Source organism: Malaclemys terrapin, chromosome 13, assembly GCF_027887155.1.
Source record: "Malaclemys terrapin pileata isolate rMalTer1 chromosome 13, rMalTer1.hap1, whole genome shotgun sequence".
NCBI classification, from domain to species: Eukaryota; Metazoa; Chordata; order Testudines; family Emydidae; genus Malaclemys; species Malaclemys terrapin.
In genome coordinates, this window is record NC_071517.1 from 28145254 (window position 1) to 28258719 (window position 113466).

General features: G+C 50.5%; 2 protein-coding genes and 1 long non-coding RNA gene across 4 annotated transcripts; 2 read left to right on the forward strand and 1 right to left on the reverse strand.

Annotated features, from left to right (window-relative positions):
- The first annotated feature begins 18351 nt into the window (after positions 1 to 18351).
- On the forward strand, positions 18352 to 60269 carry LOC128848287 (zinc finger protein RFP-like). 2 transcript variants are annotated; one of them, XM_054048197.1, is made up of 7 exons: positions 18352 to 18965; positions 33356 to 33451; positions 38215 to 38445; positions 39106 to 39128; positions 41935 to 42047; positions 44300 to 44350; positions 57895 to 60269. In XM_054048197.1, exons 1-7 carry the CDS (start codon positions 18555 to 18557, stop codon positions 58428 to 58430), a joined length of 1461 nt encoding a protein of 486 aa, XP_053904172.1. In that variant the 5' UTR covers positions 18352 to 18554; the 3' UTR covers positions 58431 to 60269. The 2 variants fall into 2 exon arrangements, with proteins under 2 accessions (XP_053904172.1, XP_053904173.1); XM_054048198.1 differs by lacking the exon at positions 44300 to 44350.
- On the reverse strand, positions 47673 to 62007 carry LOC128848384 (uncharacterized). Its single transcript, XR_008447024.1, has 2 exons — positions 61676 to 62007; positions 47673 to 50086 (listed from the first exon to the last, which is right to left on the reverse strand). It is a non-coding gene; the product is annotated as an uncharacterized LOC128848384 (long non-coding RNA).
- Positions 62008 to 85434: 23427 nt separating this feature from the next.
- LOC128847888 (fibrinogen-like protein 1-like protein) lies at positions 85435 to 91804 on the forward strand. The gene is made up of 3 exons (XM_054047620.1): positions 85435 to 85447; positions 86524 to 86553; positions 88553 to 91804. Exons 1-3 carry the CDS (start codon positions 85435 to 85437, stop codon positions 89230 to 89232), a joined length of 723 nt encoding a protein of 240 aa, XP_053903595.1. The 3' UTR covers positions 89233 to 91804.
- The last annotated feature ends 21662 nt before the right edge of the window (positions 91805 to 113466 follow it).

The following is a 113466-nucleotide window of genomic DNA, read 5'->3' on the forward strand; positions in this document are numbered from 1 at the left end:
GAGTGGTCAGCCGGCTGCTGAGGGCTTCCTGAGACCCCTCCTTCCTATGCCTAGGGGAAGGGTGGGGAGGAGCCCAGCAAATACTGAGGGCGCTGTGACCCCCCCGGCCAGCAGAGGATCCTCCCGGCGACGTTCGGCATCCGGGGAGCGGAATTGGCTGGAATGGGAGAAAGAGCTAAAACTGAGAGAGCTGGAGGATCGTGAACAACAGAGACAGCATGAACGGGAGGAGAAAGAGAAACAGAGACAGGAGAATGAGAGACAGCGTCAGCATGAACTGGAACTGGCGAGATTGAAGGGCAGCGAACCCCCGGCTGTGGTGAGTGAGGGGGGACCCAGGACTGCACGGAGCTTTGATAAGTGCATCCTGGCCCCACGCAAGGAGGGGGAGGACATGGATGACTTCCTGGAGGCCTTTGAGACGGCCTGCGAGCTGCACCGGGTTGATCCCGCGGACAGACTCCGGGTCCTTACCCCCTTACTGGACCCCAAAGCCATGGCATTGTACCGCCAACTGGAAGAGGCAGAGAAAGGGGACTACGAACTATTCAAAAAGGCCCTGCTACGTGAGTTTGGGCTGACTCCTGAGATGTACTGGGAAAGGTTCCGGAGTCAGGATAAAACCCCTGAGATCTCATATCTGCAACTAGCCGTCCGCATGGAAGGATACGCCAGCAAGTGGGCTGATGGGGCCCAGACAAAGGAGGACCTGGTCAAACTGCTGGTACTGGAGCAACTGTATGAGCGGTGCCCATCCGACCTGAGGCTGTGGTTGGTGGACAGAAAGCCAGAGAACCCGCGACATGCAGGCCGGCTGGCCGATGAGTTTGTAAAGAGCCGGTCAGGAGATAAAAGGGAGGAGTCCCAAAGGAACAGTCCCACCACAACGCAGAGAGAGAGTCACCATGGGACCTCCCTGTGGGAAAATACAGAAAAACCCCATCAGAGGGGAACATCCGGGGTCAGGACCATCCGACCCACTCAAGGGGACCCATGGGACATGGGCTGCTACCACTGTGGCCAAAAAGGCCACATACGGGCCCAGTGCCCCAGGCTCAGGGACAGACTGAGCAGACCGCACCCACAGAGGGTTGACTGGGTAGAGACCCAGCCCGGCGAGAGGCAGCATTCCCAGGGAAGGGGGGCTGGCAGAGTACCACCTGCTAAGGAGGGAGGAGAGCTCCAGGACAGCTCCTCTAGGGGGCTGGATGCTCCAGACTCAGGGTTTTTGGTTTATACGGTAGGCGCGGGGCTGTCCCTCCAGAGAGAGTACCTTGTTCCCCTGGAGGTGGATGGGAGGAAGGTCAATAGATACTGGGATACGGGCGCAGAGGTGACGCTGGCCCGGCCCGAGGTGGTGGCCCCAGATCAGGTGGTGCCCAACACCTACCTGACCCTGACGGGGGTGGGCGGAACACCAGTCAAAGTGCCCGTGGCAAGGGTACACCTGAAGTGGGGGGCCAAGGAGGGCCCCAAGGATGTGGGGGTACACCCGTATTTGCCCACTGAGGTATTGATGGGGGGGACCTGGAGAACTGGCCAAGCAACCCCCAAAGGGCACTGGTTGTGACCCGCAGTCAGAGCCGGCGAGGGGCACTGCGCCCTGGCCTTGGGGGGGGAGTGCCTTGCCTGAGGCGCGGGACCCTAACCTGGTGGGGAGGGAACGCCCAGGAACACGGCTCAGGGAGGCTGCAGCTTCAGACCCAGCGGGCGAGAAAGAGCAGGTGGCCATCCCTGTCCCAGCTGCTGAGTTCCAGGCCGAGTTGCAGAGAGATCCCTCCTTGCGGAAGATAAGGGACCTGGCCGACCTCAATGCGGTACAGACCATGGGACGAGGTGGCCGGAAAAGGTTCCTGTGGGAGAAGGGGTTCCTGTACCGAGAATGGGCTCCCCCAGGGAAAATGGAGTCAGGGGGGATCAGGAGGCAGCTGGTGGTACCCCAGAAGTATCGCCGCCAGCTGCTGTACCGGGCCCATGACATTCCCCTCTCAGGGCACCAGGGAACCTGGCGTACCCAGCAGAGGCTGCTACGGAGCTTTTACTGGCCTGGGGTCTTTGTTACTGTCCGACAGAACTGCAGATCCTGTGACCCCTGTCAGAGGGGGAGGAAGGCCTGGGACAAGGGGAAAACAGCTTTAGGACCCTTGCCCAGCATAAAGGATCCTTTCCGGAAGGTGGCCAAGGTTAAAAGGGCAGCTCTAAACCAAGAGAGCCCAAAGCACAGACCTCCAGACTGGAGCGCTGGGAGAAGACCACAGCCCAGTTGGAACCCCAGAGGTATGGGGGTGGGAAAAGGGCACAGGCCGCATAAACCTTCCCATATGCGAACTGCGAGTGCCATCAAGCACCCCCGACCTAAGGGGGGGCGTGAAACTGGAGGGGCCTGGTGTAATTCTCACCAAGGAATGGGAGGGATGCGGGGGCATCCATGGGAACGGGGGTAGGTTCGAACTTCCCCGGGTCACTGGCTAAAGTGACCCTGCTCAGTTCGGTCTCGAAGGGGGGAGATGTGACGAACTGGGACTGTTCTTGCTGTGGTGTGTGAATGCTGACAGGGGAGTGTGGCCGGGATGGTCTGCATTGGGGGATGGGAGTCTGCCCGAGGGCGTGTAACTTGAGAACCCAGGAAGGGGTTGCAGGCCAGGTGAGACCTTGGCCCGGGAAACTGAACAAAGGGTGTGGGAGGGGTCGCTGAAGGCAGAGTGCTGGAAGCGGGCTAGAGAGGTGGCTGGGAGGCAGAGATGGCTCTGACCCCCCAAAGGGGGGTGGGCTGGGATGCCCTGGGACCCCAAGCTGGACCTAACTGAGGGGGGCCCTGTTGTCTGCGCCTGCAAGACCTGTCTTGGACTGTATTCCTGTCATCCAAATAAACCTTCTGCTTTACTGGCTGGCTGAGAGTCATGGTGAATCGCAGGAAGCCGGGGGTGCAGGGCCCTGAGTCCCCCAATACTCCGTGACAGCCTGGTATGATAAACATTCCAGAGAACGGTCCTTCAAAGTAGGAGACCAAGTCATGGTCTTAAAGGCGCTCCAGGCCCATAAAATGGAAGCGTCGTGGGAAGGACCATTCACGGTCCAGGAGCGCCTAGGAGCTGTTAACTATCTCATAGCCTCCCCCACCTCCAACATAAAGCCTAAGGTATACCATGTTAATTCTCTTAAGCCCTTTTATTCCAGAGAATTAAACATTTGCCAGTTTACAGCCCAGGAAACAGATGACGCGGAGTGGCCTGAAGGTGTCTACTACGAAGGAAAAAAGGACGGTGGCGTGGAAGAGGTGAACCTCTCCACGACCCTTGGACGTCTGCAGCGACAGCAGATCAAGGAGCTGTGCACAAGCTTTGCACCAATTTTCTCAGCCACTCCAGGATGGACCGAACGGGCATACCACTCCATTGACACAGGTAATGCTCACCCTATTGGAACCCCACCCTACCGGGAGTCACCTCATGCCAAAACTGCTATACAAAGGGAGATCCAGGACATGCTACAGATGGGTATAATCCGCCCCTCTAAGAGTGCATGGGCATCTCCAGTGGTTCTAGTTCCCAAACCAGATGGGGAAATACGCTTTTGCGTGGACTACCGTAAGCTAAATGCTGTAACTCGTCCTGACAACTATCCAATGCCACGCACAGATGAGCTATTGGAGAAATTGGGACATGCCCAATTCATCTCTACTTTAGACTTAACCAAGGGGTACTGGCAAGTACCACTAGATGAACCCGCTAAGGAAAGGTCAGCCTTCGTCACCCAGGCAGGGGTGTATGAATTCAATGTACTCCCTTTCGGGTTGCGAAATGCACCCGCCACCTTCCAAAGACTTGTAGATGGTCTCCTAGCGGGACTGGGAGAATCTGCAGTTGCCTACCTCGATGATGTGGCCATTTTTTCTGATTCATGGGCAGAGCACATGGAGCACCTGGAAAAAGTTTTCGAGCGCATCCAGCAGGCAGGACTAACTGTTAAGGCTAAAAAGTGTCAAATAGGCCAAAACAGAGTGACTTACCTGGGGCACCAGGTGGGTCAAGGAACTATAAATCCCCTACAGGCCAAAGTGGATGCTATCCAAAAGTGGCCGGTTCCAAAGTCTAAGAAACAGGTCCAATCCTTCTTAGGCTTGGCTGGATATTATAGGCGATTTGTACCCCACTACAGCCAAATCGCCGCCCCGCTGACAGACCTAACCAGAAAGAAACAGCCAAATGCAGTTCAGTGGACTGATGAGTGTCAAAAGGCCTTTAACCAGCTTAAGGCAACACTCATGTCTGACCCTGTGCTAAGGGCCCCAGACTTTGACAAACCGTTCCAAGTAACCACAGATGCGTCCGAGCGAGGCGTGGGAGCAGTTTTAATGCAGGAAGGATCGGATCAAGAATTCCATCCTGTCGTATTTCTCAGTAAGAAACTGTCTGAGAGGGAAAGCCATTGGTCAATCAGCGAAAAGGAATGCTATGCCATTGTGTACGCGCTGGAAAAGCTACGCCCATATGTTTGGGGACGGCGTTTCCAACTACAAACAGACCATGCTGCGCTACAGTGGCTTCATACTGCCAAGGGAAATAACAAAAAACTTCTTCGGTGGAGTTTAGCTCTCCAAGATTTTGATTTTGAAATACAACACATTTCGGGAGCTTCTAACAAAGTGGCTGATGCACTCTCCCGGGAAAGTTTCCCAGAGTTAACTGATTAACAATTGTTCTTGGAATGAAACATATTGTTAGTTTTTATATAATCAGTAGTATGTCTAAAGGTACATGTGTCTTATTAACTCTGTTTTCTCCTAGAACTCCAGGAAGAAATCACAGCCAGTATGGAACCGAACATCCAACACTATCTGTGATTTGGGGGGCATGTCATAACTATAAAGGGAAGGGTAATAGCTGTCCTGTGTACAGTACTATAAAACCCCTCCTGGCCAGAGACTCCAAAATCCTTTTCCCTGTAAAGGGTTAAGAAGCTCAGGTAACCTGGCTGGCATCTGACCTAAAGGACCAATAAGGGGACAAGATACTTTCAAATCTTGGGGGGGGGGGGGGGGGGAAGGCTTTTGTTTGTGTTCTTTGTTTGGGAGGGTGTTCGTTCTCGGGACTGAGAGGGACCAGACATCAATCCAGGTTCTCCACATCTTTCTAAACAAGTCTCTCCTATTTCAAACTTGTAAGTAAATAGCCAGGCAAGGCGTGTTAGTTTTCCTTTGTTTTTCTCAACTTGTAAATGTACCTTTTACTAGAGTGTTTATCTTTGTTTGCTGTACTTTGAACCTGAGACTAGAGGGGAGTCCTCTGAGCTCTTTAAGTTTGATTACCCTGTAAGGTTAATTTCCATACTGATTTTACAGAGATGATTTTTACCTTTTTCTTTAATTAAAAACCTTCTTTTTAAGAACCTGATTGATTTTTCCTTGTTTTAAGATCCAAGGGGTTTGGATCTTGATTCACCAGGAGTTGGTGGGAGGAAGGAGGGGGGATGGTTAATTTTTCCCTGTTGTAGATCCCAGGGGGGTTGGAACTGATTCACCAGGAGTTGGTGGGAGGAAGGAGGGGAATGGTTAATTTCCCCTTGTTTTAAGATCCAAGGGGTTTGGATCTGTTTTCACCAGGGATTTGGTGAAGGTTTTTCAAGGTTTCCCAGAAATGGAATCCATTGAAATGGTGGCAGCCGAACCAGAGCTAAGCTGGTAGTTAAACTTAGAAGTTTTTCATGCAGGCCCCTACATTTGTACCCTAAAGTTCAAAGTGGGGATCCAGCCTTGACATGGTGGTAGAGCGGTGGGATCATTTTAAACCCAAAAGCCAGTGAGATTTTTTTTTCCTTCTAGCTGCTTGGAAAGCCGAGCTGGAAGTAGATAGATGCATATCTTATCTCTCCTTGCCTGAAGGCAGAGGTGTTAAGTTTTTTTAAGAGGTCCTTTGTTAAGAGAAGTGTTCAAGTAATTAGCAAATGACTGGTAAAAGGAAGTTACAAGCTGAATTGTGTTTTTTTTTCTTTTTACATCCTCGGGAGTAGCTAGTTAGAAAGTCTCTGTTAACTCAGCAGCAGCCAGAGCTGAGAGCTTCCCAGTTTCAGTCAACTGCAGAGGGGGTGACCCAGCACAAGAAAACAGGAAAATTACTACCAAAGAAGTACCTAAAAAAATAGAACTGGCCAAACTAGAAGCAGAAGAAAATGAAAGAAAACATCAGAGACTGCTTCAATTAACAAAACTCGAGACAGACCAGAGAGCAAGAGAAGAAAAAGCCAAAAAGGAGGCCCATGAAAGAGAGATGGAGCTGGAAAAAGCCAAAGAGGAGGCCCACAAAAGAGAGATGGAGCTGAAAGAAAAAGAGATGGAGGAGAGAGAAAAAGAAAGGAAACATGAACTGGAACTAGCAAAGGTTAAGCAAGCTTTCACCCCCATCCCTGTTCCTGAGCCGTCCACCAGGGCCCTGTCTGTGTTACCGGAGACCCAGACAAAGGTGGTGGAACTGGATCCCCTGCCAACGACTGCAACAGCCGTAGTGGATCCAATCCCAGAGACCCAGCCAAAGCTAGTCCCAGAACCGGAACTGGCAACGCAACCAGAACCAGAACCATTGCGAGCCCTGAGTCCAGCGCTTGCAAACGCGTCTACAACTCCAACGCAAGAGGGCACCAGCGAGCCTGAACTGGCAGAAGCAGCAGATAACCCTACCCAAGAGGCTCAGCCAGAGCCTGAAATACCACATAGTGCACCAGCGGACAGCGGTTCACAGTCAATGGAAACAGCCCCAGTACCTGCATCGCTTCCAGAGGGACCAAGCCCCAGTCCACAGTCCAAGGAGGAACTGATGTCTCCAGCATCAAGGGAACAGTTCCAGGCCGAGCAGGAAGCAGATGACAGCCTTCAGAAAGCTTGGGCGGCGGCGCGGAGCACCCCACCGCCTCTCAGCTCTTCGAACCGATCCCGGTTTGTTGTAGAACAAGGACTTTTATACAAGGAGACTCTTTCTGGTGGGCACCAGGAAGATTGGCATCCTCAAAGACAGTTGGTAGTTCCCACTAAGTATCGGGTAAAGCTCTTGAGCTTAGCCCATGATTATCCCAGTGGCCATTCTGGGGTGAACAGAACCAAGGACCGGTTGGGGAAGTCCTTCCACTGGGAGGGAATGGGCAAGGACGTTGCTAATTATGTCCGGTCTTGTGAGGTGTGCCAACGAGTGGGAAAGCCCCAAGACCAGGTTAAAGCCCCTCTCCAGCCACTACCCATAATTGAGGTCCCATTTCAGCGTGTAGCTGTGGATATTCTGGGTCCTTTCCCAAAGAAGACACCCAGAGGAAAGCAGTACGTACTGACTTTCATGGATTTTGCTACCCGATGGCCGGAAGCAGTACCCTTAAGCAACACCAGGGCTAAAAGTGTGTTCCAGGCATTAACAGACATTTTTGCCAGGGTAGGTTGGCCCTCCGACATCCTTACAGATTCGGGAACTAATTTCCTGGCAGGGACCATGGAAAACCTGTGGGAAGCTCATGGGGTGAATCACTTGGTTGCCACCCCTTACCACCATGAAACCAATGGCCTGGTGGAGAGGTTTAATGGAACTTTGTGGGCCATGATACGTAAATTTGTAAATGAACACTCCAATGATTGGGACCTAGTGTTGCAGCAGTTGCTTTTTGCCTACAGGGCTGTACCACATCCCAGTTTAGGGTTTTCACCATTTGAACTTGTGTATGGCCGCGAGGTTAAGGGGCCATTACAGTTGGTGAAACAGCAATGGGAGGGGTTTACGCCTTCTCCAGGAACTAACATTCTAGACTTTGTAAGCAACCTACAAAACACCCTCCGACATTCTTTAGCCCTTGCTAAAGAAAACCTAAAGGATGCTCAGGAAGAGCAAAAGGCCTGTGTGACGAACTGGGACTGTTCTTGCTGTGGTGTGTGAATGCTGACAGGGGAGTGTGGCTGGGATGGTCTGCATTGGGGGATGGGAGTCTGCCCGAGGGCGTGTAACTTGAGAACCCAGGAAGGGGTTGGAGGCCAGGTGAGACCTTGGCCCGGGAAACTGAACAAAGGGTGTGGGAGGGGTCGCTGAAGGCAGAGTGCTGGAAGCGGGCTAGAGAGGTGGCTGGGAGGCAGAGATGGCTCTGACCCCCCAAAGGGGGGTGGGCTGGGATGCCCTGGGACCCCAAGCTGGACCTAACTGAGGGGGGCCCTGTTGTCTGCGCCGGACTGTATTCCTGTCATCCAAATAAACCTTCTGCTTTACTGGCTGGCTGAGAGTCATGGTGAATCGCAGGAAGCCGGGGGTGCAGGGCCCTGAGTCCCCCAATACTCCGTGACAACTGGTGGCAGCGGCGGGATCTACTGCACCCCGTGGATGGCGCTTCCTGCAGTAAGTGACTGGGGAGCAGTAAAACGAAGGGGGATTGACGGGGACCAGGCGTGCTGAAGAGTGAGAGAGAGACGGTTATTACCCCTGGGAGTGTGTGACCAGTGAGAAAGACTTTTGCAGTAACAGGGTCCCCCGGGGGGATCGCAGCGAGTGGTCCCAGGGGCGGAGGAGTCTGCAGCTCGACCCTGGCAGAGAGGTGGTGACCTCGAGAAGGGCTGGCACACTAGGGATCTCCCTGGGAACCGTGGGGAGCTGTGAGCACACAGGCCGGTGAGTGGCCAGCAGGAAGATGTATGCCAAGCGGCTTAAGAGCGACCTGGTGGAGCTGTGCAAGCAGAGGGGGCTGTGCAGTGGGAGGCTCACCAAAGAACAGCTTATTGCCCGGCTGGAGGCGGAAGATCGCGCGAATGAACTGATCCCTGTGTCTCAGGGAAGCAGCCTGGCAAATGCAGCGCAGGCACCAGTGTCTGTCCCAGCTGGGAGTGGTCAGCCGGCTGCTGAGGGCTTCCTGAGACCCCTCCTTCCTATGCCTAGGGGAAGGGTGGGGAGGAGCCCAGCAAATACTGAGGGCGCTGTGACCCCCCCGGCCAGCAGAGGATCCTCCCGGCGACGTTCGGCATCCGGGGAGCGGAATTGGCTGGAATGGGAGAAAGAGCTAAAACTGAGAGAGCTGGAGGATCGTGAACAACAGAGACAGCATGAACGGGAGGAGAAAGAGAAACAGAGACAGGAGAATGAGAGACAGCGTCAGCATGAACTGGAACTGGCGAGATTGAAGGGCAGCGAACCCCCGGCTGTGGTGAGTGAGGGGGGACCCAGGACTGCACGGAGCTTTGATAAGTGCATCCTGGCCCCACGCAAGGAGGGGGAGGACATGGATGACTTCCTGGAGGCCTTTGAGACGGCCTGCGAGCTGCACCGGGTTGATCCCGCGGACAGACTCCGGGTCCTTACCCCCTTACTGGACCCCAAAGCCATGGCATTGTACCGCCAACTGGAAGAGGCAGAGAAAGGGGACTACGAACTATTCAAAAAGGCCCTGCTACGTGAGTTTGGGCTGACTCCTGAGATGTACTGGGAAAGGTTCCGGAGTCAGGATAAAACCCCTGAGATCTCATATCTGCAACTAGCCGTCCGCATGGAAGGATACGCCAGCAAGTGGGCTGATGGGGCCCAGACAAAGGAGGACCTGGTCAAACTGCTGGTACTGGAGCAACTGTATGAGCGGTGCCCATCCGACCTGAGGCTGTGGTTGGTGGACAGAAAGCCAGAGAACCCGCGACATGCAGGCCGGCTGGCCGATGAGTTTGTAAAGAGCCGGTCAGGAGATAAAAGGGAGGAGTCCCAAAGGAACAGTCCCACCACAACGCAGAGAGAGAGTCACCATGGGACCTCCCTGTGGGAAAATACAGAAAAACCCCATCAGAGGGGAACATCCGGGGTCAGGACCATCCGACCCACTCAAGGGGACCCATGGGACATGGGCTGCTACCACTGTGGCCAAAAAGGCCACATACGGGCCCAGTGCCCCAGGCTCAGGGACAGACTGAGCAGACCGCACCCACAGAGGGTTGACTGGGTAGAGACCCAGCCCGGCGAGAGGCAGCATTCCCAGGGAAGGGGGGCTGGCAGAGTACCACCTGCTAAGGAGGGAGGAGAGCTCCAGGACAGCTCCTCTAGGGGGCTGGATGCTCCAGACTCAGGGTTTTTGGTTTATACGGTAGGCGCGGGGCTGTCCCTCCAGAGAGAGTACCTTGTTCCCCTGGAGGTGGATGGGAGGAAGGTCAATAGATACTGGGATACGGGCGCAGAGGTGACGCTGGCCCGGCCCGAGGTGGTGGCCCCAGATCAGGTGGTGCCCAACACCTACCTGACCCTGACGGGGGTGGGCGGAACACCAGTCAAAGTGCCCGTGGCAAGGGTACACCTGAAGTGGGGGGCCAAGGAGGGCCCCAAGGATGTGGGGGTACACCCGTATTTGCCCACTGAGGTATTGATGGGGGGGACCTGGAGAACTGGCCAAGCAACCCCCAAAGGGCACTGGTTGTGACCCGCAGTCAGAGCCGGCGAGGGGCACTGCGCCCTGGCCTTGGGGGGGGAGTGCCTTGCCTGAGGCGCGGGACCCTAACCTGGTGGGGAGGGAACGCCCAGGAACACGGCTCAGGGAGGCTGCAGCTTCAGACCCAGCGGGCGAGAAAGAGCAGGTGGCCATCCCTGTCCCAGCTGCTGAGTTCCAGGCCGAGTTGCAGAGAGATCCCTCCTTGCGGAAGATAAGGGACCTGGCCGACCTCAATGCGGTACAGACCATGGGACGAGGTGGCCGGAAAAGGTTCCTGTGGGAGAAGGGGTTCCTGTACCGAGAATGGGCTCCCCCAGGGAAAATGGAGTCAGGGGGGATCAGGAGGCAGCTGGTGGTACCCCAGAAGTATCGCCGCCAGCTGCTGTACCGGGCCCATGACATTCCCCTCTCAGGGCACCAGGGAACCTGGCGTACCCAGCAGAGGCTGCTACGGAGCTTTTACTGGCCTGGGGTCTTTGTTACTGTCCGACAGAACTGCAGATCCTGTGACCCCTGTCAGAGGGGGAGGAAGGCCTGGGACAAGGGGAAAACAGCTTTAGGACCCTTGCCCAGCATAAAGGATCCTTTCCGGAAGGTGGCCAAGGTTAAAAGGGCAGCTCTAAACCAAGAGAGCCCAAAGCACAGACCTCCAGACTGGAGCGCTGGGAGAAGACCACAGCCCAGTTGGAACCCCAGAGGTATGGGGGTGGGAAAAGGGCACAGGCCGCATAAACCTTCCCATATGCGAACTGCGAGTGCCATCAAGCACCCCCGACCTAAGGGGGGGCGTGAAACTGGAGGGGCCTGGTGTAATTCTCACCAAGGAATGGGAGGGATGCGGGGGCATCCATGGGAACGGGGGTAGGTTCGAACTTCCCCGGGTCACTGGCTAAAGTGACCCTGCTCAGTTCGGTCTCGAAGGGGGGAGATGTGACGAACTGGGACTGTTCTTGCTGTGGTGTGTGAATGCTGACAGGGGAGTGTGGCCGGGATGGTCTGCATTGGGGGATGGGAGTCTGCCCGAGGGCGTGTAACTTGAGAACCCAGGAAGGGGTTGCAGGCCAGGTGAGACCTTGGCCCGGGAAACTGAACAAAGGGTGTGGGAGGGGTCGCTGAAGGCAGAGTGCTGGAAGCGGGCTAGAGAGGTGGCTGGGAGGCAGAGATGGCTCTGACCCCCCAAAGGGGGGTGGGCTGGGATGCCCTGGGACCCCAAGCTGGACCTAACTGAGGGGGGCCCTGTTGTCTGCGCCTGCAAGACCTGTCTTGGACTGTATTCCTGTCATCCAAATAAACCTTCTGCTTTACTGGCTGGCTGAGAGTCATGGTGAATCGCAGGAAGCCGGGGGTGCAGGGCCCTGAGTCCCCCAATACTCCGTGACAGCCTGGTATGATAAACATTCCAGAGAACGGTCCTTCAAAGTAGGAGACCAAGTCATGGTCTTAAAGGCGCTCCAGGCCCATAAAATGGAAGCGTCGTGGGAAGGACCATTCACGGTCCAGGAGCGCCTAGGAGCTGTTAACTATCTCATAGCCTCCCCCACCTCCAACATAAAGCCTAAGGTATACCATGTTAATTCTCTTAAGCCCTTTTATTCCAGAGAATTAAACATTTGCCAGTTTACAGCCCAGGAAACAGATGACGCGGAGTGGCCTGAAGGTGTCTACTACGAAGGAAAAAAGGACGGTGGCGTGGAAGAGGTGAACCTCTCCACGACCCTTGGACGTCTGCAGCGACAGCAGATCAAGGAGCTGTGCACAAGCTTTGCACCAATTTTCTCAGCCACTCCAGGATGGACCGAACGGGCATACCACTCCATTGACACAGGTAATGCTCACCCTATTGGAACCCCACCCTACCGGGAGTCACCTCATGCCAAAACTGCTATACAAAGGGAGATCCAGGACATGCTACAGATGGGTATAATCCGCCCCTCTAAGAGTGCATGGGCATCTCCAGTGGTTCTAGTTCCCAAACCAGATGGGGAAATACGCTTTTGCGTGGACTACCGTAAGCTAAATGCTGTAACTCGTCCTGACAACTATCCAATGCCACGCACAGATGAGCTATTGGAGAAATTGGGACATGCCCAATTCATCTCTACTTTAGACTTAACCAAGGGGTACTGGCAAGTACCACTAGATGAACCCGCTAAGGAAAGGTCAGCCTTCGTCACCCAGGCAGGGGTGTATGAATTCAATGTACTCCCTTTCGGGTTGCGAAATGCACCCGCCACCTTCCAAAGACTTGTAGATGGTCTCCTAGCGGGACTGGGAGAATCTGCAGTTGCCTACCTCGATGATGTGGCCATTTTTTCTGATTCATGGGCAGAGCACATGGAGCACCTGGAAAAAGTTTTCGAGCGCATCCAGCAGGCAGGACTAACTGTTAAGGCTAAAAAGTGTCAAATAGGCCAAAACAGAGTGACTTACCTGGGGCACCAGGTGGGTCAAGGAACTATAAATCCCCTACAGGCCAAAGTGGATGCTATCCAAAAGTGGCCGGTTCCAAAGTCTAAGAAACAGGTCCAATCCTTCTTAGGCTTGGCTGGATATTATAGGCGATTTGTACCCCACTACAGCCAAATCGCCGCCCCGCTGACAGACCTAACCAGAAAGAAACAGCCAAATGCAGTTCAGTGGACTGATGAGTGTCAAAAGGCCTTTAACCAGCTTAAGGCAACACTCATGTCTGACCCTGTGCTAAGGGCCCCAGACTTTGACAAACCGTTCCAAGTAACCACAGATGCGTCCGAGCGAGGCGTGGGAGCAGTTTTAATGCAGGAAGGATCGGATCAAGAATTCCATCCTGTCGTATTTCTCAGTAAGAAACTGTCTGAGAGGGAAAGCCATTGGTCAATCAGCGAAAAGGAATGCTATGCCATTGTGTACGCGCTGGAAAAGCTACGCCCATATGTTTGGGGACGGCGTTTCCAACTACAAACAGACCATGCTGCGCTACAGTGGCTTCATACTGCCAAGGGAAATAACAAAAAACTTCTTCGGTGGAGTTTAGCTCTCCAAGATTTTGATTTTGAAATACAACACATTTCGGGAGCTTCTAACAAAGTGGCTGATGCACTCTCCCGGGAAAGTTTCCCAGAGTTAACTGATTAACAATTGTTCTTGGAATGAAACATATTGTTAGTTTTTATATAATCAGTAGTATGTCTAAAGGTACATGTGTCTTATTAACTCTGTTTTCTCCTAGAACTCCAGGAAGAAATCACAGCCAGTATGGAACCGAACATCCAACACTATCTGTGATTTGGGGGGCATGTCATAACTATAAAGGGAAGGGTAATAGCTGTCCTGTGTACAGTACTATAAAACCCCTCCTGGCCAGAGACTCCAAAATCCTTTTCCCTGTAAAGGGTTAAGAAGCTCAGGTAACCTGGCTGGCATCTGACCTAAAGGACCAATAAGGGGACAAGATACTTTCAAATCTTGGGGGGGGGGGGGGGGGGGAAGGCTTTTGTTTGTGTTCTTTGTTTGGGAGGGTGTTCGTTCTCGGGACTGAGAGGGACCAGACATCAATCCAGGTTCTCCACATCTTTCTAAACAAGTCTCTCCTATTTCAAACTTGTAAGTAAATAGCCAGGCAAGGCGTGTTAGTTTTCCTTTGTTTTTCTCAACTTGTAAATGTACCTTTTACTAGAGTGTTTATCTTTGTTTGCTGTACTTTGAACCTGAGACTAGAGGGGAGTCCTCTGAGCTCTTTAAGTTTGATTACCCTGTAAGGTTAATTTCCATACTGATTTTACAGAGATGATTTTTACCTTTTTCTTTAATTAAAAGTCTTCTTTTTAAGAACCTGATTGATTTTTCCTTGTTTTAAGATCCAAGGGGTTTGGATCTTGATTCACCAGGAGTTGGTGGGAGGAAGGAGGGGGGATGGTTAATTTCTCCCTGTTGTAGATCCCAGGGGGGTTGGAACTGATTCACCAGGAGTTGGTGGGAGGAAGGAGGGGAATGGTTAATTTCCCCTTGTTTTAAGATCCAAGGGGTTTGGATCTGTTTTCACCAGGGATTTGGTGAAGGTTTTTCAAGGTTTCCCAGAAATGGAATCCATTGAAATGGTGGCAGCCGAACCAGAGCTAAGCTGGTAGTTAAGCTTAGAAGTTTTTCATGCAGGCCCCTACATTTGAACCCTAAAGTTCAAATTGGGGATCCAGCCTTGACAGTCATCTTTTGCAGGTAACTGCTGGCCCTTAGGGGTCACATCTCATTAAGGCCATGTGTCAGAGCAGTCAGGGCCTTCAGCTGGCTCACGACCTCCTGCGGGGTGGCTTGATCTTGGGCTGCCTGGCTTATCAGCAGCTGATTTGTCTCCTGTTGTAGTTGTACCAATTCCTGTTGGGCAGTCATCTGGGCCCTGGTAGCCTCTTATTGTGCTGCTGTGGCCTGCACCAGTGCCCTCATTACAGTGTCCTTTTTTTGTGGAGGAGGTGGGGGTGATTTATCTTGCCCTGGGATGGTTTTCAGTATCAATTTGATCCCACCCCTGACACCACATGTGGCAAGGCACCCCTTCTGCCTCGCCAGACTTAGTGCTCCCTCCTCTGGCAGGAACAGGGCTTGGGATAAATCAGCCCCTCACTCTGGAGAATGTCTGTCTTCCCTCTTTGGGGTTTGTTTCTCAGAGCCTTCCCGGTAGGCCTCGGGACAGGCCTGAGGAGTGTTCCTCTGCCAAACAAAGGGAAAAAGTCTATAACGCACCAAAACAAATGGGGAATACCTTTCCCTGGCCCCCTCACTGGGGCAGGTGTTATCCTGTCACTAGCCCCAGGGTGTCAGTCCTTTCCCTAAACAGGCACTGGGTTTTAGGTGTCTCCCCTATGGGGAGGAGCACAGTCTCACACACTGGAGAAGCCTATCTCCCTGCTGCTGCCAGCCTTGCAGCAGTTTGTCTCTCCCCACCCTTCTCACACGAGAAGAGAGATTTTAACAGGTTTCAGGCAGCCCTTAATTGGACTCAGGTTTCCCTAACTGACTTGAAATAACCCCTTCTCAGCTTGTAGGAAAAAGGGCCTTTAGCATTCTAGGGCTAACATACCTGTTTTCCCAGACACTCCTGCAGCTGTCCGGCCTGACTTTATCACACTAGGAAATAAAATGCAATCTAAATCCTATACACTAGACCAGATTTTAATCAAACAGTGTCTCACCCTCTTAGATAATACAAACAGTCCTTTTGTGTTGTAGGGGGAGTGAGGCCCTGTGGTGATGTCACTTCCCCCTTTTATAGCTTCTTCCATGTGTGGGAACTTCTTTCTTTTAAGCCAAGCTGCCCCCTCCCACCCCTCAGCACAGTTTGTGGGAAAATACAAGTAACAAGATGGAGTCTAATATCACATGATCTAGTCACATGCCCTTGTATGCTTTGATGAGTCCTACCAGCCATTACTCATACCCTGACAGTGACTATAATGGCCACAAGAAAGATCATCAGGTGAAGATAAGCTTTTCCCATGGCCCATTGTTTATGTTGATGGGCCATGCAACTTGAATAGCGTACATGGGCTTGTTCTGGCAACGCTAAGAATACCAAGGGAAGGTCTTTGATTGTATTTCCAGTTTCTCATCAGGCCAGAATCATGGATTAAGGGTTCTTGTGGGCCACGCTCACATTCAGATGGAAAAGGCATTATGAGGAGGTCCTCTTGGTCCTTCCAAGCCTTCAGCAGGTTCATCTGGTATATCTGTGTCTTTTTTCTCTTTCATAATCAAATGCCTTTGCCCTTTTTACAACCTTGAATGATCCTTGCCACTTGGCCAGCAGTTTTGATTTCAAGATTGGCAGCAACAATAAATCTTATCACTGAGCTTAAATTTTCACATCTGGCCCCTTTATTGTAGGTCCACTCCTAGTTCTACTGAGATTTCAGCTGATTATCTCTCAAGAAAGCCCACAGTGGCTCTAAATTTTCTCTCAAACAGAACACGTATTGTACCACGTTGGTTGTTCCTGAGGCTGGCACCTCGCATGTCTTCTGGAGGAGATCTAGGTTTCTGTGAGGCTGCCTCCCATACAGTAGCTCAAATGGGGATAATAGGAGAGATGGGATTAACTGGGCCCAGTGATGGGAATCTGAGGCCTTAGCCCACCGGCTGGTTCACCAATTGAGTTCTGGGTTAATAGAGTCCAACAAAATATGTACAGACCAACAAAAAAAAGGGTCTTCAACCCACCTCTGGGCACCTGTGAATGGCACTCCCTTAGCCCAGGGCTTATAATGTCTCTATGCTCTCCAAGGGAGGGAAAAGGGGTTTATGTCCCCTCCAGAAAAAGGATGGTTAGTACAGGAGCCCAGATCCTCCCTCTCCATTGGGCACATGATCAAAAAGCTCACCTGTGATCCTCCAGATCCTCTCAGACCTGGAGTAGCTGCTGCTAACAGAATCTCTCCTGCTGCACACTTATCCAGGAGCATCCAAGGTAAGTCTTGTTCTCTGCTCTCTCTCCCCCTTCTGAGCTGTATGGGTGGTGATACGTCAATGCAGAGGTGTCTCCCCTAGCCAAATGGAGGTGATGGGGGGCATGGCTGCAGCTCATTCAGCTCAGCGGGGCTGTCAGTCCACTCCTGGTGTTCAGTAATCTGGACATCCTCTCTGTTCTCAGATCCATCACGGGGCTGGTAGGGGAACCCAGCCCTGCCCCCTCCACTAGGTTCCAGCTCAGGGCCCTCAAGCTAGACCAGGAGAATCAGGGTTTGCTGACTCTGACAGTGCCCTAAGCTCCTTCCTAGCTTCCCTCAGGCCTCTGCAAGCTCTTCAGTCTGTTGGCCTGTTCCCCCCTTTCTGGGGCATTGTCCCCTGGGCGACTCTCTAGCAGTCTGCTGCCAAGAGTTCCTTTCTCCTGCCTGCTCACTCCTCCTTAGCCACCCCACCTGTCTGCTTCCCAGCCCTTTTACCCTCCCGGCCTCTGTTACTGGCAGTGACTGGCAGTGCCTGTATTAACCCTTTGGTTGCTGGGCTAGCATAGGGTACATACACCCCATGACAGGCTCCCTTTTAAACTCCAGCTTGAGCAGGTTCTGCATGTGAGGTGGGGCAGGATCACAGCAGCCCAGGACTGCTCTCTGACCCCTCCTGGCCCAATGTGGGGTTCTACACCCCATCACAGGTGTCCTAAGAGGCACAGCCCTGCAAACCCTCAGACACCTGGTGAAAGGATCAAATGGTGCAGAGCTGGTACATCACCTTGGCCGTGATGTCCTCCTGCCTCAAGAGAACAAGACCTATCAGAGACTTGGCTGCCCCCAGGAATTGGGATTAATGGCAACTGGAACCCTGGGATGGGATCTTCTCTTCCTCTCTAGTGTCCTCCAGTGCCAAACACCCCCCACTCCATTGTAAGGTGAGCTCCTGCCTCCATTCCCTCAGTTTTCCCATGACAGCTGTTCGTTGGCATCTTCTCTTTCTCGGATCTCTCCTTCTGGTTTTGGTGCCTGTGATCTTCCATTCCCACTGGCTACACAAACCCGGCTCAGGGCTAGTAGCCAGTGAGCCTGGTGTGGAGACAAGAGACCGTCTCTGACAAACTGCTCCTTGTGCCAGTCTGTTACCAGATTGACTCACAAACAGTGTCACTGAGAAATGTGACACTTGCAGCTCCTGGTCCCAGGCAGCCTTTCTAGGACCAGGACTCATCATCCCCATGTTCCTCTTCACATTGGGGAGGGGACTCACTTAGAACAATCTAGAGTCTCTATAGAAACCCCCGTTCTCCCCCAAGCCCGGCTTCTATGCACAATGCCCCCTTAATGCTGAGAGAAGCTGCCCCTGCCCAGGGGACGTGGGGCCCCAGGAGGCAGGGTCTGGGGGGCTGCGGTGCAATCCCTTGATCGCTAGGACCCAGGAGCAGCTGGAATGCGGCTCTGGGAGTGATCGCTGAGGTCACTCAGTCCCGGCAGCAGGAAGTGAATTGCACTCGTTGCAGTGACTGGGGCGCTGCCCACGCTCCTTGCAAGTTCCCCGAGCCCGGCTGCTGCTGGGACCCCGGAGCCCTGGCTGCAGCCGGGGGAGGAGACTGGAGCAGTAACATTCCCGCTGCTCTCCAGGAGGAAGGAGCCTCTCCCGGTGCGGAGAGCCCAGTCAGCTCAGGAAAGGAAACCCTGAGTCACTCTCTGCAGGGAGCCATGGCTGCAGCGGTGAACCCTTTGAAAAGCCTCCGAGATGAAGCTACTTGCTCCATCTGTCTGAGTTTCTTTAAGGATCCAGTGTCTTTAGATTGCAGGCACAATTTCTGCCGAGCCTGCATCAGCCAGTGCTGGGAGGAATCGGATGCAGACATCTCCTGCCCTCAGTGCAGAGAGATCTTTCCCCAGAGGACCCTAAGGTCAAACAGGCCACTGGCGAACGTCGTAGAAATAGCCAAGCAGCTGACTTTCCAGGCAGCAGCAGGAGAAGATTTGTGCAAGGTGCACCAGGAGCCTTTCAAACTCTTCTGTAGCCAGGACCAAATACTCCTCTGTGTGATCTGCAGAGAGTCCCAGGATCACCGCGCTCACACTGTGGTCCCTATAGAGGAGGCTGCCCAGTCGTACAAGGTAGGAAATTGCTGTGCAGTGTAATTACGTCTATTTGTGCATGTCTACAATGTGTATTACAATAGCTCCTAAAGGCACTGAAATCAGGGCCCCCATCATGCGAGGTTCTCTACAAACACAGACAGACAATTCCTGCCCCAAAGAGCTGAATCTAAATAATCAAGATGGACAAAGTGCAGGTGAGGGAACCGAGATACAGGGAGGCAAAGGGTGGGATTCACAACGGTACTTAGGTGCCTAAACTCCAGTTTTAGGTGCATAAGTCTGGGATTTAGGCACCTAAGTCCCAATTTTAGGCTCCTCTGCAATCCCCAGAACTCCTGCCAAGTCCTGTAGGGACCCAAACTCACTTAGTGCCTATGTTTTCAGGGTACAGGTTCTCTCATTGCCTGTGTTACTGCCTCTGGGCATATCCACAACTGCCTCCCTCCAGGTATCTGGCTGCCTATCTCCTGCCCACCCCCAGAGCAATCCATGTGCTGGGGGAAGACAGGTGTTCCTCCTGCCTCTTTCACCAGTAGGGCCTGATCTGGTGGGCATGCTCAGAAGCAAAGACAAAGGAGTGAGACACTAGAGAAATAGAGGTATGGAAGGGGCAGTTACTTGATCAAGCTCACAAAGCAGCTCAGTAGAAGAGCCAGGAATTAAACCCTTGCCTTCCAGTGCCCATCCTAGTCCTCTAGTCCCTAGGCCACACAGCCTCTCATCACACTTCTTGTGCAGTTCTCTACAAGTACATTATAAATAGGGCTGCCGGGGGAGCAAGTGGGGCAATTTGCCCCGGGCCCCACAGGGGCCCTGCAAGCCCTGGCCGAGAATCCCTTTCCTGGCTAGAGGCGCCTCACCCGGCGGCGGTCTGGGTCTTCGGCGGCACTTAGGCGGCAGGGGACCCTTCAGTTGCTCCGGGTCTTCGGCGGCATTTCGGTGAGGGGCCCTTCAGTGCTGCCGAAGATGCGGAGCGAGTGAAGGACCCACCACCGCAGACATGGAGCGCCGCCTGGTAAGTACAAGCGCCGCAGCGGGTGCCGCCTTTTTTTCGGTCCGCTCCCCTGCTTTGCCTCAGGCCCCCTGAATCCTCTGGGCGGTCCTGATTATAAACATCTCAGCACAGATATAGGCTGGAGTTTCCACAGAGCTGGTGTTTAACTACTTTCTGAAGCGTAAGATGCACTGAAAGGTTTTTGTTTTTTTAAAAAAAGATTAATCTGCTTAACTTTGTCTTTGAGGAAAAATCAGGCTGATGAAATCCTGTTTTCCCTGGTTTGCTGAAGGACGGTTACTTTGCTGCTCCTGAAACAGAGCATGCTTTGGACTTTTTCTTTGGATTTATCCATCCATTTGAACCACAAACTTGATGTAACTTTTTAGGGCCCATGAAGTCCAAGTGGATTGGAACCTTAAAAAGCCAGTTGGACTGAGCAATCCACTGTGGACAGAACCTGCTGTGCTGTAAGCCACTTTAGCTTTAAGGACAAAGTGGACTATATTAATGCCACAGTAAGATTAAAGGGAAATAAAGACTGATTCCCTGACCACGTTGAGTCACCTCGGAAGTGAGAACAAGCCCTTTCCCCCATACCAAACAATCAAGCACAAATCTTTAGGAACCTTGCAATATTACCAGTGTGTTGAATTTTTAATGAGGAGTCCCTTTCTCCCAAGAGTTCATTAGGCACCAGAGTTTAATACACACTTTTTAAAAAAAGTGTTTTAAACACTCTTACCTAAACTCCCTTCTCTTTAAGTTGCTCAGCTTTAAGTCTCTGACATCCAGATCTCCTCATATAGTTTTCCCTGTCATTGCATGGGAGCAGGACACCCTACCCTATACTGCTGCAAAATGGATACTACTTCAACCCATTGCCCAGCAGCACTTGGAGGATTTGCTGAAGACAAAGCTCTCTAGCCAGAGTCCCTAAGCCTCTACATCGGGCCTGGTGCCCCCAAGACCTCTCTGTTCCCTGGCTGCATGACACATACAGAACAGAAGGAATGCAGGGCTGAGACTGGAGACTGAGATGCCCAGTTGCCATTGAAATGAATGGGAGCTGTGCTTTAAAATTCTCTGTGTGGCTCTGCGACACCTCACCCTGGTGAATTACAGATCTTATGAGCAAATTTTCAAATGCACCAACTGACTTAAGAGCCAAAGGGTATGTCTACACTACGGGATTAATCCGAATTTATATAATTCGAATTTGGGAAACAGATTGTATAAAGTCGAACATATGCGGCCACACTAAGCACATTAATTTGGCGGTGTGCGTCCAAGTACCGGGGCTAGTGTCGATTTCTGGAGCGTTGCACTGTGGGTAGCTATCCCATAGCTATCCCATAGTTCCCGCAGTCTCCCGCGCCCATTGGAATTCTGGGTTGAGATCCCAGTGCCTGATGGGACAAAAAACATTGTTGCAGGTGGTTCTGGGTACAGCCTCACCCCTCCATCCCTCCCTGCATGAAAGCAACGGACGGCAGACAACCATTTTGCGCCTTTTTTCCTGGGTGAACACTGCAGACTCCATACCATGGCAAGCATGGAGCCCGCTCAGCTCAAGACAGCAGTCATGAACATTGTAAACACCTCGCGCGTTCTCGTGGAGTTTATGCTGAGCCAGGGCCAGAAAAACGAGGCGAGGAGGCAGCGGCGGCGGCAGCGCAGTGACAAGTGTGATGAGGACATGGACACGGACACAGAATTCTGTCAAACCGCGGGCCCCAGTGCTTTGGAGATCATGTTGTTAATGGGGCAGGTTCTATCCATAAAAGGCCGATTCTGGGCAAGGGAAACAAGCACAGACTGGTGGGACCGCATCGTGTTGCAGGTGTGGGATGATTCCCAGTGGCTGCGGAACTTTCGCATGTGTAAGGGCACTTTCATGGAACTTTGTGACTTGCTGTCCCCTGCCCTGAAACGCCAGAATACCAAGATGAGAGCAGCCCTCACAGTTGAGAAGCGTGTGGCGATAGCCCTGTGGAAGCTTGCAACGCCAGACAGCTACCGGTCAGTCGGGAATCAATTTGGAGTGGGCAAATCTACTGTGGGAGCTGCTGTGATGCATGTAGCCAAAGCAATCACTCAGGTGCTGCTACGAAAGGTAGTGCCTCTGGGAAATGTGCAGGTCATAGTGGATGGCTTTGCTGTAATGGGATTCCTTAATTGTGGTGGGGCGATAGATGGAACCCATATCCCTATCTTGGCACTGGAGCACCAGGGTACCCAGTACATAAACCGCAAGGGGTACTTTTCAATGGTGCTGCAAGCACTTGTGGATCACAAGGGACGTTTCACCAACATCAACGTGGGCTGGCCGGGAAGGGTTCATGATGCTCGCGTCTTCAGGAACACTACTCTGTTTAAAGGGCTGCAGCAAGGGACTTACTTTCCGGACCAGAAAATAACTGTTGGGGATGTTGAAATGCCAATAGTTATTCTTGGGGACCCAGCCTACCCCTTAATGCCATGGCTCATGAAGCCATACACAGGCAGCCTGGACAGGAGTCAGGAGCTGTTCAACTACAGGCTGAGCAAGTGCAGAATGGTGGTAGAATGTGCATTTGGCCGTTTAAAAGGTTGCTGGCGATCGTTATTGACTCGCTCAGACCTCAGCCAAACCAATCTCCCCATTGTTATTTCTGCTTGCTGCGTGCTCCACAATCTCTGTGAAAGTAAGGGGGAGACTTTTATGGCGGGGTGGGAGGCTGAGGCAAATCGCCTGGCTGCTGATTACGCGCAGACAGACACCAGGGCGATTAGAAGAGCACACCAGGAAGCGCTGTGCATCAGAGAAGCTTTGAAAACCAGTTTCATGACCGGCCAGGCTACAGTGTGAAATATCTGTTTGTTTCTCCTTCATGAAAACCCGCCCCCTTTATTGACTCATTCTCTGTAAGGAACCCACCCTCCTCCTTCCCCCAGCTTGCTTTCAAACCAAATAAAGTCACTATCGTTTAAAAATCATGTATTCTTTATTAATAGATTATAAAAAGAGGGAGGGAACCTGGGTGGGGTTTGGGAGGAGGATCGGTGGGAAGGAAAAGGCCACTAAAAAAATGACAGCCTTTTGCTTGGGCTGTCCACTGGGGTGGAATGGGAAGGTGTACGGAGCCTCCCCCCACCCCCCCGCGTTCTTACACGTCTGGGTGAGGAGGATATGGAACATGGGGAGGGGGGAGCGGTGTTATACAGGGGCTGTAGCGGCACTCTGTTTTCCTGCAGCCGTTCCTGAAGCTCCACCAGACACTGGAGCATGTCTGTTTGCTCACGCAGCAGCCCCAGTGTTGCATCCTGCCTCCTCTGATCTTCCTGCCGCCACCTCTCATCTCGAGCGTCCCTCCTGTCCTCACGTTGGTCCCTCCTGTCCTCACGTTGGTCCCTCCTGTCCTCACGTTCACTGGCTTCTTTCCTATACTTTGAAACCATGTCCTTCCACTCATTCAGATGAGTTCTGTCACTGCGGGTGGATTCCATGATTTCTGCAAACATCTCGTCTCGCGTCTTCTTTTTCTGACGCCTTATCTGTGATAGCCTTCGGGACGGAGGAGGGAGGCTTGAAGAATTTGCAGCTGCTGTAGGGAGGGGAAAAAAGAGAGAATTGTTTAAAAAGATACATTTTGCAGAACAATGCTTATACTCTTTCACAGTGACCAACACTATTCACATTACATAGCATATGTGATTTCTGTGCAAGGTCGCATGTTGCCTCTTAATACTGAGTGTCTGTGGCTTTACTGCTAGAGATCACAGGTCCGGGCAACAGAATTCGGCTTGCATGCGGCCATGGTAAGCCATTGTCTTTCGGCTTCTGCTCCCTCCTTTCCCACATACCAAGCAAGGCCCGTTGAGTGCTGCGGTTTTCCTGTTAACATTCAGCAGCAGCAGAAAACAAACTAAGCACCACCCCCCATCCAATTCTCTGGATGATCGTTGTACCCCTCCCCCCACCGCATGGCTGGTATCAGGGAAGATACCTGCAGGAACCAAACTAACCCCCCCCCCCCCCCCGCCATGAATTCTCTGGGATGATCGCTGTACCCCTCCCCCCACCGCGTGGCTGGTATCAGGGAAGATCCCTGCTAGCCAAACGCAAAAAGCTCAGGGTCAATTTCCCACCCTGCGCTTGGCTAACTGCAGGGAAGGATTTCTTTTCAGCCACAGGCAAACAGCCGAGTAGGAACGGCCACCTCTGTCCCCTTAATTAAGTTCCCGTATTTCAACCAGGTTACCATGAGCGATATCACTCTCCTGAGGATTACACAGCAAGATAAAGAACGGATGTTGCTTGAATGCCAGCAAACACCGGGACCATACGCTGCCAGGCTTTGTCAGGCACTGATACCAGATTACTTGCTGCAAGCATGGCGTGGTCAAGTGTCCTACTATGGAGGACGGAATAAGGCTGCACTGCCCAGAAACCTTGTGGCAAGGCTTTTGGGGTACCTCCAGGAGAGCTTCATGGAGATGTCCCTGGAGGATTTCCGCTCCATCCCCAGACACGTTAACAGACTTTTCCAGTAGCTGTACTGGCCGCGAATGCATCCCAAGTCCTCAGAGCAAAGTAATCATTAAAAAACGCTTGCTTTTAAAACAATTTTTATATTTTAAAAGGTAAACTCACCTAAGGTCCCTTCCATGGGGTCGTGGCCTTGGATACTGGCTTGGAAGGGTTGGGAGGGTACTTCAGACAGGCTGAGAAAAAGATCCTGGCTGTTGGGGAGAACGGAGTGCTGGGTGCTCTCTGCAAGCTCGTCGTCCTCCTCCTCCTCCTCCTCTTCCCCATCCGCAGAATCCTCAGGTGTAGCTGATGAGACTATCCCTGACCCGGAATCCACGGTCACAGGAGGGGTAGTGGTGGCGGCCCCCCCTAGAATTGCATGCAGCTCGGCGTAGAAGCGGCATGTCCGCGGCTCTGACCCGGAGCGACCATTTGCCTCCTTTGTTTTCTGATAGGCTTGTCTGAGCTCCTTGACTTTCACGCGGCACTGATCTGAGTCCCTATTGTGACCTCTCTCCATCATGCCCTTGGAGATTTTTTTCAAAAGTTTTGGCATTTCGTCTTTTAGAACGAAGTTCTGCTAGCACTGAATCCTCTCCCCATATAGCGATCAGATCCAGTACCTCCCGTACGGTCCATGCTGGTGCTCTTTTTCGATTATCGGCCTGCATGGTTACCTGTGCTGATGAGCTATCTGTGGTCACCTGTGCTCTCCACGCTGGGCAAACAGGAAATTAAATTCAAATATTCGCGGGGCTTTTCTTGTCTACCTGGCCAGTGCATCCAAGTTCAGATTGCTGTCCAGAGCGGTCACAATGGTGCACTGTGGGATAGCTCCCGGAGGCCAATACCATCGAATTGCGGCCACACTAACCCTAATTCGAAATGCTAAAATCGATTTTGGCGCTACTCCGCTCGTGGAGTACAGAAATCGATTTAAAGAGCCCTTTATTTCGAATTAAATGGCGTCGTTGTGTGGACGGGTGCAGGGTTAATTCGAATTAAGGCTGCTAAATCCGAATTAAAGTCGTAGTGTAGACCAGGCCTAAGTCCCATTTTCAAAGAAGACTTAGGCCCGAATCTCCAAAGGGACTTGTGTGTTGTGATGCTCAGCATTGCAATGCCTAACTTTTAGGCACCTAGAAAATCACTAAGAACATAAAAAATGGCTGTAATGGGTGAAACCAATGGTCCATCTAGCACAGTATCATGTCTTCCGACAGTGGCCAGTAGCAGATGCTTCAGGGGGAATGAAGAGAACCAGGCAATTATTGAATGATCCATCCCCGGTTGTCCGGTCCTAGCATCTGGCAGTCAGAAGTTTAGGGACACCTAGAGCATGGGGTTGTGTCCCTGACCATCTTGGCTAATAGCCATGAACATATCTATTTCTTTTCTGAACCAGTTACACTTTTGGCCTTCAAATCACAACATCCGCTGGCAGTGAGTTCCAGGAGTTGATTGTGTGAAGAAGTACTTCCTTTTGTTTGTTTTAAGCCTGCTACCTATTTATTTCCCCTGGTTCCTGTGTTATATGAAGGGGTAAAAAAACTTCCCTATTCATTTTCGCATTCTTGATTTTATAGACCTTTATCACACTCCCTCCCCTCACAATCCAAGTTGTCTTTTTTCCAACCTGAACACTCCCAGTCTTTTTAATCTCAATCTCAAAGCTGTTCCATACCCTCATGATTTTTGTTGCCTTTCTCTGTACCTTTTCCAATTCTAATGTATCTTTTTTTTTAATGGTACCAACAGAAGTGCATGCAGTTTTTAAGGTGTGAGAGAACCATGGATTTATATAATGGCATTATGATACTGTCTGTCTTACTACCTATCTCTTTCCTAATGGTTCTTAAAATTCTGTTAGCTTTTGTGACTGCAGCTGCACATTGAGTAGATGTTTTCAGAGATGACCCCAAGAGCTCTTTCTTGAGTGGTAACAGCTAATTTAGACCCCATCATTTTCTATGTATAGTTGGAATTAGGTTTTCCACTGTGCGTTACAGTAACTCCTCACTTAACGTCCTCCCGCTTAACGTTGTTTCGAAGTTATGTCGCTGCTCCATTAGGGAACATGCTCGTTTAAAGTTGTGCAATGCTCCCTTATAACGTTGTTTGGCTGACTTTACAAGGGAGCATTGCACAAAGTTCCTCTTCTCTGCCTCCTCCCCCGCCCTCCCAGCGCTTCCTCCACTGCCAAACAGCCAAAGGCGCTTAGGACTTTCTGGGAGGGAGGGAGAGAGCGAGCGGGGAAGCTGCTCCCCCCAGCCCCCTGGCAGGCAGGGCCGCCCAGAATGCAGGGGCTTTAGGGGCTGCAGGGCCCTGGGTTAATGGGGTCCCGGGGCCCTGGCCTGCAGCTCTAAAGCCCCTTTCGGAATGTGGCCCTGCGAACATGGGCCGGAGGACTCAGGAGGAGCAGGGGCAGCCGTGCAGCCAGCGGCCGGAGAGAAGCGGCGCTTTCCCCCTCAAAGAGGAAAGTCCTCCGGCCTGTGCTTACAGGGCCGCATTCCGAAAGGGGCTTTAGAGCTGCAGGCCAGGGCCCCGGGGCCCCTAAAGCCCCTGCATTCCGGGTGGCCCTGCCTGCCAGGACGGTGGGCAGCTCCCAGAATCGCGGCCATGGAGGTGGTGGCGCACTGCGCAGAGCCACCTACACACCCCCTGCACCAAACAGGAGCTGCCCCAGGTAAGTGCTCTGCACCTCCTGCCTGCCTCAACCCTGAGCCTTCTCCTGCACCCCCACCCTGAGCGCCCTCCTGTACCCTAACTCCCTCTCAGACCCGCACCCCCACCCTGAGCGCCCTCCTGCACCCTAACTCCCTCCCAGACCCCACCCCCCACCCTGAGCGCCCTCCTGCACCCTAACTCCCTCCCAGACCCCACCCTGAGTGCCACCCCGCACCCTAACTCCCTCCCAGCTCCTGCACCCCCAGCTCTGAGCCCCTCCTGAGGAGGAGAATGGAGAAAAAAAGAATGAAAAACGGGGGGGAGGGAGAGAAGAAAGAATGTTCCCCCCATGGGGGGACCCCAAAAAATGAAGCTGAGCACAGGGACCTACTAACTCTAAATCCGCCACTGATGGGAGGGGGAGGAGCAGGGAAGTGCCGCATCTCCACTCCTCCCCTCCCTCCCAGAAAGTCCTAAGTGCTGCCAAACAGCTGTTTGGTGGCAGGGAAGTGCTGGGAGGAAGGGGGAGGAGCGGGGACGCAGCATGCTCTGGGGAGGAGGTGGAGTGGGGGTGGGAAGAGGCGGGCCTGGAGCGGAGTGGGGGTGGGAAGGGGCGGGCCTGGAGCATGCCCCGGCAAAGTCAGCACCTGTTCTTCTGGGGGGAAGCTGCTGCTGCGCAAGGTGCTTCCTAGCGTCCTTGCCTGCCTCGTCTGCAGCGGACTATGCCTGTGTGGGGTAAGCCAAGGGCACCTCCCCACCACAGTACTGTAAAGTATATAAAGTATATAATGCCTTTTGTCTGCCCCCAAAAAATTTCCTTGGAACCTAATCCCCCGCATTTACATTAAATCTTATGGGAAAATTGGATTTGTTTAACATCGTTTCATTTAAAGTTGCATTTTTCAGGAACATAACTACAACGTTAAGTGAGGAGTTACTGTACTTCGCAATTAACATTCAATTTCATCTGCCATTTGGTTGTCCCATCACCCAGTTTAGTGAGATCTCCTTGGAACTCTTTGCAGTCTGCATTGGACTTAATTATCTTGAGTAATTTTGTATTGTCTGCAGATTTTTACTCACTGTTTACTCCCTTTTCTCGATCACTTATGAATATGTTGAACAGCGCCAGTCCCAGTATTGATCCTTGGGGGGATCCTGTTATTTACCTCTCTCCATTGTGAAAACTGACCGTTTATTCCTACCCCTTTTTTCTTATCTATTAACCAGTTACTGATCCATAAGAGAACCTTCCCTCTTATCCCATGACTGCTTAGTTTTCTTAGGAGCCTTTAGTGTTGGACCTTGTCAAAGGCTTTCTGAGAGTTCAGATACGCTGTATCAACTGGATCACCCTTTGTCCACATGCTTCTTGGCACCTTCACAATGAATCCTAGTAGATTGGTGGCATGATTTCCCTTAAAAAAAGACGTTGCCTTATTCCCAACATATGTTCATCTATGTGTCTGACAATTCTATTCTCCATTAGCGTTTCAAACAATTTACCTGATACGGAAGTTAGGCTTACAGTCCTGTATTGCCAGGGTTGCCTCTGGAGACTTTTTTTTTAAATATTGGCTTTGCATTAGCTATAACCCTCCAATCATCTGGTACAAAGGCTGATTTAAGCAATAGGTTACATATGGTGCTTAGTAGTTCTGCAATTTCATATTTGAATTCCTTCAGAACTCTTGGGTGAATACCATCTGGTCCTGGTGACTTATTACTGTTTAGTTTATTAATTTGTTCCAAAACCTCCTCTAATGACACCTCAATCTGAAACAATTCTTCAGATTGTCACCTAAAAAGAATGGCTGAGGTGTGGGAATTTTCCTCGCATCCTCTGCAGCGAAGACCGATACAAAGAATTAATGTAGCATCTCTGCAATGGCCTTATAGAATCATAGAACTGAAAGGGACCTCAAGAGGTCATCTAGTCCAGTCCCCTCCGCTCATGGCAGGAAAGTATTATCTAGACCAGGGGTCTGCAACCTCTGGCACGCGGCTCGCCAGGGTAAGCACCCTGGTGGACCGGGCCAGTTTGTTTACCTGCCGCGTCCGCAGGTTCGTCCGATCGCGGCTCCCACTGGCCGTGGTTCGCCGCTCCAGACCAATGGGGGCAGCGGGAAGCCGTAGCCAGCACATCCCTCAGCCTGCGCCGCTTCTAGACCATCCCTGACAGGTGTTTGTCTAACGTGCTCTTAAAAATCTCCAGTGATGGAGACTCCACGACCTCCCTAGGCAATTTATTCCAGTGCTTAGCCACCCTGAGAGTTAGGAATTTTTTCCTAATGCCCAACCTAAACCTCCCTTGCTGCAATTTTAAGCCTATTGCTTCTTGTCCTACCCTCAGAGGTCAGGAACATTTTTTCTTCCTCCTCCTTGTAACAACCTTTTACATACTTGAAAACTGTCATCATATCCCCTCTGTCTTCTCTTCTCCAGACTAAACAAAACCAAATTTTCCTCATAGGTCATGTTTTCTAGACCTTTAATCATTTTTGTCGCTCCTCTCTGGACTCTTTCCAATTTGTCCACGTCCTTCCTGATATGTGGCACCCAGAACTGGACACAATACTCTAGTTGAGGCCTAATCAGCACGGAGTAGAGTGGAAGAATTACTTCTCGTGTCTTGCTTACAACACTCCTGCTAATACATCCCAGAATGATGTTCGCTTTTTTTGCAACCGTATTACACTGTTGACTCATATTTAGCTTGTAGTCCACTATGACCCCCAGATCCTTTTCCGCAGTACTCCTTCGTAGGCAGTCATTTCCCATTTTGTATGTGTGCAATTGATTGTTCCTTACTAAATGAAGTACCTTGCATTTGTCCTTATTGAATTTCATCCTAGTTACTTCAGACCATTTCTCTAGTTTGTCCAGATCATTTTGAATTTTAATCCTAACCTCCAAAGCACTTGCAGCCCCTCCCAGCTTAGTATCGTCCACAAACTTTGTAAGTGTACTCTCTATGCCATTATCTAAATCATTGATGAAGATATTGAACAGAACCAGACCCAGAACTAATCCTTGTCTTTATTGAGCGCTCCTTTAGCACCTAGATTGTCCACAGGCCCCACTGACTGTTTGACAGGCTTCCTGCTTTTGATGTCCTTAAAATAAAATAAAAAGCAAATGCTGTTAGTTTCATGTTTTTTGCTGGTTGCTATTCAAAATTTTTTTTGGCCTGCCTAATTATACTTTTACACTTGACTTGCCAGAGTTTATGCTCCTTTCTGTTTCCTCACTAGGATTTGACTTCCAATTTTTAAAGGATGCCTTTTTGCTGCTAATCACCTCTTTTTCTCTGTTCTTTAGCCATGGTGGCATTTATTTTTTTTGGCCCTCTTACTATAAATTAAAAAAAAAAAAAAAAAGTATGGTGTTTTAAATAGTTTCCATGCAGCTGGCAGGCACTTCACTCTTGTGACTATTCCTTTTAATTTCCATATAACCAGCTTCCTCATTTTTGTGTTGTTCGCCTTTTTGAAGTTAAATGTTACTGTGGTGGGCTTCTTGGGAATTTCTGCCTGTAACAGGACTCACTCACCTTTCTTGAGCTCCTCCTTCTGGCCGAGTGTGTGTGCCTGCACTCTCTCTAATTTTGGTAGGTCTTCAGCTACTCAGCCCTCCTGCCAAGCCACATACAGCTGATATGTGAAACAACACAAACAAAACAATCCCCTACCGGGTACACAGTTCAATAGGGGCCTATCACAGCACCCCTCAGTTGGTGTCTCTCTTCATGCAGTCCTCCCTGGGCTTTGGGCCTTAGGTAGTCCAACAGGGGGTATTGCAGTACCCTGTTTGATGTCTGCCTGCAGCCCTGCCTGGGGCACGGGTTCAGATCTCAAACTGTTCACTGGCCCTATCACATTATCCTCAGTTATTGTCAGCCTCTTCTGGGCTTGCTCAAGTATTGTCCCTTGCTCTGATGTGGAGCAGTGCCACCAGGGCTTCCTCCCTGGAGACTCTTTGCCCTCTCTGGCCTTTCTGGTCCCAGCTCTCCAGCTGGGTCACTAAACAGTTCAGGTCCCCTTCTGGGGTGTATCAAAGTTCAATATTCAGCCCCTTCTCTGAGCCTTCCCAACTCTCTTCCTCAGTGCTTAATTCAACTCCCCTCTCTGGGGTTAGGCCACTCCACTTGTGGCCAGTGGGAGGGACCCAGGCCCACCCCTACTCCAGGTCCCTACCTAAGTACCTTATAAGTAGCAACCATGTGCTGAATCCCTTTATTCCTCACGGTGCTGCTACGGTTCCCTGGGCCACTTCCCTGCAGCCCCAGCCCCAGCACCTTCACAAATGCTTCACCCTTACCCCAGGGCAATCTTGAGCTCAGTACCAGCAGCCAGCCAGAAGCTACTTCTTGCTCCCCTGGTCCCTGCCAGTAACTGCTCTGGTTGAGGAGCTACAATCCCTTCAGCCAGCCAGGAACACCACTCTCACTCCTCTAGCTCCAGGTAGCAACTGAACTGTGCACTGTACTGCAGCTCCTTTTATATGGGTCTGCAACCCTCTGATTGGCTGATCCCTGCTACTTCTCATAGACTCATAGACTCATAGACTTTAAGGTCAGAAGGGACCATTATGATCATCTGGTCTGACCCCCTGCATGATGCAGGCCACAAAGCCGTCCCTACCCTTTCCCTTGACTCTGCTGTTGAAGTCCCCAAATCCTGTGGCTTAGAGACTTCAATTAGCAGAGAATCCTCCTGCTAGCGATCCCTGCCCCATGCTGCGGAGGAAGGCGAAAAACCTCCAGGGCCTCTGCCAATCTACCCTGGAGGAAAATTCCTTCCCAACCCCAAATATGGCGATCAGTAAAACCCCGAGCACGTAGGCAAGATTCTCCAGCCTGACCCTCGTTAGCCATTATACTATTTACCTGCCATAGCACGGTATTCCTTTGACTAAAATCATGTTTTTCCATTTAAACCATTCCCTCCATAAACTTATCTAGCTTAATCTTAAAACCAGACAGGTCCTTCGCCCCCACCGTTTCCCCCTGATTGGCTGCTTCCCTGTGGCATCTCTAGGCTGCTTGAAGGTCTCGCCTCTACTACTCTTTCTGGGGCGGGGTGTGCTAGGACCATGGAGTCTCCAGCATGGGGCCTCAGGGTCCTGATACACCCTGTCACACCCCATACAAGGATGTTAAATTTAATTACGTTATGGTCCCTATTACTGAGCAGTTCAGCTAAATTCACCTCTTAGAGGAGATCCTGTGCTCCACTTAGGACTAGACTCTCAGACTTTAAGGCCAGAAGGGATGAGTCTGCCTGAGTTGCTGAAGTCCTCAAATCACAATTTAAAGACTAAATCAAGAACTGCCTCTTCCCTAGTGGGTTCCAGGACTAGCTGCTTCAAGAGGCCATCATTAATGGTGATTAGAAATTTTATTTCTTCATCCTGTCCTGAGGTGACATATACCCAGTCAATATGGGGATAGCTTAAATCCCTCATTGTTACTGGGTTTTCTGTTTTTGTAGCCTCTCTAATTTCCCTGAGAATTTCACCATCACTATCACCATCCTGATCAGCTGGTCGGTAGTATATTTCTTACTGCTAAACTCTTACTGTTCAAGCATGGAATTTCTATCCATAGAGATGCTATGATACAGTTTGAACCAACAAACCTGAATTAGGCACCTGGGCTCCCTATACAATGCATGCTAGGTCGGGAGTCACTAAGCTAGTCAGTGGGAGATGGTGATGAGAAGGGTGTGTTCTAAGTCCCGCCCCCTCAGCGTTTGGTGTAGGAAAGCTTGTGAGCCACACCTTGGATCCCCTCTCCTGGGGTCAGGTGGCTTAGACACCTACGCTGCTTCTGGCAAGATGGAGTTCTGCACCTGAGTCACACACAAAACAGCCAGGAAGGAGGCAGCAGACCTTCTTCATAACCATTAGCCCAGGGAGTAGGGCACTCACCTGGCATGTGGGAGACTCCAGTTCAAGTTCTCCCTCTGCCTGATGAGGAGAAGAGATTTGAACAGGAATTTCCCACCTCTCAAGAGGCAATTGTGATATTGCCAGGAGTCCTGTCTGTGGGGCAGCCTGGTGCTGACCAGCCCAAGAGGGAGATGGAAAGTCAACGGAAGTTGAGAGTCCAACTCCATGAGGCTTCTTTGAAAATCCCAGCCTCATCTCATGAAATCTGTGCTGCAATGTATGTAAATATATCTATGAGCCACCTGACCCTCCTACCCCCAATTGTTTTCCTTGCCTCAGGGACAAATTCAAACCCGATTGAACACTCTGAAGAAAGAGAGAGAAGAACTTTTGGAGTGGAGACAGGATGGAGAGAAGCAAAGCCAGGAATATCTGGTAGGTCCCCTTTGTTATGATCCAGCAGTCGCATCCATCAGGGTTGGTATTTCTCTCTGTAGGAGAGTGTCAGCCCTTGTCCATACACAGCATTGCTCTGATTTAGCTATGGCTACATCTACACTGCACACCGCTGGGGGCGGCTTAGAGGGTATGCGTAGCTACACGCCCCATTGAAAAGCAGGCTCTGTCCACACTGCGGTGTGTAGCTACACGCATGAATAAAAGGCTTCAGCAGAGTGAGGCAGTGGAGCTGCCAGAGCTTTCCCTGCCACAGAGAGCTGCTGGAGCCTTTCCCCACTGCTGGAGACTTTCACTGCTGCCAGAGCTTTTCCCTGCCAAAGACACCAGCAATGGGGAGACAGCGGGGAAAGGCTCTGTCAGCTCCATGTGGTGAAGATAGGCTCCAGCACTGGGGAGGCAGCGGGACACTACACTGCTAAAAATAAGAGTGTAGCTGGGGGAGGTATTGTTTGGGCATGTTGAGAGACATGTAGGGCATATACCCATAGGGTTCAGGCTTGTCTCCTCTCTACTTGCTTAAGCAATGCCTCACTGTCAACACTGCTGGCGGGCGGTGGGGGGCAGGTGTGTAGTGTATGTGCTCTACACAACACCATAACATTTGTGCAGTCTTCTTCTTTTGCAGTGCTTCCAAGACACCCACCAGCAGCTTCATCAGCACAATGTAGGGGCCCTAAGGCCACCATGAAATCTAGTCAGTTGACACTCGTTGACAACATGTGCCATTGACTGAGGGAGGCCACAGTGACAAAGCAGGTTGCCACGCAGACCCCATGTGTAGAGGTTGGCTGTGCATATTCCTTGGCAGTTCGGAACCTGTTCAGCAGAGTCCAAAGGTAATGCGGCAGGTCAAATTCAGGTGGTCGAACAGTTGGATCAGTGACAAGGAAACCATTCGAAACATCTTTAGCCAACCACTCGTTGTCCAGATTCTGATCTGGCAGTTGAGATTTGTGCAGTGCAGACGTACCTTAAATCAATTTTTAATTTAATGTCTTTATTAGGACTGTCTATTAATCGCAGTTAACTCATGTGATTAACTAAAAAAAATTAATCAGGATTTAAAAAATTAATCGCAATTAATCACAGCTTTAATCACACAGTTAAACAATAGATTACCAATTGAAATTTATTAAATATTTTTGCATGTTTTTCTGTATTTTCAAATATATTAATTTCAATTGCAACACAGAAAACAAAGTGTACAGTGCTCACTTTATATTCTTTTTTATTACAAAAGTTGGCACTGTAAAAATGATAAAAGAAATAATATTTTTCAAGTCACCTTATACAAGTACTGTAGTGCAATCTCTTTATCGTGAAAGTGAAACTTACAAATGTAGTTTTTTTGGTTACATAATTGCACTCATAAACAAAACAATGTAAAACTTTAGAGCCCAGAAGTCCACTCAGTCCTACTTCTTGTTCAGCCAATCGCTAAGACAAACAAGTTTGTTTACATTTTCGGGAGATAATGCTGCCCACTTCTTATTTACAATGTCACCTGACAGTGTTCACATGGAACTTTTGTAGCCGGCATTGCAAGGTATTTATGTGCCAAATATGCTAAACATTTTTATGCCTCTTCATGCTTTGGCCACCATTCCAGAAAACATGCTTCCATACTGATGATGCTCATTAAAAAAATAATGCATTAATTAAATTTGTGACTGAAGTCCTTGGGAGAGAATTGTATGTCTTCTGTTCTGTTTTACCCGCATTCTGCCATATATTTCATGTTATAGCCATCTTGGATGATGACCCAGCACATGTTGTTCATTTTAAGAACACTTCCACTGCAGATTTGACAAAACACAAAGAAGTTACCAATGTGAAATTTCTAAAGATACAGCATTTGACCCAAGGTTTAAGAATCTGAAGTGCCTCTGGCACAAAATCTGAGAGGGATGAGGTGTGGATCATGCTTTCAGAAGTTAAAAAGAACAACACTCTGATGCGGAAACTACAGAACCTGAACCATCAAAAAAGAAAATCAACCTTCTGCTGGTGGCATCTGGCTCAGATGATGAAAATGAACATGCATCGGTCTGTACTGCTTTGGATTATTATCGAGCAGAACCCATCATCATCATGGACACAAGTCCTCTGGAATGGTGATTAAAGCATGAAGGGGCATATGAATCTTCAGTGCATCTAGCACATACATTTCTTGTGACGCTAGATACAACAGTGCCATGCAAACGCCTGTTCTGACTTTCAGGTGACATTGTAAACAAGAAGCGGGCAACATTATCTCACGCAAATGTGAATACACTTGTTTGTCTGAGCGATTGGCTGAACACGAAGTAGGACTGAGTGGACTTGTAGGCACTAAAGTTTTACATTGTTTTGTTTTTGAATGCAGTTATTTTTGTACATAATTCTACATTTGTAAGTTCAACTTTATGCTAAAGAGATTGCTCTACAGTACTTGTAATGGGGGAATTGAAAAATACTATTTCTTTTGTTTTTTACTGTGCAAATCTTTGTAATCAAAAATAAATATAAAGTGAGCACTGTACACTTTCTATTCTATGTTGTAACTGAAATCAATATATTTGAAAATGTAGAAAACATCCAAAAATATTTAAATAAATGGTATTCTGATATTATTTAACAGCGTGATTGATCGTGCGATTAATTGGTATTAATGTTTTTAATTGTGGGATTAATCGCAATTAAATTTTTTAATCGCTTGACAGCCCTAGTCTTTTTATACTGGTGCAAACTCCTGGCATGCAAACATTTTAAACTTATCTTTATTTGAACCTAGTGTGATGTCTAGGGTTCACTTTGCCCCTTTAAACTGAGGTAAAAGGTGCTGACTAGGAGCAAAGTCAAGGTTAGCTATAATGTATTAAGTAACCCCCAGATAGCCTCAAGTGCTTTGCCTATTGTAGACATACCCTTATAGCAGGGGTGGGCAAACTACGGCCCTCAAGCTGTTTTAAGCTGGCCCACAAGCCGCACCGTGCGGGTCAGCCCCACTCTGGCTGGGGCGCTGGATCAGGGGCCCCACCACTCAGCTCGGTTGCGCTCCAGCTGGAGTGCTGTTTCGGGGACTGCACCATGGGGCTCCCGGAAGCCGCAGCATGGCCCTGCTACGGCTCCTATGCGCTCCAATGGGAGCTACAGGGGCAGTGCCTGCAGATGGGGCAGTGTGCAGAGTCACTTGGCCACGCCTCCGCATAGGAGCTGGAGAAGGGACATGCCACTGCTTCCAGGAGCCGCTTGAGGTAAGTGCTGCTCGGAACCTGCACCCTCTGAGCCTCTCCGCACACTAGGGTGACCAGACAGCAAATGTGAAAAATTGGGATGGGGGTGAGGGGGTAATAGGAGCCTATATAAGAAAAAGACCCAAAAATCAGGACTGTCCCTATAAAATCTGGACATCTGGTCACCCTACCCCACACCCCAACCTCCTGCCCCAGCCGTGATCCCCCTCCCGCTCTCCAAACCCCTCAATCCCAGCTCAAAGCACCCCCTGTACCCCAAATCTCTCATCCCCAGCCCCACCCCAGAGCCTGCACTCCCAGCCAGAACCTGTACCCCTTCCCACACCCCTGCCCCAGCCCTGATCCCCCTCCTGCCCTCCGAACCCCTCAGCCCCACCCCAGAGCCCGCACCCCCTCCCACACCCCAACCCCAATTTTGTGAGCATTCATGGCCCGCCATACAATTTCTATTCCCCAATATGGCCCTCGGGCCAAAATGTTTGCCCACCCCTGCCTTACAGGGTGAGATCATGTTTGTCTGTGTTTATCATCCCTTTGGTCTGATTCCTCCATTAGCTTCCAGTTTCAACTCAAAGCATTGATCTTATTCCCCAAACATCAGTGGATCCAAATTCAGCTACAACCGCGATATCAGGGTTGATTTTCAAAGCCACATATGGGGATTAGGTGCCTAATTCACACTGACTTTCAATAGGACTTAGGCACCTACCGGCTATTTTGTACCTTTGAAATCCTCCCCCGAATCCCTATCTATAACCACCAGACATGACTGGTTTCCTCTGGGACAATGTAATTAACAAAATGCTGGATGAAACGTGTAAGAGCTGGAGATGATAAACAAAATATATTAAGCAACTCATACCTGAAAACTCATCATTTAGAGATATTGAGTAACATTTTCAAAAGTGCCTAAATGATTTCAGAGCCTAAGGCTAACAATTTTGCAAGTAGCTAAGGACCAGATTATCAAAGGTATTTAGATGCTTAAAAATACAGAGGTGAGATTTTCGAAAGCAACTACATAGGTTAGGCACCTAATGTCCTCTGTAATCAAAGTGAGTTAGGCACCTAAGTGATATTGAAAATCCATCTAGGGGCCTATCTGCATCTTTAGACACTTAAATATCTTGAAAAAGCAGGTCCTTATACATTTTAAATGGGTTTAAACTCCAAAATGATTTTCCTGCTTCTGAAAAATTCACCCTGAATCCTATTTTCAAAAGTCATTTTCAAAGAAACTTAAGCTCCTAAGCACCAAAAGTGACCTCTGAGAGTGGGAATTGGACTCCTATATCACAAAGGTACTTCTGAACATGTTATTCATTCAGGCCAGCTGAGAGACTACCAGAAAATCTTCCCTCTAGTATCAACAGGCATGTTCTCCTGAAATCTCAACTGTATGTTCTTAGTAGGTTGAAATGAAAAGAGGGCTCTAAGAACTGTCCTCAGACTCTCTCCATGTCCCTGACCTGTCCTTTCCCGGTTTGTTTCTCTTCATTACAGGGAAAGATAGAAGCTGAGAGGCAGAAGATTGTGTCTGAATTTGAGCAACTGCGACTCTTTGTGGAGGCACAAGAGCGACTTCTGCTGGCCCGGCTGGAAGAGCTTGACAAGGAGACTGTGAAGATGCTGGATGAAAATGTCACCAAACTGTCTAAGGAGATTTCTCGTCTGAGTGACTTGATTAGCGAGATAGAAAAGAAGTGTCAGCAGCCAACAAGTGAATTCCTGCAGGTGAGATAGTTAGAGACACCCAGATCTGTGCAAAGGGAAGGGAGAGATTCAGCTTGATTAACTTTGGAGTTTATTAAATTCTTGGAGAGCTCCCACTCCACAATAGAGACTGTCAGCGTGTCCTTTAGCACTGCCACGGAAAACAAATTTTGACATTTCTAATATTTCCAGTGTGAAAAACAGAGTTTTGCTGTTTTAAAAGCAGATGTCTCAGGCCTTTTTGATATATCATATGGAAACAATAAAGGGCACCGTTTATAGGAAGTGGGAGATTAGGAAAGTAAAGCTCGTTTTAGGGCCTATTAAAAAATGGGAATTAATCTGGCTTCCTGAATTGATGACCAGAATTGTGTACATGGAGCTTTTAGCTTGAGAAAGGCAATCACTCCGTAAAAAGCAATCGTGTGTGCAAGTCAAGGATTCATGTGTCTGATTAGTCTGTTTGAGCAAGTGCCATTAGCACAGGCAAAATAGAATTTAGAAGAAGAAAACCCATAATTATGGGTGCATGCTTAGGGGCCACATTCCATGTAAGTATGTAAATGGACTTTTAAAATTGCTAACTACAGATAACTGCATCTGGAGCTCAACTAGGGACAAGAGGGATCCCCAATTTGTGGCACATGGGACTGAGATCTATTTTCTCTCTCTTTCTTCTAGGACATCAAAAGCACCTGGAGCAGGTACGTAGCTCATTCCCACTCCTCCTAACAATGCTGGATTGGATGCCAGGGGTCAGATTTTGAAGGGTATTTAGACACCTGAGATGTAGACAGGCGCTTAGTGGGATTTTCCAAAGCAGCTAAGCAAGTTAGGCACCTCCCATTGCAATCAGAGCCAGATGGGAGCCTAGCTTGGTTAGGTGCTTTTGAAAATCCCCGTAGGCACCTTTAGGTGACTTGCCCAAGGTCACACAGGGAGTCTGTGGGAGAGCCAGGAGAGGAACTTAGGTTTCCAGAGTCCTACAGCAACCCCTTAACCACTGGGGCATCCTTTCCCACGGAATTAGGCCTTTCTGTCTGAGAGGGCAGCTTCTGAGCCCCATACTCTTTAGATCCTCAGATGGGAGTTAGGCACCTAAATACTCCTTTGAGGAGGCCATTTGACTCACCAGTGGGAGTTACAAATTCACAACTAGTCCACTAGACGGCAGCCCTGTTTCCCTGAAAACAGACTTAGGGAACCCCGGAATAGCTCACCGATTGCCCCCTCCTGGGTTTACCAAGGGTTCCCTTAAAACAACCCACCTACTAACGAAACTGTTCTCCTTGGGTATGGTCTCCAGGGTGCATAAGGAAATACCTGGAGGACACTGATACAGTCTTTCAATAAATGAATGATCGACACAAGAAAGTGTTCCTTCCAAACAAGACACCTTTTTATTAGTGTAAACAACAATCACTAATACAATAATAATCTAAAACACAAATCTCTTACAGCAAGTAAAAAAGCACCCCAAACCACAATAACAGTCAGTTGAGTTGATCCATAGTGGCTGCGCCCTGTTACGATGGCCAGTCTGCCACAGGTCACTGACAGCAGTTCTTATACTTTAAACTTTACATAGGCAGTGGTGCTGGAACAATTTTTATAGTGGGGGTGTTGAGAATCATTGAACCAAACTATATACAGGGTTTACAATGGGAAACAAAGGGTAGGTATAAATGGTCAATTTTCAGAATGGAGAAAGGTAAATAGTGGTGTCCCCCAGGGGTCTGTTCTGGGACTAATCCTATTCAACATATTCATAAATGATCTGGAAAAAGGGGTAAACAGTGAAGTGGCAAAATTTGCAGATGATACAAAATTACTAATTAAGACCCAGGAAACTGCGAAGAGCTACCGAAGGATCTCTCAAAACTGGGTGACCGGGCAACAAAATGGCAGATGAACTTTAATGTTGATAAATGCAAACTAATGCACATTGGAAAGCATAATCCCAACTATACATATAAAATGATGGGGTCTAAATTAACTGTTACCACTTAAGAAAGAGATTTTGGAGTCATTGTGCTTAGTTCTATGAAAACATCCACTCAACGTGCAGCGACAATCAAAAAAGCGAACAGAATGCTGGGAATAATTAAGAAAGGGATAGAAAATAGGACAGAAAATATCATGTTACTTCTATATAAATCCATGGTACACCCACATCTTGAATACTGCCTGCAGATGTGGTCACCCCATCTCAATAAAGATATATTGGAATTGGAAAAGGTTCAGAAAAGGGCAACAAAAATTATTAGGGGTATGGAATGGCTTCCGTAAGAGGAGAGATTAATAAGATTGGGACTTTTCAGCTTGGAAAAGCGACGGCTAAGGGGAGATATGATTGAGGTCTATAAAATCATGACTGCTGTAGAGAAAGTAGATAAGGAAGTGTTATGAGAAGTAGTAAACAACACAAGAATTAGGGGTCACCAAATGAAATTAATAGGCAGCAGGTTTAAAACAAATAAAAGGAAGTATTTCTTCACACAATGCACAGTCAACCTGTGGAACTCCTTGCCAGAGGATGTTGTGAAGGCCAAGACCATAACAGTGTTCAAAAAAGAACTAGATAAATTCATGGAGGATAGGTCCATCAATGGCTATTAGCCAGGATGGGCAGGAATGGTGTCTCTAGCCTCTGTTTGCCAGAAGCTGTGAATGAGTGACAGGATGGATCACTTGATGATTATCTGTTCTGTTCATTCCTTCTGGGGACCTGTCATTGGCCACTGTCAGAAGACAGGATACTAGATGGACCTTTGGTCTGACCCAGCAGGGCCGTTCTTATGTCCTAACCACTTGCTGCAGCACCCTCTGGCTTGGTCCTCAGCACCCTTAGTTCCAGCACCTATGTACATAAGTAAATTCCTTTCACAATCAATACACACTTACACATCTTAACCCCTCCCCACACACACACATACGTACCCTAATACAACACTATAATTATAACTGGCATGCTTCTGCTGCTGCTTCTTCAGGTGTGCTGCTAGAGAGGACACTCTGCTGCTGCTTTCTTCTTCAGGCCTCCTTCTCTGCTCCCCTTCACTCTCGTCCACTCTTCACTTAACTTTTCTCTCTACTCCCATCTGCTGCTCACTGACACGCTGCCTTTTATACTGTCCTGTCAGAACTTCCTAGATGCTATTGCTAATATGTTTCTGTCAGATCTTTACTGGACATGCTCACTACCAACATTTCAAACATTCCACGCATGCTCACTGCTAGTTCTATTTTTAGCCTGCAGCCATTGTTTACCTCAGATTTATGATGATCTGCTGACCTTTCCCCTACTTCGGTTTTCCCACCAATTCTATGTTGTTTACCACAGCTGACCTTTCCTCTACTTTTGAAGCACCATGTGAGCTGCAGCTTCCAATGATGGAGTGACTCTTGCTTATTCAAAATGGAGTCCAGGAATACAAAATGGAGTCTTGGGGAATTTCTGTTCATTCTCAGAAAAGAAAGAAAACAGAGAATGTTTTTTCCCCCATCTAGGTGTGAGAAGTCGTTTCAGAAACCAGTGGCTGTGCCAAAGGACCTGGGAAAGAGACTCAGCATCTCTTCTCAACAAAATGTTTGTTTACAGGAGTCTCTGAAGAAATTCAAAGGTAATTAAGTTATCTGGGTTCATGCTATAGTTATGATACATGAGGATGTGCTTCTGTGACTGTGGAAGGAGATGGACTCTGGCTTATTAGTTCACAACTTGTTAGAGCTAGATGTCTTTGTGGGTGGGGTGGATAGGGCTGAGGGATTATGCAAAATCTTCAGGCCTCCACTTGGATTGTCTCAGACCCAACACTAGGTGTCAAAATTTGCCATTCAGAATTTCAGACACACAAAATCACCAGAAGTTTTAGAAAATGTTGAATTTAGCCTCCCTGGCTGGGATTTTCAAAGGGACGTAAGGGAATTAGGCACCCATCTCTCACTGACTTTTAATGGGAATTGGTCACAAATGGCCTTAGCCCTTTTGAAAATCCCCGAGCCTTACCTAAAGTTTCTCCATCTTTAAAAAGGGGGAAATAATGGCCAACCTACCCTGTTGTTATAGTTAGTGAATACCCCCAGTGCTTTGAGATCCTTGGAGGAAGGGAGATGGAGAGGTGCAAGATATTATATTTGGGATGATGATTTCACTTTAGTTTGGCCTCACTGGAAAAATCTCTCCATTCCAATCTACCTTTCATTCTGCATTCTTTTCCTTCTGTCTGTCTCTCCATATTACAGCACTGTTACATGCAGTATTGCTGTAGCTGTGTCGGTCCCAGGATATTAGAGAGACAGGGTGGGTGAGGTAATATCTTTTATGGGACCAACTCCGATTGATGAGAGAGACAAGCTTTCAAGCTACACAGAGCTGAAGAAGACCTCTGAGTAAGCTCAAAAGCTTCTCTCTCTCAAGCACAGTTACATTAATTAACAGTAGGAATATTACCAAAGTCAAGACAACATGAAATCACCTTTTTCCAATCCTTCCTTCCTTCCTTCCTTCCTTCCTTCCTCTAGAGACCCTGCTCTCTATGACCAAATGCAGGAAAAGGGTGAGGGCTAGATTCACAGAAGGACTTAGGGGTCTAACTGCCATTTTAGGCACCTAAATCCCAGCATCAGGCCCCACTGGGATTCACAAAGCCCCCACTCAGCTGCAACGAAACCTTGTAGGAGCCTAAAATCACTCATCACCTCTATTTTTGTAGTAAAATAGGCGCTTGTGTTTCTGCCTCTGTGCACACTCACGGCAGTCCCAGTCTAGCTGTCTGGACACCTAAGCCCCAGAGAGATACATGAATTGGGGAATGGAAGGCGTTCCTCCTCCTAACTCACCTACGGGGCCTAATCTGATGCATGCTCTGAGCACTTACTGGATCAGGCCCTGTAGGGGAACTTACCCAAAATAACAGGCCATAGGGAAGGAGAAGCTCCCTTATAACCTATAGCTCTGTGATTAGGGTACTCACCTGGGATGTGGGAGACCCCCAATGCAAATCCCCTTGCTGCCAGAGGGGGAGAAGGGATTCCAACAGGGGTCTAATATACTCCCTCAGTCTTCCCTGTTGAAGCTGATCCACAGCATATAAATAATAGAGCAGGGGGACTGGCTTCTGGACCTCCCACGTGGGTGCTCTAGCCACCCAACTACAGAGACAGTCTCATGATTCTCTCTGTCTCTGGCCCAATGGATCTTTATTGATTATCCCCAGTGGAACCTCTCCCACAGGAGAGCATGAGGGGACCCTGAATCAGAATATCCTACAGCCCAGAGAGTAGGGCACACCCTGAGAGATGGGAGATCCCATTTCAAATCCCTGCTCCCTGTCCGGCACAGAGTTGACTTGAACCAGGGGTCTCCCAAAGGCCAGGTAAGTGCTCTAACCATGGAGCTAAAAGTTATGAGGCAGGAGGGTTTCCTTCCCCCTCCCACACCCTGGGATTCTTGCAAAAAATGGCATAGGTGCCTAACACCCAGAGAGGGTTCACAGCTGAGAATCCCAAGAAGAGGGAGGCACCTACACTGCTACCCAGACTCAGTTGCTGTCGTCGCCGAACTGCCTGAGACGGACGGGGCTTAGCACACCCCCACACCTTGGAATTTCCCACCGGCAGGCATAAGCAGGGAGTCGCCTAGTGTGCTGGATTTTGTGAATCCCATCCCAAGGCACATCTCTCTCCCCATTTATGGTATAGGGAGGCTGGCACCTGACTTGGGCTTTGTGAATCACACTGATTTTCTAGGTGCCTACGCATTAGGTGTCACGATGCTGAGCGTCACCTTATCTAAGCTTCTTTGTGAATCCAGCCCTAAGTTTCCTACCAGAAAAGAGGATATCACCTCTCTTCTGATCTTTTCTTTCTCTAGAGTCCCTGCCCTATCAACTGAGCTTTCTGATATCAAAGGCAGAGAAAGAGGGTAAGTTTTCATGATGATATTTTCCTACAACAATTATTTTTTATTAAAATCTCAGTATTAATTTTTAGAAGAAGTCTCTGAATTCAAACAAGAGAGTTTTTCACCAATATACAGTCCTGGATTCGAAGCCTAGAAGGGATCATTAGATCATCTAGTCCAACCTCCTGCAGAACTCAGGCCAGAGTTTCACATTGGGTTTGGCAATCCCATATATTTATACTGAAATATAAAATAAGCGAGGGCAGATTCTCTCCCCTTTATGTTGCTCTAGTGTTGCAAAGGGCAGTATTGCCAACATTCAGAAATCAGAGTCAAGCCCTTGAAAATCACGAAACTGGCTTGAAAATCATGAGATATTCTAATAAATAGGATATTGTGGATTATTTTTGTTGGCTTTCTGATTTGGAGCCTTGTATTGATCTCAAGGGCCAAAATAGTTAAATTCTTTCATTGTCCAGTATTAAAACAGTGATAAGGGGGGAGGGATAGCTCAGTAGTTTGAGCATTGGCCTGCTAAGCCCAGGGTTGTGAGTTCAATCCTTGCAGGAGCCACTTAGGGATATGGGGCAAAATCAGTACTTGGTCCTGCTAGTGAAGGCAGGGGGCTGGACTCAATGACCTTTCAAGGTCCCTTCCAGTTCTAGGAGATAGGATATTTATGGGGCGCGGGGGTCCTGCAGAGGAATTGGTTTTACTCAGTTCTTTGGCAAACACCCAAAATAATTAATTCTAAAGTTGAAAGTTTACTGCTCAAACACAAGAAAGAAAAGAGATTAAACAAACATTTATATTGAAACTGGAATTGAGGGATTATGCAAAACAGTCACTGAAACCAATCAAAACCTCTAAAGTCTCTTTCCTTTTCATGGCAAAATATCAGTCTCTGATTTGCAAAATAATCTTTCTTTGATGAAAAGGAAAGGCTTAATTTTGCTTTCAGTCTGTTGTGTGTAGGGTAGTCACTTCTGTTTTTAACAGACAGACACAAGGTGGAGGAGAAACAGGATAGGAAAAAGGTGGGGAAATACAGGTTTTGCTGCTGTTGCTGGAACTGTGAATGGCTGGTCAATTACAAATGGATGGTTTGGCTGGCAGGTCGACCATGGCAGCTATTGCTTGGACATGTGGTCAGGGACATCATCTGGTTGATTCTTTTCTCCTTGGATAGGGGAGGAATATGGTCATCCCATTTCACTGTGTTGATGCCGTGCAGCTGATTTCAAGATCTGATGAAAAGCTGAGAGTGAGAGAGAGGATAGGAGCAGGGAAGGGGGGCAGAAAGTAACACAGCAGGAAGAGAGACAGTACAGGAACTGACATACCTCTGTGATACTGGTAATTAAGTGTCCTCACTGATGGGCTGAGGACTGGATGTCATGACGACTTTTCAGGACTCACAGGTGAAAACAAGGCTCCTTAAATAAAAGCAAGGCTTAATGGCCTCCCTCTAGGGAAAAAAGTCTTTTGGTCTGATCTGGTCCTTCTGTCTTGGGGTTGAGCGAAATGAGATGAGCTGGGATGCTAGGTGGGATGGGAGATGAGATTTTTTTTCCCAAAGTCTGTTTTTAAGAATTCCAGAAAGAGGAAAAGTGGCTGGCATATTTCATCCATCATCACTTTGGCCAATAAGGCCTAATACCCATCACACAAATTTTGGTCCATTAATTTCTGGTTCCACATCTTTTGTTTTTACCAGGCACGATTTTAACAGTCTTTGAACTATATCAGCAGGGTCTTTTTGTTTGGACTAATCCAGTCTCTATCTGGTTTTCTTGCATTTGTTCATAATACCCTTTCCTGAAAATAACTTGACCTACTTTCTATGGTTAATTCTGAAGCAGGCAAAAATTATTGTGACATCTTATGAACGTGCATATACTATTTACAATTGAACATAGAATAAATGTTTAGGTTCAATAATCACAACAGCCTTTAGGATGCATTCAGGTCACATTTTGCTGCTTCTCTCTGCAATTATACTGACTAGAAAATTGTTCTTTTTTTATTTTTTAAATGAAAGACAAGCTTCGCTGCCCAAAAGCATCATTGACACAGAGTTCAACTTGATCATCAGTGCCTCGTACTCTTCCAGAACATGCAATGAACCCAAACTTCAACCTCTGAAAACTGGGAAATAAAGAGTTAAGGAAGTGTCTCCCACTAGCTCCTATGCTCTAGTTTCCCTTCCACTCTGGTGCAGGTTTCCTAACCTTTTTCTCTGAGGCCAACTTGTGCAGCTGAAATAGGCACTGCAGCCCATCACCCCTGACCCTTGCTGTCTCCCCGGGCTTCACACCCATCCCTCATTGCCCCCAGGCTGCCTGCCCCCAGTGCCTGAAGCTCCCTGCCGCAGCCAGGGGTGAGGCCTATTGCCAACTGCCACTCCACAAATGTATGCAGTATCCTCCCAAAAGATCAACCCTGGTGGACCACTGGGACTGTGTCATGACCCACCTTTGGGCTGTGGCCCACAGTTTAGGAACCCCTGCTCTAGAGAGCCGCAGACTGGCAGGGGAAGGTCTTTTACTGGGTAGGTGGAGAAAGGACCCTGATTGCAACCTCCACTTCCCAGCCATTGACCAGAACTCTGACTACTGCCTTCCTCCATAGAGATCCCATATCCGCTTCCCTCTGCAACAAATCCTTCAAGGAAAACCCCCCAATCAACATTGTAAAATAATACCCCAGGCACATATAGAACCCCAAACACGCAGTGACTATCTGCTCTCTGTTCTGGGGAAGGAGGAAATGCTCTGAGGCCTGGAGCCCCTTTCTGGTGTGTTTGAGAATCTCCAGGAGTCTTACTAGCCCCTCTGGAATCAATGGGGGAATCAGGAGGCAGGCCTGACCCCTTCGCCTGGTCCTCACCAGACTAGCTACCACATTGTTAAGTGTGACTAGTGCAAACACAATGTAGTACCTTTCAAATGCATTAGCTGGTGGGTCAACTGTAGAATGATGTGTTTTCAATGAGGACCTATTTTCCTAGTCTGGACATGCCCAGAGTTCAAGGAGCATTGTCTCTCCCTGTGGAGTAGGATGTGCTTCCTGTAGTACTGGGAACTGTACATTTAAGGGAAGTTGGAGCACAGAGAGAGGAAGTGCCTGAGGTCATACAGCAAGTCAATGGCAGAGCGAGGAATAGAACCCAGGAGTCCTGGCTTCTAACCAAGCTGCTGAAACTTCTAGACCATGTTCCCTCCCCAAAATTACTATAATGCACAAGCTTTGGATGACCTTTACACATCCCCTTGTTAGCCAAATGGGCTCGTTTCCCCCTGGAGCTGCCCAATTACCCCAAGGAGGCACGGGAGTCGAGAAGATGGCTTCAAGTTCTTTATTGATCAGTCAGCTGAGCGGGTGTCCCCCTCGACTCATGCCAGAGGGAGGAACACACCTTACAAGCACAACTGGGCTTCTTTTATACAGAGAGACAAACAACTTAGCGTGTCTAAATTCTGCTAACCTATGCATTGTTTAAACTCAGTTCTAGTAGTAATCAGGATACATCTGTTTAGCTTCCCGTCCTTCACATTCCTTTCCCAGGGTCCGTCCAACCCCCTCCCCTTTTCCATATATCTTCTATACATCCCGTATACGTGCAGCTTCATGCATGGGAAACGACAGTGAGAACTGAGATAAGCATGTTTACTGGGATAACAAGCAGAAGCCGAGATAAACATGTTTTTCGGTTCTTGGGCCTAACAAGATTCCCCCCTAAAAAGCATTTTGAGAGCCTTATGGCCCCCAATCCTCAGCCTTCACCGGCTGGTATAGTGCCATCATTTGTTGGTGTATAATTTGATTAGCCATTCGTCAGACTAATGCAACTACACAGGGAGCAAAGCAAGCTAGGGTTAATAGGGTTGTAATAAAGAGTACAAAGAGAAGAAGGCCTTCTCGGAGCCATCCCAGTTGCGGTAACCAGGACGTGAACCAGTCCATATTCCACCCACCCCATGTTTGGACCGGGACATGGGCTAGCTTCCTCATTTCTTTTGTTAGCTGTTTTACCGCCTTTCCATTATCATCTATTTGTAAACAGCAATTAGATTCGTTTAATTTTGCACAGATTCCCCCTTCCTCTGCCAGCAAATAATCAAGAACTAGATGGTGCTGGTAAAGCACATTTCTCATCTGAGTGGACTGATCGGCCAAAAGATCAAGAGCTGCAGCCGTCTGATTAGTTATTATTTCTAAAATGGCTTGCAGCCTAATTATCCGATTCAAGTTGTAAATGGGCTCCCTTGCCCCCGAGATCCACTCATTAGGATTCCATGTAGCTGGACCATAATGTTTTATAATTCTCTCAGGGGGCCACTCCTGAGCCCCCCATGTTTGGGAGCTTCCGGCGGTCAGGGTGGAATCCACGAACCGCCTTTCTCTAATTAAACCTTAATTCCCAATTTATTTCCCTGCATCTGGGGTAATAGAAAGAACAAGGGTCTTATATATCCAACATAACATATCCCAGACCAATTTGGAGGCAATCTTCAGTAGGCATAGGACCCGCAGATCCAATAATGGCCCTTTAGAGCCCAGGTTCCATTAGCAAAGGGGCCATCCCAGGTTTCCTCATTCTCATCGTCCTCTAGATGGTCAAAATATAAAGGATTACCTGGCCCTAAAGGTCCCCCCACCATTCCATCAGCTGAACTGCAATAATCACATCTCCACGCCCCAGCTCCTGCTTTCCAGACACAATCGCAGCCCCATTTTGGCTGATTGGTGCTAGACCAGAATTGTTTAAAACCCCATACTCGAGTTCCATTCTGATTTTGCCATGCCCATTTGAAACCACCGTACCACGTGGTCCTTGCTAGTGGTATTGTCTACCTGGCAACTCGTGAATAGGGCGTCAAAGAACCCATCCTGTCCTACTGCCCTGCAACCTTCGGCCGTAGGGTAGTATTGTTTGGAGCATTTCACCCAACTATTATTGGTGAGCCTCACATGGGTCTGGTTCCATTGCCCCTGATATTTAGAACAGTCATACAGATGACAATAAGGGTCCCAGCAATCAAACCCTGGGGATAGAGTCCAATCACACTTGCTTTCTCCCAAGTACACTCCCTCCCGCCTTGTCCAATTAAGGCAGAGAATACCCTTTCCAGAAGAATACAGTCGCCAGGGGCTACTATCCTCAGTCCAAACCCCCGTTCCATCGTGGACTATACTCAAATTGCTGAGCCACCATTTGGGCTGTACAGGCTGGGCTACCCAAGGCCATTCATTTAATTCCCCTGGGCCTCCGCATACCCAACAGTTACTGAGGTTAATGGATTTTGCTATTGTCTCCCCCAGCTGTAAAAACCTATTTTCCCAACCATAATAGTGGTGGAAGCACATAAACAAAGATATTAACAATAATTTCATTATCTTTTTCTAAACAGTCCCTTTAGTCCGTCCAAGTACTGATACTCCCAGGTGTAGTCTTCACCTGTGCCACCCCGGGCATCCGGAGCCGGGGGGGGCAGAGGGCTGATGTCCTCTTCTGCTGACTCAGTTTCCAGGTTAGGGTTCAGAAACCGCTTTACCCGCGTATGGTGTGTCCATTTGTCACTCCCAAGAACTTTGACTGCAGCTTGGCTGATGAGCGAGACAGTGTGCAGGCCGTCCCACCGTGGTGTAAGGGGGTCACGCTTCCACTTCTTAACGAGGACCTGATCACCGATCTGGAACAGGTACACGGGCTGGTCCAAGGGAAGGGCCTGAAAAGGCACCGCGTCGATGCAGCTGTAACAAAACAGATTGCAACCCAGAGACCTGTTTCCATAAGGAGTCCTTCCCCATTTCCCAGTTTACATCCTCCCGGAATCCCGGGATAATGGTGAAAGCTTAAGACCCTTATGTGGGGCCCTTCGAATGCGGGTAAGGGCGAGTGGTAACGCATCAAGCCACTTTAAACTAGACGCTGTGCATAGTTTAGTGAGGGTATCCTTGAGAGTTCTATTCATTCTTTCCACCTGTCCCGTGCTTTGCGGCCTCCAGGGTGTATGCAACTTCCATTGTATACCGAGTGCCTGGGACACCTGTTGCAAAACTTCAATACAGTCATGAGTGGGGCTGGTCTCATAGGAAACCCAAGGGTCAGGCAATAGGGTAGCTAGGTTGAGGGAGCTTACTGTCCTAAAGGTTAAGTTAGGGGCTAGCAAGGGCCCTACCTCATATCTGGTATGTCCACTGGGATTTAGATGCTTTTCCCCAGCGCCTGTCCCCAGTATTTGAGGCATCCCGTGGGGAACCACAACCTCAGTGTCCCCCCCCAGGGTAAACTTTTCAGCCTCCTGTACAAGGAGAGCGGTTGCTGCAACGGCCCATAAGCAGGCAGGCCACCCCTTGGCGACAGGGTCCAAGACCTTCGAATAGTATCCAATGGGTCGCCAGGTTGGTCCTGACCTTTGGCACAGGACTCCAGCTGCCACCCCTCCTCTTTCATGAACGTATAGGGTGAATGGCTTCCGGGAATCTGGGAGGGCTAGAGCGGGAGGCTGAACCAAGCCTTCTTTAAGCTCTCGAAATGCTTTTTCCATTTCCCTGGTCCATTTCCAGTGGAGCAGACCTTCTTTAGTTAAAGACTCATATAGTGGTCTGGCTTTTCCCCCATAGTCAGGGATCCAGAGTCGACAGAAGCCAGTCAATCCCAGAAAAGCCCTTAGTTCTCGGGGGTTCCGGGGTTGAGGGCTGTTAAGTATAACCTGGATTCTTTCTTTGCCCAAACTGCGACTCCCTTGGCAGAGGTGGTATCCAAGGAAGGTGACCTGCTGCTTAACCAACTGAGCTTTTTCCTTTGATACTTTATATCCCTGTACCCCAAGGTGATTGAGGAGCTCTATAGTTTGCTCCTTGCAGACTGTCTCTGTTCAGTACTCAAGAGCAGATCATCACAGTACTGAACTATGTTACATGAAGGGTGTTTAGCCAGGAATGGGGCGAGGTCCCTTTTTAACTGGCTGCCAAAAATCTCGGGTGCACAGGAAAGTCCTTGTGGGACAACAGTCCAAAGATATTGGGCCCTGTAATGGGTGTCCGGATCCTCCCATTCAAAGGCAAACAGTCTCTGCTATTAACTTGTTAATTTGTTTTAGTTCCTGGACCAACCGATACTGCCCATTAGGCTTAGGCACCCCCATTATTGGAGTATTGTATGGGGACGTGTCTTCCTTTAACCACCTGCACTGCAAAAACTTTTGAATCAGGGGTTTTAACCCGATCCGAGTGGTTAGCTTAAGGGGGTATTGTTGAATTCGGACTGGGCTGCTTCCCTCCTTAAGGGAAATATGCACTGGTGTAGCATTCCTGGCTCGGGCCACGCCTCCTTCCTCCGCCCAGACCTTGGGATTTACCCCCCCATCCCACGGCAGCTGGCTTCCATCACTTCCCTTACATTCCAGGGAGTGATCTCTAGCATTTATGAGAGCCATCTGGTAATTAGAGGCTTGTTGCTTAGGGATTCTGACTTCCATTGTCCCGTTATCGAATGAGATCTCCGCCTGTAATTTAGTGAGGATATCTCCTCCGAGCAGCGCTATGGGGCAGGAAGGACTGCAAACAAACTGATGGGAAATTTGATGGTCCCCTATTTTTACTAGGAGAGGCAAAGTTTTTTCCAAAGCTGTAGTTTGTCCCTCTATCCCCTGGACTATGGCACGTCCCCGAGCTCTATCTCGGGGAGCCTTATTAAGGGGGAGCAAACTAAGAGTGGCCCCAGTATCAATAAGGGCTTCAATTGGGCGGCCCTCCACTTTAATTTTTACTGTGGGATCCAGGCTGGCAGCTTTTGTTGTCAGGAGGGGCCGCTGGGTCCCCCAGCCCCCCTATGGGGAAGACTCCTCCCCTGAACGTCCTGTACTGTTGTAGAGGATGGGAAGGGACGGGGTTTTATCTTTACGTTCCTTTCCCATGGCCTGTCACCGGGGGCATTCATTCTTCCAGTGCCCCTCTTTCCTACAGATAGCGCACTGATTTCGACCCAGGCAGGGGCCCCGCCCCTACCCCGGTGGCCCTGGCCGTCCCTTAACTTTGTCCCCCCTTTCTTCATATCCTTTCCTTTGGGCCATGGCTAAAACACGGGCCCCTTTCTTCCGAGAACGGGGGATTCTGTTGCTTCCAATTATATAGATCACTAGTGGTAAAGGGAACATATACCATAGTGAGATTACCCTCAGGGGCTACAGTTTCCTGCAGTGGATACAAATAATTCTGTTGCAGGGGCCCTTGGAGTACCGGGCCACCCTTGCTCCTGGTGTGGTTAGACACCGGGGAGCTCAGAGAGATCGGAGGGGGCTCCCGTTTGGAAAAGTCCTGGTCGCTTGGCTCACCCCTTTCAGTTGAGCCATTATCCTCAGAGGAGGGGGTGGGGATTTCAATTGAGGATACCGGAGCCAGGAGGCCGGGATACAAAGGGGGAGGGGGCATAGGATCAGGGGCAGAGGGAATCACAGCCCGCAGACAAGATTTCTTAACAGGGAAACAGGGTTTCCTAACAGGGGCACGGGCCATTAAGGTTTTAATAGTTTGTGATCTACATTTTTGCAACCATGGGGGATGATTGGCCACAAGGTCCTGCCAAATATCTATATAGGGATATTGGTCCCAATGCCCATCCCAGGTCACAATGCTATGTACTGCTTGTACAACCCCTGGTTTGAGCATCCCTCCCTCGGGCCATTCCACCCCGAATGTCATCCATTCAAGAGTACAGAATTTTACAAGCTTGTCTTTACATAATACAATTCCATAATTAGCCTGGCGTCTAAACGCCTTCCAGTTATCCAGCATACATCCCAGGGGTGTCCAGGAGAAGGTGCTTTGTCCGGACCCCATTATGCTTTACCCAGAGTTTTCCGAGACAGAGATATCAAGAGGGGGAAGAGGTATAGATCTAGTTCTAACTCAGATATCCGCTGGGTCACAAGGTTCGGCTGACCCCCCTTGCAATCAAGATATCCTGGTCATCGGGTTTCCCCTTGCAGGAGTCTTGGGGCGGCTGAAGTCAGCTTAAGCCTCAGACCTGTCAGCAGCACTCATTCATCTTTCACACAGATCCTTTAATCAGTTACAATCTCGGTTTCCAACACACTATTAAGAGGAGAAACAAGATTACCCCTCCCAGAAACAAGAGTAATCCCTGAGGTTGCTCCAAGTCCCAATAATTGTTAAAAACGGCTCATGGACTTGTGGAGTTAGTTACGTTACTCATTGGCCGTTATTTGCTTACCCTTTAACCAAAAACACAACAACAAGACATTTACAAAGCTACAATAATGTTAACATACCTTCCCGTATACAGGCTGCCTAGGGGATTTCCACTGTCCAACCCACACCTCGGGGGCGTTATTCCTCAAACCCAGGAGGTAAACGCACTTACCGCCCGAAGTGGCCGCGTCCGGCAGTCAGACTTCCCCTCCTTCTGAAGCCGTCTTGCTTCCGTGTCCTTCAGAGTTCTCTTCAGAGAGGACGCAGCCGCCCCGGCCGATTGTGACGATCCGAGGCCCGAGCAAAGCAACAGCTCGAGGTGGCCACTCCTCGGAATCGCCCTCGGCCGTCGGTCAGTGCCCTCTACAGGGAGAGAAGTCCCGGCGGAGTCGCCATTTGTTAGCCAAATGGGCTCGTTTCCCCCTGGAGCTGCCCAATTACCCCAAGGAGGCACGGGAGTCGAGAAGACGGCTTCAAGTTCTTTATTGATCAGTCAGCTGAGCGGGTGTCCCCCTCGACTCATGCCAGAGGGAGGAACACACCTTACAAGCACAACTGGGCTTCTTTTATACAGAGAGACAAACAACTTAGCGTGTCTAAATTCTGCTAACCTATGCATTGTTTAAACTCAGTTCTAGTAGTAATCAGGATACATCTGTTTAGCTTCCCGTCCTTCACATTCCTTTCCCAGGGTCCGTCCAACCCCCTCCCCTTTTCCATATATCTTCTATACATCCTGTATATGTGCAGCTTCATACATGGGAAACAACAGTGAGAACTGAGATAAGCATGTTTACTGGGATAACAAGAAGAAGCCGAGATAAACATGTTTTTCGGTTCTTGGGCCTAACACCCTGGTGGGGACATTTAGCGCCACCAGGAAGCCTAATTACCATTGCGCCAGAGAGCCAGGTGTCTCTCCAGGAGTGTTGCTCACTCCTTTCTCCTGGTCTGAGTGGATGGAGTAGTTCTCACCTCACGTGCCTTCCTCTCGGCCTGGGGACTTTCTACCAGAGATACAGGGGGAATAGGGCAGTGTGGAAATGTGTGAAAAGCTGAAGTTGGTGTCCCTTTACTTCCTCTGCCTAGTGTCTGCCACCGCCCCTGCTCTGTTCTGCTGCTGAGTGTGGAGCACCCCCAGGGGAAGCAGGGAGAAGGATCAGGGGAGAAGGCAGAGATCCTTCTGTCACAGGATTGGTACTATGGCCCTAGCTTTCGAACAGTCTCTGGGAGGAACCCTTTAAGTGTGCCAGTCCCCTTAAGGGTCCCACTATTCCTCTAAGGTAAACCACACAGCTTCACTGCCTTGAGGCTGCACTGCCTTGCACTCCTGCTTCACACAGTGAGCTCTGTTCACTAAGATACACCTGGAGGGAGACTTGTACAATCCTAAGGAGCAATGCACCTCTGCAAGCATCTGCAGTGATCCTCAGTCAGCATTGCCAAACAGGTTTATTAGTCAACTGGACCACAGCACAGGAAACTTTTGGTTAGTGTAGAGAAATGAAGATTACAGCTGTGACGGGTTCAGTCAGAGAGATCCCCTTGGGACTGTCACCTGATGTGCTTAAATTACCTCTAAGCTCATTTTCCCTGCCAGCTTGGGACTCCAGAACCCTGTTTTGTTGAGCCAGACACGCTAGCCTGCTGCAACACAGACCCAGGGTCTGGTCCATGCCCCCATAGCTACAGACTTAACTGAAAACAGCTCAGCAGGTTACTTATCTCCAGCACCCAGACACCCAGTTCCCAATGGGATCCAAACCCAAAATAAATCCGTTTTACTCTGTATAAAGCTTATACAGGCTAAACTCCTAAATTGTCCGTCCTCTATAACACTGATAGAGAGAGATGCACAGCTGTTTGCTCCCCCAGGTATTAATCACTTACTCTGGGTTCACTAATAAACAAAAGTGATTTTATTAAGTATAAAAAGTAGGATTTAAGTGGTTTCAAGTAATAACAGACAGAACAAAATAAGTTACCAAGCAAAATAAAGCAAAAACATGCAAGTCTAAGCCTAATACATTAAGAAACTGATTACAGGTAATATCTAACCCTCAGAGATGTTCCAATAAGCTTCTTTCACAGACTAGACTCCTTCCTAGTCTGGGCCCAATCCTTTCCCCTGGTACAGTCCTTGTTAGTTCCAGCAGACATCTTAGGTGGAAAGCAGGGGTTCTCTCATGACTGGGAGCCCCCTTTGTTCTGTTCCACCCACTTTTTATAGCTTTGGCAAAGGTGGGAATCTTTTGTCTCTCTGGATCCCCACCCCTCCTTCTAAATGAAAAAGTACCAGATTTAAGATGGATTCCAGTATCGCGTGACATGGTCACATGTCCTGTGAGACCTCATTCTTCATTACCCAGGGGCTGGCCCACAGGTACACAGGAAGGCTTGCAGGTAAATAAACTCATTCACAACCAATTGTCCTAGTCAATGGGAGCCATCAAGATTCTAAGCCACTATTAATGGCCCACACTTTGCATAATTACAATAGGACCTCAGAGTTATACTTAAGGTCAGGCTTGACAAAGCCCTGGCTGGGATGATTTAGTTGGGAATTGGTCCTGCTTTGAGCAGGGGGTTGGACTAGATGACATCCTGAGGTCCCTTCCAACCCTGATATTCTATGATTCTATGATTCATATTTCTAGCTTCCAATACAAGAATGATACATACATACAAATAGGAGGAATATATTCAGTATGCTATAACCTTTGTTATGATACCGTACAAGAGACCTTTTTGCATAAAGCATATATTCCAGTTACATCATATTCACACTCATAAGCATGTTTCCATAAAATATATGGAGTGCAACATCACAACAGCATCGTCCATTCTGGGTAGTCAGAGCCCAGCCAAGCTCTGGTGAACCCCATTGTTCAAGCTCTGTCTCCCTATCCATTTGATTTCCTTTCTTAGACTCCCAAGTGTGCCACAGACTGCTTCCTGCAGCCAACACTTAACTTCCACCTCACACCCTTGCCCCAATCCTTTGTTCCTGAGCTAGGGACATGCGGCTCAGCCTCCCTACTGAGAGGTGGGGAAGTCCATCGCTCTCTGGGTTGTTGGTTGCTAGGTGTCCATGTCTGGGCAATTGGATTTGCTGTTGTCTTCTCAGGAGTTTCATTGATATGGGACCTCAGGCCCCAGAGAGCTAGGTGACACTTACACCTATAGCTTAGCCTCCCACAAGAGCAAACAGTCCCTTTTCACCCACTAAGTAACTATGCAGCAAATAGAGGAAACTGAGGCACATATGGGCATCATAAAAATATTACAAAAATTCCCACTTCGTCACACCCTCTCAACAGTACCTCCTAGATGCCTGGAGGTAACGACAGTGAATTTCCTAGTCAGCTACAGCCAACAGGCAGCTCCCCAAGACTGACTATCAGAGTGCCCCAGGCAGCACGAGGCAACTGGGGAGCATGAGAAATGGTCCTAGCTTCCCCCAGGGCTGAGCTCTGCCTGTAAGGGCCTGTCTTCACTGCAGTGTGAACCTGGGGGGTCAGCACCCAGGTTAGCCTGGGCTGGCTGTGAGGAGCCATGCTGCTGACCCTGACTTGAGTTACCGTGTTCTCACTGGTGCTGCTCTCCCCCATGTCAGCCGCTAGGAATTCTGGGAGCACATCCCATGGCTGATTGTGTCACCATAAGCTGAGCTATTGTGCAATTCTTTCCTAGTGAGTCGTAGGACCCAGTGTCTGTCTTTCACAGGGGAATTGTGGGAAAGCAATGGAGGACTATTTCCCCCATGTCTGATTGGCAGGGACCTTGGAGGTCTTTCACCTTCTTCTGCAGCATGTGGGTGCAGGTCTTGCCAGGATTATCTGGGGGTATCTCACTTAATCATTTCCTTGCACTGTGGGGGCCTCGGGCACTGGTGCACCTCGGTGCCTTCTGTTCTCTGCCTGTGGCACATCATAGTCCAATCTGCTGTGGGCTGTGGTACTTTGGGCTAGTGTTGGTTGTTGGGTTAGGTGTGTGGGTGCTGGGTGGGGTTGGTGGCTTGTGATATACAGAGGGTCAGACTAGATGACCTGGTAGTCCCTTCTGGCCTCAGACTCTCTGGCTCAGCGCTGGAGCGGTTTAGCCTGTGCCCTCGCTGCAAGGTGGGCAGGCACCAGCCCGAGTGAAAGTAGAACCCAGGCTGTAACTCAGCTCCCCGTCCAAGCCAGCTGGCCTGGGTGGAAAGCACCACTGAACTCAGGTGTGGGGTTTATGTATCTGGACAGGAAGCGCATTAGGGTCAGCAGCCGAGTAAGAGCCTGGGTTACCTCTGCAGTGAGAACAGACCTTAACACTCTCCTCCTCTCTCTCTCTCTCCTCTCTTGCAGTGCAGGCCACTCTGGATCCAGACCTGGCAAATCCCTGTTCTGTCGTGTCCACAGATGAGAGTGTGATACACGAATACCAACACACAGAATTTCTGGAGAAACAGAACAGGTTTTACCCTGCTCCCTGTGTGCTGGGCTCTAAGGGCTTCACCTCAGGGAGATGTTACTGGGAAGTGGAGGTGGGGAACAAAAATCAGTGGGTATTGGGCATTGCCAAACTGCCTGTGATAGATCAGGGAGTGATAAGTCCTATGCCAGGGGAGGGGGTCTGGGCTTTGGAGCATACAACGAATAAGTACTGGGCCCTCACCTCCCCTAAGTCTCCTCTGGACCTACTTTCTGGCCCCAGTAAAATTGGGGTTTATCTAGATTATGAAGGGGAGAAAGTTACATTTTATGAGGTTACATTTTCTGGAAGAGAGCCAATCTTTACTTTCACAGCCTCTTTCACTGGGAAAATCATCCCCTTCTTTGGGAGGCGGCATGTAGAATTTCAGAGTAGAAACAGACTTGATCCCTGGTATGCATACCATTAAGACCATGACAAGGAATGGGTATCCCTCAATATGAGATACCTTAAGTACAGCAAAGACATGGAAAATATATAAATTATAGCTATCACACATTGCCATTACAGTCTTGCCAGCCCCAAACATTCAAAAATGATGTGTCAGGCCCCCTAAAATCATGAGATTGGTTTTAAAATCTTTTTTTAATATTGAGTTATTTTTCTTTGCCTTCTGGTTTCCGAGCTTACAGGGTGTTCTTGTTTCCAGTGTTCAAGCATTTCTACTACGGCTGTCAATTAATCGTAGTTAAGGCATGCGATTAACTCAAAACAAATTAACACTTTTTTTTTTAAAGGAGCATCAATTGCACATCTCTGGAGATGGGACTCGGCCGTGGCCAGGCAGGGAGGGAGTCACCAGCTGGGTGAGGGGGGCCACTGTCTAGGGCGCTATGCTCAGGGCAGCACTGCTGCAAGCCTCTGGGGTAGGGTTGCCCCTCCTCCCGCCACCCTGCTCCACTGCTGCTCACATCTCCTCTCCACTCCTCATAGAGCTGCTCTTGGATAAGCTGCTCCGGACCAGGAGCCTGTCTCCTGTCTGCTGCGCAGAGCTGGGGAGCTGATGTTAGGGTGTCCTCCTCCCCCCACCCGTATACCCAGTCGCCCCTGAGCTAGGTCGGGGAACAGGGGCAGCCTGTCTGCTGCTGGCTCAGGAGTGAGTGCTGCCCATAGCAGCTGCTGCTATCTGAACAAGTGTTCAGGCTCCTGAGTACCCTGCTTAAAGAGACAGAGTGATGACACACTCAGGCATGCACACACTCCCCCCAACACACAAACTCTCTCACACACAATCCCCCAATACACACATTTTGTGCACACATACTCTGTCATGCATACACACTCCCCCAACACACACACACTCTCATGCACAATCTCTCTCACATACTCCCCCCAACACACCCACTTGTATTATTATTGTTGTTTTTGTTGTTGTTACTTCTTGGTACTTCCTGTTGAAATGTGTAAGGCACATATATTCTATGTAATTTTATTCTTTCAAAGTTCATTAAGGATTACAGTGCTGTTATTTCAGTTTTTTGACTGATCTATGCATTTCATACATTTCTCTATTATGATTAAATTTAATTAATTGAGAAGTGAGTTCTAAAATGCCTAACCTGTCCTGCCCTGGCGGCAGTAATTATCTTTACTTTTATTACCACACTGTGCTTTGTCACTCATTATTTAAATTGGTACAATCAAATAATAGCATCCTTCTAGAATGTAAATTTAGCTTGTACTCACCTTAGCAGTGCCAGTCTAAAAAAAGTTATCTAAACAAACACAACTTTAGACACCGTGCGGATGAAGGTCGCTTATTTTCAAATGGTATTTTTAGTTATATCTGTAAAATAACTTAAAATTCCTACAAAAATAAATGTGGTTCCAAGTCTGATACTAATAGTAATGATGGAGTCAAATATTAGTGAGTCACGTACATGATTGTGATCTGCAAACATAAATGCCAAAATAATTTTTAAAAAAATTCTTGTTCTTAATAAAAGAAAAATATCTTAATCATGTATGTTAAAATTAAGTAAATCCATTTTTAGTGGAGTGAAAAACAATTGACTAAAATAGAGTAGATAATGGCAGTAACACAGTGTGTCTGTTAGAGAAAGTAAGCAGATTTTAAGCAGATTTTCTTTGTCTCTACTAAAGATAGTGTACAAAATATCAAACGTGTGTTTCTGAGATCTGTGTTAAGGCTCCAGAACCAGTACCTCAAGGTTTAGGATTGGGAATATCTTGCTGTATTATCTCCTGATTGTTCTAAATGTACATATAAACTTAAATGTGGCTTTAATTGGAGTTTGTATATTTATTTTCCTTCTTTCTATAGGAATTGTGTACAATGCTTCTGTCAGCTAATTTCTGTTATCTGCAAAAAATTAAAAAATAAAAACCCTAGAGTTTTCAGGTGCCTAAATATCCCCTAAATCACAGTTCAAGTTGCCTCCCGCCCCTCAAAATCAGAAATGGCACCCCTGGTGAGCCAGGAGTGGCCAGAGGGCTGCAGGATGGCCGTGGGGTCCAGCAAGATGCAGCCCCCATGCGCCGCACAGAGCCCGCCGAGAGCCATCAGGCAGAGGGCCAAGCACCACAAGCTGCAGCAACAGTGTAGAAGTACGGGTGGCAGTACACCATATACAATGCCACCCTTACTTCTGTGCTGCTGCTGGCGGTGGTATTGCCTTCAGAGCTGGGTGCCTGGCCAGTGCTTAATATGTGCTGGGGCTGAGCTCTGGCATCTCTTTCAATACAAATTAAGCACTGGGAGGAGGCAGGAGAACCCAGAGGTGATGGGGGTTGGGGAGCCCATGGGAGCAATGAGGGGGTGGGGCACCCACAGGGGCCGGGGCACCCAAATACAAGTTCACCCAGGGCGCCATTTTCCCTTAAAGCATAGGCCAAATCCAAAACTGAAAACCAAAGCCACCCCCACCCCCCAATGGAGGCCATCACCTCCTGATACTTAGCCACTAGAGGGGCCATTGGGGGTGTCAGCCAATTAAGAAGGCGAAAAATCTACTAGCCTCCAGGTCTTGCCATCACTTTTCAGGACTGGCCAGAGAGCAGCATTATTGGGGCTTGGCTGTTCCACTAAAATTCCTAGGCTTAAAAGCCCATCAATTATATTTTTCTAGGATAGCTTTTGCCTTTCTTGGATACCTGTATTGCTTTGGGGGTGGGGGATCAGGGCCTGTAACTAAGATTTTTTTCCTTAATTTTACCACATTTTATTTTATTTAAGGCCCACACCTTCCAGTGTTCTTTTGAAATTGCCAGATTTTCTGGAGTCCATGTGGACCACTTTCTCTCTTTATATGCCTTAAGGGCAGCTATCTGGTAGCTTGATGACATCCTTACTGGTTCCCGGGATGTGCCAAGAGGCTTTTCCCACAAAACCTTGTTAGCAAAATAAACTAGCACTCTTAATTTTCTTCAGACATTAATTCCCAAGAACCCTTCTCCTCCCAGATTCATTAAGCCAGATTGCCCATTTCTCCTTCTTTTTTTCAAACACCAAATGCAGAATGTTTTTGCAAAAGGGAGCAACATTTTGTGCCTCACTGAACCCCTGTAAGGTTTTAAATCCTGCCAGAGGGCCAAACAGGTTCTTATCAAGGAGTAAGTGGCACCTGTTTTTAATAACAAATTCTGTCCAAACACCCCTCCTTCAAATTCACATAAATCAAGAACCTCACTCACCCATTGGTGTCCAAATGTGCAACTGTTGGGGGAGCTGGGGGCGCCCGGCCTCCCTACAGGGAGGCAACTGGCAGCGGTAGCAGTGCACTCGGGGTTTTCCCTGCATGCTCAGCCAGACTTAACAAAAATTCCAGGGTGGACAAGCCTTAAAAGCTGTCTTCAAATCTTTGACTCAATCCTTTTTCTTTTTTGCTCTTTTTTTCCCCCCCAATTTTAACGGGGGGCAATTGGCTTTAAACAAAGTTGCTTTATGCAGACCCAAACTTTTTAATTTTGGGGCCCAATTCTTCTTTTGTTAATTTACTGCTTTTTAAAAAACTGCTTCCAAGCACTAAGTATCAGAGTAACAGCCGTGTTAGTCTGTATCCGCAAAAAGAAGAACAGGAGTACTTGTGGCACCTTAGAGACTAACAAATTTATTAGAGCATAAGCTTTCGTGGACTACAGCCCACTATGCATCCGAAGAAGTGGGCTGTAGTCCACGAAAGCTTATGCTCTAATAAATTTGTTAGTCTCTAAGGTGCCACAAGCACTAAGTAGTTATTGCCTGGCAACCATATTTTGAAAGACAGTAAATTTTTGGGGGGAGGGGGAGAAGAAGCAGAGAGAAAGGGGAAGGGAGAGAAGTGGAGGGAAGGAGGGAGGGAGAAGAAATGGAGAAAGGAAAAACGGAGAGAAGGGGGGAAGAAGAAGGAGAGAGAGAAAAAAGCGGAGAGGGAGACCGAGAACAAGGGGAGGGGGAGGAAGGAAGAAAAAGAAGAACGGCTTAGGGAGAAAGGAAAAACCTAAGCCAAGAAAAGTACAGACAGCAACAACAAATCTAGAGGTAGGGCTCCACACACCAAAGCATCTAGGAACCCCTAGCCCCTATCTTGGCTCCGAGAGGAGAGTGGGAGTTGCTGCCACATCCGCTGGAGTAAGACCAGGGGTGCCAGCTATCCATGCCAGCCATCCCAAGGCTGTGGTCCGGATTAACAGGACAATCAATTCTCTTGCGGCTCTAGCCTGGTCAGCAGTACCAGGTTTACAGTGGCTCCACTTGCGCTGTGCCCAGAGCAGCTGGCTCCTCTCCACCCCTCCAGCTCCTCCCCCCACCCACCCCTCTCAACAGACCAGGGCTTCTCTGCCCCTGGCCCCACCTCCCAGCTCCTGCCTGCCCTCTCCCCTCCTGCCCACTGCTTTCTCCTTTCAGCTGGCAGCTGGCTGAGGGCTCCTCTCTGCTCCCATCACTGGCAGGCAGACGCCAGCAGAGACGGGGGCGGAAGAGGAGCCCTCAGCTGCTGCCACTCCGGGCCAGTGACCGTCCATTTCAGGCTCCCTGGGGGCAGGCCCGGCTTCTCCCTGATGCTCTGCAGAAGCGGTGGGCTGGGGAAGTTGGCAGCTGCCTCCCCCTCACCCATGCAAGGAAACGCCTCCTCCGCCATGGGCAGCACCAATGCTAGACATGTAGGGCTGCGTGGAGCCCCGGGGTACAGGACCACTCTATGCTGCCGAGCTTCAGATGTCCTGCCCCCAGCACTGTACTGGGAGGGGGGATCCCTGCTCTGTCCTGGCTCAGCAGGGTCTGGGGGCAGGGCGTGGGGGAGTGTATCTGTGAGGGGGATGCTGGGATGTGAGGGGTTGGGGCCATGGGGGAGGTTTGTGTATTTTGGGGTGTGAGGCATTGGGGGTCTGTTGGGGGGGCGCTGTGCAGCGGTGGTGGGGCTGTGGGGAAGGGTACTGGGCAGTAGAGGTAGGGGAGATCTGTGCGTGTTGGAGTGCTGGGCAGTTGTGGTGGGGCTGAGTGCAGTGGGGGAGCTGGGCAGGGGTGGTGGTGTTCAGGGCACTGTGCATTTGTGTGTAGGGGTGCTGGGCATAGCAGGTCCAGGGGGTGCTGCGGGGAGGGGGGGGCTTTGTGGCCCCTCCCTCACAGGAAAGGGGCACGCTGATAGCACAGGGCTGGGCGGTCCACTGTGCGTCTGGCGACTGCCGGGTTATAAACAGTGTCCTCACACTGCGTGGAGCGGGGCCGCCCCCGCTCTGCCATGCCCCATTGCCCCTGGCTGGCCCCTTGCTCCAAGGACCAAACTCCCTGCACCATGTTGCATTGTAGATCAATCTCTGATAATTTTCAGAAGCCCGGCTCCACCCCCTCCCCCATCTAACTCACCTGGCCAGTGAAGTTAAGGAGAGCAACTAATTGGTAACAACAAGACGGAGTGTGTTTGTGTGTGTGTGTGAGTGTAAGTGTAATATATTATATGTATATGATACAGTGTTAATGAATACATGTGTTACTAATAAATGTGGCATTTTGCCTTATTCCCCCTGAAAAGATCCTGTGCAGTACTTTAAGTACAACGTTTTGGTGGAGAATGCGAAAGGGGGAGCAAGCATAGAATCCACAGTTATTATAAAACTGGTGTGCACACCGCCAGCTTTAGCAAGCCTGGCACTATAGGAAAAAGAGCGTAAACTTTCAATTAATTAACCAAACTCTGAAGGATATAGGAGTTTAGGTTTAAATTGTGTTCATAACTGAGCTAAAGAGGAGAACTTAGTGTTTCTCACTCTGATCCGGGGAAGGATTTGTGTAATTGGTGTATGAACCCTCAGTGGTAGCAGACCGAGCAATACAGAGGGAAGCTTAGCGTCTCTCCCTCTGGCCCAGAGTGGGTTAAAAACATAAGATGCAGATCTTGTTCTGTTAAACCAAACTCTGAAGGATATAGGAGTTTGGGCAGTGTAGTGTGGTTTATGTTTGTTTGTTTTGGTTTGGGTTTTTTTGTAAGTAATATTGTGGTAATTTCACAATTTTGAAAAAAATGTTTAGAAACGGAACCAGGAAGGGTGGGGGCTAGTTGGAAAGCCCACCCTCCTTGCTAAATTGGTAGTGGAACAAGGCTTGTGCCCATGGAAAGGAACTGTTTATTGGAAAAAGCAGGATCGGGCCCAGGCAAGCAACAGATAGAGAAACTGAAAAACATGTTGGGTACAGAGAGTTAAAACAGCACTCTCAAATCTTACAGCAGCAGTAACATCAGGAGAAGAAACATTTGACACCCCAGAAGGGGGCAGACCTTTGGGACCCCTCTGGAGATTGGGAAGGGGGATATTTGGAATATTTGGGTAAATTCCTCCTCCCAGGGCCAAAATGCCATTGAAACAGTTAACAACAGTGCCTGCTTCTGCCTCAGATCTCCAGGCCATGGCAAAATGGCTGGAGATTTTAAAACAGAATTTTTTTTTCTAGATGGAGTGTTAACGTCCTTTTACTGAGAGAAAGGGAGGATTTACACTCACAAGAAATGCACCACTTAATTAGCATTTGTGCAGCCCCAAGTACCAAACACACTGTGGCAGAGACTAAGCAGGTTCTGCCATGGTGAAAGCACTGTGCTAATTTGTTTCCAAGCTTCTATCTTTCAGGCTCTGAACCAGAACATCAGGAGAGCTGGTACCAGCTGAAAAGTTACAAAATACCATGGTTATAGTGTCATGACAAAGTCTGTGTTCAGTGTTCTGTGTTGCATGTTCTGTGTCTGTCTCTAGTGGTGTCCTGTGCTAGCATTGGGTCCAGAAAAAGAGGGGATACTACACTAGACAGGGCAAATGTCTTTTCCTCTCTCTACTTCCCCCATGTCCATCCAATTTATCAATCACCACTTGTGTCCAAAAAAACTTTGGTCCCCAGTGCATCAGGTTTATTTTTTGTTAGGTTCTCTAATAGTCATTTTGTTGTTAATTTTTGTTCTTAATACATTTGTATTGTTAGTTACATTTGCTTGTATTGTTAATTCCACACTTTCCTCTATGCACTCTGGTTCTATTTCCCCAAGCCCTGAAGGGTAGTTCTTGGGCCCCCATAACCTGTAAGACCTTGGCCCATAATTGTATGGCCCCATCTTTCAGGTCCCCAGAAACCTCTGAGAACAACTGTTAAAAATAGGGACTTCTACAACATTTTAGCAACTGAATAAAGAAGAACAGGAGTACTTGTGGCACCTTAGAGACTAACAAATTTATTAGAGCATAAGCTTTCGTGGACTACAGCATCCGAAGAAGTGGGCTGTAGTCCACGAAAGCTTATGCTCTAATAAATTTGTTAGTCTCTAAGGTGCCACAAGTACTCCTGTTCTTCTTTTTGCGGATACAGACTAACATGGCTGCTACTCTGAAACCTAGCAACTGAATGTTAGTTTAAGTCCAAATCAGCTTAACCTTGCATAACAACTGTGGTACTCCTACAAAATCTTATATGTTGTGTGTGTTTATGAAGGTCCTGACCTCAGTGACTTTTATTGTTTGATGGCTATTGCAGCATCAAACTTGGGCCTCATTTTGTTTGTCAATGTACCCAATTATTGTAATGGTAATGGTTTTGTTGTATTTCCAATTATTATAATTATAATTGTTTGCATTTGTGTTTATGTTATATCTGGTGTTTAGTCAATTGTAATGGTTTTAGTTATATTCACCTGGTTATAATTGTTTGGTTTGTTTGCAACAAATACAAAAGATTTATATGGTGACCACTCAAGAATTGTTCTTGAGAGGTCAAAAGGGGGACAATGTAGATCAATCTCTGATAATTTTCATATGACTTTACATTGTGCCTCTTCATATAACCTTGTGGTGGATCTACCCACGTGTGACCTCTGTTTTCATGGGACTTTGTATCAAAGCCTCATTTAGAAACTTTGCATTGCCCTTGGTATAATATTATAGCCCCTAAGGATAGAATAAGATAGAAGAAAATTTTCTTTTTGCTAGCAGTAGAACAAGAGCTCTCCCCCCCCACCCCACTCTTAATCAATTGCCCTGTTGAATGAATGAGGTGTGAATGAGGAAGACATGGAAGGCAGCACCTCCAGACAGCCTCAACTGTTGGAGAGGGGCTGGGAGCCAGACCCAAGGACAATAAAACGTGTCAAGTGGGCTCATTAAAGACAAGCAGACATACCTACGGCCTCGGGGGTTAGAAGCAAGCACCTTCTTTTGGAAACACCCTCTTTGCAGTATTGGGACAACACTCAAAAGAAAGCAGCACAAAGGACCAATGGACACAGACACAGAGTTTGAATCTGGTATAGATTTGCGTAAGAGGAAAGCTGCTATAAAAGTGAGGTGTCTTGCAGAGGACCCCGGGTCTTGTCTTGTCAACATGGGAGCATCGATCCGGATCGGCAGAAGCCCGGCTCCACCCCCTCCCCCATCTAACTCACCTGGCCAGTGAAGTTAAGGAGAGCAACTAATTGGTAACAACAAGACGGAGTGTGTTTGTGTGTGTGTGTGAGTGTAAGTGTAATATATTATATGCATATGATACAGTGTTAATGAATACATGTATTACTAATAAATGTGGCATTTTGCCTTATTCCCCCTGAAAAGATCCTGTGCAGTACTTTAAGTACAACAGCATTGCCCCCAGAATGGCCCACAAATATGTTTGGAGCTGGGCCCACAAAAAAATCTGGCCCTGCTGGGCAGGGGTGAAGGGTCTGACTTCTACCCATTCTTCTCCTTCTGGGTTACCCCCTTGGGGACCAAGCTTCCTTATCGTGGGGGCTACGGGTGTCTACAGCTCTTCCAATATTTCAAGCAAGGAACCATATGGGAACTCCCCAGAAGGATCCAAGGGAAAAGGAAGCTCATGGGGACCATCCTTTTCATCCTCATAATGAGGCTATGAGTAGAGATCAAGCTCCGACTCACCCCCCCTTCTTAGACTACAACTCCCACAAATCGCAACCACTATTCCCTATTGCTCTCCCCACATGGGTTTGAGTGCACAATTTTGACACCTACATTTCCCATGATCTACCTGGGTCTTATCCTGGGATTCTTTTGGTAAGGCTGTAACAGCAGATTCACTCTGTTTTCTGTTGATTCAATCCAGACACTTCCTGCTCCAGCTTGTTATTCTCTTTTTTATTGTTACACTTCTGCTTTTGGAGTGCCACTATCTGAGCTGCCCTCATTCTGGATATTTTTTGTTTTTATTTTTTTCATTTTTTCAAACTAGATGGAAGGATAAACAAAAATAGATCTGTGACTATGGTTTTTGATTTCAAAAGGGCTAACTTTAAAAAAATAAGGAAATTAGTTAGGGAAGTGGATTGAACTGAAGAACTTGTGGATCTAAAGGTGGAGGAGGCCTGGAATTACTTCAGGTCAAAGTTGCAGAAACTATCAGAAGCCTGCATCCCAAGAAAGGGGAAAAAATTCATAGGCAGGAGTAGCAGACCAAGCTGGATGAACAAGCATCTCAGAGAGGTGATTAAGAAAAAGCAGAAAGCCTACAAGGAGTGGAAGATGGGAGGGATAAGCAAGGAAAGCTACCTTATTGAGGTCAGAACATGTAGGGATAAAGTGAGAAAGGCCAAAAGCCATGTAGAGTTGGACCTTGCAAAGGGAATTAAAATCAATAGTAAAAGGTTCTATAGCCTTATAAATAAGAAGAAAACAAAGAAAGAAGTGGGACCGCTAAACACTGAGGATGGAGTGGAGGTTAAGGATAATCTAGGCATGGCCCGATATCTAAACAAATACTTTGCCTCAGTCTTTAATGAGGCTAATGAGGAGCTTAGGGATAATGGTAGGATGACAAATGGGAATGAGGATATGGAGGTAGATATTACCACATCCGAGGTAGAAGCCAAACTCGAACAGCTTAATAGGATGAACTCAGGGGGCCCAGATAATCTTCATCCAAGAATACTAAAGGAACTGGCACATGAAATTGCAAGCCCATTAGCAAGAATTTTTAATGAATCTGTAAACTCAGGGATTGTACCGTATGACTGGAGAATTGCTAACATAGTTCCTATTTTTAAGAAAGGGGGAAAAAAGTGATCCGGGTAACTACAGGCCTGTTAGTTTGACAGCTGTAGTATGCAAGGTCTTGGAAAAATTTTTGAAGGAGAAAGTAGTTAAGGACAGTGAGGTCAATGGTAATTGGGACAAAATACAACATGGTTTTACAAGAATTAGATCGTGCCAAACCAACCTGATCTCCTTCTTTGAGAAGGTAACAGATTTTTTAGACAAAGGAAACGCAGTGGATTTAATTTACCTCGATTTCAGTAAGGCATTTGATATGGTTCCAAATGGGGAATTATTAGCTAAATTGGAAAAGAGGGGGATCAGTATGAAAATTGAAAGGTGGATAAGGAACTGGTTAAAGGGGAGACTACAAGGTGTCATGCTGGAAGGAGGTTACTAGTGGAGTTCCTCAGGGATCGGTTTTGGGACCAATCTTATTTAATTTTTTTATTACTGACCTTGGCATAGAAAGTGGGAATGTGCTAATAAAGTTTGCAGATGACACAAAGCTGGGAGGTATTGCCAATATGGAGAGGGACTGGGATATCCTACAGGAAGATCTGGATGACCTTGTAAACAGGAGTAAAAGTAATAGGATGAATTTTAATAGTGAAAAGTGCAAGGTCATGCATTTAGGGATTAATAACAAGAATTTTTGTTATAAGCTGGGGACGCATCAGTTGGAAGTAACAGAGGAGGAGAAGGACCTCAGCGTATTGGTTGATCACAGGATGACTATGAGTCACCAATATGATATGGCCGTGAAAAAAGCTAATGCGGTCTTGGGATGCATCAGGCGAGGTATTTCCAGTAGAGATAACAAGGTGTTAGTACTGTTATACAAGGCACTGGTGAGACCTCATCTGGAATACTGTGTGCAATTCTGGTCTCCCATGTTTAAGAAGGATAAATTCAAACTGGAACAGGTACAGAGAAGGGCTACTAGGATGATCCAAGGAATGGAAAATCTGTCTTATGAAAGGAGACTCAAAGAGTGTGGCTTGTTTAGCCTAACCAAAAGAAGGCTGAAGGGAGATATGATTGCTCTCTATAAATATATCAGAGAGAGATATACCAGGGAGGGAGAGGAATTATTTAAGCTAAGTACCAATGTGGACACAAGAACAAATGGATATAAACTGGCCATCAGGAAGTTTAGACTTGAAATTAGACGAAGACTTCTAACATTCAGAGGAGTGAAGTTCTGGAACACCCTTCCAAGGGGAACAGTGGAGGCAAAAGACATATCTGGCTTCAAGAATATGGAGAGGATGGTATGATAGGATAGCCTAATTTTGGCAATTAATTGATCTTTAACTATTAGCGGTAAATATGCCCAATGGCCTGTGATGGGATATTAGATGGGTTGGGATCTGAGTTACTACAGAGAGTTCTTTCCTGGGTGTCTGGCTGGTGAGTCTTGCCCACATGCTCAGGGTTTAGTTAATCGCCATATTTTGAGTCGGGAAGGAATTTTCCTCCAGAGCAGATTGGCAGAGGCCCTGGGGGGTTTTCGCCTTCCTCTGCAGCGTGGGGCACAGGTCACTTGCTGGAGGATTCTCTGCACCTTGAAGTCTTTAAACCATGATTTGAGGACTTCAATGGCTCAGACATAGGTTAGGGGTTTGTTACAGGAGTGGGTGGGTGAGATTCTGTGGCCTGCATTGTGCAGGAGGTCGGACTACACGATCATAATGGTCCCTTCTGACCTTAAAGTCTGTGATTCTGTGATTTTTGCCTTTAACTGGTGTATCTATTTATTTGCTAGGATCAATACCATTTGCTTACAAAGCTCCAGGATGGTATAGCTCCCAGGCTTTTAAAAAACATTCTCATGCTCCTACTTGAAGTTTGACAAGCCAAATTCAGGTTTTTTTTCTTTTTATGTATTTCCTGTCCTTCTGACATATATTTTTACTTAACCAAGCTTATCAGCAGTGTTCCCTCTAATTTTTCCCACCCATGGGCAAAATGAATTTTGTTACGTGCACCGGTATGGAGGTGATGCATGACGTCACCTTCATATTAGTTCACATAACAAAATTCATGTGGTGGGGGTGGGGCCAAGGGGTTCAGAGTGTGGGAGGGGGCTCAGGGCTGGGGCAGAGGGTTGGGGTGCAGGGGGTGAGGGCTCCAGCTGGGGGTGTGGGCTCTGGAGTGGGGCCAGGGATGAGGGGCTATGGGCTGGGACAGAGGATGGGGTGCAGGGGTGCAGGCTCTGGGGTGGGCCCGGGTATGAGGGGTTTGAGGTGCAGGAAGGTGCTCAGGGGCTACAGCGGGGAGAGAGGACTCCCCCCAGCGCTCTCTCCCCAGAGCAGCACCTGGACTTGGGGGGAGAGGCACCTCTCCCCGCCGTGGCAGCTCAGGGGCTAGGGCTACAGGATAGGCGCCCCTCCCCTGACCCCAGGTCCAGCCCTGGGGAGGGCTGCCCCGGCCGTGCCTGCATCTGGGCCGAACCACTCCAGTCACACCTGGGGCTGGACCAGGCTGCACCTGTTGTGGCTGGGTCCGGGCCGCTCCAGCCGCAGAGTTGGGGCCAGGAGAGTTGGGGGGCCGGGCTTGGTGGGGGCTGAGGGAGGGGCGCCCCTCCCCCAGCTGTGGCAGGTCCCTGGGCGGGTTCCCTGAGCGCCTGCATAGCGCTAAATAGGCTGCTGCACAGCCACGCAGCTTACAGGGAACTTAGCTTGTCAGCCCGAGCCTGAAATTAACAACAGAATGTGACTGTAAATCAATTCACAGGCTACAGCATGGAGAATTACAGGTTGCTACCCTGTTCCACTGCCCTCTTCACCTATTGCAAACAAACAAACCAACTACTTAGATGGGAATGTTTGATACTTTACACCATTCCTGGCTTCTGGCTCGCCAAAACTCAAACATGCTCCCTTAGCTCCAGCAGCCAGCTCACTGTGCTTCCTAGTTCCAGCAACCCCAACCATTCAATCCTCAGTTTCCTGCACAAAACCGTCCTCCTGGTCCCTCAATATTTCATCCCCCAGAACCCAGCGCCCTGAAGGATTTGGGGAGGGAAGGAGTTCCAGCCTTCAAAGACACTCCTGTTCCAGGGAACAGCTCCAGATAAGTGGGAGAGCACAGCCCAGGGGATGGTGGAAGATGAGGGGTGGGGACAGGTGTCTAGATGGAAGGTGGGGTCTGCCCTAAGTGTCCTTCTTTTTATCTCCATGGAACAGGGATCACATCTGGGAAGGGAAGGGAGAGGGGGGAACTTCAGCCAGCAGAGGTAGTGTCTTGAGGAGTTTCTGTCTCTCCCTTCCCCCACCTGTGGCCCATCAGTTCAGCAGCCAAGGCTGCAGCAGGGAGATGGGACTGATCAGGACTTCTCCTCCACTGCTTGGGGTTTGCTTAGACCAGGCAGAGCCAGAGGGTCAATGACCAGCTGATGCTCAGCTGCTGCTGTATCCTCACCGTAGCGATGGGCAGGTGGATCCTTGGGAGCCAAATGCCACTGCTGTGTGTGGGAATTAGGAAATGAAGTTTTTACTATGGCCAGCCCCAGTCAGGGCACTGAGAAAATTTTCCTCCAGTATGGAGGAGTCTCTGGTGTCCAATATGGTGTTAGCTCCACTTGGAGCGTTTTCCACACTGAGGATATCTGAGGGGGCTCTTCCCTGTGTGCATTTACTGATGCTTGATACTATGGGAGCAACCAATTGAAGCTTTCCCCATATTTGAAGTCTCTCTGTTATATGGATCACTCATGGCCGATCATGGTGGCGGTCCGGGTCTTCGGCGGCACTTCGGCGGCGGGCCCTTCAGTCACTCTGGGTCTTCAGCAGCTGGTCCTTCAGCGCTGCAGACTCGGAGCGCCACCCGGTGAGTACAAGCACCGCAGCGGGTGGTGCCTTTTTTTATGTCTGCTCCCCCGCTTTGCCCCAAGCCTCCTGAATCCTCTGGGCGGCCCTGTATAGGGTATTTCCTCCGTGTGGTTCCTGCAGTGTCTAGTGAGGTATGAGCTGTGGCTAAAGCTTTTCCTACAGTCCAAGCACTTATGGGGTCTCTCTCCAGTGTGGGTTGTCTGATGTGTGTGGAAGCAGAGAAAAGAACTGACAGAAGGGAACTGCAATGCATGATGGTTGTTAGCAAGAGTCAGGCTTAGTTAGCAAGAGACAGTCTTTGTTAGCAAGAGTCAAGCTAGCTGTGACCCTGATAACCCTGATAACGCGAGATTTGTAGAAGCGAGGATTGTGTGAGGATTGTGTGAGGATTGTGTGAGACGGGTGAGAAAGAGCTGTGTAAGAAGTCATTGTGACCTCAGTATAGATAAGGTGTAGAAGACCTTGTGTAGATAAGGTATAGAAACTAATTGTATGTAGGCAAGAGTCAAAACAAGTAAGAAAATAAGATATCAAGATGGCCTATGTATAAACAAAATGCAGCTGTCCCTCATTATTTCTGTAATGAAAGGTATAAATGCTTGCTGTAATTAGTTACCAGAGAGAGACCTACTTGCTCTCTCCTCTGCACATGTGAGAGTTAATAATAAAGCCTCTGACTTGCTGTACCTAAACAAAATAGTGAGAACTCAGTTTTTCTCCGACAATTTGGGGGCTCGTCCGGGATGGCAACGCCCACTGAGGCAACGGCAGCTGCTACGGATCGTTCCCCTTCGAACCCCATGGCGCCACAATAGAGGTAAGAGACCTTTTGAAATCTCTATTGGGGTGTCGGAGGAGGACTGTCCGTGGGGCCGTCTGCCCCTGTTGGGCTCACGCCATCCGAACTTATTGACTGTGCAGCAAGGTCAGATGCTGAGCGGCGTAATAGGGGAATTGTTTGCCGCCCCCTGTAAGCATATGCTAGGTGCATAGGGTTTGCACCTGTATTGAGGAGTTGTTACTGCCTCAAGAGGGGTTTTTACCGCCTCAAGTGATGCATCAAGGTACTTGGGAATAGTACCTGGAGGTACTCAGGAGTAGTACCTGGTAGAAGGCCTTGGTATGTTGGTGTGTGTAGTCGGTGTGTGTGTGTGTGTGTGTACACAGTGTGAATTGAGTGTTACCGGAAGACGCCCAGAGTACTCTGCGAAGTCTTTTGGCTCGTGACCAGAACTACTCTAACGCAAGCCCGGTAACTAGAGGATCTTTTAGGAGATCCGACCCATGTAAGTTGACTCGGCCTGGCATCGTCCGGCGAGGAGGCTACCTGGGTCTAGGAGTGTGTGCACCCATCTTCCCTCCCCTTTTCCTCTCCGTGTGAGCCACTGACAGTCTGACCATCTCACTGGATGCAACAGAGTAAGTGGTGCTTTCTCTCTGAGATTAGCCGACGCTCTTTGCTGAAGGGAGGTGTAGGGGGTCATGGCTATCCTCGTTAGTCACTCCTGTGTGAATACCCTGTAGGGAGAGATCTTTAGTTTATGAGCCGCTAGCGCGGACAGGGCATCCTTCCCCTTTGAGTGTGTGATTGGAAAATGGGTGGGGGACAGTCTAAGTCTTCCCTCTCACCCCCTAAGGGTACCCCAGCTTATTTCATGTACGTACATTATGGCCCGAAAACCTGCAGGTATTTAGATAATTGGAATCTTTACACGCGTGCAAATCCATCTAAACAATGTCCACTAGAAGGTACCTTTGATTTAGACAAACTTAAATACCTTAAAGAAACTCTGGCTTCACCAAAAGCCTCTGATACACAGTGGGAGCAATTTGTCTGTTGGTGGGAGGAAGCAACAAAGAGACTCCACGAGTCTCGAGTGCGGAGTCTAAAAGACTCCCAGGAAAAGTTAAAAGCTCAAGTGCAACATTTACAGCTTAAATGCAAGGCATCCAGCTGTTTACCCCCTAGAGCGATTCCTTCTGCTCCTGTGTATCCTAATCCCGTTCAAGCAATTCCTTCTGCTCCCCTTTATCCCCAATTAGTTAGATCTGACAGTGAGGAGGAAACTGCTGAGGATATTTTAGATTTCTTCAGTAACATTCAGCAGCAGCAGCAGCCCGTGCTGCCTCCTCCCCCTGCACAGCATGGGTCTGCTAACGAATCTCACCCGGCAGTGTCAGTTTCACCACCGCATGTATCAGCTGCACACATTGTTCTCTCTTCCCCTGGGAGAGAAGCCTCCTCTTCACCACAAAGAGGTGATTCTGAGCCTCCCAGTAGCTCCCCTGATTCTAATCCCTCTGAGGAAAGTACCCGTTATCTTACTAGAAGTGTGGCACATGCACTCCAGGTTCCTTTAAGAGGCCTGGAACTATTTCTCAAATGCGTACTTTTCTTGGCATGACTGGGTACTGTAGACAATGGATTTTAGGCTATGCAACAATGATTAAACCCTTACAGGATCTGACTAAGTCAGGTACCCCTGAGCCTCTTCCTTGGTCTCCAGAGGCTGAACAAGCTTTTGTTGCTATCAAGCAAAGTCTGTCCAGTGCACCAGCCCTGGGACTTCCTGATTATGCTAAACCATTCACTCTTTTCTGTCATGAGCGTAATGGGTTTGCTTTGGCTGTATTAACGCAAAGGCACGGAGACAAACACCGTCCCATTGCTTATTACAGTACTGCCCTAGACGCTGTGGCAGCTGGATTTCCCCCTTGCCTGCGTGCTGTAGCTGCAGCAGCTCTTGCTGTTCAGGTATCTGAATCTATTGTCTTAGGATCTCCTTTGATTGTTGCTGTTCCTCATGCTGTGGCTGCTCTCTTGTTAAAATCTAAGACACAGCATCTATCCACTTCTCGTCTTACAAAATATGAGCTTGTCTTGTTGTCTTCATCTCATATTACTTTGGCTCGTTGCCCTGTTCTAAATCCTGCCTCCTTGTTGCCTGGGCCCGAAGACGGAGACCCACATGACTGTGTGTCTGTGACATCGGTTCTCTCTCGTCCAAGAGATGATTTACTAGATGTGCCTTTGCAAAATCCTGATCTTATTTACTTTGTAGATGGTTCGTGCTTGCGAGATTCTAAGGGCAAATTGGTTGCTGGTTATGCTGTGTGTTCTGCACATGCTGTTATTGAAAGTGCTTTCCTTCCTTCTGTGTTTTCTGCTCAAGTGGCCGAACTTGTGGCTTTAACTCGAGCCTGCATTCTCGCTCAGGATCAAGCAGTTACAATCTATACAGACTCTCGTTATGCTTTTGGAGTGGTACATGATTATGGGTTGCTCTGGAAGTATAGAGGTTTTCTTACATCCACTGGTTCTATTAAGAACAGTCTGTATGTCTCTGCTCTTTTAGATGCTCTTTTATTGCCCAAAGCTATAGCTGTCATGAAATGTACAGCTCACCAGACCCCTCATGCTGAAGTTACCCGTGGAAATGCTTTGGCAGACTCTGCAGCCAAAGCAGCGGCCCTTTCTGCACCTCAGGCTGAATATACTTGTGCTTTGATTGAACAGCCTCCACTAGCCTCCCTTGAGGATCTGGCCAAGATCCAGGAAGCAGCACCGGCAGCTGAGAAACGTTTATGGAGTGCTAATGGCTGTATTCTACACCCTGATCATCTTTGGCGTGCCCCAGCTGGTCGCCTGGTTGCACCGAAGATGCTAATGCCCTATCTTGCTCGTGTATACCACGGAATGGCTCACGTGAGCAAAGGGGGGATGGTTGCTGCAGTTAACCGAGATTGGTGTGCGTTCGGGTTCCCAGTCATTGCACATCACTACTGTCAACAATGTGTGATTTGTCAGCAGCATAACATTGGTAAAGCTGTTAAAGTTAGGCAGGCAGCTCACCCTCCCCCTTGGGGACCTTTTGTAAATATTCAGATTGATTTTATTCAACTGTCTAAATGTTGTGGCTATGAATATGTATTGGTTTTGGCGGATGTATTTTCAAATTGGGTTGAAGCTTTTCCCTGCAGGAAAGCAGATGCCAGGACTGTTGTGAAACTTCTGCTTAAAGATTTTGTACCACGATTTGGCATCCCTGTGAGTATCAACAGTGATCGTGGAACTCATTTTACGGGACAGATTGTAAAAGAGTTATGTGCAGCTTTGCAGACTCAACACAACCTTCACTGCCCCCACCATCCGCAGTCTGCTGGAACAGTGGAACGCCAGAATGGAATTCTAAAAAATAAACTGGCCAAGATTTGTGCTGAAACAAACTTGAAGTGGCCAGATGCCCTTCCTCTGGCACTAATGAGTATGAGGGCCACTCCCAATCGAAAGACTGGACTCAGCCCTCATGAGATTCTGACAGGGCGCCCGATGAGACTACCAACTGCGCCCCCACTGACCCTAGCTATGCAAGGCACTGCATTTAGCCGTATGGAATGGAAATCCATCAACCTCATGAAAAAACTCGTACAGATACAGACAGACATCATCTTCCTTTCCAAATGATCACTTCAAAAGTTTTTTTTTTTTTTCTCTTAATTAATTGGCCTCTCAGAGTTGGTAAGACAACTCCCACCTGTTTATGCTCTCTGTATGTGTGTATAGATATCTCCTCAATATATGTTCCATTCTATATGCATCCGAAGAAGTGGGCTGTAGTCCACGAAAGCTTATGCTCTAATAAATTTGTTAGTCTCTAAGGTGCCACAAGTACTCCTGTTCTTCTTTTTGCGGATACAGACTAACACGGCTGTTACTCTGAAACTTGTCATTATGCAAGGCACTGCATTTAGCCGTATGGAATGGAAATCCATCAACCTCATGAAAAAACTCGTACAGATACAGACAGACATCATCTTCCTTTCCAAATGATCACTTCAAAAGTTTTTTTTTTTTTTTTCTCTTAATTAATTGGCCTCTCAGAGTTGGTAAGACAACTCCCACCTGTTTATGCTCTCTGTATGTGTGTATAGATATCTCCTCAATATATGTTCCATTCTATATGCATCCGAAGAAGTGGGCTGTAGTCCACGAAAGCTTATGCTCTAATAAATTTGTTAGTCTCTAAGGTGCCACAAGTACTCCTGTTCTTCCTAGCTCAGATGGACATTCATTTAATGGATGACACAATGCTTAAGTATTGTCAGACACTAATGAAATGTGTTAAGTCTTTCTATACACAGGTGAAAGAAGCACTACCCAAGGATCCTGTGCAGCCCTGCCACTCGCTGGAACCGGGAGACTGGGTCTACATAAAGGTCCATCAGCGAAAGACTGCCTTGGCTCCACGCTGGAAAGGCCCTTTCCAAGTCCTGTTAACCACTAACACTGCTGTGAAGTGCCAAGGACTGCCCACCTGGACCCATGCTTCGCACTGCAAAAAGACCCCTCCGCCTGGAGAGGATTCTCCAGCTGCTGATCAGCCTATTTCTCCTGCTAACTCTGCTGTGCCTCCTGGACAGCAGGGAAAGAGGACAAGGTGAAGTGCTAGTAACCTCTCCCTTGTCCACTGACAGATCTACTGTGCCTTTGAATTCTTTTACAGGAACCACACCAGTACAGGGTGAAGTGCTAGTAACCTCTCCCCTGCACTGTGGTGAATCACAACTGTTTTTGAAGAAGAAAAGAAGAAACACTCGCTCTGCTGAAACCACCAAAGTCCAGAACTTTCTAACTACAAAAGACATTAAGAACTGGCCCTGGTGGAAGAAACGAAGTATTGTTTATTGGCAAGGAGGGAACTGTGGGGAACGTTCCTGGGAATGTGGGGTCCAGTGGTGGGGTGGATTCTTTCCAGGATCAGGGCTTTGTGCTTATGGACAGATACCTTCAGGATGCACTGCCCTCCCTAATTGGCTTTCAGATGATAAATATCAAAAACGCCTTTCCACTACAAAGACTACACCTACCACTAGTCCCTTGACCCTTGCCACCACCACTGTAACTTATCCAGATACAAACAGTACTACACATTCCAATGATGAGAAATTGGGCCAACTAGAGAAGGCCATAGGCCTTGTTTCTGGAGCACAACTAACCCAGGTACAGGCTGGAGTTGGTGAGTTACATGTTATCTCCGCCCTTAGTTCTATGACCCAGAAGTTACTGACAGAGATGGTATTGAATATCACTGAGGCTGGGAAGGCATTGCAGTGGGATCTAGCATGCTCAGAGATTCAGGATTTCTTGAATGACCAGCTAATGGCCATTCGGAATGATCTAGAGCACCAGGCTTGGCCCACTGCCCTTACAGACACATCAGGAGTGCCATCTGACCTGTGGCCATGGAGACATACTTGGAAACTTTCTGGGTGGAAGTGTGGACGTTCTCAGTGCTCCTTCCAAGCATATGGACCGGTACAGGGGGTGTGGGCTCCCACATACCGTATCCTGCCAGGTCCATGGGGAGGATGCATATGGGATTGGGTAATTCATCGAGACATCTGGGAAATCAGACCACCTGGTATGCCCAATCGATTTTTAGTTAGTGCTCCTAGGATTACACCTAACATTTGGATGGGGTTAGGTAACCTGTGGACATTCTGGCCATTAGAACCCCCACAGCTTCAGTGTACACGTAAACTGAAGCCAGGAGAAGTTGTCACTGTCTATGACTACGTTTGCTGGGAGGGTAGGGGACAAGGAACTACCCTGACAGGACACTTACTCTTCCAAGCTAATGATAGCTGTGTGTATGTTAATGACACCATATCACAAGACATACATTTTAATCTCACTACCACTGCAGGCAATCATATCATTTACTGGCCTGCAGATAGAGTTTTTCAAGTAGCCCTTAGGTTCCAGATACCCTTTAATTGGACTAGCTTACTATCTGATAGATTTCAAAACTTGCTTTCATTGTTACCTGAGATTCAGAAAATCTCTGAGGTACAAGGGCAAATTCACATGCTTCAAAATGTATATCAAGTAGAAAAGTATGCCTTTCACACTGCTTATAGAGTATCTACCTTATGTACTAAATATGATGTATTGTGCTTTATGACAAAGGCTGTACAACAACCCCATTATAGTATTGCTATGGGAATGTTATTGCTTGTATTGTTATTAGTTAGTTTAGGATTATGTTATTGTTGTTGTAAAAGACGTAATAATAGTAATACCTTTCATGTTCATGCTAATCATGCATTATCATTGCATCCAATCAAAACCCCTAAGGTTGAAGCATCTAATTTAGAATCTGAAGTCCAGGACTTGATGCAAATAGAGATTTGAGAATGTTTGTTGTACTAGAAGTACAAAAGGGGGGGGGTTGTGGAAGCAGAGAAAAGAACTGACAGAAGGGAACTGCAATGCATGATGGTTGTTAGCAAGAGTCAGGCTTAGTTAGCAAGAGACAAGCTAGCTGTGACCCTGATAACCCTGATAACGCGAGATTTGTAGAAGTGAGGATTGTGTGAGGATTGTGTGAGACGGGTGAGAAAGAGCTGTGTAAGAAGTCATTGTGACCTCAGTATAGATAAGGTGTAGAAGACCTTGTGTAGATAAGGTATAGAAACTAATTGTATGTAGGCAAGAGTCAAAACAAGTAAGAAAATAAGATATCAAGATGGCCTATGTATAAACAAAATGCAGCTGTCCCTCATTATTTCTGTAATGAAAGGTATAAATGCTTGCTGTAATTAGTTACCAGAGAGAGACCTACTTGCTCTCTCCTCTGCACATGTGAGAGTTAATAATAAAGCCTCTGACTTGCTGTACCTAAACAAAATAGTGAGAACTCAGTTTTTCTCCGACATGTGTAACAAGGGTTGATTTCTGAATGAAACATTTCCTACATTAACATGGTTTCAGAGTAGCAGCCGTGTTAGTCTGTATCCGCAAAAAGATCAATTTGTTAGTCTCTAAGGTGCCACACGTACTCCTGTTCTTTTCACATTAACATGGTCTTTCTCCTGTGTGGATTCTCCAATGTCTAGTAAGGTTTGATTTGTGGCTGAAATTTTTCCCACAGTCCAAGCATCTATAGGGCTTCTCTGCTGTGTGTATTCTCTGATGTGCAATAAGGCCTGAATTGTGAGCAAAACTTTTCCCACAGTCCAGGCATTTATAGGGTTTTTCTCCTGTGTGGATTCTCTGGTGTGCATTAAGGGCTGATTTCAAACTGAATCTTTTCCCACACTCAAGACATTTATAGGGTCTTTCTCCTGTGTGGATTCTCCCATGTTTAGTATGGGATGAATTTTCAATAAATCTTTTTCCACACTAAAGGCATTTATAGGGTCTCTCTCCTGTGTGCAGTCTCTGGTGCGTAATAAGGTATGACTTCTCACTGAAGCTTTTCCCACAGTCCAGGCACTTATAGGATTTTTCTCCTGTGTGGGTTCTCCAATGTGTAAGAAGGTTTGTACTCCAACTGAACCTTTTCCCAAAGTCAAGGCATTTGTAGGGTTTCTCTTCCTTGTGATTTGTCTGCTGGGCTGTGGTTTTCTTGGGATTTGTGCATCCTCCCCCATATTGAATGGATTCATCCACTTTCTTCCTTGGATGGTTTCCCAGGTGCCTCTCTGACCTGTGACGATTTCCCCAGGCTTTCCCCTGTTCCAAGCACTGGGAAAAAATCCCTTCAGCTCTTCTCAAAAACCTCCCCTGTGGTTCCACTTTCCCAGGAACTTCCTGCTGTTGATTCTCCTCATTGTTCTCACTCATTGTCCTATCACCTGCTGGGGGAGAGAGAGAATCCAGGCAGGAGTTAGTGCCTGTGCCAGGGAGAAAGGACAGAAACAGGACTAGCATTGACAGAAAACACAACACAATAACTGTTGGGGAGACTGAGAAATTGGATTCTGCCTCCACATCCCATCCAAACATTCACAGGGAAGGAAAGTCAGGGAGGAAATTCCTGACAGCAAACAGGATGGGTGGGAAGCCATGACTGATATCTGCCATGATGATATGACGCCTGCTGGCTGCAGCCCTGACCTGGGTGGGATGGGGCAGAACTGAGGGCTCTCACTCATGGCACATTTTTGGAAGTCCCAGTTTTTTCCTTCGCTCACCAGATGGTTTCTGTTTTAGTTTCCCTGATTCCTCACCTGTGCAGGTGCCTCACAGGATCTCCATTTCTTTGGCGGTCTGGAGATCTGGGACCAATGGCTCTTCCCCTCTTTCCAGCCTAGTGATCAGGGCAGGTTTGGGAATGGGGAATCCTGTGCAGGGGGTGAAATCAGGCAAGGTCAGGGCGCATGGAGTCCTGGTAGAATATTTGTCACAAGGAACATTCCCTGAGTTAAACCTGATCCTACATGGGACTCTGGTAACTCAGACCCCTGGGGAGCAACAGACCTCTAGGGGGGTGTTGTCACGCCCTCATTAGGAGTTTTAATGATCTGTGTGGTCTGTGGGACTTCCTGACACACACACAGATCTGGCGTTAAACTCATGCCTATTTCCAAGCCAGTGAAGGGGGTGCAGGAGTCAGGGCTGGGGGTGCAGGGTCTGTGAGGGAGTTAGGGTGCAGGAGCAGGCTGGGGGTTGGGGTGCAGGGTCTGGCCAGGAGTTAGGATGCAGCAGGGGACTCAGGGTTGGGGTAGGGGTCATGGGGGTGTTCCCAGATCCCTGCTCTACCCCAGCCCCCTGCCCTGAGTGGCTCACGGAAGGGAGTTGGGGGGGTATGTGTTGGGGGAGTGTGGGGGCCCTGCCTTTGCTCCGCCCTGCCCCGATTCCACCCCATTCCCAAAGGCCCTGCCCCCACCTCTTCTCCACCTCCTTCCCTAAGCACACTGCGGCCCTGCTTCTCCCCCTCCCTTCCGGAGCGACCTGAGTCCGGCAAACAGCTGTTTGGCGGCAGGGCGCTGGTAGGGAGGGGCAGGAACGCGGCACGCTTCGGGGAGAAGGGGGGAGCTTGGCTGCCGGTGGGTGCGGAGCCTGCAGCAGGAGCCGGCAGGACCAAGCTTCTGCCCCCACAGCTGCCCAGCTGTGGAGCCCCCTGTCGTTGCGGGGCCCCATGCCAGGGCACCCTGTGTTTTACTGTAAATCCACCTCTGGGAGAGGGACAGGAATCCCAGCACCTTCCCTTTGTATCTCACTGCAGTCTCTGACCAGTGGGTTCAGGCACCAGCAGTGAGAATCTGGTCAGTTTTCCCAGCCCTGCCCTGAGAACGAACGCACGCATGCACACACACAGCTGTTCACAAAATCAGGCCCAGGTTGAACATGTCCCAGCAGGTTTATCACACCCTGACCCCTCCCTGCCTCATCCTGCGTATTTCCTGCCCCTCCTGCTCTACAACAGTCCCCTACAGCTCCTTGAAAATCCCCTACCTGAGCTGGATCCACCACAGCTAGGTCCCTACTCTGTCTCCTGGGAAGATGGGAGGATCTGGAGCAAAATGTGGACGTGGTTCTGCAGCCTGTCAGGGTGAGGAGGGTGGTTGGGAAGGTTTCTGAATTAGTGTTAGTCCATTTCACACCCCGATATCCCCCCAGGCTCTTTTCCTGCAGACAGACACTCTAGACTCTGCTATGCTGGGAAAACCCTCAGCCACTTAGACCTGGCCCCAGCCACCAGGGCTGAACCTACTAGGGCACTTTTAAACCCTCCCAGTAACAAAGTCTTGGAGCCAAACGCTAGAAGAGAGCGGAACCAAAGGAGCCACTTTGGGGGATCCCCCCTGACATTGTCCCTGAGGGCAGCAGATTCCCCCAGCAGCGCAAGGACTAGGTAGAGGCAGAAACTGGCTTTTCCTCTCGCTGCTCCTCACCTTGTCCCAGGAAAGTCAGTCTGCCCCAGGATGCTGCAGTGAATGGATCTGGGCAGGTCTGGGAACTGGGAACCTCTCTCCCTACTTCTTGCTCCTGCTGCCTCTTCCAGTCTCACCCTTCCCCTTTCGGTCTCCTTCCCTCTCCCCTCTGCCTGGGAGAGCTGGTGACTGTCCTGTTCCCATGGGCATTTGCTCTCCAGTGTGAGCCTGGCTATGTCAATGAGGGCAGCAGCTTTGGGACCTGCAGGCACACAGGGAGCCCCTTCCCCTCTGGTACAAACTCACCAGCTGATCCCTGAAAGGGGCCCTTTGTGCAGAGTCATTTTTCTGCCTGGCCCCAGCCCTTTCACTCAGATCTCTCCCCGTCACCTGGAGGCTCCAGCTCAGGAGCTGATTTAACCAGAGCCTGGGGCTGCCCCAGGCATTGGTGTAGCCAGGGTCTAAGTGTAGGGGGAGCAAACATAAAAAAGGCGCCCCCTTGGCTCCTCCTCTGGCCATGCCCTCCCCTTGGCTTCTCCTGTTTCCCCCCCCCCCCCCAGATTAACCCTGGGGCCCAGCTCAGGACTCCTGCGGGCTTCCCGGGGGTGCAGATACCCCCGTCCCCCCACGGTCCCGGGAGAGTCTCTCCTGCCCAGCCCGCTCTGCAGGTGTCCCCTGCCAGGCTGCGCCGCCCGGCCCCACCCACAGGGTCCCGTCCCCCCTGCCCCAGGCTCCAGGCTCCTGCACCGCACCGGGCCCGCCCCGTCCAGACAGCGCGGCCTGCACCCCTGCCCTGCAGGCCTGGCCCCAGGAAGCCCCTCACCCAGACCCCCCAGTGCAGGGCACCGGACCCCCGCCGCTCACCTTCCGTTCTGCGCTGCCCCCTGTCCCTGTCCGATCCCGGCCCCGCGCCGTGGGCAGATCCCAGCTCTGGCTCAGGGCGGGGAGCACTTGGCCGCCGAGCCCTGAGCCGCTGCAGGAGGTGGCTGCACCTGCGGCGATGTTGGGGCCGCGCTGAGCGTGGGGCGCAATGGCCAAGGAGCCGGCCCCCTCGCTCCTCTGACCGCACCTGCTGCCCCCCTCCCCATGGCTCCTCCGGCAATGCTGCCTCCAGCACCGGCCCGGCAAGCGCCGCTTTTGGGAAATGTGCTGAGGGGAAGCGGCTACTTCCCCTGCACCCCGCTAGCTATGTTACTGGCCCCAGGGTCCTGGTTCCAGCCACCGGGGAACATCCCCATCTGGGCTGGGCACAGAGGGGGCTTTAATGAAGGTCTCTCCCAGAACAGACCCTGCTGGGGAGCAGCAGCTGCTCAGTCTGGGCTCCCAGATCATGATGCAGGAGGCAACATCTGACCCAGGAAGCTCAACTAACTCTAAGGCTCTAATAATATGAGCAGAGACTGACACCAGCCTCCTCTGCCTGAGGCCTTGGCTACACTGGCGCTATACAGCACTGCTACTTGCTGCGCTCAGGGGTGTGAAAACGCCCCCCCCCCCCAAGTGCAGCGAGTGCAGCGCTGTAACGCGCCAGTGTAATCAGCGCCTGCAGTGCTGCACGCTCGCTCACAGCACTGCACCCCTTGGAGAGGTGAAGTACATACGGCGCGACTACACTCGCGCTTCACAGCGCTGCCACGGCAGCACTGTGAATTCCCAAGTGTAGCCAAGGCCTTAGCAATAACCAGAGACTCCCCTCAGTTTATGACTGAGCCTCCCTGGGCTGCCCTGGCAGCCCCCAAGGACAGTTCAGCAGATGCAGATTCCATTTATCTAGCTAGACTCACACCAGAACTGAACCAGAACCAGACAACAAGTTTGAACCAGTATTTTTAACTGAGCTAAAACCAGACTTGAACCATAATTTTTCTCTTACTCAGTGAACCTGAATCTGAATTGAACTGGAAAAAATGGTTACCAGTCACAATGAAGCTTCAGCAATTTTTAAACTCAGTATTTGATAAAATAAAATCTACTCTAATCTCACTTTCATTATAAAACAAGACAAGAGAATAACACCCAGGCATGTTATTGCTATCACAACAGCCTGCCCCAGTAGAAGGAGAAGAGAAGGGGGCAGCCCACAGGAGATGGGGAGGAGGTGGGAGAGAAGAAGTGGGGGGCTCTCTGGCCCCAGAAGTTAACAATAACTCTCCAAGCCTATGGAAAAAGGCAATGGCTGCCCAATTCTTCTCCCCCTTAGACAGGCCTCAGTCCATCCATCCCCACCCCCTGGAGCAGCTCCTCCCTCCTCTTGCCCCACCTGACTCAGTCCCTAGGTCCCAATCCAATTCAGTTCCCCGCTGAAGCAAGCCACAGAGCCCACTCCCAACCCCTCACCCCCTTTTGGGGCATGGCCTGGTAACTGAAGCATTTTCAGGTTTCTTGAATCAAAACCAAGCACACCAAATGCCACTGAACCTGAACCAAACTAAACCTCAATTCCACTCCTTGTCGGCTATGTCTAAAAGAGGTTTGACACTGAATCCTGTGCAGAAATCAGACCAGCACCCCATTCAGCCCCATCAACCCAGGAGTCAGACCCCTCAGATAATGAGACTGTCTTTAAACAAAAAGTATTACTGCAAGAGAAATCTCCTGTGTCAACCACAATGCCTGTTTGACCATTTCTAGGGGGAAAAGATTCCCCACTGGATGTTGGGTGGGGCAGCCCCTCTCCCTGTCCTACCCCATAGGCTGGGGGAGCTGCTATATTGTATCTCTCACCACTCCGCTCCCTTCCCCAACCCTCTGGCTCCCCCTTCCCCAGTCAGTCTCCCCTTGCTCTTATAGTTTCCTTCCAGCCTCCACACATCCCCCCTTTCCTTCACAGCATCCCCCCTCTCTCCCATTTCCCTCTATTCCAGCCTCCTCCCCATCAGCCAGGGCCGGCTTTAGGCCAATTCCCCCGAATCGGGCCCCACGCCTAAGAGGGCCCCCGCAGCACAAAGTGCTCTCGCTCCCGTTTTGCTACTTTGGGTGTACTGAGCATGCTCACTCGAACTGAGCATGCCCAGTAACCTTCGTTGTAGCCACTGCCCTCTCTCTGCCCTTACTTCTACTTACGATTTGCTGCCTCCTCTTTGGGGGGGGGTTTAAAAGGATTAAGGGGGGCAAATCGCAGCGGGGGGCTGTCAGGGTCTGAGCAGGGGGCAGAATTTTACTGGCCTGGGGGGTTCAAGCTACTGTAGCTAGCGTCAGAAGAGGGGCTGAAGGGTAGGGTTACCATTCGTCCGGATTTACCCGGACATGTCCTCCTTTTGTGTGCTAAAAATAGCGTCCGGGGGGAATTTGTAAAGCACTCACAATGTCCGGGATTCCCCCCCCCCCGCAGAGCAGAGCGAGCGGCTGGGAGGGCTGCAGGGAAGTCCCGGGCTGGACTCCGGAGCAGCTGTAGAGGAGCCGGATCCGCCCTGCATTCTGAGCTGGCAGCTCCCTTGCAGCCCAGTCCGGCAGCACTGTGCAGGACCAGACCGGGTTTTGTTGTGCAGGGCCAGACCGGGTTTTGTTGTGCTGGGGAGCTCAGCCACGTGTCCTGCTCGGCTGCACAGAGCCCAACACCCTGTTCTGAGCAGCAGGGTAAGGAGGTCAGGGGGCAGGAAGCTTCTGGAGGTGGCAGTCAAGAAACGGGGGGGGGCTTTTTGGGGGGAGTGGAGAAAGTTTTGGGCAGTCAGGGTACAGGTAGGGGGTAGGGTCCTGGGGGGCAGTTGGGGGGGGTCTTAGGAGGGGGCAGTTAGGGGACAAGGAACAGGGAGTCTTAGGTAGGGGGTGGGGTTCTGGAGGGCAGTTAGGAGCAGGGGTCCCAGGAGGGGGCAGTCAGGGGACAAGGAGCAGGGGGGGAGTGTTTGGGAGTTCTGGGGGGGGCTGTCAGGTGGCAGGGGTGGGGAGATGGATCGGAGCAGTCAGGGGACAGGGAGCAGAGGGGTTTAGATGGGTTGGGAGTTCTGGGGGGGGGCTGTCAGGGGGTGGGGAGTGGTTGGATGGGGCGTGGGAGTCCCAGGGGTCTGTCTGGGGGTGGGGGTGTGGATAAGGGTTGGGGCAGTCAGGGGACAAGAGGCAGGGAGGCTTAGATAGGGAGTGGAGTCCTGGGGGGCAGTTAGGGGCAGGGGTCCCAGGAGGGGGCAGTCAGGGGACAAGGAGCGGGGGGGGTAGGGGGCTGGGAGTTCTGGGGGGGAGCTGTCAGGGGGCAGGAGTGGGGAGAGGGATCGGAGCAGTCAGGGGACAGGGAGCAGAGGGGTTTAGATGGGTTGGGAGTTCTGGGGGGGGGCTGTCAGGTGGCAGGGGTGGGGAGATGGATCGGAGCAGTCAGGGGACAGGGAGCAGAGGGGTTTAGATGGGTTGGGAGTTCTGGGGAGGGAGTGGGGAGTGGTTGGATGGGGCGTGGGAGTCCCAGGGGTCTGTCTGGGGGTGGGGGTGTGGATAAGGGTTGGGGCAGTCAGGGGACAAGAGGCAGGGAGGCTTAGATAGGGAGTGGAGTCCTGGGGGGCAGTTAGGGGCAGGGGTCCCAGGAGGGGGCAGTCAGGGGACAAGGAACGGGGGGAGGGTTGGGGGTTCTGGGGGGGCGGGAAGTGGGAGGGGCAGGGGCGGGGCTAGGGCGGGGCTCCTCCCGTCCTCTTTTTTTCTTGCTGAAATATGGTAACCCTACTGAAGGGCAAAAATCGGTGGTGGGGGGTGAGAGCCGGGGTTAAGCCGGGGGGGGGGGGGGGGGGAGACACTGCCAGACCCCGTGCGGGTACAAAACCCCCGTTTAGGGAGGGGGAGGGGGGAACAGTGACCCCGTGGGATGAGCCACCCACTGTGCTCCCTAATCTAGGGGTGTGGGAGGGGTCAGAGGCTGTTTTTGTTGTTCTCACAGGGACGCTGCATGTCAGCCTCGGAGCAGGGGGCGGGTTCCTGGGGCTGGGGTCTTAAAGGCACAGGCCTCCAATTCCTAGCCTGTCAAAGCTTAATCGCAGCTCCTCTCTATCCTATACAAGTGTTGCAGGGCCAGTGCCGCCCAGATGCTCTCATTCTACCAGGATAGTTCGGGACAATTTCCGCCCCAAAGACAAGCCCCTCGATAGGATGTCTGGAAGTTTCAAAGGCTCCACAGGGAGTTGGGTGCCTAAATCCCACTGAATTCCAATCACAGTCGGGTGTCAAACTCCCTTAGGCTCTTTGAAAACTCCCATTTAAATTGTCACTGATGGGTTTCATAATTAACATTCGCTGAGATGGATCTGGCAGCGTCTCCCCCACCCTCCCCAAACGATTTCTTCAGCAGTACGGACTCAGGAAGGATACAGAGCCTTGGTTTACACTTGATTCATCTCTTTAAGGTTTCTTCAAAACCAGCAGAGCAAGAAACTATTCTTATTTTATTTTATTGGTAAAATGAAAGTGTAAGATCTGGAGCCGGATTCTGTGGCCAGGAATGGCCGGGGTGGATTCTGTGGCTGTAGTATTGTGAAATACACAGGACCTGCCTCTAAAACCCAGCCTCCAGTTACCCCAGGCTGATTTGATCGAGCTAGCTAGCGCTCTCACCCGCTCCCCCCCCCACACCTGCCCCCTTAACCTGATGTTCGTGGCATTTCAGGGTTCCCCAAAGACTGCAGCAACATTCCCAGGGACAGCCCCAGTGGGGTCCATGTCATCCAGCCGGCAGGCTCTCCCCCTCGAGTGGTGTGGTGTGACATGGACACCGAAAGCAAAGGCTGGACCGTTGTCCAGAGAAATTCTTACAACACAGAGATCACCTGGAAGGAGTCCTGGAGCACCTACAAGTACGGCTTTGGGAACGTGCAGCAGGATTACTGGCTGGGCAACGAGTACCTGTCCCTGCTCACGCGGCAGAACATCTACAAGGTCCGCTTTGTCGTGGAGGACAAATTCAACAACACCCGCTACGCAGAGTTCGACATCTTCAGTGTCGAGGATGAGCCCAGCGGGTACCCTCTGAGGCTGGGCAGGTACTCTGGGGACGGCGAGGACTATCTCACCACCTACCACTCCGGCCTGGGGGGCATACACGACAACATGAAGTTCAGCACGACTGACAAGGATCAGGACCAGGCCAGTGGGAATTGCGCAAGTAGCTATGGAGGTTGGTGGTACGACAAGTGTCAGAACGTCCTGCTCAATGGGAAAGGCTACATCTACTGGGCAGGGTTCTGTAAGAGTGGGGAGTGCAAGTCTTCCCTCATCCTGGTTAAGCCAACAGACGTGTGCTGTGTCCGGCAGGAGGAGCCCATCCTCCTTGGGAGCCGGCGCCGCTAAGAAGGGGAGACAATATTAAATCAGACACGGCGCGCCATCCCCCACCTAATCAGTGCAGTCCCTGCAATGCCTCCACTCTGCTCACCCCCTTCCCTGTTGGCTTCTGCACGGTAAATTCGCTGGAATAAATGCTGAGAGCTGACCCAGCTGGTGCGTTCGAAGGACACGAAGAGTGTGATTGGTATGTATAACTGGACCCCCACTTCCACTCTGCCTCGCTGGAAGCCATGTCACTCACTACAACTTTAGACCCACATTAACCTCTGCTTCTCCCAGCCCTGCCACTGCCCCTTGGCATTAGTGATCAATGAATCATGACACTGGATTTCTAGCAACTGTAATTGAGCATTTAAATGGGAAGATGACTCAAACCCAGGACTTTACATCTTAATCCTTCATGTATTAGCAGTGGTGAGTTTGGGTTCAAAAACCTGGCCTCTGTGTTTTTAATAAATATGGTTATTACATGAGAAAACATTGCAACAGTAATTAGTTGCTGATGAACCATTGAGATTAGATAGACGTGCAACGAAACCGCACAATAAAGATATTGGTGTCCCTCTTCAACCCAAGGGGCTAGTCAAAGTTTGGGGCCCTGGGGATGTTCCAGTGGGGATCAGAAATTGGCAATGGAGTCTGGGGGCTAGTTTCTGGGCACACGCCATCATAGCTTGTTCTACATGAGGTCCCCTTACCTGTTGCTTCCAGCTGTCTTAAATGAAGAGTGCATCCTCACAGCTGTGTCAATGAGTTTTTAACTCCACCCATCACAAGGTATAATCCAGCTCCTAGCAGTGTATTTATCTATCAGGCTGACGTCCTCTGAGCATCTCTGAGCATTTCCTGCCTGTTTGGCTTCAGTCACTTCAATCAAAGTTCATTGTGACCAGATGCTGAACACCATTAATGCTAACAGCCAGGGGCAGGAGCACCCCCCGAACAGGGAACGAACAGGCTAAAGAATAACGCCATGGATTCAAGTCAGCTGGGCCTGATGAAGTTCACCCTCGGGCAGGGCTCCCAAATCGTGGGCTATAGCCCAAAGATGGGCCATGACGTAGCCCTGGCTGGTCCACTGGCAGGGGTGAAGATGGGGGGGGAATGTGAAGGGGTGTTGCCCCCCCCCAACTGCATCTTTCCATTCCCCTCCTGACCATGGCCCTTCAGTGCATCCCCAGGACACAAGGCCCTGTCTAATTGGCCTTCCTGACAGAGCCTGCATGGAGAGCGTGCGTAGGAGGGAGTTTGGGGGGGCAGGTTTGGAAAGAGGGATATTTTCAGGGGGAGGGAAGCTGGGAGCCGCTGAGGTGCAGCTGGAAGGTTTCCTCCTCCCTCCTCAGCATCTGGGGTGCAGACAGGGGGGAGGGGGTTGCTATTTTCCAGTTGGGAGTATCAGGGACCCCTGCCCCCCCCCATGCACTGAGCTGTCCCCTCCATCTCGGTTGCTGGTGGTGAGGTGGGGGTGTGCTGTTTTGCAGTGGGGGAGCGGGGGATCCCCCTGCCCAGGGCACTGACCTCTCCCCTTCCCGCCTCCCATCTCCGCTGTCCGTGGTGGGAGCCACCCCCACCCCCCACTCTGCCCATTGCAGGCTGCGCTTGGTGCCCTCCCCAGCCAGCCATCCCTCGCCAGGCTGGAGCATGACGCTGCAAGCGGGGACATCTTCAGCCTGTCCCGGGCAACCAGCTCGCTCAGCCGTTTTGCTGACTGGCGGCTCCTTGCCAAACCCAGGGTTCCCCTGCACTATTCCCCCCAACTTGGGGTCCCACCCACACCCCAACTCCCCCCTGAACATGGCTACCCCCCCCTTCCAAAACAACCTGAACTCTTCATACGCCACAGCCCACCCCCGCCCCTCCCCATGAGCCACCTGGCAGCAGTGCCCTCCATCGGACCAAACTGCTCTCCGTGTCGCCCTCCCACCCCCACCCCCCAGGGCCAGGCTGGCGCTCTCTGAGGCTGGACCCCGTCTGTGACTGGGGTTTCAGCACTCCTGCTTCACAGATGTATACAGAGCACTGTATAACCAGAGTTGTCATAACTATAAAGGGAAGGGTAACAGCTCTCCTGTGTACAGTACTATAAAATCCCTCCTGGCCAGAGACTCCAAAATCCTTTTACCTGTAAAGGGTTAAGAAGCTCGGATAACCTGGCTGACACCTGACCCAAAGGACCAATAAGGGGACAAGATACTTTCAAATCTTGGTGGGGGGAAGGCTTTTGTTTGTGCTCTTTGTTTGGGAAGTCATTCGCTCTTGGGACTGAGAGGGACCAGACATCAATCCACGTTCTCCACATCTTTCTGAACAAGTCTCTCAGATTTCAAACTTGTAAGTAAACAGCCAGGCAAGGCGTGTTAGTTTTTACTTTGTTTTCTCAACATGTAAATGTACCTTTTACTAGAGTGTTTACCTCTGTTTGCTGTACTTTGAATCCGATTTCTAACGCAGCGTTTTGCTCTGGCCTATTGCTCTTTAAGTTTGATTACCCTGTAAAGTTATTTTCCATCCTGATTTTACAGAGATGTTTTTTACCTTTTTTCTTTAATTAAAAGCCTTCTTTTTAAGAACCTGATTGATTTCTCCTTGTTTTTAGATCCAAGGGGGTTGGATCTGTATTCACCAGGGAATTGGTGAAAGGTTTCTCAAGGCTTCCCAGGGAAGGGAATCCACTTGGGAATGGTGGCAGTGGACCAGATCTAAGCTGGTAGTTAAGCTTAGCAGTTTTCATGCAGGCCCCCACATTTGTACCCTAAAGTTCAGAGTGGGGAAGCAGCCTTGACAAGAGTCTAGTGACTCTCTCACCCTGGGCTCTCCCCAGTATAGACTCTTGTTCACACTAGTCGAATGATGTTCAAATGCTGAGAAGGAGCAGGGAAGAGGCACAGAAATGACTTGTGGCCTGGCCAGCAAACCTTAGAGCAGGCAACCCGAGGGGCTGCAGCTAGTCAGCTTGACTAAGCAGTTCCGAGGTCTGTCATTAAGGTCTATAGTCACCAAGCAGGAGGAGGTAGCTGCATTTCAGGTTTTTGCTCAGGCAGACAAAGGTGTAAGGAGAGCTGGCAAAGCTGATGTTAGAAACATTGACATTGGAAATCCATGTAAGTGTAGAAGAGTGACGGAACCAATCATGCGGGGACGTGGGAATTCACTCTCACCTGGCCTCTGGGGATGGAGGCAGCACGTGGCTGGCACTTCTCGCTCCTGCTGTACGAGGGGCAGGTGCTGCTACCGACCGCTCCCCCTAACCCCGCCCTGCTGCGCTCTGGGGATGCTGCCCTGCTGTGGAGCTCTCAGGTGTCTTGAACTGGAATTTGTTTGGAGAGAAACTGCTAAGGAGCCTTATCAGCCCCGAGCAGAGAGTACCTGGGAGCCTGCCTGGGTCGGGCGGGTCTGGTACAGCCTCCCCCCAGATAAGGCTCTTCCCTGGAACTGCCACCCATTGGAATCTGGAACGATTCCCTCCGAGGTAACACCCGGGGCAGCCAGGGCAGGGCAGGGCACGGCCTGCTCCCCTGGAGCGTTAGGGCTTTCAGGAGTCAGAGATGTCACCGGAGCAGGTTGTACATTAAAGCAGCGAAGGCAGTTGGGGGGCAGCGGAATTGGGTGCTTTGCCATTGCACTTGATCAGCTCAATTTGAAAATTCTTTCAAAGGAAATCCAGATGTATACATCTGACTGGGGTACATGTACACACATACACATGCACACTCACATGTGCACACACTCATGTGCACATACACGTACACACATACATACCCACATGTACACATACACATATATACAGACGTACACATACATGCACACACGCTCTCCCTGGAGCGCCCCAGGATGGGACTGACGGGGTGGCTGGCTATTATGGAGGCAGAAGGGGGTTGGGAGAAAATAATCAAGAACTTTTGCTGAAAATGCAAACCTAAGCTGGAAATCTGTGCAGGGCTGGGCTCAGCGAAAATGATCTTTTGAGCTGCTCTTATTAACCGTGGTCCTGTACTTCCTGGTTTGCGTCGGACCCAGGCAGGAGACTGGGCTGTTCTCAGCTGTAGAAGCCATTGGAATGAGCCAGGTTGGAATGAGCCAGGACCTCAGAGCCTTCTGCCACCAATCGCCCCAGCAGTCACTGATCCACACCAAACCACGTCCTTCCAGTTAGGCAGTTTCATATGCACACGTCAAACCCTTGGTTTGCCACTCAGACACCACGGTGATGGGCACAGTAAGGACCGAGAGACGCTAAACAGGCAGACAGACAAGGAACTAGTGGCCCTGCCTACAGGTGTGTGTGTGGTGCAAACGGATGAACACCAGTTGCTGGCTGAAGGCACAACCTTAATTCCCGCATCTCCTGTCTGTCAGCTATCGTACGCTTGGCAGCCTGAGCTCCGATTTCTAACGCAGCGTTTTGCTCTGGCCTATTGTGGTTCTCATGTCCGGGGGCGCCTTGGCCCCTCGTATCAGGAGCGGTGCAAAGGAGGCTGCTTTTCAAAGGTCCTTAAGTAGGGTTGTCAACTTTCTACTTGCACAAAATCAAACGCCCTTGACCCAACCCCTTTCATGCCCTTCCCCAAGGCCCATCCCCGACTCATTCCAGCCCAGCCCACCTCCCTCAGTCGCTCACTCTCACACCCTCACTCACTTTCACTGGGCTGGGGCTGGGGGTTGGAGTGCAGGGAGGGGTGAGGGCTCCGGTGGGGATGCGGGCTCTGGGATTGGGCTGGAGATTAGGGGTTTGGGGTGCCAGAGGGGGATCCGGGCTGGGGCAGAGGGTTGGGGTGCGGACTCTGGGGGGAGTTTGGGTGCGGGAGTGGGCTCAGGGCTGGGGTAGGGGATTGGGGTGCAGGTGGGGGTGTGGGGTCTGGGAGGGATTAGGGTACAGGAGGGGGTTCCGACCTGGGGCAGGGGATTGGGGTGCCGGGTGTGAGGTCTGGGAGGGAATTTGGGTGTGGGAGGGGGTTCCGAACTGGGGCAGAGTTTCTGGGTGCGAGCTCCGGCCAGGCCGCGCTTACCTCAGCCGGCTCCTGGTCAATGGCACACCGGTGCTAATGCAGGCTCCTGACCCCTGGTCTCCCTCCGCTGGCAGGCTCTGAGCAAGGCCTGCCCAGAGAACATGGATGACGAGCTCTCGATCCTGCTGACAGCACCCCCCAGCACAGACAAACTCCAGCACATCCTGGAGGTGAGCAGAATGGGGAGGGGCCGCAGGGGTTTTACCTTAGCCCTGGGGACTCCTAGAAAGAAGAAACTGGAAAATCCATGTTTCTATTGGATCCTTCCGAGTATGCATTCGTGATATAAACTCACTGGGTGACCTTGGGGTAACTCACTTCCCCCTTACGGCATCAGTCTTCTCCACTATCAAATCTACACTGGGGAAGAAGGACAGAAGCCCCGACAATCACCTTCACCTCTGGGTGTCTGGTCCTGGGAGCCGAAACCAACTGGACTATCTGCCCCATCTCCTAAACTGCCCTGTCTTTCCCTCCTAGGGCCTTGTCCTTAGTGCTCAGCCTGGCCCCTTCCCAGCTTGTCCTTGACCTTTGAAGGACTCTCCAAGCCCCTCCCATGCCTGCTTCCCTTGGGGTCTCTCTCCTGGCTGAGCACAGCCTGCCCTTCTATCTCTCAGCAGGCCTGGGTTCTAGTCACAGGCTGCGTCTTGTCACGTGACCCCCACACTTATTCCCTTCACCCTAGGGAGCTGCATCACCTGGACCAGGTGCAGTTGAGCTCCAACATCTTTCCTGGCCATCTCACCCTGGGACAGGTTGAAACTGGTAACCTGTGGTAACAGTAACTGGTTGCTCGCAAAGGTGCTGAAGACACAATGGAAGAGGAAATCCTTTGGCCTGGATTGAAATTATTCCGACTGAAAGGGAATGAGAGAAAATAGGTCCAGAGTTCTCTTCCTAGCAGCAGAAAATGTAGCGATTGATAGAGGTTCAGGTCAGAAAGGACCATTATGTGCATCTAGTCGCCCCCCCTGTATAACTCAGGGCCTAGAATGTCACCAAGTGGTTCCTTCAGCCAACCATAGCATGGGACTGAGCCAGAGCACGTCTTTTGGAACGACATCCACATGCAGGAGAGCCAGCTGGCTACCAGAAAATCTCTCTTCTGCAGTGACTTGGGGTTAAGGGACACGGGGGAAAAGACATGGAGGCTGTGACTAAACTGAGAGCAGCAAGGCCAGGAAAACCAGGGTTAGGTCCCAGGCCTGCCTGGCTATCAGATCTGCTGTTTTCTATTCCTGGCTTTGGGACCATGAGCGAGTCTCTGCACCGCTGGGTGCCTCGGTTTCCCCAGCTATCAAATGGAGCTAATCAAGGTTTTGTTTGTTCTCCCCATTTTACAGGGTGGGAAACCGAGACACACTTGGGACCTGTCTACACTACAGGTCTGTCGTGCGTTTGTAATCTGCTGACCCCCACAGAGCCTATGGACAACCCAGCTCCTAAAGGTACGTTTGTTCTGTGCTTATCCCCTATGTACCAGCAGGGCTGGACAGCATTTCTCACTGTGATGTGGGGAGCAGGTCCTGGGTACTAAGGGTCTGAAGAAGCTCTCAAGGACTAATTTTTTTAAAATAATTGTTATCAATGAATTAAGAGAAAACATACAATCACTGCGAATAAGATTGGGGGGTGACAAAATACAGGCAGAGTGGTAATTCCTGATGGGGAGAGGGCAGTGATACAGAGCGATCTGGCTCTGGGGGGAGGGATAGCTCAGTGGTTTGAGCATTGGCCTGCTAAACCCAGGGTTGTGAGTTCAATCCTTGAGGGGGCCACTTGGGAATCTGGGGCAAAATCAGTACTTGGTCCTGCTAGTGAAGGCAGGGGGCTGGACTCGATGACCTTTCAAGGTCCCTTCCAGTTCTAGGAGATGGGATATCTCCATTATTTCTATTTCTTTCATTCGGCCAGCTGGACCCATTCAAAGAAAACAAATTTGAGCAGAGCCCAATGCAAGGTCCTATACATGGCAACAAGGCACGCCGGCCACACCTCCAGAATGGGGACGTGTATCCAGGAAAGCAGTGACTCTGAAAAGGATTTAGGGGCCAGAGTGGAGAAGCCACTCAACATGAGCTCCCAGTGCGATGCTGTGGTGAACAGGGCTAAAGCCATCATTAGACGAAGGAGCAGAGCCGTGAGTAGGATAGGGAGGTGACACAGCAGCAGTGAGACTGCTATTGGAATACTGCCTCCAGTGTTGGTGTCCTCCTTTGAAAAAGATGGTCCTAGAAATTGGAGCTGGGCAGCAAAGAGCCACCAAATGTTCTGAGGGCTGGAGAAAAATGCCTTCTAGTGAGCTATTGAAAGAGCTCAACCTGTTTAGCTTATCAAAAGAAGATTGAAGGGGACTTCACTGAAGTGTTGAAGTGCCTTAATGGAGAGAAAATACTGGGTATTAAAGGGCTCTTTAATTGAGCAGAGAAAGGCAGAACAAGACCCAATGGCTGGAAGGTGAAAAAAGACAAATTCCTATGACAAATAAGGCACAAATATTCAACAGCGAGGATGATTGAACCCAGGAAGAAGCTACCAAGGAAAGTGGTGGATTCTCCATCTCTTGATGTCATTAATAAAGACTAGATGCCTTTCCAGAATGTGTTTGCCCCAAAAGTAGCTATTGTGGTAGACAGGAGGCCTGTGATATGCAGGGGGTCAGATTAGATGCTCTAACTGTCTCTTCTAGCCATAAAGTCTACTCATTTCTGAGAAACCGAGTGTAGCATTGGGAGCAGCCTCTGCTGTTTTACTGTCTAGCCGGCTTGCTTCCTAGAATGAACACTCATTGAGCGGGGTGATCCACAGGGAGTTGCTCAAACCTCCAAAGGGTCTGCCCTGTGGTAGGACATTAGCACTGCAGGGGAGGGGTGGGTGTGGCAGTGATATCACAAAGGCCTTTTGCAGGACCTCAGACTATTGGCCAAAGGTGCAGGGGAGGTGGTGACCTCACAGAGAGATGCTGACATCAGCCAGGCAGGACGGGGCGCAGGGCCAGGGAAACCTCAGAAACCCCTGTGGCTTTGCTTCAGCAAGTCTCCTTCTCGAGATCTTTCTTTGAGGTCTGAGAGAGTATTTGGGTTCATGTATGTGACCACCAGGAGGAACCTCTTTTGAGTTTTCTCCTTTCTTTTTCCTGATTTCACTAGAAAACTGACGTTCCTGTTTAGAAGGTAAGAGCCTCCGAGAGGTTTGGAACCTGTTCAGTCTGCTGCATCTGGCGCCAGCTGAATTTTAGGCATGGAAAACACTAGCTTAACGTGGCCAAATTTTATTCCCCACCTGGGATTTTGTCCCTTAGAATCTCTGGGGACATTAAGGTTTGTCCTTTTTCTTTTACCTTTTCCTCCATCCCTCCCTCCTTTCTCTTCATCTCTTACTTCTTTTGTCCTTTCCTCTGTTCCCCTCCCACCACCAGGAGGGGGGTGTGTGTGTCGTGGGGGGTGCTCTACAACTCCCATTGTGGGAGGTCCACCGAAAAATGTGGGGCTGAAATAGTGCTCAGACAGTGATCCCCAGCGGTGACCTGGGCCATCCTTTGGGCTCTCTGGTGAGAACCCTCATCCTCCCGCCCCTCGGTCTCTACCCTGATTGGCTGAGCAGGGGGTTATTGACAGGGAGGAGACTCAGGTCCCTGCTGTTTTCTTTTAAGACCAAGTAAATAGTCATAACCAGTCATATGTTCGACAAATTTTGCTGCTTCTCTGCAGTTCATTATTTTCTCTACCATTCCAGTTCTCCTAAAATACTTGCTGAATAATTACTATGAACTCTTGCTGGTCTGCAACTCACTTGAGAGCACTTTATTCAGGTCATTCAATGTCTGAAATTCAAGATCCGATGGTTATTTGAAAATCAGGGCTCTTGGGTCCTATTCCCAACTCTGCCACGGAGTGGCTGTGTGACCTAAGACAAGTCAATTCTCCTTTCTCAGCCTTAGTTTCTCCCTCTTTCAAGTAGGGATAACAATCCGCCCCTACCTACCTCCCGGCTGGTGGAGGATGGGGATCTATTGGAGAGTGTCACTAGGAGCAGTGCATAAGATGAGGTGTCCTATCGTGTTTACTCAGATCAGATTATGACATAATAGAATGGATGAAATAGTCTATTTTATTTTTTATTATGTTGCAATTGTTAAGAGCAGCAACTACTTAGCTCAGACTGAAACATCTCATCTAATTTTTGAGATCTAAGTGTCTCCTCTTTGTGTAGCTCAAACCTCCAAAGTGTCTGCCCTGTGGCAGGACATTAGCACTGCAGGGGAGGGGTGGGTGTGGCAGTGACATCACAAAGGCCTTTTGCAGGACCTCAGACTATTGGTCAAAGGTGCTCGGGAGGTGGTGACCTCACAGAGAGATGCTGACATCAGCCAAGCAGGACAGGGGCGCAGGGCCAGGGAAACCTCAGAGTTCCCTGTAGCTTTGCTTCAGCAAGTCTCCTTCTCGAGGTCTCTCTGAGGACTGAGAGAGTATTTAGTTTCACGTACATGAGCGCCAGGAGGAACCTCTTTTGAGTTTTCTCTTTTCTTTTTCCTGATTTTACTAGAAAACTGATGTCCCTGTTTAGAAGGTAAGAGCCTCCGAGAGGTTTGGAACCTGTTCAGTCTGATGCATCTGGCGCCAGCTGAATTCTAGGCATGGAAAACACTAGCTTAAGGTGGTCGAATTTTATTCCTCACCTGGGATTTTGTCCCTTAGAATCACTGGGGACATTAGGGTTTGTCCTTTTTGTTTTACCTTTTCCTCCATCCCTCCCTCCTTTCTCTTCATCTCTTACATCTTCTGTCCTTTCCTCTGTTCCCCTCCCACCACCAGGAGGACTCTGTGTGTGTGTCGTGGGGGGTGCTCTGCAGTGGGAACAGGGACAATTCTCCAACTTTGGGCAGTCGAGAGCCTGGGTGAGATAAGGGGCATTAAAGCCCTTTGTGAAGGAGAAAGGGGAGTTTCACGGTGTTGAGCACCAAGGAATTCTAAAGTTTGCTAAAATATCTAGTCTGCAGAAACCAGAAATGGTCGAGGCCACATTGTAACCATTGTCTTTTTTAAAGCCCATTGAGGGATGTGAGTCCCACCCTTTTAGGTATCTGGGGTGCTGGGAGAAGAAAAGAGGTGCCTGTCTCCATTTTATGGCCTCAACAAACTAAGTGCTGTGCCCCAGTTCTCGTCAGAGATCCCTGAAAAAGAACATCTTCCCATCCATTAACATACCTGGAAAGATACTGGAACTCCTTATTAAACAATCAGTTTGTCAGCACCTACAGGACAATTTGGTTCTTAGGACTAGTGAGCATGGACTTATCAAGAACAAATCATTCCAAACCAATCCTAGTTCCTTCTTTGGCAGGGTTACGGGCCTAGTGGAGGTGGGTAAACAGTAGATGTGATCCATCTTGGTGTTAATAAGGACATTCTCACAAACAAACTAGGGAGATGTGGTCTAGATGCAATTAGTATAATATGTGTGCACAGATGGTTGCAAGCCCATACTCCAACAGCCCAGAACCAAACAGCAGGAAGCAGATCATGCAATGAACTCCTGCCAGTGCGTGTAGATTGCATTACGTGCACCCCTGTGGGGGAGGAGTAGCTGCTCTGGCTGGGGCAGGGATGGGGAGGGACCAAACAGGCTGGTTAGTGAGAGGCTGCCTTGACCCCAGACTCACGCCCGCTCCCCGCTCGGTTCCAGGATGGCCAGGCTCCTAAGGATGTTCAGGAAGAAGGCTCTGCAGGTGGCCCCAGAGCCTGAGGGAAGCAGCTGCCATCTTCCCCAGGAGCAGACCGGCTCCTCCGTCCCCACTGGTGGGGAAGGAGCTCCCGGCCAGGCCAGGAGGTGGAAGTGCCCAGCCTTCTGGCGGAGAAAACCCGCTCCCAGGGCAGGCGCCGAGGTGGGCGAGGCCAGGTCGAAATGGAGCTGGGCCAGGATGCGGCTGGGCAGGCAGGACCCAGCGCAGGAGGGGAGCCGGGCAGGGTGACTCTGGGCCATGTTGTGTGGGCAGCAGCGGCCCCAGGAGCCCAGCCCTGATTCCCAGCAGGAGGCATCGCCCTGCCCCGTCTGTGAGGACCTTCCAGCCTCCCCAGGGCAGGAGGTGGAGGATCCCTGTCCCACCACCAGCAGCTCGGCCCGCTCCCCATGGGACAGCAGCAGTGCCTGGGACTCAGGCAGCAGCGAGGCCGATGGGCGCCGCAGCTTTGTTCCAGGTGAGGAGTCAGGCTGGGCTCAGGGAGAGGTGAGGGCGGGGCTGTGAACACCCGGGGCCCAGGCCCTCGATCAGTGCTATGGGGGTGGGTCCCCAGCCCAGGGGTCTGGCCTGAGCCACATGAACCCCACTGACACTAGATGCTGCCACTTTGGTCCTTGGTGCTCCAGTTCGGGGGAGGCACCTCTCAGGGAGTCCAGGACAGTCTGGGGGGGTCTCTTTGCTATGGGCTCCTGAAGGAGTTGGCTTTGGGGAGAGGCTCACTCCCAGGATCAGATACAGAGGGGCAGCAGGGTCCAGGGAACAGGTGCTATTCCTGCCCTGCCACTGTCTGTCTGAGAAACCTTGGCCTTGTCATTCCCTGGCTCGGTGCCTCAGTTTCCCTTCTTGCCAGCCTGTGCCTATTTCACTGCAGTTTCACCTGCGTGTTGGTGCCAGTCCCATCCCCGCACTGCACAGTCTAATACAGGCTCCTTTCTCTTGCCAGCACCATGACGCCTGCCCTGGAGCCAGAGCTGGAGACCCACCTCCTCCGAACTGCCCTGCACGCCGTCTTTACCCTGGGCATGGAGAAGGACACCACCCAAGTGCAGGTAGATCATGCTAAAGTCATGGATAGATGAGCCAGCTGTCATCCTGCCATGAATCCTTGCTAATTGCCTGCAGTGGGATGTGAATGAGAGAGGCCAGGATATGTGTTTAGGGTCTCACCAGTGCTTCCCAGAGACCCCACTTCCCATCCTGTGGCAGATGTAGCCCCAGTTTCCCTAACTCTGACCCATGGCTCTCCCTTGCTTTCAGGATCTGCCTAGGGTCTTGCCAGACCTCCTGGACGCCATGCTGGGGAACCTGCTGGCAGAGTCCCCAGACACCGACAGGCTCCAGTACATCTTGGAGGTGAGCCCGATGAGAGGGATGGGGGCAATTTTACCTTCACTCTTAGATCCATTTTCCAGTCTGTCCTCCTAGCCGGGCCCGCAGTGGGCATCCTTGGTCAGGGCAGTCAGTGCAATGCCTCCTTTCCCCACAGCACATTAACTACTGGATCGTGTCCAGGGGGCCGCGAGAGAGAGCCAGGGCCGTTAAGAGCAGCACGGCCCTGCTCAGATCCACCATCACCCTCCCTGAGTTTGACGTAAGTGACCTCTGACCCCAGCTTCCTGACTCCAGGGGTAGGTGGGCTGGCTCCGACGGGCTGATGGGTGATGGCGTCTGACCAGAACTCCTGTTCTTCTTTTTGCGGATACAGACTAACACGGCTGTTACTCTGAAACTCAGAAATGAGTAGACTTTATGGGCAGAAGAGACAGTTAGAGCATCTAATCTGACCCCCTGCATATCACAGGCCTTTCTGCACCATATGGGGCAGGCAGAGCTCTGCCTGGGTGCAGGGGGAATGGGATGGGGGTAGATCAAGGAAAGGGGGGAGGGGAATGGGTGTGAGGGAAAGAGCTCCTGTCCCAGATGAAGGAATTTGGGGGCAGAGGAAAGGACCCTGCTCCACACAGAGGGGAGAGGGTTTCTGTGAGTGCCAGGGGGCTCCATTTCCCCTTCCACTAGCTCCCCATTTACAGAGAGCCAGAGCAGTACCTGCAGCAGGGAGCGGGAGTTGCTGGTGGCCTCAGAGGCACAGGCCCTGCAGCGCCTCGGGCACCTGGCGCAAGTGCCGCATGATACGGAGCTAGCGCATCACATTGGCCGTGACGTCCTCCTGCTGCAAGGGAATGAGAACCTGTCTGAGACTCAGACGCCTCAGAGGAATCAGGGGGGATTAACGGCCCCTGGAACCAGCAGCATTTCCACCCAGCCCCTGCCCACCTCTGAGGGATGGATTCCCCCTCGTGACCCCCAGGATGGAGTTTTGTTGTCCTTCCTAGTGACCTCCAGTGGCAACCCCCCTCCTTGTACGGGACGCTCCTGCTACCTCCCCCTCAGTGCCCCTGACAGCTGTTCCACCTCCAATCCACAGCTCAAGTTCTCAGACCCCTCTCCTACAGCCCCACCGGGGTTGGGTAGGGAGGGGACTGTAGCGGGGGCGGGGCAGGAGGGATTCTGGCAGCAGTGAAGTGGGATGTGGGGAGGTTGAGACCTTTCCCCAAGTCACCCCAGCCACTAATGCTGAAGCCGCAGGATGGCAGCCCTGGTGAATGGGACAGATCGACAGCCCCTGCTGACTGAATCCTCCTGTTCTCTCCAGCAGGGCCGGCTTTAGGAAGGGCGGGGCCCAATTCGAACATTTTTGGCGGGGCCCCGGCAGGGATGACTAACAAAAAAAATAATGTAAAAAAAAGCCTTTCATTTCTTCCATGTATTATTTACTTTCCATAACTATATAAATAATAAAATTATATATTATGTACATTGCTTCATATATGCTGTTGATCGGTTATTAATGAGCTCCGTTTCACGTGTGTGGGCCCTGCCACTCCGTAGGGGTGTGCTAGGGTGACCAGATGTCCTGATTTTATAGGGACAGTCCCGTTTTTTCGGTCTTTTTCTTATAGGATCCTATTATCCCCCATCCCCTGTCCCGATTTTTCACACTTGCTGTCTGGTCACCCTAGTGGTGTGCACATGTGTGGGTCCCAGCTGCTCCCTGCCCCCCTCATTGAAGCAGGTGTGCAGGGTTACTGCCCTAGGAACTGCAGGGCACCAGTGGACATGTGGCTGGCTGGAGGCAGGGCAGGGACTCACTGGAGATAGGGTCTGGCTGCAGGCAGAGCAAGGGGTGCGGGGCTGGCTGGAGACAGTGGTGTGTGGGGCTGGCTGGCTTTGGGCAGGGCCGCAAGGGGGTGCGGCAGGGGTTGCCTGGAGACAGGGCAAGGGGTGCAGCAGCGGCTGGCATTGGGCAGGGGGTGCAGAGCTGGCTGCAGGCAGGGCAGGGGGGCGGGGCTGGTGCGGGCAGAACAGGGGGGGCGGGGCTGGAGGTAGGGCAGGGGTGCAGCAGGGGCTGGCTGTGGACAGGGGGTGCAGGGCTGGCTGGAGACGGGGCTGGCTGCGGGCAGGGCAGGGGGTGCGGGGCTGGTGCGGGGACGGGGTGCAGCAGAGGCAGCTGGAGCCCTGGCCCTTTAAATAGCCCCCAAGCCCCCCGCTATCCCAGGGCTCTGGGGGCTATTTAAAGGGCCCAGGGCTCCCCTGTTTCTACCACCCCGGCCCTTTAAATAGCCGCGGGAGCCCTGGGGAAGCAGCGGGGCTCCAGTGGCTATTTAAAGGGCCGGGGCGGTAGAGGCAGCGGGAGCCCTGGACTTTTTAAATAGCCCCCAGAGCCCCGCAACCCTACACCAGGGCTCCAGCAGTGGGGGTCTGGTGGCAATTTAAAGGGCCTGGGGCTCCGGCCCCTGCTGGGAGCCCTAGGTCCTTTAAATTGCCCCCTGGGGAAGCCGGGCCACCCTGGTACAGCGCACAGGCTCTTGCCGGTACACCGTACCGGGGCTTGGGCACGGGGCCCGATTCAGGGGAATTGGTTGAATTGTCCTAAAGCCGGCCCTGGTGCGGGGATGGCCACAGAGCCGCAGGGAGGGGAACCCTGAGGTGTGGGGGCTGGGTGGGTACTGGGAGTTCCTCCTGAAGGGATGTGGGTTGGCCAAGGTCACTCAGCCCCGGGGCGTGGGAGGGGGACAGGCTGAGGGCACTCAGAGCCCCAGGAAGTGGAGGGACCGAGGGGAGGGACTGGCCAGGAGCACTCAGAGCTCAGGGGGAGGGGCTATCCGGGGGGGGGGCACTCACAGCCCCAGGAGGTGGGTGGGGGAGGGGCACACAGGATTTCAGGAATTCCCTGGCAGTGAAGAGCTGCTGGCGGCAGGGAGGAGCCAGCCGTGACAATCCCCACTTGGGATCCCTGGCTGGGCTAGTGGCTATGGAGGCCCGTGGCCCAGCTGCAGCGGAAGGTGACCTGAAGGAAATGCCTCGGCCTCGGCCTCCGGCTAGGAAGGGCCTGGGCCAGACAATGACCCACCGCACAGTGTCCCAGCTCCCTGCCCCACACCTGCGGGGCACGGCCCCTCCTCTGTAGGGAGGTTGGCATGTACCTTAGTGCTGCTTACTCCATCCCCAAAGGCCTCTCCCAGCCAGTCTCTGGCAACCCCAGCCGTTCAATACGCACATTACCCTGCTGTGACATACCGGGGGGGGGACCCCTCGGGGATCGGGGGGCTGTCACACAGCTGGGCAATTTAACCCGGCTGGGCAGGGGTGACTGTCTCCCTGGAGCTGGGGTCTCAGCCCAGATGTCTCTCTGCCCTTCCCCCCAGTCGCCCCCGGGCGAGGTGGGAGCGCCCCACGTTGCGTTCCAGCCCCACATTCACACCCACAAGTGCTGGTGGGTTCCAATCCCAGCTGAACACGCCCACCCGGCCCTAGTGCGGAGCAGAAGGGCCCAGTGCTGCCCCACAGACCCTCTGGCTCTCTGAGACCACTCTTACCCATCACCGCAGCACGTCTGGCCCAGGCTGAACGCTGCTGCTCTGTGCAGAGAGGCTGGCACTTCTCGCTCCTGCGTACGAGGGGCAGGTGCTGCTACCGACTGCTCCTCCTAACCCCCGCCCTGCTGCGCTCTGGGGATGCTGCCCTGCTGTGGAGCTCTCAGGTGTCTTGAACTGGAATTTGTTTGGAGAGAAACTGCTAAGGAGCCTTATCAGCCCCGAGCAGAGAGTACCTGGGAGCCTGCCTGGGTCAGGCGGGTCTGGTACAGCCTCCCCCCAGATAAGGCTCTTCCCTGGACCTGCCACCCATTGGAATCTGGAACGATTCCCTCCGAGGTAACACCCGGGGCAGCCAGGGCAGGGCAGGGCATGGCCTGCTCCCCGGGAGCGTTAGGGCTTTCAGGAGTCAGAGGTGTCAGCGGAGCAGGTTGTGATTGTACGTTAAAGCAGCGAAGGCAGTTGGGGGGGCAGAGGAATTGGGTGCTGTGGCCCCCCCATGCCTGGGGCCTATTTGAAAGGCAGCTGTCACACTGTCCCCTTTATCGGGAGTGCTCACTACACCCATCTCATGTAGTCCTCGGCACGAGAAGGGGGAGCATGTTCCCAGCTGAACGGCGTTCGTCCAGGACTCACCAACCCCTATTCCAGGATGGGGGAGTGACCTGAGAGAGAGGTCACCATGTAGCCTGCAATTATCAGTGGCTTCTGGATTCCTCTGGGAAAGGGTTAACCAGGGGCTTAGTTTAGTCCACACTTGGCTTTCTCGGCAGTGCTGGACTCTGGTGGCAGGGAGGGGTCCAGCTCGCACCCTTTCACCTGGCAGGGAGAGTGACCTAAAGCTTAGGATGTTTTCACAGGCTATCGTAGTTACTGGGACCTTGGCAGGGAGGATTGGTGGCTTGTGGGGCATCGGATACCTCCCCTCCTCCTAGAGCTGTGCAGTAACCAGAACATTACCCCTGCGAGGAGAGGGTTTCGGGGACCCTGGGATCTTGGGAGCCAGGGCTTCTCTCAGCAGCCTGGAAGCCCAGGCCCCCCATCAGCCTGTCAAGCAGGTGGGCAGGCGGGCGAGCAGGCAGGGAGCCAAGCAGCTTTCCGTGCGAAACCTTCCTGCTTTCTGTCTGAAGGTTTGTCCACATCGACGTGTTCCCATGAAACGTTTGGATTTTGACAAGCTGGCAATTTCTGATGGAAAAACAGTTCCACTGGCAAATTCTGACCAGCGCCTCTCCTGACCGCACAGCTCCCTGCATCTTTACTGAGCGTGGAAACAGAATGGACTTGACACAGGTGGTTGTGCCCTGGGATGCCATCTCAGCCCAGCTCCCCCAGTGCTCCGGCGCTCACATTCTCCTAGTGGTGACGTCTGACCCTGGGGAGATGAAAGGCCTCTGCAGGTTGTTTCCTGCAGTGTGAGCTTTGGCTGCAGGCTTCTGTCCCCAGCCATGTCAGGAAGGAATCTGTCTAGCCAGGCTGGGCGTCCTCCCTCATCTGTGGTCAGAGGTCACACGGGTCCTTCCAGTGACAAGGTGGCAGCATCTGGCCCTGGGAAAACAGACATCTGCTGTGTGCTCACCCCAGAGATTTCTTTCTTTCTGCAAACTGAAGAGGCCTCTCTCCTGTAGCCTCAGCAGAGGCTGCGAGGAGGCCAGCAGGCCCTGTGGCCCCCCGCAGACTGGGGGAGGCCCTGACCAGTAGCTCTAAAGGCCAGAAGACCCCACAGGACAGGTGGGGAACGGGACTGTGACGTTACGTTGCTGTTCCATGGTTCCTTTCTCCTCAGCTGAAGAAGAAACTGAGCCCTGAAGCAAGGCACCAGACTGGCTTGTCCGTGCGGCTGACCCAGTATTCACCAGAGAGGGGAGAAGGAACGGTGAGGCTGATGGGTTCCTTCTTCTAAAAAGAAAACAAATCAGAGCATGTTTTTACATCCGGCTTTTGACTCCCCGGCCAATGGGTGTGTGACGTTATTGATATAATCTGGGACCATATAGATCATTGTTGCAACCGAGGTCCTGTAGTGGCACCCAGATCTTGTATAAAAGGGGTCAAATGGGGTGTCTAAGACAAGATTATGGTTTACTGGTTATGATTATGCTGTCTATATGTGTGTATTACTTTTGTAGTTGAAGTTATGAATATTGGCTCTATACTGTCTGTATTTCAAACTTATGCTATGCTGCTGGGTGACATCCCAGACAAACTGGTGTTAGCTCTGCCGAGCCTGCTTGATGGCCCATTAAGGACCATCAGCTATACAATGGACCCATTGAGAGAAGGCAAATATGCCTTGAGACTCAGCAAAGTATGCAGGAACTTGCCCATGTGACTCCAGACTCCATTTTGCTGTAATTTTCCACAGTAAGAACAAAGGTGTTCTTACACCTGGAAAAGACTATATAAGGCTGATGCCTCATCTCCATCGGGTCTTCAATCCTGCTTCATACCTCTGGAGGAACTTTGCTACAAGTTGAAGCTTTGAACAAAGGACTGAGGACCCATCCCAGCGGGGGATGTATTCCAGAGACTTGATTTGAACCTGCAGTTTATTCCGTCGCTGCTGCAAGCCTGAACCAAGAACTTTGCCATTACTGTATGTAATTGATTCCATTTAACCAATTCTAACTCTCATCTCTATCTTTTTCCTTTTATGAATAAACCTTTAGATTTTAGATTCTAAAGGATTGGCAACAGCGTGATTTGTGGGTAAGATCTGACTTGTATATTGACCTGGGTCTGGGGCTTGGTCCTTTGGGATCAGGAGAACCTTTTTCTTTTACTGGGGTATTGGTTTTCATAACCATTTGTCCCCATAACGAGTGGCACTGGTGGGAATACTGGGAAACTGGAGTGTCTAAGGAGATTGCTTGTGAGACTTGCGGTTAGCCAGTGGGGTGAGACCGAAGTTCCCTTAGTCTGGCTGGTTTGGTTTGCCTTAGAGGTGGAAAAACCCCAGCCTTGGGCTGTAACTGCCCTGTTTGAGCAATTTGTCCTGAGTTGACACTCTCAGTTGGGTTCCGCCAGAACCGCATTGTCACAGGGTGTGATCATCCCAGGTAGAAAAGTCAGCCTGTAATGCCCGGCTCCTGCTGGCTGCTCCGATGGAGACTCCACTTCCCCTCTCCTCCCCGTAAGGCAGGGGAACTGCCAGCCACTGCCTGGTACTGTCTGCACCCAGCAGCAACACTCCTCTACCTCCCACTGCCCTCTCCTTTGCTGAGGTCCCCCGTGCCCTGCCCTGGCACCCTCTCTGCTATGGGGTCAGACACGCGGGGAGAGCAGGGCAGATCTGTGCCCTCAGCCCCGGGGCTCTCGCACAGAGCTCTGCTCTCAGGCCCAGCCCTGAACATCACGGCGTCAAAGGAGCTTCTCCCACTATCATGGCAGCTCCTCCTGTTGGTGCCCAAAGCCGGGGACTCGCACTCAGCCCCTGAAAGCAGGGCCAGGCTCCAGGCCGAGCAAGCACGTGCTTGGGGCGGCACCTGATAAGGGGCGGCCAATCTTGGGGTGGTGGGTTTTTTTTTGGGGGGGGGGGGGAGTTTGGTCGCTGGGGGTGGGGTGGGTTGTTTTTGTTTCGTCGGCTGGGCGTGTAGGGGGCACTGGGGGGTGGGATTCGGCAGCAGTGCTCCCGGGGGGGGTGGCGGCAAAGCGGGACGCTCCGCGGGGGCGGGGGCGGTGTTTGGCAGCACGGCTCGGCGGTGGGGTGTTCGGCTCCGCGGCGCTCCGCGTTGGTGGGGTGGCGTCGCGGTGCTGAGGGCGTGTGTTATGGCGGCGCTATGGAGGGCGGCACTCTTTTTTTTTGCTTGGGGCGGCAAAAAAATTAGAGCCAGCCCTGCCTGAGAGTTGGGAACGTTGCAGCACGGCCCAGCCTCGGCTGCTGGGAGAAGGTAAAACTCCTGTGAAAGGTGCGCTAGTAATGTTCAAAGCCGGCCGGCAATGCAGGTACTGCCACCAGGCTGCACGGTGATTCATCTCAGAGACATCTCATTAATTTAGCAAATACTGCCTGAAAGGAAGAGAGCGTCGGCCACCCAAACTGTTCACACAAATAAAATCCATATCAGACGCCGCTCACCTTTCCGAGGCGGCTTTGCCTTCCCCTCCCCGCTCCTCTGAAATGTGCGTGGATATAGGTGAGTAAGCAAAGGTGCACTCACACACAAACACACAGTGACACATCTATAATCATACAGTGCATCACTCTGTTCCTAGGATCTCAACAAAGTTCACCTCTGCTCATTAAAGGTGACATGCTAAACAATTGGGTTTGAGCTCTTATTTTTTTCTTCTTTATGGTGGATAAAGAAAGCATGAAAAGGCTTTTTTTTTTAAATTGTTTCTTTCTTGTTTTTCACTTTAGACATACCCAGTCTTAGCTTCCCTGTTTCTGCTGGTGGGCTCCAGAGGGAGTTTTCTAATCCCTCAAACCAAAGGAGAATGACCACTGAATATTTAGCAAAGAGAGCTTTTCTCCCTACTGTCTGTTCGGCATTTGAGTGAAATGGGTGCCAACCAGAACAACCAACCTCCTCCCCATGCACCTGTTTCAAGCAGCCTGACCAAAACCCCCTTCCTTCCTCCCTTGATCACTCAGGTTTCATATCCTTGGTACTTGTGAGAAAGCTGTGCAAATCTGTGATCACACTGAGTGTACTGTGCACGTCTTAGTATACTTCTCTGTCACCCTGTTTGGACTGTAAGTTCTCTGGGGCACAGACTGGGTGATAGTTTTGCTTCTCTGGCACAGTAGGACGCTATAACAAGAGACAGGTTTCAGTGTGGTAGCCATGTTAGTCTGTATCAGCAAAAACAACGAGGAGTCCTTGTGGCACCTTAGAGATTAACAAATATATTTGGGCATAAGCTTTCGTGGGCTAGAACCCACTTCATCAGATGACTTCATTAGACTGACCTCCCACTTGGTAAGACAACTCCCATCTTTTCATGTGCTGTGTATATACCTGTTAGTCTCTAAGGTGCCACTAAGGACCATCCCAAACTGCCCCACCATCCGCTCCAATGCAAGGCATTTCTTTACGGCGCCTTCTCTGATATACACACACACACACGTTGCTATGTGTATGTATTATTAAAAAGCCCTCTTGATCGCACACACTTCTCACCCTTGGGAGAGGACAAGGGAACAAATACGTGACGGGTGTTAGTCATGTAGTGTAATGCACCACTGGAAGGTGCTGTGATACTGTGGTGGTGAACGTGGTATAATGACCTGCACAGAACAGAATAGCACGGGAGTGACACTTGAGGTATGACTGTACAGGCCCAGCAAAAGTAGGGCCCAGCTGATAATGGTCTTTCAGCACTACCACGAGAGAAACGTTAAATAATAATAAACCGACCTCGTCAACCCAGTAGTTCTGTCGTCACCCATAGAGCCAGCCACGAAAAAAGAAGGGTGGACAAGATCTGCATTTCTAATGTAAAAGCAAATCAAACCCCACAGGGCTTTAACAACAACTACCCTTTATTCATCAGAAAGAAGCCAAAAGGAATGTGCCCTGTATTTGGTTCCGAGCACAGGTCCCCGTTTGAAGGATGTGCTGACCTCAGGATAGCCGTAGAGGTTTGGTTGAGGGCACAGGCCTGGGTGTCAGGACACCTGGGTTCTATTCCTGACCTGCTCTTTAGCTTTGGTCACTTCATTTCTCCGTGCCTCTGTTTCCCCACCCACTTTTTGTCTGTGTAGACTGTAGGCTCTCTGGGGTGGGGCCAATCTCTTATCATGTGTTTGGACAGCGCCTAGCACCAGGGGGCCCTGGTCTCGTTTGTGGCCCCTAAGCCCTACCGAAATGCATTACCTAGGGAGGTGGTGGAGTCTCCTTCCTTGGAGGTTTTTAAGTCCCGGCTTGACAAAGCCCTGGCTGGGATGATTTAGTTGGGAATTGGTCCTGCTTTGAGCAGGGGGTTGGACTAGATGACCTCCTGAGGTCCCTTCCAACCCTGATATTCTATGATTCTATGACTCTATGACTGTCCTCTGTGCACAAACCCTAGCCTCTCCCCTGCCCCCCACATCTCCCTGAGCCTCCCTCCTGCCTCCCTTAGCCTCCTTCCTGTCCCCATCCCCCTGTACCCCCCTCAGCCTCCCTCGGCTCCCCATACCCCGGCCCCCTTAACCTTCCCCCACATTCTTCTGCCCCCTGCCCCCACATGCCCCTGCACCTCCCTCAGCCGCTCTTATATCCCACATGATCACCTCCAACCCCCTCAGCCTCCCCTCTGCCCCATCCCCATGCCCCCCTCAGCCTTCCCCCTGCCCCCCACACTCCCTGGCCCCCTCAGCCTTCTCCCTGCCCCCCACACCTACTACCCCTTTCAGCGTTCCCCCTGCACACTCTGTCTCCCTCATGCCCATATCCCTCTGTCCCCTTCAGCCTGCCCCCTATCCCTGCCCCCACACCCCCCTGCAACCCGCTCAGCCTTCCCCCCACATCCCCTCACAGTCCCCATGCGCTGTCCAGGCCCTGAACCATGGCCTCAGCCAGTCTGCCTGTGGGCTCGGCTTCAGCCTCCTGGAGCCCAGCGGGAGGTGGCAGCCAGCGTCAGGAGGGCAGCCTGCCTGCCACATGCAGACAGAGCGTGGGGACGGGGCGGCCCTCGCGCAGGCCTCAGCCCCGCTGGCAGCAGTGGGAGATGGCGCCATTTTGATGAAGGGACAATTGGCGCCTTTGGCCACGTTTCCATGGGACAGTGAGAAGCCCCCACAATCCCGAGTCACAATCAGAGCGTCAGGGTGGCCGCGCTGATGCCCCTGTTGTGCATGGGGTCGGCCCAGCACGCCCAGTTGATGGGGGTGATCCTGTCACGGAGTGTGGGGGGACTCAGGGCCCTGCACCCCCAGCTTCCTGCCATTCACCATGACTCTCAGCCAGCCAGTAAAGCAGAAGGTTTATTTAGACGACAGGGACACAGTTCAAGACAGGTCCTGCAGGCACAGAAAACAGGACCCCCTCAGTTAGGTCCATCTTGGGGTCCTCGGGCACCCCAGCCCCCTTGGGAGGTCAGAGCCCTGTCTGCCTCCCAGCCATTCCACCAGCCAGCTCCTGAAACTCTCCCTTCAGCGACCCCTCCCACAGCCTTTGTTCAGTTTCCTGGGCAAAGGTGTCACCTGGCCTCTAACCCCTTCCTGGGTTCTCATGTTACACGCTCAGGTATTCTCCGGTCAGTCTCCCATCCCCCAATGCAGACTATCCCAGCCACACTCCGCTGTCAGCATTCAAAGACCACAGTAAGAACAGCCCCAGTTCCTCACAGATGCGTAGCCAGAATCAGCCAGAATCCACTGGAAGCTGCTTTATCAGTTTGTTGGGGCAGCCAGACTTATGGGGCCGGCTGCAGCTGGCATTCGGGGTGTGCGGGCGGGGGGGGGAGGCAGCATGAATTGCATGTGGGAGATTCATTCGTTGTTTGTGTGCCAGCACAAACTCCCCCTCATCCCAAAACCTGGTCCCCAAATGAGCAGACTGGAGCACATCACACTAAACAAACTGGTGCCACGTGCAACAAAATAAACAGGTCCCATCTCGTGTCCTTTGTTGCACATTTCAATGGCGTGTGCCAGGTGCTGGCAGGTTGCAGGGTCGAGAAGCGTGCATGCGGGTGAACCGCCTGGGTGCTCTTTTCCAGAACTATACGGACGTGGAGCTGTTCCCTCTAATGCACCAGTTCCTGCCCCCTGTATCCCAGCCAGAGAGCTGGGACACAGAGAGCAGCTGCCTTGATAGTCGCTGAATGAATCCAGTTTGATCCTCTTCCCTGTGGGACAGATGCAGCAGCAGCGCAGTGTCGCTCCAGCCCATCCCACTCAGGTATCTCCTCACCCGGCCGTGACCTGTCGGGACAATGGCGGGAGCGGGGGTTCAGGCTCTGTAACCTCACGTGCTAAGCAGGGGTTAGTGATACCAAATGGTACTGAAAGTCCGAGGGGGGTGGGGAGAGGGGTTCCCACCGGGTGTGTGGGTTTGGTGAAAGGCGCCTACAAAACGTTGGGTCTGCCCAGTGCTTAAAGACAGAGCTGACTGGACTCAGCTGGAAGTCCTGGTTTCTTCTCAGTGATCCCTAGAGCTGAAAACACTGTGAAGCCGGTTGACCTGGGCACCATAGAGCCGGTGCTGTGGTGAAAGACAGTACAGGGGGGAGCAGCAGCGAGGTTCCCCCTAGCCAGGGAAGTCACTAAGAGCTGGACTCACTCCGGGCTGGAGGCCCCTCAGAGCATGGCATCGCAGCTCCAGGCAGAGACGGCAGCATGGAGCAGCAGCGGTGCAGAGCAGAGGCAGAGGCATCCCTGGCCCACCCCTTCTCTCCCTGGGGCAGGAGGCCAACCCCCCCCCCCCGAACATCCCCTGAACTCTCAAACTCTGCTGAGCTGGGCCCGTAAACCGGGTACGGGGACAGCAGAGGGAAAATGGGAGGGGTGTGCCAAAGGGACATTCGTCCATTGGACTCTCTCATCGCAAGCTGGGAAACTGAGGCAAGGGGCTGCTGCCCAATGGATTGTAGGGCGGGCGTTTCACTCACAGTTCACGTACTGCTGAGTCACTCTTGTGGTGGTTTCCCCAGTTCATACTGCGTTTCTTTCTCCTCTGAATAAAAG

What these genes read in the sequence shown, in the direction of transcription:
- LOC128848287 (XM_054048197.1), top strand. Translation starts at nt 18,555, where the DNA reads ATGGCTGCAGCGGTGAACCCTTTGAAAAGCCTCCGAGATGAAGCTACT. An exon ending in AGGCTGCCCAGTCGTACAAG is followed by an intron (nt 18,966 to 33,355) that starts GTAGGAAATTGC and finishes TCCTTGCCTCAG; the next exon opens with GGACAAATTCAAACCCGATT. An exon ending in ATCAAAGGCAGAGAAAGAGG is followed by an intron (nt 44,351 to 57,894) that starts GTAAGTTTTCAT and finishes CCTCTCTTGCAG; the next exon opens with TGCAGGCCACTCTGGATCCA.
- LOC128847888 (XM_054047620.1), top strand. An exon ending in ACCCTGTTCTGAGCAGCAGG is followed by an intron (nt 86,554 to 88,552) that starts GTAAGGAGGTCA and finishes GTGGCATTTCAG; the next exon opens with GGTTCCCCAAAGACTGCAGC.